Source organism: Salvelinus alpinus, chromosome 16, assembly GCF_045679555.1.
Source record: "Salvelinus alpinus chromosome 16, SLU_Salpinus.1, whole genome shotgun sequence".
In the NCBI taxonomy this organism is placed as follows: domain Eukaryota; kingdom Metazoa; phylum Chordata; class Actinopteri; order Salmoniformes; family Salmonidae; genus Salvelinus; species Salvelinus alpinus.
The window spans coordinates 14,489,776-14,633,954 of record NC_092101.1 but is presented as its reverse complement, the minus strand read 5'-3'; the positions used below and the strand labels follow the sequence as shown (position 1 = coordinate 14,633,954).

The window sequence follows — 144,179 nt, the reverse complement described above, 5'->3', positions numbered from 1 at the left end:
ATAAATAACACACGTTCACAATGATTAACACACGGAACGAGACCTGTAATCATCTGCACAATTCACAATGGCACGAAAGCCAAAACACACAGCACAGGTACTCACACGCACCAACGGACATTGTAACAATAAAGGACCGCCCAATGCAATGGAAACCAAAGGGCACACTTCTACAAGTACTAATCAGTGGGAATAGGGGACAGGTGTGCGTAATGAAAGTTCCGGAGGGATCCGTGACAATTAGATGTTCGACGAGCAGGTGTCCACATGCTATTAGTCATGTAGTGTATCTTTGCTGCACATGCCACAGTTATAGAGTGTTAGTCCCAAATAATGGTATTTTATGATAATATAACCTTTGTGCATATATTGCTACTTACAATACTTTCCACTCTCCCCATGTTTCCATGAAGTTAACTAGCTCAACAGATCCCAGGAGATTGCACTGATCCTCTTATAAAACCACAGTGGCAAATAACAAAATGGTTTTACTGCTGGCTTTGAGGAGTCGAATATCGGATAAAACTGCTGTCAGCAGGCTGTAGTCTGTTAAAAGGTCAAACGGAGGTTTAAAAAACATTGTTCTCTTCAGAAAGACCACTTTAAAAGAATACTCGGCAGGCCTTCATGTGAGTTCTTATCTAAAATGTATCAAGTGTTTGGGAGCAGAAGGATTTCTCATCATGAGAATACAGGTGTGCCAAGACCAAGTTCACTGATGAAATGTAAGATCTATGTGGACTGGCTAATGAATAAAAATCTGTGAGCAGGCCTTAGGCCTAGATTCAATCAGATCAAGCGTTAACCGGCGATGGTTGACACTCGCATAGCTGATGTTTTGGCGGTGTTGGAGGTGTAACTGCATTGGAGTTGTCAAATCAGAGAGTAGCGGCTCTTGATCATTGTCACGAAGCCACACCCATCGTACTCGAGTTAGTAGTTCCGAACGAAAAAGTAGGCTATATAGAAATGATTAAGCTCAAATTGAAAATCGTTAAATGAAATAATAAGGATTTTTATCAGCCTAATCAAGGTATAGATTACATCTCACATTCCAGTGTGCTAACTTGTAAACAAGGCTGCATGTGATTTCTCTTAATGTGTGCAGCCAATGGTAATGCCCGCTTTAGGTGTAATAACAGGAGTCGTTTGTGGTTCCCTTTCAGTCGGTCACTTGGTTTAACATACTATTGGGAGTCATATTCACCTGAAGAAAATTAAAAAGCGTGGAGATTAAACCAATGCCCAACGGGCCAATAAATGTAGAGCCTGCCTTAGGAAACCTTGCCTTCCTGGTTAAAACACCGGGGCTCACATTCATTTCCTCTTCCCCTCGCCTGAAGGAGACCATGTCACGCAATTTACAAACTTTTCAAGCACACGAAGACAACTGGATTTGGAGAGAGTACTCGTCCCCGCAGATTTTGCGAGTTTTGGGTCTTTGTATCGTTTTTTTGTGTTTGCTAAAAGCTAACTATCTTCTGCTATGCTTGTGCAGCTAATGGTTCCTTGTTTGTGTAGGAGTTGTGTTTGCTAAAAGCCTAACACTTCTGCTCTGCTTGTGTAGTAAGATGGCTAGTGGTGAGAGTAAGTTCAAAAAGGGTAACCAGATGGATTTGAACCTCCGACAGTGCCTTAAGGCATGGGGTTTCACAATGAAAATTAAAGATACTCACAAGTGCTGTATGTTTTGCCTGGTGTGGAAAGATGCTCAGGCTGCCTTGGCTTGGACTAGTTTGTGTGACCGATGTCACCGGCTGAGTTCAGGCTCTCTTGTTAGCGGACTTCTTATGAATATTGGAATTACTGGAGAAGGCCCTCTCTGTCATGTGGGGGGCTGGGGTTCAATTCCCTGACGGGAATCCCAGCCAAGCCATGGCTAGCTGGCTGGGTTCTCTGCTTCCCTGAAGGTGTTCGGGAATCGGATGTGGTGTCTCTGACTGGTTCTGGGGGTTTTTTGGAGAAAGAGATGGATGAGCTAGCTCCTGCAGCTTCATGTCTCTGCCCCGGATATTGCGTTGGGCTGCAGAGCAGCGGCGCGGCAGTATGGCTCTCCTTCGCAACGGAGGTAGCCGAGGTTGGGGAAGGTTTTACCACCTGGGATGACTGTGGTAAAGCGTTGCTTGACTTTCTTTTTTTGCATGAATGTGGTACTGTTTTAGAGTGAGCGCATCTAGCTTGCATGCCGTTATGGGAAGAGAGTTTGTCACCTGGTCTTTCAGGCTAACAGAGAGGCTAATCCTAGTCCATCGCACCCGAATGGACCAGTGTCATCTCTGGTTGACTTTGTCACAAATAGTCTATCGGAGTAGAGGGAACGTGTTTTGGGCGAGCCAATTTTGCAGAAGGAGTGTTTGGATCAGCTATGGAGTCTATGCAGTTCTGTTCCGAGGAGAAGCAAAAGCAGAAAGTAGCAGTGCTTTCTTGCTGCATTTACGTCATGTTGGGAACTTGTGCAATATGACCTTTCTTCTGGGAAAATGCACGTGAACGACCGTCCTACTCTGGTTTATGACTCGTAGACTCTATGGTGGCGGAAGCAGCATTGGCACAGAGGAGGGTCGCATTCAGGCTCTGTCTGGCACGGTTTCAGCTGGGGCACTCAGTGCCTTTTTCGCATGTGCCTACAGATACTGTGTTCTGATGGCCTCTATGATAGCTGTTGTTTCTCTGAGACTTCTGTTGATGCATCTGTTCCAACGCTGGGTGATAGCTACGCGTTTGGACACATCTCTCCATTGCCATCGGTTGGCTGAAATTGACAGCTAGGGGTTTACCCTCTAACGTGATTACCCTCTAACGTGACACCGGCCTCGAGGTCGACCCGGAGGACGAGGCGCAGGGCAATCCGGATGGAGGCGATGGAAATCCCTCAACATTGACGGATCCAAAATGTCCCCCACCGGTACCCAGCACCTCTCCTCCGGACCGTACCCCTCCCAGTCCACGAGGTACTGCAGGCCCCTCACCCGGCGTCTCGAGTCCAGAATGGCCCGTATTGTATACGCCGGGGACCCCTCGATGTCCAGAGAGGGAGGAGGGACCTCCGGCACCTCACCGTCCTGCAGGGGACCAGCTACCACCGGCCTGAGGAGAGACACATGAAACGAGGGGTTAATACGATAATAGGAAGGGAGTTGTAATCGATAACACACCTCGTGGCTTTGAAGGGCCCTACACACTGCGGCCCCAGCTTCCGGCAGGGCAAGCGGAGGGGCAGGTTTCGGGTCGAGAGCCAGACCCTTTCCCCCGGTACAAACACGGGGGCCTCACTGCGGTGGCGGTCAGCGCTCCTCTTCTGCCTTCTACTAGCTTGTTGGAGGGACTCCTGGACGGCCCTCCAGGTCTCCTTGGAGCGCTGTACCCATTCCTCCACCGCAGGAGCCTCGGTCTGGCTCGGATGCCATGGTGCCAGGACCGGCTGGTACCCCAACACACACTGAAAGGGGGACACGTTAGTAGAGGAGTGGCGTAGTGAGTTCTGGGCCATCTCGGCCCAGGGAATGTATCTCGCCCACTCCCCTGGCCGGTCCTGGCAATACGAGCGCAGAAACCTACCCACCTCCTGGTTCACTCTCTCCACCTGCCCATTACTCTCGGGGTGATAACCGGAGGTCAGGCTGACCGAGACCACCAGACGCTCCATGAACGCCCTCCATACTCGGGACGTGAACTGGGGGCCCCGATCAGAAACGATGTCCTCCGGCACCCCGTAGTGCCGGAAGACGTGGGTGAATAAGGCCTCCGCAGTCTGTAGGGCTGTAGGGATACCGGGCAACGGGAGGAGACGGCAGGACTTAGAAAACCGATCCACAATCACCAGAACCGTAGTGTTCCCCTGAGACGGGGGAAGATCGGTCAGGAAATCTACGGATAGATGAGACCATGGCCGTTGTGGAACGGGGAGGGGTTGCAACTTCCCTCTAGGAAGGTGCCTAGGAGCCTTACTCTGGGCGCATACCGAACAGGAGGAGACATAAACCCTAACGTCCCGAGCTAAGGTAGGCCACCAATACCTCCCCCGAAGGCTCCCCACTGTCCTCGCCACCCCAGGGTGACCCGAGGAGGGTAGGACGTGAGCCCACCGAATCAGTTGGTCCCGAACACCAAGCGGCACGTACTTCCGCCCCGCCGTACACTGAGGGGGCGCGGGTTCCGCCCGTAGCGCCCGCTCGATGTCCGAGTCCACTTCCCATACCACTGGTGCTATCAGCCTCGAGGCGGGAAGGATGGGAGTGGGTTCGGTGGACCTATCCTCCGTGTCGTAAAGGCGGGACAGTGCGTCAGCCTTTACGTTTTGGGAGCCTGGTCTATAGGATAACGTAAACCGGAACCGGGTGAAGAACATGGCCCACCTTGCCTGACGTGGGTTCAGTCTCCTAGCTGCCCGAATATACTCCAGATTCTGGTGGTCGGTCCAGATGAGAAAGGGGTGCTTAGCCCCCTCAAGCCAGTGTCTCCACACCTTCAGAGCCCTGACCACCGCTAACAACTCCCGGTCCCCCACATCATAGTTACGCTCCGCTGGGCTGAGCTTCCTCGAGAAGAAAGCGCAGGGGCGGAGTTTTGGTGGCGTACCCGAGCGCTGTGATAGCACGGCACCCACCCCAGCCTCGGACGCATCCACCTCCACTATGAATGCTAAAGAGGGGTCCGGATGCGCCAACACGGGCGCATCCGTGAACAGCGCCTTCAACCTGTTGAAAGCTCCGTCCGCCGCTGCTGACCACCGCAACCGCACCGGGCCCCCCTTTAGCAGTGAGGTAATGGGAGCCGCTACCTGGCCAAAACCCCGGATAAATCTCAGGTAGTAGTTGGCAAAACCCAAAAACCGCTGCACCTCTTTTACCGTGGTCGGAGTCGGCCAATTACGCACGGCCTTAATGCGGTCACTCTCCACCACCACCCCCGAGGTGGAAATGCGATAACCCAGGAAGGAGACGGCTTGTTTGGAGAACACACACTTCTCAGCCTTGACGTATAGGTCATGCTCCAGCAGTCTACCAAGCACCTTGCGTACCAGAGATACATGCGCGGCGTGAGTAGCTGAGTAGATCAGAATGTCATCGATATACACAACCACGCCCTGCACGTGCAGGTCCCTGAGAATCTCGTCTACAAAGGATTGGAAAACGGCTGGAGCATTCTTTAACCCATACGGCATGACGCAGTACTCATAGTGGCCCGATGTGGTACTAAATGCGGTTTTCCACTCGTCTCCTTTCCGAATACGCACCAGACTGTACGCGCTCCTGAGGTCCAGTTTTGTAAAGAACTGCGCTCCGTGAAATGATTCCACCGCCGTAGCGATGAGAGGTAGTGGGTAACTAAACCCCACTGTGATGGCATTTAGACCTCTATAATCAATACACGGACGCAAACCTCCCTTCTTTTTCTTCACAAAAAAGAAACTCGAGGAGACGGGTGAGATGGAGGGCCGAATGTACCCCTGTCCCAGAGACTCCGTGACATATGTCTCCATAGCCAACGTCTCCTCTTGGGACAAGGGGTACACGTGACTCTTGGGAAGCGCAGCGTTTACCTGGAGATCTATCGCACAATCCCTTCCCGGTCGATGGGGTGGTAATTTCGTCGCTTTCTTTTTACTGAAAGCGATTGCCAAATCGGCATACTCGGGGGGAATGCACATCGTGGAACCCTGGTCTGGACTCTCCACCGACGTGGCACCGATGGAAACTCCCAGACACCTTCCAGAACACTCCTCTGACCACCCCTGGAGAACCCCTAGTCTCCCGGAAATACTGGGATTGTGCCGGGCCAGCCAGGGAATTCCCAGCACCACTGGAAACGCAGGCGAATCAATAATATAGAGACTGATACGTTCCCTATGATTCCCCTGCGTCACCATGTCCAGTGGAACTGTGGCCTCCCTGACCACCCCTGACCCTAATGGCCGGCTATCTAGGGAGTGCACGGGAAAGGGAGAATCTATCGGCACAAGCGGAACGCCCAACTTACGGGCGAGTCCGCGATCCATAAAGTTCCCAGCTGCACCTGAATCGACTAGCGCCCTATGCTGGGAAGAGGGGAAAAATGTAAGGAAAAAAATCAAGACAAACATGTGACCAACAGGGGGTGAGTTTGGTGCTGACTCACCTGGGATGATCGAGAAGTGTTCCGCCTGCCATCTCGACTCCCAGACGGACCCCCCCAGCACCGATCGGCCGTGTGTCCTCTCCGACCACAGCTGGTGCAGGGGGGGGCCTCCTCCTCCGATACCCCTCGGCGCGGCCCCTCCCAACTCCATCGGGATGGAAGCCAGGGTGCTGGGTGGTGGAACGCACAGGACCCTCTCCGAACGCCCGCGGGCAGCCAGCAGATTGTCCAGTCGGATGGACATGTCAATTAGCTCATCAAGGGAAAGAGCGGTGTCCCGACACGCTAGCTCCCTGCGGACGTCCTCCCGGAGACTACACCGGTAGTGGTCAATAAGGGCCCTGTCGTTCCACCCTGATCCCGCGGCCAAGGTCCGGAACTCCAGCGCGTAATCCTGGGCGCTCCTCTTCTCTTGCCTGAGATGGAATAGTCTTTCACCCGCCGCTCGGCCCTCTGGGGGGTGGTCAAACACGGCACGAAAACGGCGGGTAAACTCTGGGTAGTGCTCCTTCGCTGAGTCTGGGCCATTCCAGACTGCGTTCGCCCACTCCAGAGCACGACCCGTTAGGCAGGAGACGAGGACACTCACCCTCTCCGCTCCCGAGGGAGTGGGGCTAACGGTGGCCAGGTATAGTTCCAGTTGGAGTAAGAACCCCTGGCACCCCGCCACCGCTCCATCATAATCCCTCGGGAGTGTAAGACGGAGCGCGCTGGAGCCGGGGGATGGAGAGTCCTGAGGGGGGGAGCCGAAAGTGGAGAGAGGAGCCCACTCCTCTCCCATCGGTCCATTCTCGCCATCATTTGATCCATGGCCGATCCGATCCGATGGAGGACGGTGGTATGGTGGAGAACCCGTTCCTCCATCGATGGGAGAGGGTTGGCCGCTGCTCCTGCTGACTCCATTTAGTGGTGCGGGATTCTGTAACGCTCTGCGTGTCGGGGGTGTGAAGTCAGGCGCAGGAACAACAGAGAGTTCAATATAGTGCTCTTAATGCACACAAGGTAAACAACGTCCCCACGAAAACACTGGGTGTACAAACAAATGCCCCATACACGGGGGACGAAAAAACAGTCCAAATACACTCTACGAACGAAATAAACAATACGTTCGTCTACTCCCGATACCAAGGTACAACTGATCAATCCCGCACAAAGAAACGGGCGGGCTGGCTGACTAATAAAGCCCAACTAATTATAATCACCTCAACACAGGTGTAACAAATAAACACATAAGGAGAGGGAGGAAAAAGAGTCAGTGGCAGCTAGTAGGCCGGCGACGACGACCGCCGAGCGCCACCCGAACGGGAAGGGGAGTCACCTTCGGTCGGAGTCGTGACAGGTACGAACAGTTATGCATATGACCAGCGCCATCAGGGGATTTGGACTCGCTGAAGAGCGGTACTGAATTGAGGAAATCAATACAGAGCTTTCCAGAGCTTTCCTGGTACCCTCTGAGGTACCCTCTGAGGGCAGGCTCTGCATTTAGGCATGTTTTTTTGTTTTCTTGCGGTGAATATGATTGGTTGTTGACTCCCCATAGTATGTTATACCTTGCTCCCTCCTCAGCTCTTACGCAGTTCCACCTCCGACACCGTCAAAACAACCACTTTGCGGATGTCAGCTAAAGTGGATCTGATTGAATTGAGCCCTTACTCTATGTATGTTTCTCAATAGATTAACGAAGCGAGTCTCATAAGTGATCCATAATCAGACAAGTCTTTCCAATTACAAAAATGAATACCTCTTAAAGAATTTGTGACAGTAGGACAAGGCTGTGTAAAAGTCCTGACAAAAACACGTCTCGTCTTGAGGCTCTCCACACCCACATCTCTCTAACCAGTGAACTTGACCTCAACAGAGGGAAAGCAGCCCAAAAGTGGCCGAGCCTCATTTCAGCTTCACAATCTGCCAAGATAAAAAGCACACAACAGATCTGAGGAGAACATGTGCATTCCACAGAACCTTTCAGTTAGGGAAAGCCTTCCCATTCACAAACTATCAGGCCACATATCAATATTGCCTCTACAAAAACACTACTGATGTGAATGGCCTTTGACAATGAACCTCAGACTGACACAGAGATGTTAAGCAATTATATTGTAATGTCCTTCAACATAGCTGAAAACATACCTACCTGAAGGGCAAGCCAACAACACTATGCACTTGGGCTGATTCAGAGATTTGGACCTAGGCCTATATTTTCTGCACAATGTTGAATCAAGAACCATGTCAATCATCTGTAATGTCTATGTCACATAGACTCCAGTCTACATAACAAGTTCCTAAAAAATTGGTGTGTTGGCTTGAGCCTAAACTGTAATTTGACCAGAAACTTTTTACAGTTTGGCGTTTGCTACTAGACTAAAATGTGGCCTTTTACACCTCATTAAAAAGAGCTTTGGCTCACGACTGGTTGAATGACCACCTATCTTCTTTGTTGTTTATGAGTAAGTCAACACTAAATAGCCACCGTCAGAGTGTGTCCTAAAACTGACCCTGGAGCATCATTTATCCCCACGGGCGTATTTACACAGAGCTAATGACAGATCTGAGTACAGATGAAACAGTACATTAGAGACACCAAGAGACCAGAGCTTTAATCACCTGGGAGGTAGGCTACAGGTAACTGAACATTTGAAAAGGATACTTTTGAAAGACGACTTTTGAAAGAGGAAAATGGCTGAGTATGACTTTTTTAAGGGTTGCCACAGTGGGATGTGTTCAAGTATTTGTGAACTGTTAATTACTCTTTAGTTGTTTTGTGTGTTTGAGTCAGACTGTCTCACATTCCGAGTGGTTGCTATTATCTAGGGGGCGAATCCTGACTTGAGAAATGTGCAAAATGTGTGTAAAAATGTGCACTGACGTCCATGGGAGATTTGAGTTTTAATTGTGCGCACATTTCTCGAGTTAGGATTCAGCTCTATCACAGAAACGTTTTAATAATTCCCAATACATAACATGAATATTGTGTTTTTCAGAAAAAGTTTGGTTTTCATTACTCTTCAGATGCCAAAGGATTTCCATGGTGATATATATAAAAGCCCAAGAATGTTGTGCACAAGTCAATCAGTCTTGGGAAAGTCTTGATATATGACTGTCTTTAGCTCTGACTCCCAGTGCCTGCATCCTTCTCCATCTGTTTTGCTTTAGAGGAAATATTGTGTTATGATGAGAAACTGGTTTAGCATGTGTTGCAATTGAAGATTGTTGATGCAGTCGACTTGGACAGCCAAATCCTAGATTAGTTATTGTGGTTTCATCCTGGCCTAGGGAGAGAGATGTGATGTGTCACTAAATTAAATCCATTGCCCACTTCTGACTCACTAAATCTACAGTAAGACACCTACCATTCCTGGGAGGAAATGAATTTCAAGCAGTGCCACAGGAAAATGTTCAGGTTTTTATTAAACAACCAGTTATGAGAAACCCTTCAGCAGTATGGGGTATGACTTTGCAATAACCATACCGTTATATGGTTATACTGTTTCTACTTGCTAGTAGGAAGGGCCAAAACACAAAAAACGTAAGAACACGGATAGTCAATATTCAGGCATCCATTGACAGTAATCCAACATACTGTAGCACTCTATGACTATTCCCAGTGGTTGTTGCATGACTCTGGTCTGTGCTGAGCTGCAGCAGGAGGCTGATAGAGCCCAGGGAGATAAGAGTGTAGTCGTAGAGACTGGTAGTGCTGCTGTCTTCAGTTCCTCTAGTCATGGCCAACGAGAACACATTATAGCCCAGCGCTGGGCTGTTCTGATCTGAACCTCCTACACTCACGTACACCACAACGTTCCAACGCTCTTTAACAGCTCAGCTGCTCTGGGGAGCTATGCTCAATCACGCACACGCGCACGCACACGCACACGCACACAAAGGTGTGTGTTTTCCCGCACACACACACACACATACACAGTCATGTATGGAGTCAGTATGGGGATTTACAATACTAGTTCATATACAACTACTTAACTGAGACTACACAGTAAGCCAGTGTCCTTCCCGCATTTGTCTACATGTAACACAGTGACCCCAAACATTAGGGATCTATATAGTCACGAGGCTACCATGTTATTCTCACTGCAGATCAAAGAGGACAAACAGGCCCCTTTCAAACAGGTTGTTCTCCACAGATCATACATCACTACACTGTTTGTACGTTATGACCACACCCTTAAGAGTAGTGTGTGTGTGTGTGTATGTGTGTGTGTGTGTGTTTGTGTGCTCGCATGTGTGTGTGTATGTGTGTGCGTGTATGCATGTGTGTGTATCTAGAAGTTCCTGCTGGGCTTCCTGGATAGAAATGTAACCGGTGGTGTTGTGATTGTGAGCGCTCTGTAAATATGTATCTCCCACACCAGTGACTCACTGGATAAACAAGAGAGAGAGGCTGTTTTTTTACCCTGCGTGGTTCCCATCAAGCTCTTTGAAGGAATGTGATTGTAGATGGTGAAATATGTCTCAGCAGCTTATGCTTGTTTTAGTTCCGGATCCTTCTCTTTTTTTATTCTTGTCTAAAATCGGTTGTACATTTGAATGAGAACCAAAACAGACTCCTGGTAACCAGGTAACACAGAAACAAGTTGGACATTTAACACCTGCGGTGATGGAGGACCTTTTTATTGATTGTTTTATTACGTGACGAACCATTAATGCCTTTGTTATCACCTATGCACTTCAACTTAGATAAGATTGTCTTAAGGGACAGCCGTCTAATAAAAGTACATTTAGTTAAAGATCTACAAAACTCGGACTAACTAACTGTACAGCAGTTGGCAACGGTTCAGAATGTATATCTCTAAAGTGTTTGATTTCATTTCAACTTTTGTCAGTTAGAAAACACCAGAAAGTCTCCATCTGAATCCTCTCTTTATTGTAGCGTTTGTTGACCCTTGAATGACTCCATTAGCTCAGTCAGAGAACAGTTTGTCAATGTCTCTGGTAAGGAGGACTATATCTCAGGGATGGCCTCAGTCTGATCTCATCTCTCCAACACTCCAGCATGCTGTAAGTGTTCAACATACACCTTGCCAATTCAGATGTGCAGTCCTAAGTCTAGAGTTTAACGGTCCAAAACCAACCCTGGTTTACCATAGTCAAAGCGCTACAGTCAATAGTCTCGCCAAGCACCCAAATGAGAGGACCACTGGAGAAAGAAGTGAAGAGAGAGAATCAAGTAGAGGCAGAGGTCTATTAAAAGAAAAGGTTTAAGTTGGAAGGAGTGGGAGTTATCCACCTACAACTGTCTTATCAGAGCTGCCAGGCTCCCTGCACATTGTCTGTGCGTTAATTCAACCTGAAGTCTGGAAGCGGTTCTGCTCCGCTGCTCTGGAATGGGCTCAGTGCTTCAGCCCTTAGCCTGTAACCTGGCATGACATTCCCAGCCCCAGGCCTAGTGATGGAGCAGTTCTCCACAGCCATTTCACATGGGAACAGACCATGCAGGCCACAGCAGTCTTATTCACTCTACAGGACAGGTGCCAAGCAGTAACATAACATCACAGCTGAGCACAGGAAACTGACAAGTAATATGTGCTCATAGGCTGACTGATCGGGATGGCCCTGGGTTAAATGGTACAGCTCAGTGAATACTGTTCATGTGAGTCAGTGAACTGGTGTTGTGCTTAAATGATCCGGGTTGGTGGAATGTTGTTATCATATTAGTGTCGGCTGGCTTTAAGGCCGCGCTAGTGCCAAACGCACATTAGTTAGCAATTTCATCATGTAAAAGCTGGAGCACTGGCATTTTCAAGCACTAACGCCAGGTTCAGCCATTTACCTGTCTAATATCAGCTCGCTTGCACTCAGATGGGAGGGGTGGAAATATTTGAGGTGTGTAATTAAAACCATGATCCAAAGTGCAAATTTCAGGGATGGAACAAGAATAGCCTAATGTGCTTTAGGTGTCTGTATACTTCGTATTTAGAAACATTAAAAAAATAATGTTTTTCCCATTTTGTTTTATTAAGGCTTTTTTTTTGTCCTGCCCAATGCAATCGTGATGTAGTCAAGACTGTCAATAAAGGGTTTGGCTCCTGAAACCGCTTGGAAATAAATCTTAATCATCAAAGCTTTATGAAAATATAAAGTTTAAGAGGAGTAAAACAGTGAGCCGACATTCCCTTTTTAATCTATGCATTGCAGGCAGGCCCACATTATTTTAACCATGCAAGTCCCGCTTTGGACGTGCTTAAAACCCCCTCCATGATGTAGGCTACATGTCCATCATGAAACAAGAGATGAGAACCTCGGTGAATACCAGTGAACCTCATATTTAGAAGTTCTGTAACCTGTAAAAATTGCTTGTTTTCCGTTTCATACGTTCAAAACCCAAGCCCTCCCTTAGGCCTACTATAACGAAGACTGGTTCAACAGCAGTGACTGTCTTTTTTATCCTGGCCATTTTATGATATCATTACATTTTACATTTATTTATTGTTGTTGTTGGTTTTTGAAACAGATTGGTTATAACAAAATGAAACGAAAAACTAGCAATCTTATTAGAATGATTGACCTTTCTGGTTTTATGGTTACAACGTTTGTGGCGCGCATGCAATGCATCTTCTGGAGATGTGTGAATGCGAGGTGGAAGATGGTTCTGATTATGTTCATAAAACAGAGGCCTATTGGGGAGGAGGATAACGGTGAGTGGACATTCTCCCTTCCTCTTTGTATTGGATCTTTGTCCAGCAACTGTAAAAATATATTTCTGACACACCCCTGAACATATAGCGCTACTGCCTGACCCTTAGATTATTACATAATGACAAAATGCCACTGGACTGGACCACAGTTGTTAACATATATTTCATTCAAACCATTCAGATGTACTGTATTTCTCTGTGTACAGTATATATAAACTCATCAAAAAAAGAAACGTCCTCTCACTGTCAACTGCGTTTATTTTCAGCAAACTTAACATGTGTAAATATTTGTATGAACATAACAAGATTCAACAACTGAGACATAAACTGAACAAGTTCCACAGACATGTGACTAACAGAAATGGAATAATGTGTCCCTGAACAAAGGGGGGGGGGTCAAAATCAAAAGTAACAATCAGTATCTGGTGTGGCCACCAGCTGCATTAAGCACTGCAGTGCATCTCCTCCTCATTGACTGCACCAAATTTGCCAGTTCTTGTAGCGCTGTCTTAGGCGTCTCACAATTCAGACATTGCAATTTGTTGCCCTGGCCACATCTGCAGTCCTCATGCCTCCTTGCAGCATGCCTAAGGCACGTTCACACAGATGAGCAGGGACCCTGGGCATTTTTCTTTTGGTGTTTTTCAGAGTCAGTAGAAAGGTCTCTTTAGTGTCCTAAGTTTTCATAACTGTGACCTTAATTGCCTACCGTCTGTAAGCTCTTAGTGTCTTAATGACCGTTCCACAGGTGCATGTTCATTAATTGTTTATGGTTCATTGAACAAGCATGGGAAACAGTGTTTAAACCCTTTACAATGAAGATCTGTGAAATTATTTGGATTTTTAAGAATTATCTTTGAAAGACAGGGTCCTGAAAAAGGGACGTTTCTTTTTTTGCTGAGTTTAGATATACACACCCATAGCACTGGGGTCTAACTGATATCTCTCCATCTTTGTGCAGTACAATGGCCAAGTTCAGGTAGAAGAGGTCCTATTCAGGTAAAGGTGTTTGAACCAGCTGTAAGGCCTTTTTTTCTGCACACACAAAAGGCTTTGTTCTGTTAGCATAGCCAAGATTAACATCCTTATATTCTCTACTCTAGTTTCTTCAGCCACAGCGTGTCAATATTGACAGGCCACGTGGACCGTACAGTAATACTTTTCCCAATAGGACCTGAGTGGCGTTGCACAACTCTACAAACCCATCAATCAACTAGATTTATACTGAACAAAATATAAACGCAACATGTAAAGTGTTGGTCCCATCTTTAATGAGCTGAAATAAAAGATCCCAGAAAATTTTCCATATACACAAAAAGCTTATTTCTTTCAAATTTTGTGCACAAACTTGTTTACTGTACATCCCTGTTAGTTAGAATTTCTCCTTTACCAAGATAATCCATCCACCTGACAGGTGTGGCATATCAAGAAGCTGATTAAACAGCATGATCATTGTACAGATGCACCTTGTGGTGGGGACAATAAAAGGCCACTAAATGTGCAGTTTTGTAAAACATCGCAATGCCACAGATGTCTCAAGTTTTGAGGGGTGTGAAATGGACATGCTGACTGCAGGAATGTCCACCAGAGCTGTTACTAGAGAATTGAATGTTTTCAAACATTTCTCTATCATAAGCTGCCTCCAACATCGTTTTAGAAAATTTGGCAGTACGTCCAACCGACCCTACAACCACAGACCACATGTAACCACACCATCCCAGGATCTCCTTATCCGGCTTCTTCACCTGCGGGATGGTCTGAGACCAGCCACCCGGTCAGTTGATGCAGCTGTGGGTTTGCACAACCGAAGAATTTCTGCACAAACTGTCAGAAACCATCTCAAGGAAGCTCATGTGCGTGCTTGTCGTCCTCACCAGGGTCTTGACTTGACTGCAGTTTGGCATCGTAAATGACTTCAGTGGGAAAATGAGCACCTTCGATGGCCACTGGCACGCTGTAGAAGTGTCCTCTTCATGGCTGAATCGCAGTTTCAACTGTACCTACAGCGATTGCAGACAGCGTGTAAGATACGGGCAACGAACACAATTTCATTTTATCGATGGCAATTAGAATACAATGACGAGATCCTGAGGCCCATTGTTGTGCCATTTATCTGCCGCCATCACCTCACATTTCAGCATGAGACTGCAGGGCTGCATATCGCAAGGATCTGTACACAATTCCTGGAAGCTGAAAATGTCCCAGTTCTTCCATGGCCTGCATACTCACCAGACATGTCACCCATTGAGCATGTTTGGGATGCTCCGGATCGACGTGTATGACAGAGTGTTTCAGTTCCCACCAATATCCAGCAGCTTCGCACAGCCATTGAAGAGTGGGACAACATTCCACAGGCCACAATCAACAGCCTGATCAACTCTATGCAAAGGACATGTGTTGCGCTGCATGAGGCAAATGATCACACCAGATATCACACCAGATATTGACTGGTTTTCTGATCCACGCCCTACATTTTTTTTAAGGGATATGTGATTAACAGATGCATATTTGTATACCCAGTTATCTGAAATCCATAGATCAGAGCCTAATGCATTTATTTAAATTCACTGATTTCCAAATATTGTGGCAGATGGCAGGGAGCGGTGAGGGGAGTGGTTATTGAAGGGGAGATATCTTGCAGCCCGCTGGCTCGACCCCCGAGCCTTATATGGATTTCCGGCCCCAACCAGGCGAGGCTGTTGCTCATTAAGCCAGGGAGTGCTTGGGGATAAAAGAGGAAGTGGCCTGCAAAAAGGGGCAGAGAAAGGAGAGAAAAACATGCCTTATGAAGAGTGGAAGAAGAGAGAACAATATCTGTGAGATTACCCACTGTGACCTGGACTGTCGGATTACCCTCCTTGTGTACCGAACCGGATTGGCTGAGGACCCGAGTTTTAGGATCACCCCTGGAGAACGGAACAGACAACGAGAACGGCTTGTGAAGTAATTGGTGAATTCCCCCAGTGTACAAAAATCCCTAATAAACTCCCCATTTGCATTCTAGTTGTGCTACTGATGCATGTTTTGTTATTGTTTTTGTATTTATGGATCCCCATTAGCTGCTGCCAAGCAGCTATTCTTCCTGGGGTCCAGCAAAATTAAGGCAGTTGATACAATTTTAAAAACATGACAGTACATTCACAGTTTTCCCAACACACTGTGTGCCCTCAGACCCCTACTCCACCACTACCACATATCTACAGTACTAAAATCATGTGTACAGTTGAAGTCGGAAGTTTACATAAACTTAGGTTGGAGTCATTAAAACAAATTTCTTGTTAACAAACTATAGTTTTGGCAAGTCGGTTGGGACATCTACTTTGTGCACGACACAAGTCATTTTTCCAACAATTGTTTACAGACAGATTATTTCACTTATAATTCACTGTATCACAATTCCAGTGGGTCAGAAGTTTACTTACACTAAGTTGACTGTGCCTTTATACAGCTCGGAAAAGTCCAGAAAATGATGTCATGGCTTTAGAAGCTTCTGTTAGGCTAATTGACATCATTTGAGTCAATTGGAGGTGTACCTGTGGATGTATTTCAAGGCCTACCTTCAAACTCAGCACCTCTTTGCTTGACATCATGGGAAAATCAAAAGAAATCAGCTTGACCTCAGAAAAAAATTGTAGACCTCCACAGGTCTGGTTCATCGTTGGGAGCAATTTCCAAATGCCTGAAGGTACCACGTTCATCTGTACAAACAATAGTATGCAAGTATAAACACCATGGGACCACGCAGCCGTCATACCGCTCAGGAAGGAGACGCGTTCAGTCTCCTAGAGATGAACGTACTTTGGTGCGAAAAGTGCAAATCAATCCCAGAACAACACCAAAGGACCTTGTGAAGATTCTGGAGGAAAGAGGTACAAAAGTATCTATATCCACAGTAAAACGAGTCCTATATCGACATAACCTGAAAGGCCGCTCAGCAAGGAAGTAGCCACTGCTCCAAAACCGCCATAAAAAAGCCAGACTACGGTTTGCAACTGCACATGGGGACAAAGATCGTACTTTTTGGAGAAAAAGACAAACAAAAATAGAACTGTTTGGCCATAATGACCATCGTTATGTTTAGAGGAAAAAGGGGGAGGCTAACAAGCCAAAGAACACCATTCCAACCGTGAAGCACGAGCATCATGTTGTGGGGGTGCTTTGCTGCAGGAGGGACTGGTGCACTTCCCAAATAGATGGCATCATGAGGTAGGAAAATTATGTGGATATATTGAAGCAACATCTCAAGACATCAGTCAGGAAGTTAAAGCTTATTGTGGGAGGCTTGTGGAAGGCTACCCGAAACATTTGACCCAAGTTAAACAATTTAAAGGCAATTCTACCAAATACTAATTGAGTGTATGTAAACTTCTGACCCACTGGGTATGTGATGAAAGAAATGAAAGCTGAAATAAATCATTCTCTCTACTATTATTCTGACATTTCACATTCTTAAAATAAAGTGGTGATCCTAACTGACCTAAGACAGGGCATTTTTACTAAGATTAAATCTCAGGAATTGTGAAAAACCGAGTTTAAATGTATTTGGCTAAGGTGTATGTAAACTTCCAACTTCAACTGTATGTATAGTGCGTATGTTATCGTGTGTCTGTGTATGCATGTGTCTGTGCCAATGTTTAGGTTGCTTCACAGTCCCCGCTGTTCCAGAAGGTGTTTTTTTAATCTGTTTTTTAAATCTAATTTTACTGCTGGCATGAGTTACATGATGTGGTGTACGAGCTGTGTGCCAGTGTAACGATCGTTGTTGGAAGGATTGGACCAAGGTGCAGTGTGGAAGGCGTTCATCATATTTATTCATGTGAACCAGCAACAAAACAAATAAAGAGTAACAAAACGAAACGTACAGCTTTGTAGGGCTCAAAAGCAACAATACAAAATCAAGATCCCACAAACAACATTTGGGAAAAGGCTGCCTAAATATGATCCCCAATCAGAGACAAAGAAAGACAGCTGCCTCTGATTGGGAACCATACCAGGCCAACATTGAAATATATTGATAGTGTTAAGAAGGCAGAGCATTGCTTTATTATAGACAGACTTCTCTCCATCTTAGCTACTACTGCATCAATATGTTTTGACCATGACAGTTTACAATCTAGAGTTACTCCAAGCAGTTTAGTCATCTCAACTTGCTCAATTTCCACATTATTTATTACAAGATGTAGTTGAGGTTTAGGGTTTAGTGAGTGTTTTTTCCAAATACAATGCTTTTAGTTTTAGAAATATTTAGAGCTAACTTATTCCTTGCCACCTACTCTGAAACTAACTGCAGCTCTGAGTGTTGCTGTCATTTCAGTCGCTGTAGTAGCTGACTTGTATAGTGTTGAGTCATCTGCATACATAGACACTCTGGTTTTACTCAAAGTCAGTGGCATGTCGTTAGTAAAAATTTAAAAAAGCAAGGGGCCTAAACAGCTACCCTGGGGAATTCCTGATTCTAACTGGATTATATTTGAGATTCTTCCATTAAAGAACACCCTCTATGTTCTGTTAGACAAGTAACTCTTTATCCACATTATAGCAGGGTGTGTAAAGCCATAACACAAGTCTTTACAGCAGCAGACTATGATCGATAATGTCAAAAGCTGCGCTGAAGTCTAACAAGACAGCCCCCACAATAATTTTATCATCAATTTCTATCAGCCAATCATCAGTCATTTGTGCAAGTGCTGTGCTTGTTGAGTGTCCTTCCCTATAAGCATGCTGAAATTCTGTTGTCAATTTGTTTACTGTGAAATAGCATAGCATTGAACTTGGTAGCATTGAACTTGGTGACGTGGAAACCCCACACCCTTGAGTCTGCTACATTATGAACTTTAACTCAGTAAAACTTTGAAATTGTTGCCTGTTGCATTCATATTTTTGTTCAGTGTAGTAAAAGCGTATATCTCGGAGAAAGACGTGAAAAGCCAGTGAGAGCCACACAGGTTTGGAAAATCGAACAGTAAAGTGGCTGTTGACATCAATGCCCCGACAGATAAAGGCCTTTGATGAAGATTTCTTGCAGGACAAGAGAGATGTGCAGATGTTATTTACCTTGGCCATTAGCTGCCTTTCAGCATGTTTTCAACGTGTATTTAGACCAGAAGAACTGGCCCTACATTGTTATTTTTAGCGTCATAACGTGTGTTTTCAGTGCACACTTCATTGTGATGCTGAGTAAACATATCAAACACACAGCAGTGTGTAGAATATTACCTCAGTGTCTTTGATCTGCACGCACGCACGCACGCACGCACGCACGCACGCACGCACGCACGCACGCACGCACGCACGCACACACACACACACACACACACACACACACACACACACACACACACACACACACACACACACACACACACACACACACACACACACACACACACACACACACACACACACACACACACACACACACACACACACACACACAATACCTAGGAACCGAGCCAAGGTTGTGGATGGAGCTGGTGCTGCAATCAACTATTGTCAAAGCCCTGAAAAAAAAGTCAAAGGAAAAGGTCCCTCTATAGGCTACATTCCTGAGAACAAACCTAGACGGAAGTGTCATTGTATTTCAAGCAAGGCTTTTTTTATAAATCTGCCCCCACAGCGAGCGCAGAGCGTTACTTCGTCCTGAGCTCATTGCTATTCTGAAGAAGAAGAAAAACAATTGGGAAGACGTCACCTCCACACACTATGACCAGCCCGTGTGAACCGTCCGCTAAAGTAATGCGCTTCATTCATCCGTGGCCCACTTTTAGACCAATGAACTCAGACAACACAATGAGTCAGAACCCCTGGAGAAGAATGCAGTTCAGCAAGGGAAAACTGATTCAAATTTGGACACTCAATAATGTATGAGAACATGTGGAGGGAAAATGACAAAATATGGATTAAGTATAATTCATTTGTATCCGGCATTGAAAATACACTGAGTGTACACAAACATTAAAGGACACCTGCTCTTTCCATGACATAGACTGACCAGGTGAATCCAGGTGAAAGCTATGATCACTTATTGATGTCACTTGTTAAATCCACTTCAATCAGTGTAGATGAAGGGGAGGAGGCAGGTTAAAGAATGATTTTTAAGCCTTGAGACAATTGAGACATGGATTGTGTATGTGTGCCATTCAGAAGGTGAATGGGCAAGTCAAAAGATTTAAGTGCCTTTGAACGGGGTATAGTAGTATGTGCCAGGTACTGATGGATTTTTCACACTCAACAGTTTCCAGTGTGTTTCAAGAATGGTCCACCACCCAGCCAACTTGACACAACTGTGGGAAGCATTGGAGTCAACATGGGCCAGCATCCCTGTGGAACGCTTCGACACCTTGTAGAGTCCATTCCCAATTAATTGAGGCTATTCTGAGGGCAAAAGGGGGGGTGCATCTCAATATTAGGAAGGTATTCCTAATGTTTGGTATTCTCAGTGTATACATGTTTGAATTAGAGAATAAATGCTTAGCTTGGGCACTTCTTCACAAACTCTCAAAGTCAGCCAATGCAGGCCTTGAGGCCTCACAGCTCCTTTGTTGTTGTCATAGTAATTTCAGTCCAAAACAGGCACTCCTATAAGCATGTGAGGTGTCCTGGTTTTTTACACAAGGGCTGTGTGAATGCAAACTACACGTCTGTCTGCCATCAAAGGTGCATAAAAAAAACAGGTCCAGAGAGAAAAACAGTCTATGGTTGGTGGCAGAAGCAAAACACAGAACAAGGACTCATATTCAGCCAGGAATGAGGTGTCTTCTGTGGTTGCTACTTATAAAGTGGGGAACTTGAAGCCACCTGAGAAACTAACAGCACAGGACTGTGGAATGTCAGCGGAAGGGGCAAAACCACAAATATTAAGGAAAAATGTGAATTGGCTGGTATTTTACAACTTGGGCTTTATGGGCTGTAACTTAGAAAATCAAAAGTAAAAAACAAGTTGTAATTATCCACATACTTACTGCACTCCTTTGACACACTTTGGAGTAAAGAACAGTGGACTGAACTCAATACCATACACACTAGCTTTATACTACATAACTGCAGTGTAGTTGAAAAATGAGCCAAAAGTGTAACAGTATATAATGGATAAAACACCAGACTAAATTGAATCAACCGATTCTTAGCACAAGTGGCTATATGATCAAATATAACAGGACTATAACAGGAATCGTTTAAGTTATGCTATAGTAACCATATTCTACAAGAGTTACCATTTCACTATGTTACTACACTCTTCAGAAAAAAAGAACCTTAAAGGATTCTTCGGTTGTCCCCATAGCAGAACCCTTTGAATAACCCTTTTTGGTTGCAGGTAGAACCTATCGAGACAGCCGAAGATCCCGTTCAGAAACCTTTTTTCCAAGAGTGTATGTTTTACAAGGAAACCATCCAAGTAGAGGGATTTTCCATGTGATACTGTGTAAATGTTGGTATTGGCAACATAATCAAATCAAATCAAATGTATTTATAAAGCCCTTTTTACATCAGCAAATGTCACAAAGTGATATACAGAAACCCAGCCTAAAACCCCAAACAGCAAGCAATACAGAAACCCAGCCTAAAACCCCAAACAGCAAGTAATACAGAAACACAGCCTAAAACCCCAAACAGCAAGCAATACAGAAAACCTGAGGCAGGACAAAGCATTGTAACCCCAGGCTTGACAATGATAATTCGCCTGCATGTTTCTATCATTAATATCAGTTACTGATGTTATAGAGCCCAAGCCGACTGTTGTGTTTACTATTCCCTAACATCATACCCTTTAGGTCACATGTCAAACTCATTCCAACAAGGGCCAAATGTGCGAGTTTTAAGCTCCTCCTTTGGACTTGACTGATGTAAGGAACTCCCCTCACCTGGTTGTCTAGGTCTTAATTTAAGGAAAAAAAGAAAAAACAGCATACACTAGGCCCTCCATGGAATGAGTTTGACACCCCTGCTGTAGGTCATCAGGTGAAATACTGCAACTTCTGCGTACATGCAGTGATAATAATAGATTTGACTATGTGTGAGGACTTACTATCATGGGACTCAGCCTTGTAATTAATACAGTAGTTGCCATAGTAAGTCACAGCCATAGGCTGCAATAGGGAGCAGGGTCAGTGAGGTCGAGATACAAGTTCAAGGTGTGTGTCACGCGGGACTAGGTGGGTGAAAGAATCAGACGCAGAGAGAGCCGCTTGGGAAAAATATTCCTTTTTACTACTTTACAACAAATGATAAGCCCGAACATACAGGGCGCAGAGAAACCGGCCTCGAGGACGACCCGGAGGGCGAGGTGCCGGGCGATCCGGGTGGAGGCGGTGGAAGTCTCTCAGTAGAGAAGGATCTAAAATGTCCCCCACCGGAACGCAGCATCTCTCCTCCGGACCGTACCCCTCCCAGTCCACGAGGTACTGTAGGCCCCTCACCCGGCGTCTCGAGTCCAGAATGGCACGTACTGTGTACGCCGGGGACCCCTCGATCTCCAGAGGGAGTGGAGGGACCTCAGGCACCTCACCTTCTTGCAGGGGACCAGCCACCACCGGCCTGAGGAGAGACACATGAAACGAGGGGTTAATCCGGTAATACCTAGGGAGTTGTAACCTATAACACACCTCGTTTATTCTCCTCAGGACTTTAAACGGCCCCACACACTGCGGCCCCAGCTTCCGACAGGGCAGGCGGAGAGGCAGGTTTCGGGTCGAGAGCCAGACCCTGTCCCCCGATGTGAACACGGGGGCCTCACTGCGGTGCTGGTCAGCGCTCCTCTTCTGCCGTTGTCCTGCTAACTTTAGCGATTCCTGGACGGCTTTCCAGGTGTCCTTGGAGCGCTGTACCCATTCCTCTACCGCAGGAGCCTCGGTCTGACTCTGATGCCATGGGGCCAGGACCGGCTGGTAACCTAACACACACTCAAACGGGGACATGTTCGTTGAGGAGTGGCGGAGGGAGTTCTGAGCGAGCTCAGCCCAAGGAACATACCTCGCCCACTCACCAGGCCGGTCCCGGCAATATGACCGCAGAAACCTGCCCACATCCTGGTTTACGCGCTCCACCTGCCCATTACTCTCGGGGTGAAAACCCGAGGTCAAGCTGACCGAGACCCCCAGTCTTTCCATAAACACCCTCCAAACTCTGGACGTGAATTGGGGGCCCCGATCAGAAACGATGTCCTCAGGCAGCCCATAGTGCCAGAAGACATGGGTAAACAAGGCCTCCGCAGTCTGCAGGGCCGTAGGGAGACCGGGCAACGGGATGAGACGGCAGGACTTAGAAAACCGATCCACAACGACCAAAATCGTAGTACTTCCCTGGGACGGGGGAAGATCGGTAAGAAAGTCCACCGATAAGTGGACGTTGTGGAACGGGGAGGGGCTGTAACTTCCCTCTAGGCAAGTGCCGAGGAGCCTTGCCCTGAGCGCACACCGAGCAGGAGGAGACATAAAATCTCACGTCCTTAGCCAACGTGGGCCACCAGTATCTCCCTCTAAGACTCCGCACTGTCCTCTCGATGCCAGGATGACCCGAGGAGGGGAGAGTATGAGCCCAACGGATTAGCTTATCCCGGACCCCCCCCCCCCCGGCACGTACTGAACCCCCGCTGGACAGTTAGGGGGGGTCTGCTCTAACCGTGAGGCTCTCTCTATCTCCGCGTCCACCTTCCATACCACCGATGCCACGAGACATGAAGGTGGAATGATGGGAGTTGGCTCAACGGACCGCTCCTCGGTATCATAGAGACGGGACAGCGCGTCGGCTTTGGTGTTTTGGGAGCCTGGTCGGTACGAGATGGTGAACTGAAAGCGGGTGAAAAACATGGCCCATCTAGCCTGACGCGGATTTAGTCTCCTCGCTTCCCGGATGTACTCGAGATTACGATGGTCAGTCCAGATGAGAAAAGGGTGTTTCGCCCCCTCAAGCCAATGTCTCCACACCTTCAGAACCTTGACTACAGCTAACAACTCCCGGTCCCCCACGTCATAGTTTCGCTCCGCCGGATCGAGCTTCCTCGAAAAGAAGGCACAAGGGCGGAGCTTGGGTGGTACGCCCGAGCGCTGGGACAGCACGGCCCCGACCCCCGCCTCGGACGCGTCCACCTCCACTATGAACGCTAAAGAGGGGTCCGGATGCGCCAACACGGGCGCATTGGTGAACAGCTCCTTCAGACGACTGAAAGCTCTGTCCGCCTCTGCTGACCAACGCAAGCGCACCGGTCCTCCCTTCAGCAGTGAGGTAATGGGAGCAGCCACCTGACCAAAACCCCGGATAAACCTCCGGTAGTAATTGGCAAACCCTAAAAACCGATGCACCTCTTTCACCGTGGTCGGAGTCGGCCAATTACGCACGGCTGTAACGCGGTCATCCTCCATCACCGCCCCGTAGGTGGAAATACGATGACCCAGGAAGGAAACGGCCTGTTTGAAGAACTCACATTTCTCCGCCTTGCAATACAGGTCATGCTCCAGCAGTCGCCCAAGTACCTTACGCACCAGAGACACATGCGCCGCGCGTGTGGCAGAGTAGATCAAGATGTCATCAATGTACACTACCACTCCCTGCCCGAGCAGGTCTCGGAGAATCTCATCTACGAAGGATTGAAAGACAGCTGGAGCATTTTTCAACCCATATGGCATGACGCGGTACTCATAATGGCCAGATGTAGTACTAAATGCGGTTTTCCACTCATCTCCTCCCCGGATACGCACCAGATTATACGCACTCCTCAGGTCCAATTTTGTGAAGAAGCGCGCCCCGTGAAATGATTCCACCGCCGTAGCGATGAGAGGTAGTGGGTAACTAAACCCCACTGTGATGGAATTTAGACCTCGATAATCAATGCACGGGCGTAAACCGCCATCCTTCTTCTTCACAAAAAAGAAGCTCGAGGAGACAGGTGATGCGGAGGGCCGAATGTATCCCTGTCCCAGTGATTCAGTAACATATGTCTCCATAGCCGCTGTCTCCTCCTGAGATAAAGGATACACGTGACTCCTAGGAAGTGCAGCGTTCTCCAGGAGGTTTATCGCGCAGTCCCCTCCACGATGGGGTGGTAATTGGGTCGCCTTCTTTTTACTGAAGGCGATAGCCAAATCGGCATATTCAGAGGGAATGCGCACGGTGGAAACCTGGTCTGGACTCTCCACCGTAGTCGCACCAACGGCAACTCCTATACACCTGCCTGACCACTCCTCTGACCACCCCTTAAGAGCCCCCTGTTGCCAGGATATCACCGGGTTGTGCTGAGCTAGCCAGGGAATTCCCAACACCACTGGAAACGCAGGTGAGTCGATAAGGAACAGACTAATCTGCTCCTTATGACTACCCTGCGTTACCATATCCAGTGGTACCGTGGCCTCCCTGACCATTCCTGACCCTAATGGTCGGCTATCTAAGGAGTGCACGGGGAAAGGTAGGTCTAACGACACAAGAGGAATCCCTAGCCTTAATGCGAGCCCCCGATCTATGAAATTCCCAGCTGCGCCTGAATCGACTAGCGCCTTATGCTGTAGAGAGGGAGAAAACCCGGGGAAAGAGGTTAACACATACATATGACTGACAGGAAGCTCTGGGTAAGTCTGGTGCTGACTCACCTGGGGTGATCGAGTAGTGTTCCGCCTGCCCTCCCGACTCCCAGAAGAGTTCCTCCAGCACCGGTCGGCCGTGTGCCCTCGCCGACCACAACTGGTGCAGGAGGACACTCCTCCTCCGGTCCCCCTTGACGCTGCCCCCCCTAACTCCATAGGGATAGGAGCAGGAGGGCTGGGAGGTGGAAACGACAGGACCTGTTCTGAACGTCCGCGGGCAGCCAGCAGGTTGTCGAGACGGATGGCCATGTCAATGAGTTCATCCAGCGTGAGTGTGGTGTCCCGACACGCTAGCTCCCTGCGGACGTCCTCCCTAAGGCTACATCGGAAATGGTCTATTAAGGCCCTGTCGTTCCACCCTGCTCCTGCGGCCAAGGTCCTGAACTCCAGGGCAAGGTCCTGTACGCTCCTCGTCTCCTGACGCAGGTGGAACAGCCGTTCACCTGCCGCACGACCCTCTGGTGGGTGGTCAAACACAGCTCGGAATCTGCGGGTGAACTCAGGGTAATGATCCCTCGCCGAGTCTGGGCCATTCCACACTGCGTTGGCCCACTCGAGAGCTCGTCCAGTCAAACAGGAGACGAGGGCGCTCACGCTCTCCTCTCCGGAGGGAGTAGGACGAACGGTCGCAAGGTAAAGCTCCAGCTGGAGAAGGAAACCCTGACACCCGGCCGCCGTTCCATCATACTCCCGTGGGAGCGCCAGCCGAAGAGCCCCGGAGCCGGATGCGGTAACAGGAACAGGAGGTGCTGGAGGAGGGGGTGCTGGAGATGAGGTGGGAAGGCCACTCCTCTCCCATCGATCCATCCTCTCCATCATTTGGTCCATCGCTGACCCAATTCTGTGGAGAACACTGGTGTGATGGAGGACCCTTTCCTCCATCGATGGGAGAGGAGACGCGGCTGCTCCTGCTGATTCCATTTGGTGGTGCGGGATTCTGTCACGCGGGACTAGGTGGGTGAAAGAATCAGACGCAGAGAGAGAGCCGCTTGGGAAAAATATTCCTTTTTACTACTTCACAAAAAATGATAAGCCCGAACATACAGGGCGCAGAGAAACACTTGCAAAACCCAAAACACACGCACGTAACCAAAAGACAATCCCGCACAAAACAAGGGCGGGTCAAACTCCTAAATATAGGGAAGCTCATTTACGAAACCAAAAAAACCACAGGTGCAACTAATCAGACAAAACAAACAGACAAACGAAAAAGGGATCGGTGGCGGCTAGTAGGACGGTGACGACGACCGCCGAGCACCGCCCGAACAGGCAGGGGAGCCAACTTCGGCGGAAGTCGTGACAGTGTGCTACATGTCTCAAAGTCAAGTTGTTGTTGTTTTGAATGTGTTGTGTGCTATGAGCCATTTGTCAAATAGCCTTTTCCATATCATGTAAATTTGATGAGCAATAAAGCTTTTTGAACTGAATTACTTTGAGAAACAGCAGTAGTGTGGGATGGGGGATCAGACCAGTGGTAAACGATGAATGACTCTTGATGATGATCCAACATGAGAGGCCAAACAGGGTTCATTCTGAGCAGGGTGAGAGTGTGAGTAACCCTGTCACATTAGTGTAAATACACATCAGTCTATCTGAGGCGAGTCACTAACCAGAGGCCATGGTTGTGTTTTTCTCCACTAATTGACCAATCACATCAAATCTTTTTTCATCATATCTTTTTCAGAGCTGATCTGATTGATCAAAAGTGAAAAAAATATTAGAATTGGGCTGCCTGTCTAAACGCAGCCCATGTGTCTTTACATTCCTGTCTCCGTAAGATTCGGAACTCGCCGGAACAACACCTGAAAGATGCTATATTATCCATAAACATGATCAATTAATTAATTTGGTAATATCTTAAAAATATAAGCTTGCCAGTCGCGGGCATGAACTATGAAGCATTAGTGACCTATTTATTACTAACAGTTAACAATTTAATATGAATAATTATATGAATAATACCAATGGGATATTTAGTGCACATTAAAATGTGATCAATAATTTTAATTCAGACACATTTTAATCAGTTATCATCAGTGGCGCAGCGGTCTAAGGCACTGCATCTCAGCGCAAGAGGCATCACTACAGCCCCTGGTTTGAATCCAGGCTGTATCACATCCGGCCGTGATTGGGAGTCCCATAGGGCAGCGCACAATTGGTCCAGCATCGTCCGGGTTTGGCCGGGGTAGGCCGTCATTGTAAATAAGAATGAGTTTTTAACTCACTTGCCTATTTAAATAAAGGTTAAAAATCATCCACCTAATGCAACCCACCATAGTGAAGAACAGTATACATTTTCTAAGTATTGTACCTTTAAAGGGCTCATAGCAAATAATTTCCTGAAATACAAAGGCAGCCTTCACACTACAGTGGTCTCTTTCTGCTATCAAGGAGGACCAGGACCAGAGGAGCCATGTTAGGCTGACTGAGATGCTGAACACAGGGGATCCTGTGTTGGGAGACCTGCTGCATTGCTCACGAGTTTGTTTGAGTGGCTTGAGCCACACACAGGAAACAGAATTCAACCGTTTCCTGATTCCAGGGCTTCCTGTCAACTTTGGGTTACAGGATCAATCGCAGCGATTCTTCTAGGCTTCTAACACATTCCAGTTTTATGGACAGACCCTGAGTATGTATAGCAGAAAGGTGCACAAGTCAAAAGGTACACAGAGGAGGTGTAAGGGGTTCTGAACTCTTGTGTTTCATTGGAGACTGTAGACCAACACGTTTCGAGCGCGCACGCACACACACACGCGCGCACACACACACACACACACACGCACACACACCCACACAGCTGATCATTTCACAGATTGTTCTGTGGTCTTGGTTCCTGTAACATCCACCTCAGTTCTACCACACAACAACAACTCACTACCCATAAAGAATTGACTCTATGTGGACGAACAGATCAAATATGATCAAACCATAGCATACACTCCCAGACAATAAACACATCATTAATGACAAACTTAGTAAATATAAATAACTGCGCTATAATAATATAAAATACTGCGCTGCATTTTATGATATTTTTTTTTTTTTTACATTATATTATGTTATTTTAACAAGTAATACAAATAAATCTCGAAAAGATAGGGGTCAAAATGATTGGATCCCCGGTTTTCAATACTCCAGCACCCTCCCCTTGCGATGATAACAACACTGATCTGTTTTATGAGTTGGAGAACACGTTGGGAGAGATTTTAGACCATTCCTCCATACAGAATCCTCCCAGTTCCTTGATGTCCTTCGTCTGCTCTTAACGACTGCCCTCTTCAATTCAAACCACGTTTTCAATGGGGTTCAAGTCCGGAGACTGAGATGGCCATTGCAAAATGGTTGCAAAACTAGTAATTGCAAAACTAGTAATTTCTTAGTGGATTTTGATGTGTGCTTGGAGTTATTGTCTTGCTGGAAGGCCAAGTTTCAGCCTCCTGGCAGAGGACACCAGGTATTTGGCTAAAATATCCTGGTACTTGGTAATGTTCATGACTCCATGGAACAATATGGGAAGCTGGACAATCATTTATAAAACATTACAGAAATGTTTTTCTTTCACTTCCTGAACACAGTGCACACAGATAAAATTATTCTAAACATAGACAACAGCTGCTAGTGGACAGGGTGGCAACGTGCAGGGAATGAAGATTCGGCATCTCTGTAGCCAATTAATCTGACCTGGAAGAGGTATAGTTGCTCATAGGCTGAGTGCCGGCTGGGGTCTTCGAGAAAGCCAATACTTTTTTAGGGGCAAGATGGAAGTCGAGGTTGGGGTATGCACACACCGCATCCCCTCTCTAGGTTCTTGGCCTGCACTGTTTTAGCTGAACACAATCAGAACTGTGGAGACCTGCTTGGAAGAGCCACCAAGAACGTCCAACAATAGCGAAAGATATGGGCCTTCTGTCTGTGCTATTAGAGTACAGTGCTCGACACGTGGGCTTGGGCTGAGGCACATTGTTACAACGTGTTTACTTTCGGACCAAAACACAGATTCTCATGCGGCCCCACAGGCCATATGCCGATACACACCGCACAGTGCTATCGCCGTCAACGTTTCCGTAGGGCTCACAAAGGTCACGAAAACACTGCCAGCTCACCAATGTGTTGTCCCCTGGCACTTAACTATCAACAGGAAACATCTTTCACAGAACAGGAAGTGCTACTCTCTAATTGGGCCCTGTGTGATTCAGTGAGAACCTTCTTTCAGCCAATGGGAGAGCAGCTATTTTAAGGGGTATAAAAGGAGAGAGCATACTCATTGTATACAGTCATTCCAAGTTGTGCCTCCGCAAATCTCTTGGCTAATGTACTGTTTCTCCATTGCCTGTGTTTAAGGAAACGAAAGAGTCTGCTGGTAGCTTAGTCACTCTAATACAATGTTTCTCAAAAATAGTTCCAAAAGCCAAGATATGTTAGGCATCGCTATAGTATGGTTGAATTTCACAGAAATCCACAAAATAGCTTTCTGCACTCCAATCGGACTCTATAACTTCATACAATGCAAGCAGATGTGCATACCACTGGTATTTGACTGGTGAGTGGCTTTATCTGGTCATAATTCCAATACATTACAAGGCTCTTCTTTAAAGCCCAAAGAGATGGACCTTGTGACCCTCTCTGAACATGGTGGCAGCATGATCAGCTTAACAGCTGGCAATTATCAAGGTCCATTGAAGTCTTCACATGATAACGTTCAAAATTCAGTATCGATTATGGTATTTAACAACTATAGTTAACTCTATGCTAGGCCTTATATTATCCAGAGCAACAATAGGATTGTAGCTACAGTATCACTGACTATAACAACTTCTTACTGTATACTGTCATTTCAGAGAGGGTATGTATGGTGGTAATCGACATTTCATTTGGAGACCACAGTGAAAACCAAAGAAGGATCGGATAAATCAAACGCAGGCTGTCTCGGAGCCTGTTAAAAGCTGCAGGCGTCAGAGTAAGATCTGTATACACAAGTCTTTCAACACAAGCAGAACTATGATCAGTAAGCTGCCAAACTACTTAGAAATCACTTCATCCCACTGTAACTACACCCCATGGCAACAGCAAAAACTCTTTATCAAAGGGGGAAATCCAAGCGCTGTTTTATTATTATGTTTTGCAGGCCTCACCATCCAAACCTTGAGTGGAAAAGCACCCCGACGCTGCCAAAAATGCTAGTGACAGATTACGAAAGTGCCAGAGGGTATAAGGGGGGCTCTGACGAAGTTCCCCAATTAGCAAGAGACGCTGCCAAGAGACTAAGGGACTCGGAAGACGCCGGATACAAAACAATCACAACGTGCACGAACATTCCAAGAAAAGCACTGTTCATAATAACAATCACTGAGCGTTCCGTAATCAAGACGTGGCTGCCTTCCCTGCTGCGTCCTGCTCAGCTTGCAGCCTCCCAGTCTGTAAAACACACTGAAGTAGGCATCCAGGCCCAAAGCATACCCAGTACTTACAGTAATGACCAGATAAACACAATCTAAACACATACACGCTCAGATTGTGGTTAGGCCCTGGCTTCATTTGTTTAATCAGAATTGCCTTGATTTATTGGGTGCATTAGAGGCTCAGTGTTTTGTTTTGTCTTGTTTTGATATGTTTTTTTCTTCTTCATGGAATGAGTGATAGTGGGTGGGGACCATTGCAGGCTTTTTCCGATTTGCAACAAGATTGGGTTCTGTTCTGTAAAAGACTAACGTGGAAATTATTTATATTTCTCTCATATGTGATATCGGACAGGAAATACTTTCAAAAGAGATATCAAGTCTCTATGTAGCCTCAATTATGCTATTTAATAGGTCTACTAATACGAATAGGATGTGAACCTTCTCAATAATAACTCCAGGGTTGAATTCCCAAAGGTTTTTAGATGAGTCTCTCAAGAACCAAAAATATGTGTGCCCTAAAATATATATTAGTTGTGAGTGGGTGGACCTGAAATACACTTGGTTCCTTTACTATTTATACAGTATTTTTACAAGTGGACTTCCAAAATGAAGAAAGTAAACAAAGATGAAAGCATAAGAGACCGTAGCGCCATTTTTTATTTAGAGGAAAGCTAAAGATACCCATATTTTTAGACGTACCCAAGAGCACAAACACACATGACATTAGCCCACACAATAACACACAGTAGCATCCTCTGAAATACAAGTTTTACTCAAAGCATACCTCATATGGAGAAGAGACCATCTGGGTACAAAATTATGTTCCAGGTTTAAAAATCCTGATATACCAGTACAGAGGATAAAACACAGATATATGCTTTAAGTACAGTCAGGAGGATATGGAGGTACAAGAGAATATAGTATGAAGCCCAGGTTTGAGGTCTGGGGTCGTCAGAATAGTTGGAACAACCCTCCTAAGGGATGTGGCGGTTGCCTTGGTGGAGTGGAAAGCAGTGCGGGCTACTGGGACTTTGCATCCCACTATATTGACCTACAACTGGACCCAGGAATTTCTACTGCACTGACTAATCTTTGCCGACCCCTGTCCCTGAACAGGGTCACTTTCTGTGACCTCCACTTTGGTACCGTAACATGTAAAACATTGACCCAGGTTGTGCTTCACTGCGTATGTGTGTATGAGTGCACACGTGCCTGTGTGTGTGTGGGTGTGTGTGTGTGTGTGTGTGTGTGTGTGTGTGTCTGTCCACAGCGGTTCCCTTGTCTCAGTGTTTGGCAGTAGTCCATGCGCGATGTCTGGAGCGCTGCCAACTCTTCTGGCACGCGATTCCCTCCACACTCTCTGGTGGTGCGGCCATTGCCCCAGCAGATCTCTGACTAGGCCTCAAGGTTAAGGTGATGAATGTGCTTTAGTGAAACTGACAGCATCTTACAAGAGAGCGAGGCCCCATTCAGGCTACGTCATTGAGGCAGACAATGTGTTCCCAGCAGCTTTATGTGGCATGTTTGGATGTTTTCTGGCAGAGGCAACAGGTGAGAGAGATGTATGTATGTCATCTCGTACCGTTTTAACAACTGAGGTTATAATTATAATGTATATAATGAGGATATGCTAAATTACTGTAGCACATGAACCCATTTACATGCCTGTATAACATGTGCACACACTCGTTGTGGTCAACACTTACATACAAGTGCCTTACAGGTCCTTACAGAAGTTGTGAAAAGTCACAAACAGGCTAGGACAAAAGCAATCCTTGATATTACAAGGTCAGGTTTTTCTCTCTGATACTTACACACAAGAAAGTTTAAGAACGTACGCTGAGTGTCCAAAACATTAAGAACACCTTCCTAATATTGAGAAGGCCTCCTTTTGCATTCAGAACAGCCTCAATTCGTTGGGGCATGGACTCTACAAGGTGTCGAAAGTATTCCACAGGGATGCTGGCCAATGTTGACTCCGATGCTTCCCACAGTTGTGTTAAGTTGGCTGGATGTCCTTTGGTTGGTGGACCATTCTTGATACACATAGGAAACTGTTGAGCTTGAAAAACACAGCAGCATTGCAGTTCTTGACACAAACCGGTGCGCTTGGCACCTACTACCATACCCCGTTCAAAGGCACTTAAATATTTTGCCTTGCCCATTCACCCTCTGAATGGCACACATACACAATCCATGTCTCAACTGTCTCAAGGCTTAAAAATCCTTCTTTACCCTGCCTTCTGCACTTCATCTACACTGATTGAAGTGGATTTAACAGGTGACATCAATAATGGATCATAGCTTCCCCTGGATTCACCTGGTCAGTATACAGTGCATTCGGGAATGTATTCAGACCCCATGACTTTTTCACATTTTGTTACGTTACAGCTATACAGTTATAAAATGGATTAAATTGTTGTTGTTTTTCTCATCAATCTACACACAATACCCCATAATAACAAAGCAAAAACTGGTTTTAGAAATGTTTATATATAACATTTACATAAGTATTCAGTTTTTTCCTCAGTACTTTGTTGAAGCACCTTTGGCAGCAATTACAGCCTTGAGTCTTCTTGGGTATGACGCCACAAACTTAGCACACCTGTATTTGGAGAATTTATCTCATTCTTCTCTGCAGATCCTCTCAAGCTCTGTCAGGTTGGATGGGGAGTGTCGCTGCACAGCTATTTTCAGGTCTCTCCAGAGATGTTAGATAGGGTTCAAGTGTGGCCTGTGGCTGGGCCATTCAAGGACATTCAGAGACGTGTCCCGAAGCCACTTCTGCATTGTCTTGGCTGTGTGCTTAGGGTCGTTGTCATGTTGGAAGGTGAACCTTCGCCCCTGTCAGAGGTCCTGAGCACTCCGGAGCAGGTTTTTTATCAAGGATCTTTCTGTACTTGGTGCTGTTCATCTTTCCGTCGATCCTAACTAGTCTCCCAGTCCCTGCCACTGAAAAACATCCCCACAGCATAATGCTGCCACCACCATGCTTCACCGTAGGGTTGGTGCCAGGTTTCCTCCAGACGTGACTCTGGCATTCAGGCCAAAGAGTTCCATCTTGATTTCATCAGACCAGAGAATCTTGTTTCTCATGGTCTGAGAGTACTTTAGGTGCCTTTTGGAAAACTCCAAGCGGGCTGTCATGTGCCTTTTACTGTGAAGTGGCTTCCATCTGGCCACTCTACCATAAAGGCCTGATTGGTGGAGTGCTGCAGAGTCCTTCTGGAAGGTCCTCCCATCTCCACAGAGGAACTCTGGAGATCTGTCAGAGTGACCATCGGGTTCTTGGTCACCTCCCTGACCAAGGCCCTTCTCCGCCGATTTCTCAGTTTGGCCGGGCAACCAGCTCTAGGAAGAGCCTTGGAGGTTCTAAACTTTTTCAATTTAAGAATGATGGAGGCCTCTGTGGTCTTGGGGACCTTCAATGCTGCAGTAGTTTCTTGGTACCCTTCCCCAGATCTGTGACTCGACACAATCCTGTCTCGGAGTTCTACAGACAATTCCTTCGACCTCATGGTTTGGTTTTTGTTCTGACATGCACTGTCAACTGTGGGACTTTATATAAACAGGTGTGTGCCTTTCCAAATCATGTCCAATCAATTGAATTTACCATGTCCAATCAGGAAACAACTCAAGGATGATCAATGGAAACAGGATGCACCTGAGCTCAATTTCGAGTATCATAGCAAAGGATCTGATTACGTTTGTAAATAAGGTATTTCTGTATTTTATGGGGTATTGTGTGTAGATTGGTGAGGGGGAAAAAAACTATTTAATACGTTTTTAGATAAGGCTGTAATGTAACAAAATGTGGAAAAAGTCAAGGGGTCTGAATACTTTCAGAGTGCACTGTATGTCATGGAAAGAGCAATGTTTTTCCACTCAGTGTATGTTCCAGGAAAGTAAATACTTTGTCTATCACTCCAATATTAGATCTCACTCTGAAGCACTGGCAGCAGACAAGCCACAGGGTGTGCAATAACTGTGATTGGCAGGCCTTAAACTGGATGACCCTTACATTTGACCATCGAAATCACTCTCTGTCCGTCACCAAGTGTCATCTTCACTGTCAGCCAACCTCCGTCTGCATTAGGCATCGTAGAGACTCCATGGCATACATTTTAATGGGGAAGTCCAGTTACTCATCCTAAAGTTTAACTGGAGGGCAAAACTGTGTTGCACCCAACGTTCCTCAGAAAGGGAACTGATAGTATTGATAAATCATTACTCATGAAGACCAACGAAAAATATAGTTCAGCATGTCACAACAGGGGTTCCTTATACCATTTGCTGTTTTTCTCATCTTTGGTAATGAACACACTACACAAACAAAAGTGCTTTGGCACAGGTTTGTATAACCGCAAGTGCACAGATTCACGTCCCCGTTTCTTCAACTTTACAAACCACAGTGGAGCTTCACTTTGAAGGCAGGCAGGCTAGGTCACCCTGTTGTTCTGGGTTGTGGCAGGTGTGGCCTACCAGTGTGGTGTACAGAATACTGTGCAGATGGGCCCATCAACACTCCCTGCATACACCCAACTCTCAGCTTCTCTGTACTCCGGCTGCATGGTGAGGATCAACAGATTTCTAAGAAACAGCACCCCTGCAGCAAAAACATCACACATCTACCTTCAGTTCACAACACTGATTTGTACTGTAGTATCTCATCTCAAAACAAATTACTGTGATTTGTGAGGTACTAATGGGTAAAGGCATTTTGTATGAATGGATTTTCCAACCAACATCAGTTCAGTTGACTTTGGTAAATAACAAAATTAAAGAAGTCTACATTCCTACCAGAGACATGTCATGCTTGATATGTATGGGCAGCTCATGGTTCACAAACTCTATCAAATGAGCAAATACATATGTTACTATGTATGATGTGGTAGAAGTGAACAGTGTTGTTACATGGAGGGGGTCATGTTGAGCTCACCGCCATCTGTCTGTTAACTATGTGGAGTGACTTCACTGGGACGTCAAGAGATGCTCGCACAGATAAAGTATGATGTAACATTCTGGGGGAAAAGAGCAAGAAAAAGAATAGTGAGAGTGAGGAGGGCCAGATGAGTAAGGGAGGTGCAAGTGAGGGTTTGTTTATTGAGGATATGGGTCGTCATGGTTACAGAGGGGGAAACCCACACAGCTGTTAGCAAGTGAGAGAGTGTGTGTGTGTGTGTGTGGGGGGGGGGGGGTGTCTCCTCCAGGCTCCTGGCTGACGATTGGCTCTGAGGAAGGGGGGGCCAATGGCAGGCCCTCACTGGTTTCATCATGCGAGGGGCCCTAATGCGCTGCAGATGTGGAACCAACAGCTGACAGCCAGGATGGAGCAATCCCCATTCTACTCCTGCTGCTCTTCTCTCCCCACTCCTCACTCCCCAACCCTCTACTCCCTTCTCCCCTCTTAGCTCTCAGTGGGATGCCAATCCCAGGCTTTGTTTGCTCGGCCAATGAGCCCCGGATTCAGTTGTGTTTAAATGCTATACAGCCAGATGCTTTCACTCTCATACTGTAAACACGTGTACAATACAGTCACAAACATCCACATGCGTTTACACATCCAAAACACACTCACATATACATACTTCCATATACATTTGTAAATGACTAAAAACACCTGTATACATGCAGTGTTTCTCCAACCATGACTTGGGCAGGATGCCATGCCCCACTACCAACCCCCAGTCCCACCTAGTTTAGTTGCCCCGGACCAAATTACTAGTGGTTTCAGTTGAAAACCTTACTGTGCAACCCAGGAAGTTGTTTTCGGGCCTATAGTATATGCCCCCACCTAGGGGGAAAGTATAGGGGAACACTGAAGTCCCTACCAGGAGGTCTGTGTAAGGTTAGACACAGGTACTGAGAAATACTGAAGGCAGAGCATCCAACCAAGGCGTACAACCCAGAGAAGCGCACCTGTTGCTCCCTTTTGGCACGTCAAGGCCTTGTTTGACTTGAACCAAGCAAAACAACTCTTACCTGACCCTTTAAACTTTCACAATATGGTTGAGTGCCAGTTAAAAACACAGTCAGTCCTCTAACCAACCATATGTGAAGCCTCAGGGAGGGAGAAGGCTCTGCGCGCTGCGCCCATACAGCTACAGTACAGATCCTCTCTCTGTACCAGCCTGTGGAAGCCTCCACTTCTCAGTGCTTGCATAACCACCAGCTGTTACACACAACAGTAAACACTGCCTCAGTGACTACAGGTCGTCTTTCTACTTGTCATCCTTTCCCATGCTATTACCGAGCTACTCTTCGATTTGAATTCTTCAGCTGTTTTGGCCTATTGGCCAGGCCGTTACTGTGAACGTGAACATGTTTTTAAATGACTTTCCTTGTTACAGATCGGTTGATAATTAGAGAAACAAGCTGAGAGGAGCAGAGATGACTAAGGCTAGCCTGTGTTATTCCAGCCTCTGGAAGGTTCTTTATAGAATAGTCTTTTGGTGCACCTATCACCAAAATAAAAGACTTGTTCAGGAGATAACTGGTGTTGTCCAACAGTTCTACCAAGCTGAGATGAAAGTGTGAAAAATGTGTTGTAGCAGGTTAGGGTAAGTACGACATTTTCAAAAACAAACAAAATAGTTCCTGGCCGGGACGCCGAGCATAATTGCGCAACAGGGTTGCGGTCCAGTCTAAGGAATTGTATCAAAATTCCAATTCAAGAAAGAACTAATCCTGATCAAATTAAATGGCACTCTTCAATAATTTAACTAATTAGAATTATTTCAATTCACCTGACAAATGGACTTGACCGCAAGCCCACTGCAGGTCTCCAACAGAACAGCCCCACTCCTATCCCAGCAGGTTCCATTCCAGATAGCTGGCATCCACAGGGTGATTACGGTTGGCCCTGTCCCTGGGCCCTGTCTGTGGTGGAGTACACTGGGTAATGGCTGCCTGTAAAGACTGGGGCTTTAGCAGAAGGGGGTTTGGATCCCTCACACTTCCTCTTGGGAGACCAGCTCCAAACAAAACAACAGGTGCTACTGGCGAGTCCCAAACCACTAATCAGCACTTTGCAATAAAATATGTTCCACTTCTTCTAAACCAGAAAGAGATATTTGACTCATTTGAACAGGCTTTACAACTCAGCTCAACTGTTTTCTGTGTGGCTGCTCTCTCTTTCTCTCAGTGTCGCCCACAAAGCAGCTTTCTTGCTGTCTGTTTACTCACACCATGAGTAAGACTGGGTCCTTGCACAACCTCAAAGTCACGTTGCTTTTCCCCTCTTCTCTCTTCTCTCTCTTTTTGATTTTCTCTTCAACGGCACCTAGAGATTCCATTGTGCTGACTGTGTGGAGTTGATAAGTTAAAGCAGTGCAGTGAATGGATGGGTGGTATGGCTAAACAGGAGCCAGTGAGAGGAGGAATAACAATGAATTAGTGGCGAAGAAGGCTGGTAGAACAGTCCTAAAAAGGAACCACTGTCAAACATGCTTGTTTTTCTGCATGACTGTGGACAGCAGCCTGGCCACAGCTCTGGCTCTAGGGCATTACAACACTTCACTAAGTCACAGAGTCCATTCATTGGTCTACACATCCTAGCATCATAGGAAAACAAAAGGCCAGAAGACAAAACAGAGAACTAGGAATGTGATAGATGATGTTTTATTTATTCCATTTTAACAAACAGATGGACTTGAATCTCTCTTTCTGCTGGACCACAAGCATGTTATATATGCTGGGACCTCCTGGTTTTGTCTGCAAAAGAGACATCATTACATTTTAGTAATTTAGCAGACGTTCTTATCCATTCATAGGGGCGGCAGGTGGTTAGTGGTTAGAGCGTTGGGCCAGTAACCGAAAGATTGCTAGATCAAATCCCCGAGCTGACAAGGTAAAAATCTGTCGTTCTGCCCATGAACAAGGCAGTTAACCCACTGTTCTTAGGCCGTCATCGTAAATAAGAATTTGTTCTTAACTGACTTGCCTGGTTAAATAAAACAAATCATCCTAAGTTAGCTAAATGAGACAACACATCACAATTGTATCATGCAAGGGGACTTCGATTACTCATTCTGGGTTAAAGGGTGAGGTTTTTGGGGTGTTGTTGAGGGGCTGGGTGTAACAATATTGAGAAGAGAACAGAAAAAACAGTTGTGCTCCTGCAGTCAAACACGATTCATGTGCAGAAGAATCGTTGAGAAGGAAGTGGTTGTATAGTACAAGAGGAAAACACCATAGATGCATTTTTTTAACTTTTCACCTTTGAAAGAAAACAAATGTTGAGTTGTGCAACCAGTTGGATTACAAGTCTTAGTAGTGTCTTATCAGACCTGACTTTGACTATAAACTCAAGCTACTTTACTGTTGTACAGAAACAGCACCAGTACTCTGACTTGCATGGAAATAAGGCACAAATCAAATCCTAGACACTCAAAATAAATCTCAGACAGCCAAACACTGGGTGTGACAATTTGCTTGGTTGCACTTTTGAAACCGTTTCACTGACAAATCTGGAGCTTGTTAACTCATTTTGAAAGAGGTAAAAGGCGTTTCAACAATAACTACAGTTGGGACTTAAGGTGTGATTATGACTACTGATTGTACAGGGATGTTTGGTAACTGTCTACCACGTATTATACAGAAGTAGGATCTTCATTTATACCAGTTTGCTACAGAATAAAATGATCCTGCATCAACAGGAAATATGAATTATTATGGGGATTCTAATTAATGGACATTTTTCTAGGGGTTGACACATTGTCTGCAGGGGAAAATCAAGTCCGAAATGTCAAAGTAGAAACTAGCTTCAAACTTCAGAAGCCTTCATAAACCTCAAATACACTACAAGTTTTAAATGTCCATTGTTTTCAGTAGGCATATTATCAATAGCCGTTACAGTCAGTCCCAGTCAGTCTTGGTGGAAAAGGGCAGACCAGTTGTGACTCCACTACATTGTGGCAAGCATCTAAAGACTGACATGACTAATGGAACAGAATCTGTGGAGCGTTGAGGGAGGTGGACAGCAGAAGCCATTAAGGTCTTGTAGCTATGATAGTGTCACTTTCCAGATCCTCACAGCAAAGGTTAACCAACCAAGACCATATAATCGATGGCTACAAAAGACCGATGAGACCTGTGAACTATGTTCTATAGCAGTGCATGCTGTTACCAAGCTCCCAGCTTTTGAATGAGAAAAACGTTCCCCTGCACACACACAAGGAGAGCATCCCGTGATTATATCATGGTTAACATACCATGGTTATATCACAGAGGTACTTGAACGCTAACATCACAGCATAATGAATACAAGACTGTGGATTGATGATGTCAGAGGTTAAGATCCTACAGTGAAGGACATTTGATACCATATAAACAGCGAGAGATGGGGTCAAATACCTTTAACCGTTTTAGATCAATACTGGAACAAGAAGGGACCAGCTGCACAACACTGATCCAAGATAACACACAGCCAGACACTAGCTTAGCGACTAAGCCAAAAAATGCACAAACATACAGCAATGGCCCTCTGTGCCTGAGAGAGAACTGTGGCGATTCAACACTCCTTCAAGAGGAGTTAAGTCATTGCTTGTTTACCAAGGTGAGGCAGATTAAGCATGCAGGGAAGAAAAAAGGCCTCTCTGCTTTCTATCAAAGAAGGAAAATAATCTCCTATCTGTGAATATTTCAGAAAGGAAACATTGATGGTTTCATAACCTCCTACGGCGTTCAAAGCCACACTCCTTAAAGCTAGTTTATAGAAGAGGTGCACCGTGCACAAGAAAATGTGTAGGTTTGCTGAATTTCCCACGCCAACAAGAGGAAATTTAGTGGCTATTTCATAACTCCCAAAAATATCACATTAGATAAGAATCAACTTTGATTTGACCCCCTAATAAGTGATCAGAATGTAATAGGAATCAAGAAAGTATTGGGAGTGGATTCTTGTTTTCTCACATAAAGGATAAAACACAAAGTGAGGGTGTCATGAGTCAGCAAGCAAGGCCAACTGTTTAACATGTCTCCTGCCTTGTTTTGATTTCCTCTCATTCACCTTATAAGGCCCTGACATTACAGGCCAATTTGGGGGCTTTATAGTCATAACAAACGTCAGTTACACCAGTAAGCATGACAGGACGGGTGTAGGCTACTCACTTTCATCTCTGGTGTGTTTTGACTTTTTAACTTCACGACCAAAACACACACATCACGGTGGCCGCCAGACATGCAACTACCACTTCACCAGACAGGTTGATTGAGAAGATCTTAGTGTAGTTACAGTAACACCATTAAGACAACGTCTCTCCTCTCCTCCACTGTGTACAGTACTGTCCCCTGTCCCGTCATCCAGACAGTAAATTATCCCCTAATCACTGATCTGGGACGGGCTCTGCAACAGGAAAATACTGATGCGTTCTAGATGAAAGAGGAGACCAGAGCTATGAAAGCCCCAAGAAGCAAGGAAAAGAGCATGTTTGGCTGTTTGAAGTCATCAAATGATGACGTTGATGTGAGCAGTAATGTGAGGCTGAGGTTCGACTGTAGAAGCTGAGCTGCTGCCGTCCGGCCCCCCATCTAGAGACTGCGTAATTACCCCCACTAATAAAACTGGCTGTCTACTGGCGGCATGAAGGCAACACGGACGCCTAATGAATTGCTCAGAGGAACACCCACCGCTTTAAACAGCACTGCTACTGTAGTGACACCAGTTTTTATGTGTGTTATGTGTGTGTGTGTGTGTGTGTGTGTGTGTGTGTGCGTGCGTGCGTGCGTGCGCGTGCGTGCGTGCGCAAACGTGTGGCATGTCCTGAGCATTCATTTTGCATTCCTAATTTCTACGTCCACCATTGGCAGGCATGTTATTTGGACCTTCCACCGGTATACTTTGACTTGTCTGCAACCTCCATATCCTCTTTGCTGAGCCATGGTTTCAGTTGAAACTGAATTTAGGGGAAATTTGAAGGGCTCTTCTCGATTTCCAAATATGACTAGGCAGTGTTTTTAAGCATGATCTATAGACTGACACATCAAACACTAATGGCTCTAGATCTGCAAGTACCAGCATACATCTGTTCTATCAACACCAAAGCATGTCTAAATCTGTTTCTCACCCACAAATGTATTTAAAATCAATACGAAATATAACGTCCATACTCAGTATTTCAACTTTCCAGCTCATTCGCGGTTCTTTACAACACTGATTTTTCGGGGGGCGTGTTGGATAAACCTATTGACCAGAGAAAGAAGAGAAGGAAGAAGAGAATCTTTTAGGAGAAAGACAACCAAGCATCCTGCCCCACAAAAAGAGATGCTTTCCTTTTTCTTACCAAAAGAGACAAACACAGACAGACTAACTGGTGCTTTACAGTTCCCAGGTTGTCATGTAGCACTGCTCCTACCCACTATTATACCCGGTCCAAATGTTCCATGGCTGAAAAACAATAACATGCCATTATGTGTGTGTTTGAAGCCCTAAAGCCACCCACCTGCAGCTCAGTCTGTTTTTATCCCATATGCTCCCTGTGTTTGGACTGTGAGACCACCCTGGAAAAATCCCCATTTACATTGTTACATTACCACGACATTGGACGTTTCCTGACCTGTGGCTATGGACTAGGATACCCACCAAGCAGTAAATTACATGCAGTACCAAGATGGTCTTTGCACTCTCACCTAGGTCCTATCCACTCTTAGAAAAAAGGGTTCCAAAACAGTTCTTTGCATGTCCCCATAGGAGAACCCTTTTTGGTTCCAGTTGTAACTCTTTTGGGTTCCATGTAGAACTCTCTGTGGAAAAGGGTTCTACCTGGAACTAAAAAGTATTATTCAAAGGGTTATCCTATGGGGACAGCCGAAGAACCCTTTTAGGTTCTAGATAGCATAATTTTTTCTATGTTCTGTCTCAAAACTACTAGCATAGCATACAATGCTCTCTCAATGGTGGTGAGTGTGGGTTTGTGGGAATAGAATACACAGTGTGCACCAACTCAACCATTGGTGTACTGATAATTCTGCTTTAAAGAACATTCAAATTATGCAAAAATGTATTTTAATTCTATAGGTAAAGTTCCTGTAAAGGTGTTCATGGCGGTTTTCTTCTTAACAGTGCCTATTTGTGAATTATCTGGTAAACATCTATGTGCATGGAGTGTGAAGCGTTGGGCGTGTGTCAGAAAGCCAGAAAGCCTGCCCACCAAGCAAAGGGGCCTAGTTGTGAAACCCTTTCGTGGTTTGACAGACCACACATCCTGTATCTGCTGCTACACTGCAAACCAGGTCGCTCAAATCGCTGTTCGAAACACTGTTGTGTGCCGTGAAGAAGTGTGAAACGATGATACCAGAGGTTGCTTGGTCTGACCGAGCAGAGCTCAACCGCAGAGGCATCTGGATTCACCACTCACAGTGAAAGGCACAGGTTTAACAAGCGAGCCTCTGTCACAGTTTCATTTTCTTAGTTGGTTCCAACGGAACGCCAAACAAGATTAGTCCCCTTTTTTTGTTGCACTGTTCAACTGTTTTGTATGACACAGCATGTCTCCACAGACTCTGTTTGCCTTTTGGGGTGCTATCTAGATCCAAAAAGGGTTCCTCGACTGTCCCCATAGGATAACCCTTTTGGTTCCAGGTAGAAGCATTTTGGTTTCAGGTAGAACCCTTTTGGGTTCCATATAGAACCCTTTCCACAGAGGGTTCTACATGAAACTCAAAAAGGTTCTCCCTGGAACCAAAAAGGGATCTCCTATGGGGACAGCCGAAGAACCCTTTTGGAACCCTTTTTTCTAAGCGCGTACTACAGTATGCTCATGAAAAGGACATTTACATGGATAGTTGGCTACAACCTGGCTTCAAATATTAGATGTAACATCATCCATTTTAATCTGTTACATTCCTATTAGTATGATATGTTACGTTTGGTATGGTTACATAAGACAGAAGGTTACTTAGGCCAAAAATGGGAGGTTGGTCAGGGAGGATAGGTGGGTCTAGAAACCATTTTCATTTTTGAATCACATCAAGGACTACTTACTACTTTTTAGCTACTTTGCAACTTTTGTATTTATTTATTTCACCTTTATTTAACCAGGTAAGCTAGTTGAGAACAAGTTCTCATTTGCAACTGCAACCTGGCCAAGATAAAGCAAAGCAGTTCGACACATACAACAACACAGAGTTACACATGGAATAAACAAACATACAATCAATAATACAGTAGAAAAATCTATATACAGTGTGTGCAAATGAGGTAGGATAAGAGAGGTAAGGCAATAAATAGGCCATGGTGGCGAAGTAATTACAATATAGCAATTAAACACTGGAATGGTAGGATGTGCAGAAGATGAATGTGCAAGTAGAGATACTGGGGTGCAAAAGAGCAAGATAAATAAATAAATACAGTATGGGGATGAGGTAGATTGGATGGGATATTTACAGATGAGCTATGTACAGGTGCAGTGATCTGTGAGCTGCTCTGACAGCTGGTGCTTAAAGCTAGTGAGGGAGGTAAGAGTCTCCAGCTTCAGAGATTTTTGCAGTTTGTTCCAGTCTTTGGCAGCAGAGAACTGGAAGGAGAGGCGGCCAAAGGAAGAATTTGCTTTGGGGGTGACCAGTGAGATATACCTGCTGGAGCGCATGCTACGGGTGGGTGCTGCTATGGTGACCAGTGAGCTGAGATAAGGCGGGGCTTTACCTAGCAGAGACATGTAGATGACCTGGAGCCAGTGGGTTTGGCGACGAGTATGAAGCGAGGGCCAGCCAACGAGAGCATACAGGTCGCAGTGGTGGGTAGTATATGGGGCTTTGGTGACAAAACAGATGGCACTGTGATAGACTGCATCCAATTTGTTGAGTAGAATGTTGGAGGCTATTTTGTAAATGACATCGCCAAAGTCGAGGATCGGTAGGATGGTCAGTTTTACGAGGGTATGTTTGGCAGCATGAGTGAAATAGGAAGCTGATTCTAGATTTAATTTTGGATTTGATATGTTTAATGTGAGTCTGGAAGGAGAGTTTACAGTCTAACCAGACACCTAGGTATTTGTAGTTGTCCACATATTCTAAGTCAGAACCGTCCAGAGTAGTGATGCTGGACGGGCGGGCATGTGCAGGCAGCGATTGGTTGAAGAGCATGCATTTAGTTTTACTTGCATTTAAGAGCAGTTGGAGGCCACAGAAGGAGTGTTGTATGGCATTAAAGCTCATCGCGAGGCAATCATTTGAGAAACCAAGGCTGTTGAGTCTGCGAATAAGAATGGTGTGATTGACAGAGTCGAAAGCCTTAGCCAGGTCGATGATTACGGCTGCACAGTAATGTCTCTTATCGATGGCGGTTATGATATCGTTTAGGACCTACACTGAACTAAAATAAAACACAACATTAAACAATTTCAAAGATTTTACTGAGTTACAGTTCATATAAGAAAATCAGTCAATTATTTTTCCACTCCTCAATTGTCCAGTGTTGGTGATCGAGTGCCCAGTGGAGCCGCTTCTTCTTGTTTTTAGCTGATAGGACTGGAACCCGGTGTGGTCGTCTGCTTCAATAGCTAATCTGTGACAAGGATCGACGAGTTGTACGTTCCGAGATACCGTTCTGCGCCGTTATTTGTCTGTTTGTGGCCCGGCTGTTAGCTGGCACGATTCTTGCCGTTCTCCTTTGACCTCTTATCAAAGAGCTGTTTTCGCCCACAGGGATGACTGGATGGTTTTTGTTTGTCACAACATTCTCGGTAAACCCTAGACACTGTCGTGTGTGAAAAGCCCAGGAGGATGGACGTCTCTGAGATCCTGGATCCGGCGCACCTGGCAACGACGACCATACCACGCTCAAAGTCACTTAGGTCACTCGTTTAGCCCATGTTAATGTTCAACAGTAACTGGATGCCTGTCTACCTGCTTTATATAGCAATCCACGGCCACGTGACTCACTGTCTAGGAGTGCTCCTTTTTCTTGAACAGGGGGAAATGTACCTAATAAACTCTCCAGTAAGTGTATATTAGAAGGGACCTAACTTGTTGCAGCTAAGTATAGATAGAAGTTGGCGAAAGCCGCAAACCGTGATAAGTCTAGTAACACACAGCGTCATGCAGCACAAGAGGAGAAATGTTAATTGGTAAGATTTTAGTAGGATGGCAGTGGTGATTAAGGAGAGTGGGGACAGGTGTGGAGGCTCATTAGCGATGAGTTACAGCTGACGCTTGTTGAGGAGCTGCGTTCAAGGCAACTAGTTAAAAGGGTTGCAACAGGTGTAGAAGCTGATTGGCAATTAGTAGCAGCTGGTGCTTGTTGAGTTGCTAGGGAGCTGCGTTCAAGGGAACTAGTTAAAGTGTTGCGTTCAAGTCTGGTCCTCTCTCCTGAAATTCTTGTTCACCACGTGTCAAACTTATTCCACAGAGGGCCGAGTGTCTGCAGGTTTTCACTCCTCCTTTAGTGTTGAGCAATTATGGTCACTAATTAGTTAAGAACTCCCCTCACCTGGTTGTCTAGGTCTTAATTGAAAGGAAAAACCAAAAACCCACAGACACTAGGCCCTCCGTGGAGTGAGTTGACAGCCCTGCTTAACACCATTAAAAGTGGAGTCAAAACAAGAGTCAAAGTGCGATAGGCCTACCTCTGGTACGTCAAACTGAAAAGTGTCTCATTCATAACTTAACAACAATCACCATGCTGCACACATTGGAGAACAAACTGAATGTACATTAGAAGAGTTATTCAACCATTCTTGGAGGAAAAAATAAGTCACATTTAATAAGTCACAGATCTCCAGGCTTCAACAACAGTTTCCTCTTCACAAGGTGCAGTAGCTGTATTTGTGAAGGAAAGAATAACGTGGGGGTGCCACACAAAGAGATGGGAAACTCTATGTCTCATCCACATGTGTCCAACAGAAGTGTGTCTGGCCTTTAAAAAATACTTAACTCTGGAAAATAGCACACCTATCTGATCCCAGTAAGGATGGGGAACACTATGAGCATAGATTTTCCCATGATGCCCTCCAAGCAGAGTATACTCCCAGAGACCCACCTGAAAGACATGGAATAACTAATTTGATGGGGACAGATGGTAAAGTTTGTTCCATCGGCTTTTACTTATGGTTTCTCATCCGATTCCCTGATTCTGTCTCTATGTCACCAAGATTCCAATTTAATTCAGCTGTTATAAATCCTCAGATTCAAATTTGGGCATTTGAATCCGTAATGATACCTCACTTCGGGCTTAAATGACATAAACTGAGAAAAACAATGGATTGGCTGGAGTTTAAATGGAATGGACACAAGCTATGATATAAGGTATTAAAGCATACAATTTTGAAGTGACACAGTTCACAGATATTGCTCAATTGAGCTTTATGACATGAATGGTGAAAATAAATGTAAATGTGTGAGTGCTCTCCATGGCAACAGGAAACAATACCCTTCTAGTGAAACCTGCTTAGTGCTGACTACAGTAATACATCTTTGACAGAGGTTAATGTTGGCCAACTTAATATAGACTTAATATACTCAAGGTAAAATAATACACTGTGAAATAAAGATCTCTTTGAATATATATATATATATTTTAAGTACAGTAAACCACAACGAACATCCTTGTTATGACTTGCTCTTGACTTGTGGCGTTTTGACACGTATGAATACCTTGACAATGATAGGGATGACCAAGTAGGAAAATATTGTAATATCAAAGGATGTCTCAAGTAGCATTTGGAGGAGTATCCCACTAAAAGAATCAAGGAGTGTTGAAAAATTCCTCCTCCTCTGTGCCAAGGAATGTCTCCTTAATTTGTGGATTGGTAACATCAGTTTATTAGGTACAGAAACGCCATAGTGCATTACAAGCAGTAATCGTACAATGGTGAGTTCAAAGTGGGAATAAAAAATAACCTGTGTTTGAGACCAGGCTATAATATTTATACAGCTGGCACAGTTTAAGGCGACATGTTCGAGTGTGTGCGAGTTTGCGGTCTGCGTTGTGTATAAAAACCCTGTGGCCTGCCTCTGCTTTAGAAACTCAACTCTGCATTGTAACAAGTCGCTCTGTAATTCCCGCTCCTAAATAAAAAGGAAAGACTGTTTTTGGCAGATCCTCCGGCAATCCTGTGGTTTCGAGACTTAGAACGGAGGGGAATCTAGAACGTTGAAATTACACGAACACTGCCAGGTTCAACTCCAAAACATTTCAACCTAGGCTTATGATTTCCTATTCTAATGGTTGAAACCCTTTTGCTTTGTTCCTCTTTGTATAATAAAGACCCAGGTCCACGACACAGTATTGCTACAATGGCTGTCCAAAACAAAGTGATGAAGTTATTGCCTTTTGACTGGATCTCAGTTCTCTCTCCGGCCTTGAACTCAGCATCATGGAAAGGATCATATGAGGATCCCATGGAAAGGATCATATGAGGAACCCCAATTTCGTGTGTTTGCAGTAACACCATAGCATGGCGTGATCATCACTATGGGAGGAGGTCACACAGAGAAACTGACTGACTCAGCCAAACACATCAACAACACAGCCCCCAGGCATGATGGCAAGATGTCTTGAACTGGGCCTGAAAAAGTTCATATAGAACTTGTACATTGTTGACACGCAACTCTGAGAGCAAACATAAGGAAAACTGAAAAAGAGTAAGTCTGTCTGTTTTCATTACTTCAATAGAAGGCCCCTTTTCACCACACGAGAATAAACACATTTCCAACAGCCAGGATTACGGTATGTATCCGTGGTGCAACAAGACCTGTATGATTTGAAGTGTTAACAGCTAATGAATTGTCTTATTCTCCCCAGTGAATAACCAAACCAATTAGATCCATATGGACTCCGTAAAACATGCCAATCATGGAATAAGGCCTTTCGTGTTGTTCTGGCACGTCCTGTTTTTTAAGAGGAGGAGGTCTCTTTAGTGTGCAGCAAAACCAGACCTACACTGTACCCACTGGGCAACCACTGGTTGAATCAACGTTGTTTCCACATCATTTCAATGAAATTACGTTGAATCAACGTGGAATTGACGTCTGTGCCCAGTGGGTAATGTTTATAAAAATGCCCCAGTGTTTCACTCAAGTTCAAACCAGATACACGTTTCTGCTCATTCAGACGTGTTGTTAAATGGCCAAGCCTCCTGTTGAGTATGTAAACCAACCTCCAGTACACTGTCAAATTATCTGAGCCTTTTATAAATTACCTCACACCTACTCACTACGTTGAGTGGCTTAATCCAGTAAGAAAAAAATATATATATCCCCTTTAAAAAAAAACTAATACCATCAAATTGCTAACAGACATGAACATCCTTAAAAACATCCCAGAGTTAAACACTATAAATGATTACATGAGGGACTTTTCGAACAGACCATATGTTGTTTTTGACCAATTTCACATATGAAACCACTCACTCAACTCAGGCTAACAGAGAATAGTTGCCTGTGACGGCAATAATAGAGTAGAAAAGACATTGGCTGATTCATTTCCAACCTGTTCTCAGAATGGACCATACATATTCTATAAAACCATCAATACAGCACTGTATAACGGTAATGAACCCACCCATCCAGTGTAAAGCACTAGTATGCATGGAATTCTCTCTCCCCTCTCCTTCTCTCCCTCCCATTTTGCTATTCTGTGTTTTGACACAGGCACACGGTCTCCAGCCTGCCTCAGTCACAGAAGAGGAATGTTTCTCTCTCTGTCTCTCTGCTGGCAGGTCGGAACCCCAGAGCATGACGGATTCCCCCAGGGACATAAAAATGTAAACAGGAGCAGCCAGTCTCGCACTTATCAGTGCCACTGTTTCAGACTGAGATACTCCGAGAGAGGTGATCTTTAACAAGGCCTGGAAGAGGCCCGGCCGGCCGCTGAGACCCGCTCTCTCAGACTCTGTACAAGTGCCAGAATTTTGGAGAAGAAAATTAATCCCCCCCTCTTTTTTTCCCTCTCGGAGCCTGGCCGTCTCAGCACTATCGTTCCCTAATTCCCTTTGAATCGGCCCGCGTGTGAGCAGGATATGGAGCCAAGCGGGCTTCCTGCGTGGCCCGGAGAGGAAACGCTGTAATAAGCAAGGGGTGTGTGTTTAAAAATAACCCGCCTATATAAGAGGCGAGCAGGAGCCCACACACTCTCAGAACTCTCACTCGCTCTCTTCGGCACCGGCAGGGGCTCTCTGGCGCTCTTTCTCTGTCCAGCGCTCTCCGTCTCCCTCTCCCGAAAGCACACACGGAAAACGGGACAGCCTTCCTGCCGTGCGGAGAGAAGAGGAGAAGGGGAGCAGGTGTTTCCAAGAAGTTTAACAAAGACATAAAATATGCAATGTGGAGGCCCACTTTATCCAAAGCAGGCATTCATAACTCTCAGACAGGGAGAAATTCAGAGCTGTTTCAAATAAGAAATAAGGACACAGATAACGTGATTCAGATAAGCCTCTTAGAAAAATGCTTTCACATAGATCTCTTTTACTTTGTAGCCTACAAAGCCTTAGCTTTATTTTATTATTATAGCTTAAAAGCTGAAGATGTACAGCAGCTAAGATAGTAGACCTGAGGGCTACAACTCCAGAGTTGTAAATCCTTGTCATAACTATGGCATGGACACTGATTATCACATGTGTAAACTATCTAGCCTTAGGAGGCAACCCTTTATTAAAACATGGATATCAACACTGACACAAAGTGACATCACGCAAAAACACACTCAGTCAAAATTGTTGGCCATGAAGTGATGAGTGGTGCTGCTGCCTTGGGACACTAAAGTGCCTGGAAGTATGTACACGATCATCAGTGAGGGCTATGTGGACAGATGCAGGTGGTTATACACTATTTCACTTTAATGAACCACATCGTTTGGAAACAAAACACGGAGGACAGAGGAGATGGGACTCACTATTTAGGAAGATATACAGTGGGGAGAACAAGTATTTGATACACTGCCGATTTTGAAGGTTTTCCTACTTACAAAGCATGTAGAGGTCTGTAATTTTTATCATAGGTACACTTCAACTGTGAGAGACGGAATCTAAAACAAAAATCCAGAAAATCACATTGTATGATTTTTAAGTAATTAATTTGCATTTTATTGCATGACATAAGTATTTGATACATCAGAAAAGCAGAACTTAATATTTGGTACAGAAACCTTTGTTTGCAATTACAAAGATCATACGTTTCCTGTAGTTATTGACCAGGTTTGCACACACTGCAGCAGGGATTTTGGCCCACTCCTCCATACATACCTTCTCCAGATCCTTCAGGTTTCGGGGCTGTCGCTGGGCAATACGGACGTTCAGCTCCCTCCAAAGATTTTCTATTGGGTTCAGGTCTGGAGACTGGCTAGGCCACTCCAGGACCTTGAGATGCTTCTTACGGAGCCACTCCTTAGTTGCCCTGGCTGTGTGTTTCGGGTCGTTGTCATGCTGGAAGATCCAGCCACGACCCATCTTCAATGCTCTTACTGAGGGAAGGAGGTTTTTGGCCAAGATCTCGCGATACATGGCCCCATCCATCCTCCCCTCAATACGGTGCAGTCGTCCTGTCCCCTTTGCAGAAAAGCATCCCCAAAGAATTATGTTTCCACCTCCATGCTTCACGGTTGGGAGGGTGTTCTTGGGGTTGTACTCAACCTTCTTCTTCCTCCAAACACGGCGAGTGGAGTTTAGACCAAAAAGCTCTATTTTTGTCTCATCAGACCACATGACCTTCTCCCATTCCTCCTCTGGATCATCCAGATGGTCATTGGCAAACTTCAGACGGGCCTGGACATGCGCTGGCTTGAGCAGGGGGACCTTGCGTGCGCTGCAGGATTTCAATCCATGACGGCGTAGTGTGTTACTAATGGTTTTCTTTGAGACTGTGGTCCCAGCTCTCTTCAGGTCATTGACCAGGTCCTGCCGTGTAGTTCTGGGCTGATCCCTCACCTTCCTTATGATCATTGATGCCCCACGAGGTGAGATCTTGCATGGAGCCCCAGACCGAGGGTGGTTGACCGTCATCTTCAACTTCTTCCATTTTCTAATAATTGCGCCAACAGTTGTTGCCTTCTCACCAAGCTGCTTGCCTATTGTCCTGTAGCCCATCCCAGCCTTGTGCAGGTCTACAATTTTATCCCTGATGTCCTTACACAGCTCTCTGGTCTTGGCCATTGTGGAGAGATTGGAGTCTGTTTGATTGAGTGTGTGTACAGGTGTCTTTTATACAGGTAACAAGTTCAAACAGGTGCAGTTAATACAGGTAATGAGTGGAGAACAGGAGGGCTTCTAAAAGAAAAACGAACAGGTCTGTGAGAGCCGGAATTCTTACTGGTTGGTAGGTGATCAAATACTTATGTCACGCAATAAAATGCAAAGTAATTACTTAAAAATCATACAATGTGATTTTCTGGATTTTTGTTTTAGATTCCGTCTCTCACAGTTGATGTGTACCTATGATAAAAATGACAGACCTCTACATGCTTTGTAAGTAGGAAAACCTGCAAAATCGGCAGTGTATCAAATACTTGTTCTCCCCACTGTATGTCTTCCACATTGATCGTACTATGACGTGCCAGGAAACTGCCTCCATGCCAGAGTTGTAAAGCACATGCTGTAACCTCACATTCATATGGCGACCAACTGGGAAATAGTGTTCAACATGCTATCCATTAATAACTAATACAAAAGGCAGCGTCTGGGAAGTGAATTACTGTACATGGGAATGTACTTTTTATTGCCTGGGTAGTGGCGGTACATAAAAGTACTCAGCAGTGTATGTTATGTTCTGTTCAGTTGTGCCAAAGCGAAGCAAATAATTAGCTAGCAAAAGGTATCCTCCATGACTACAGATACATTAACTTAGGATGGCACTTGAATTAAATATTTAGAACCACTCAAGGAGCCTTCCCTCTGAAAGTTATGAGCCTGCGTTAATATAGCACTACTCACACATAACCACTGAGTATTGACTTCCACCTAACCACCTAATCAGCAACAGTTGTGGCCTCTGTTTAGGAAATCTATCAGGGGTTGACCCACAGGGGCAGTGAATAGTTCATACCTGCTGTCTGATACTACTATGTAAGTGCTGCTGAATCACACCGTTCCCCTGCAGTCATACGAGTGGCCTCTTGGACTGCAGCCTATCGGGATTGGCTCTGTGATCTGCAACACTGAAATTCCTTATAACCTAAACAGGTGTTCAGAGATAAAATGGTCTGACTGGACATCATTCTAAGAAAGCTAAAGGAAACTAAAGTGGAAACAGCTGGTACCAGCTGGTACCTGTACCTGTTAGCTATCAACAAAATGAATAATATCCATCTCTGCGCTCCTTTAGTAACTTTCATGGATAGACATACAAAATGGAAACATTTCGAGTAGCCTATTTACTGCAATATTCTATTGACTTTGTGAGTCACTAATATGACTTCACATCACTGATGTTTCACATCAATCTAACCACTATACCAATCACAAGTTTGAGGTGACCCAGGAGACGTGCAGTTTTCACCAACCCTCTCATACACTGGAAACAATGTCTGGCCGTCGAACAAACCGCTTCCCTTGCATAACTGCTCTGAATCATCAAACAAGGGGAAATAGGATCAGGATATACTTCAATGCACTCTTACTAATGCAGGGGGGGACTGAAAGTGTAGAGAGGGGAGGTAGATGTGTAAATAGCTGCAGGTCTACTGGGGACGATGTTCATCCATTAGGCCTAGAGTTCCTGTAAGACACGGACTCCGATACCTTTCTGTGCTGTGACCCACCGGAGAGCCTTTTAAAAATGTCCTACAAACGTTAAGATGAGCAGAACAATGTTTCTAGAATCTAGCCGTAGCTCAATAAGCCACGACTTTGAATTGGGTCCAGACAGGGGCCTTGAGTTTTTCCTGATCCTACAATGTTAGGCAGGTGCAAATAAAGAAAGCACATCAATTCTAGTATAATCCTTTCTATTTTAGAACATTGTTGCGACACCTGACTTGATAGAGAGACACAGTAGGTACGAAATCTTTTCTAATTATGTTGGAATGTCACACATGTACGTGCAGCGTATGTAAACCACATCATCCCAGATTTCCAACATATAATTAATACACAGAATGTACGTTGGCCTGAGGAAAGAACAGGTTGTAAAGTACAGATTAAAGCCACACCCATGTTTCTTTATGTCCATGGTGGTTGTTCACAATATAATTACTTGTGTAACTGCTGCTCCTTTCATGCTGTGGGATACAGTTGTATCCGACAATCAGATCATATCCATATGGCTTTTATTCACTTTTCTCATTTGTTGACAGAATTTATGAGGATTTTCATCCATTGTTGGATGTATTTAGGGTTATTTAAACTGAGGAACAGCAGCAGTAACATGCATGTTTTGGTAACTGGTTAGTTGTGAACTCTCTCAAATAAATAAGAATATAGTCCGACATTTGCCAGAGCCCAACTGTGAAATGCCAACCGGTTAGCCAAGTTGTACTGGCACAAAGGAACCAAAATTAGTACCCGTGCTTTGGCAATTTAATTGAGGTTTAACAGATAAACAGGCAAATAAAACATTAATGGCAGTGGTTACTGGTTGTAGACTTCCTGGCATCGGAATGACCATATTTGGTTGGCTGATTAGGGAAGCTCAGATGAATCATTGGCCTTTATGGTTAAGACCCAGAGGGATATGAATTATGTAAGGTGGATGATAAGGCAAGCCTATTCATGTACTGCCCTTCCCCAACTACTATGTAAACACACGAACAGATAGAAAGTGAGAATGGTTTGACACATGCACACAGTTGAAACAAAAACACTTCAGTTCCATTGTGCAAAAAGAAAGGTATCATTCTGGTGCACCTGCAACTAGCAGTGCACTATTATGAATGTAACAACATAGGCAGTATCAATTGACAAGCAGTGAGAACTAGGACATTTGGATAACAAAATGAATGTACTCAGGGCATGTCATTTGAGGATGATATTTGCAGTTTACCTTATCCTTAACTGAAGGCTGTTTGTGAAACTGGCGGAAGAGACCCGATACCAACGTGAATACCTCGCTGGACAAAGCAGGCTCAGCAGCCGCCCATTCAGCCTCATTATTTGCACCTGAATGGGGCTTCCTAGAGGCTAAACGCTTTTTTTGGCGCGTGTTTACGGGAGAGTTTGAAAGAGTGAAAAGATTCAGATGTAGGCATACTTGGCGCCTGGTGGCTGCAGCGTTGTTTAAAGCCTGCTGCGCTGGGTGACTGGGCTTCTCACAGGCTGATGATGATACGCAAATGACCTGAGGAGTAGTGAGATGAGTTGGTCAGGTGATGGGAGAGCCAACTGATCTGCCAAATGAAAGGTGTTATAGGTCTATGATAAAAGGAATATGGGGTTATTTTATATATATATATATATGTGTATTTTGAGATATTTTACATTTGACTTGAAGTGTAATCATATAACAATGTTTAGTCTTTTTTACCTTTAGGCAAGTCAGTTAAGAACAAAACTCTTATTTTCAATGACGGCCTAGGATGGGTTAACTGCCTTGTTCAGGTGCATAATGACAGATTTTTACCTTGACAGCTCACGGATTCGATCTTGCAACCTTTACAAGTCCAACGCTCTAACCACTAGGCTACCTGCCGACCCAGTCTAGTATCAATAGCACAACACATTACTAAAGTCTCCATATAGCCTATCCTGTGATCACACTCCAATAATCTATTCGTCTACAATTGAGAGGACAGCGCACTGTTTCCAACGTCTCCATAACCTACCCTGCAGTATACCTCTTTCAACACGGAGCAACACGGCGTTATGCTCTATGCTGCTCGGAGAACTACCCTGCATGCGCCTTGGACATGTCTTTCATATGTGTTTGGAGATAAAAACGTGTGTTTTGGTTTTTGTGTATGAGGATTATATTGGGTTGAAGGAGAAGGTGTGTAATGCATTGGGATGTACTAATATTAGCCTATATTGAAATACAATGCGTCATATTTGCGTCATATTTTATCCAAAATGCGTAACTTTGACTCTCGTACCGTGCGTGCATCTTTCGGTATCGTTACCCTATTCGTAATGTGTTAATTGCTTGCTCTTCTTTTTTCAAGGGGGCGGACTTTGACAAGCGCAGCTTTACGGTTATACTTGTTAAACTCGTTTCTGTGCAGGAGGGGCTTGTATAGAGGTGTCTTTAAAGCTCGCACGAGCGCAAGAGGGAAAGCAAAGAGACTACAAGCGCTCACTGGGCTCACTGGCTTTATATAGGGCTAAATTTAGGGACGGGTAGTGCGTGTTTCCGCCGCTTCGTACAATTGGTCCAGCTTTTCAGCTACAATATTTATAAGGTATAGGAACTCCTACCAATCAAACTTTCACATGACTCTGAAACAGTACTTGAAGTGAGAAGTAGTGGTTTATACTACTACAAATAGTTTCTCGTGTGGACTCCAGTCTACATCGCGTTTGCTAATATTCTTAGACAGAAATAACGTTTTTTATTCAAGAAAATTACAACCTATGGAAATGGCCTTAACCGGGACCATTTTACCATCCATCGCTACATTTGCGAACCAAAAGGAAAAATGCTGGGAAAATGTAAGTATATTGGATTATGTATTTAGAGATGTTTGTTGGTTGTTTTACATGTTGTTGGTCAATTTATGTAATAATAAAGAAATAGCATTTCAGTCCAGATGTAGAATCAACCAATATTTGTTGGTAAAGTTTGGCAATTTAACAGTTAGCCGAAATATATATAGAGTTGTATTTTTATATTATAATTTCACTAATGGTATCCTTTATTATTCCAGAGGTGGAAGGGAGAGATGGACAGGTCTGTGCATTCCAGCTGTGCTGTGGTGGAGAGCATGGACAACTGCATGGGCAGAAAAGACGAAGAAGAGCTCGATAAATTCCTGGATCTGGAGTTTATTCTCTCTAACACCACCGGCACAGACAACACTCCATCCTCCGGGACGGGAGTCGAGTACAGGCTAGCAGAGCAAAACAACATGTATCACTCCGGGATGCAGTCTACCTACACGCTGCCCGAGATGAGCAGCCCACCTCCACCTTACAACAGCCTGATGGCTGAGCTCCTGCGCACTGAGCTTGACAGCAGCTTCTGCCACCAGCTTTCCGGCAACAGCATCCATGGGAGATTTCTAGTCAGTTCCTCTGCCTTCCCAAATCAGGACTTTGTAGACAACATCAAGGTCGAGCCATCCATGGACAGTTACGGACCGCTTATGGGCATGGTGCCACAGAGCTGCCCAAAGATCAAGCAGGAGGGGAACGTTTCGTGCATGATGTCCTTCGAGCAGCCGAGACTAGCCAACTCTCCACAGGCTGCGGGGAACATGACACCGCCTCTCAGCCCAGACGACCTGATGAGCTCCGATTGTCAGCCCCAGATGTGCCACTCCATGACTTTCCCCCAGAGCTACCGCTCCGCAGCGGGATACCCTCACTCTCACCCGCCCCAACAGATGCAGCTCCCGTACCAGAGCGCACACCAGTTCGGGATGTATGAAGACGGAATGGGTATGCAGCCCACCAACCAGAGAGTGCTACTCACTCCACCGTCCTCCCCGCTGGAGATGATGGACTCAAAGCCAAAGAGGGGTCGGCGCTCCTGGCCAAGGAAGCGCACAGCGTCTCACACTTGCACTTTCGCTGGATGCGGGAAAACCTACACCAAGAGCTCGCACTTGAAAGCGCACCACAGAACGCACACCGGTAAGGAATATTCCTCATTTTCTCTTTATGCTTATTGCAAACTTGAACTACTTGGCTCTATGTGTTGCAAAGAACTGGGTTTTATGTCAGTATACTTATGGTCTTTTCCATTTTGTAATTCAACAGGTGAAAAACCATACCATTGCAGTTGGGAGGGTTGTGGCTGGAAGTTCGCCCGCTCCGACGAGCTGACGCGCCATTTCCGTAAGCACACTGGACACAGGCCGTTCCAGTGCCACCTGTGTGAGCGCGCCTTCTCCAGGTCCGACCACCTCGCGCTGCACATGAAGCGACACATGTGAGAAATCACATACGATTGAGGACTATGCCAAATTAACCAAGAACAACATCAAGAAAGATGTCTCCAAAATATGTATTTCGTATTTTAGTTTATTTAAATTTGGGGGTGGGGGGGTGGGGGGGGTAATAGGAAAACAGCATGAGAACATAAAACGTGGTCCGACTTGACCAATTAACGAATTCTATATACAAATACTATTTTTGAAATATGTAGCTGGTACTACTTTGTTATTTTTTATCGAATAATATTTCTATAAAAAGGCTTTAAACATGCATTACACGATGTTTGCATTTGTGAATTCAAGTCAACATATGAGGCTGGCCCTATACACCTCTGACGCAACTGGAATCTGACAATTACATTGTTTAACATGATGTGTTTTGATAGTCACGATAGTGCCTTCTATTATATATATGCATCCTACGAGTGCCATATTTTCTAATGGCAAAAAAAACTAAGTTTATGTAAGTGTTATAACTGTAAACAGAACATGAAATAAGCTTTAAGACAATGTTTTGATCTAAAACTGCCTTCCAGTCTTCAGAGGCTAGAATTGAATGTTCTGTGTGTGCATTTATCTGTTGAATAACATTTGATGTCAGGGTCTTTAAAACTATGGAAATAGTTGTCCATCTCAACATGACAAAGGGCTAAACGTCTTGTGACTTAAAACTGTTCTGTTTGGTTTTCTGAGTAAATGTATTAATGCCATGTAAATACATTTTTATATAATGTAAATAGTTTATTTTAATGTACATATTAAACTAATTGAACAACATTATTCTTGACTTTGAGTGAAATCCTTGTGGCTTTCTGTCTATTATCCTGACAAAGGAAAATGGAACAGCCCTGACATCTGTGTATCATCATCACACCAGTCATAAACTCATCAACAATACTTCCTGTATCTTTACATCAACCATAAGCTATAGTTGTCCCTGTGTGAATGGCTTGCCAGCTATCCTATAGGCCAGTTCAGGCCTGAGCAGTTTACAATATGAATGTGTGTGTGTGTGAATGTGAGTGCAATGTTTTCCATCTGTCACAGGGCCACTGCCAGAGTCTTGTGGCTCATACAGCCTATAAATACAAACATCACATTTACATAATTACAGAGACTTAATATAGATGTCCCCTCTCTGGGTCTGGGCGCAGGGGCACACCGCACTGAAAGAGAAAGGAACCCTAGTCCCTGCCTCAATGAGAAGACCCAATGGGACGGGTGGAAAGTTCAGTGGGGCTTAGAAGAGAGTGACACGAAGGTTATGCATCTGTTAGCCTGGACTTGAGTCTCACAATGAATGTACTTGTTCCTTAAATATTCTATAGAATCAAACCTTTGACTTCAAGTAGTCTCTGAGTTAGGCTCTATTGTCTTATTTCAATGTTGATAAAGCATAAAACAGTATTAAACAGCTATCACTTAAACATGGTTGCACATTCTTAAAAGTACATTTTTAAGTTGGTATGCTATCCAAAAACAAAGCACCTCCACTCTGGAAGGAGCAAGGAGTTAAAATCACATGAAGTGGCCCAGAGTACAACAACATTTTACCCATGATCCATCTCTTAATCAGGGGCCTTCAGCCTGTGTATTTGGGTCACATGACAACATTCCTGCACAATAAGTCAGGTGTAGTTAGGTGCCTTCAGAATAAATGCTTCTTTACTGTGTTATGGGCCTAATTATGTACTTTAGCTATGTATAAAAACAGGCAGAGAGAGAGAGAGAGAGAGAGGAGAAATGGGCCACCTTTGTGAACTGACAAGCTCACAACAATGTCTCTACATTGGCTCTATGGGGAAGCATAAAAGACAACTTTTTCTTTAAGTGTTACAACTTTTTAGGGACCGTATCATCTTCTGGGTGCCTATGCCAGTTTAGAGAAAAGAGGAAGTAGGAGTGCCACTATGATTAGCCAATTTACTCAAGTGAAAAATCAAACATTCTCATTTCACTTTTTGCTCAGAGTGTAATAATAACATCTAGAAGCGAGTGTGGGAAGATTGAAGTGTGAGTTAGGGGACAGAGGTCATGTATCCATATGGTTAATGCATTCTGTCACCCATGCAAGCTGTCTATCTATAAACAAACAAAAAAAGAGTGTGTATTCCACAGGCTTTCATTGCTATCTGGTTTCCCCTTTAGATGGCTCAAATTACAGGCTTACAAAAAGGAATTTCCTTCATTACAATATGTTTACATCTACTCCACATCACATATACAGCACATCATTGTCATTCAGAATTATCTCGGAATCTGATCTAACGGATGGTGTTTTTCGAAGTGCATGCCTTGCTTTTGAAACTCCTTTCGCCACAATAACACTCAAGTTACTCTGCTACAGAGTCAGCCGAAAATGTATCTGTATCTCTTAGTATGAAACCATTCATAACACACAGCGTTCGCTGGCTCTTTGCCATGGCACACCTGAAACTGCATGCTAGAGATCAAAATCAAAGAACATTTACAGAGCCAAGAGGCACGAATGCTGTTATGCCTACTTTGTTGTTGAATTTAGGGTTGGTGTATCAGAGCTGTTCATCTAGTGATAAGTACTGTTCTAAAAGGTCACAGGAGGTGATTGTCATAGTTTTAGGACTATATCCTAATGTTACCATCCTTATGTGCAGATGTACAGGTAACTGCCAAAATAAAGGAACCACCAACACAAAGTGTCTTAATAGGTTGTTGGGGCACCACGAGCCAGAACAGCTTCAATGCACCTTGGCACAGATTCTAGAAATATCTGGAACTCTATTGGAGGGATGCGATGCCATTCTTCCACAAGAAATTCCATCATTGGTGGTGGAAAAACTCTGTCTCAGGCACCGCTCCAGAATCTCCCAAGTGTTCAATTGGGTTGAGATCTGGTGACTGAGAGAGCCATGGCATATGGTTTACATTGTTTTCATTCTCATCAAACCATTCAGTGACCACTTGTGCCCTGTGGATGGGGGCATAGCCATGGTAGCCAAAATAATGGCCAAAATAATGGCCTGCCCAGCATTGTTATACACAACCCTAAGCATGATGGGATGTTAATTGCTTAATTATATCAGGAACCACACCTGTGTGGAAGCACCTGCTTTCAATATACTTAGTATCACAAGTGTTTCCATTATTTTGGCAGTTACCTGTATGTAGGCCTATTTAAAGTTATTTTATATTAGCTATACTTTAGTCTGAAGTGAGCATTTTCAGAATTTCTGCCAGGTCAGAGAAACTATCCATAAACATGGTTGGCTGCATTTAGCTGCAGTTTATCATGCATAAATGCTTTACACAGAGTATCTTCACCAGCAACAGCATAATTGTATACAATTCTACAGGGGATGGTTCCATAAAAAAGGTCAACAAAGTAGTAAGTCCATAGAGAGGACATGGAGAAGGCAGCGTTTTAAAGCTCTACAGCACAAGCTATAGACATATGTTTGAGTTTTATATTAAAGCTCGGAAAGGGGGAAAGAGCATTGAGTGCTGAAAATGAAGGGAGAGTGAGTGAGTCAAATAAGATGTTATTTGTCACATGCTTCTTAAAACAACAAGGGGTAGACTAACAGTGAAATACTTACGGGCCCTTGAGTGAGTGAGTGAGTGTGTGGAGATCACTATCACAGCTGGCCTCCAATGGGCAACCAAGCACACACACATTTCACTTTCCAGTAATGCCGATCGACAGTATATTCACCAAGACTCTGAGAAACACGATAGTCCTGGCCTCCATATTCAATGTGAAGACCCGACATCTCATATTGACATCCTGTCTGAGTCAAATGTACAACATCAATCATACCAGGAAAGAGTTTATCTCAGTGGATTCCTAGACTTCACGGCAGCCAAGGGCCATTTACCACGTGGGGAAAAGTGGGAATGTCATGGGATGAGTACACCACCTACTGGAGCTGTTTGGAAGCTCCTCGGTGGAAGACACTCATCCGGTCTATGGAGGAACAACATGGATTAACTTTGGCACTGGCTAAAGACAGGCCTTTGTAGAGTGATACTACATGTAGAGTGAATGAGTTGGGTCTTTTCCCAACAGACACATGATATGATGGGTCACCTTTCCTGAGGATCATTATGCGCTTGAGGTCAGAAAGACACAATTTCATTTGCAAGGCACTTGATATATACAGTATGTTTATATTCATTGATATATGTTAATGTCTCGGTTCATTTGATAGAAATGTATAAATTAAGGACACATTACATAAAAACATACATACCAACATCAGCTTAGTTAAATGGTAAACATCTCCCCTCCCCAGCTGCATGTAGGCCTAGTATTGCTTCAGTGCATAGACCAAAAGATAGATTTCTCAAAGATAAGCGTCAGACTATGAATTACATGGAGTGAGAGAGTACTACAGAGGGCCCATCTGGACTGTTTTAGCCAGCATTCCTCCCCTGACAGTCAGTCCTATTGGGTTTGTTTTTTTCCACAATATCCCTGGGGCAGCCCTGCTCTGGAGCAGCAAGCCCCACTCTCTCCCTCACAACAGCTGATTAAATAGACTGGGCTAAGGGGACTGGGACTGCTGCTCCTGCTCCTGAGGACCAGGGCTAATTATGTATTAACTATAGCAGATTGGTTACAGGAGGGGTGGTTCTCTTAACTGTTTTCCTAGCCATTCCTAGTTCTTGGAGCTGGCTGAGAAACACTATGGCCACCAGCTAGCTAGCTGTCAGAGAGTTGGGGTCTCTGTGTATCAGCCCCAGCAGGGAGAAGGTCCCCTTACAGATACCTCTGACAGCTAAGGACCCCCAACTCCCCTAAGGGTGTGTGTGTGTGTGTGTGTGTGTGTGTGTGTGTGTGTGTGTGTGTGTGTGTGTGTGTGTGTGTGTGTGTGTGTGTGTGTGTGTGTGTGTGTGTGTGTGTGTGTGTGTGTGTGTGTGTGTGTGTGTGTGTGGGTGTGTGTGGGTGTGTGTGTGTGTGTGTAAACATTCTCCAACATCATGAGGCATTAAACTAGCACCCCAAGCCCCTCCACAGCTGGGAAGGAATATCCTATTATTTCCCAGAAATCTCTTTAAAAAGGGGGGTGTGATGCCACTATTTGCCTGGTGAAAACACTTGTGTTGAAATATGCTGCTAGTGACAACATGACTACATGTGCAACCTTTCTGCTCATAAAATGTCAAGTGCTTGTTAAGAAAACATGTCAATTCAGTCACTCTCTTTGTAAAAGTAAATGTCAACATTAGTAAATACCCCAAAAAGAACGCACAAATATGGATACAAACACTGAAGGGACAATTTGTGAGGCGATCATATCTTCAATAAGTCTCCATGACCCATTTTCCTTTTGAAAAGCAATGGCCATTTCATTTCCACACTACCATTAACATAAGGTAAATAAAAACGTACCTAGGAATTTCCTGTTATTTCATACGGACACAGTTAACATTCCGAACACAGGACTTGCTTAGGTTTCAAGTAATATGTCCAAAAATGTAGTCTGTTGACGCAGAATTATTTTCACACTTGCAGCTGTATCCTTGAAATATAGACGACTGTAATTCACTGCACATTTTACTGCCTGGTGTTGCTTTTTGGCAGGTCTGGCGTTTGGGGGACCATCAATGAGCATCTTGTCTAGAGCTTCAGAAGTAGTATTTAGTAGTTTGAGGGAGTCTTAATTCAAAAGGTCAGGAAGTATAAACCAACACACCTGGGGGGGTAAATAAAGTCTATGAACCTTTCGTTTGTTTATGTAGATTTACTGTACATACCGGTACTAGATCATAGCAGACTGAGGTTGACATGAAACAGCAACCATTGGAGTCATATTTAAGGCTAGGCTATTATTATTTATTATGGATCCCCATTAGCTGTTGCCAAGGCAGCAGCTCCTCTTCCTGGGGTCCAGCAAAATTAAGGCAGTTTATACCATTTTAAAAACATTACAATACATTCACAGATTTCACAACACACAGTGTGCCCCTACTCCACTACTACCACATATCTACAGTACAAAATCCATGTGTACGTGTATATATAGTGCGTATGTTATCATGTGTGTGTATGCATGTGTCTGCATGTGTTTGTGTCCCCACTGTTCCATAAGGTGTATTTTTATCTGTTTTTTAAATTCAATTTTACTGCTTGCATCAGTTACTTGACGTGAAATGAGTCCCATGTAGTCATGGCTCTATGTAGTACTGTGCACCTCTGTTCTGGACTTGGGGACTGTGACGAGACCTCTGGTGGCATGTCTTGTGGGGTATGCATCAGTGTCCGAGCTGTGCGCCAGTAGTTCAAACAAACACCTCGGTCGATTCAACATGTCAATACCTCTCATAAATACAAGTAGTGATGAAGTCAATCTCTCCTCCACTTTGAGCCAGGAGAGATTGACATGCAAATTATTCATGTTAGCTCTCTGTGTACATCCAAGGGCCAGCCGTGCTGTCCTGTTCTGAACCAATTGCAATTTTCCTAAGTCCATTTTTGTGCCACCTGACTAACTTATTTCTTGCCATCTACTCTGAAAATAACTGCAGCTTTTTGTTAAGTGTTAAGGGTAATTTCAGTCGCTGTAGTAGCTGGCATGTATAGTGCTGAGTCATCCGCATACATTTACTCAAAGCCAGTGGCATGTCCTTAGTAAAGATTGAAAAAAGTAAAGGGCTTAGACAGCTGCCCTGGAGAATTCCTGATTCTACCTGGATTATGTTGGAGAGGCCTCCATTAAAGAACACCCTCTGTGTTCTGTTAGACAGGTAACTCTTTATCCACAATATAGCAGGGGGTGTAAAGCCATAACACATACGTTTTTCCAGCAGTAGACTATGATCGATAATGTCAAAAACCGCACTGAAGGCTAACAAAACAGCCCCTACAATATTTTTATGATCAATTTCTCTCAGCCAATCATCAGTCATTTGTGTATGTGCTGTGCTTGTTGAATGTCTTTCCCTATAAGCATGCTGAAAGTTTGTTGTCAATTTGTTTACTGTAAAATAGCATTGTATCTGGTCAAACACCATTTTCCCAAAAAGTTTACTAAGGGTTGGTAACAGGCTGATTGGTCAGCTATTTGAGACAGTAAAGTTTTTTTAATTATTCTTAGGTAGTGGAATGACTTTTGCTTCCCTCCAAGCCTGGGGGCACACACTTTCTAATAGGCTTAAATTGAAAATATGGCAAATATGAGTGGCAATATCATCCGATATTATCCTCATTAATTTTCCATCCAAGTTGTCAGACCCCGGTGGCTTGTCATTGTTGATAGACAACAATAATTTGTTCACCTCTGAATCAGCCATCTGATTCAATGAGTGATGGAGCTGAGTTTGCCTTTTTTACCAAAATGTAATTTAAGATGCTACAAAGCTTTTTACTATCATTCTTCATGTCATTTATCTTTGTTTCATAGTGTAGTTTTTTCTTCTTTTTCTTCAGTTTAGTCACATGATTTCTCAATTTACAGTACGTTTGCCAATCGGTTGTGCAGCCAGACTTATTTGCCGTTCCTTTTGCCTCATCCCTCTCAACCATACAATTTTTTAATTCCTCATCAATCCACGGGGATTTAACAGTTTTTACAGTCATTTTCTTAATGGTTGCATGTTTATTAGTAACTGGAATAAGCAATTTCATAAATGTGTCAAGTGCATCATCTCCTCATTACACACCACGGACCAACAAAGATTCAACAACATAGGAATCACTACAAAACCTTGCGGCACTGATGGAATCCTTCAGATTCATACTAAGAAAAAACACAATTTCCACTACCTGTATGGTATGTATACTGGTTCAAATGAACACAAAGGAGATTTTGAACAGAGCCTAGACAGACAGGGGTATCTATTTCTGCATTTGTATTAAGATTACGAATCATATGATATACTCTATAAAACATGTGAAATTAAATGTGATGTCCTAATATAAGTACAAAAGTAAAATCATTGAAATTAAGAGAAAAAAACACAAACCCGAGACCTATTCATTTAACTGAAATGTTTATTCTAGTAAACAATGACCATGTACAGGGGATTAGCATTTCAAATAAATCCAAGCGTTTGTATTTTTGCATATATCCTGTTTAAAGTTACACACATTTTTCCACTTCTCATGAAACAAATATAACGGACATAATATACAGTTTGTATACATCTTATACAATGCAGAAAGACAGCTGGATTATTTCTTATTTTCATCTATAGAGGGACAGTCAAAGGCAGGCCAAATGGAAAAGGAATGCACCGAGCTTTAGAAGTCAGATCAGTTGTCAGAAAACCAAAAGAAAAGCCCTCTACAATCTGTTTGGCTTGTACAATAGATATACAGGCCTCTGCATGTATCCCTTTACACATGATCAAACTCGAACACCCGAACAACGAGAAAATAAGAATTAAAATCTATTGCACAATGGTGGTATCAAGACAAAATACAGCATGAGTGGTAAGTACGTAGAGAACACTAGGTAGTGGATGAGAGAACACTTGGGACCTGTTTCAATACTCTCAAAATGCATCCTTCCATCCTGCCTCCCTAATCTGACATGATTAGATGGGTGATTGGGATACATCATGGAACCCTTTCTTTCACCAATCCTATAGTGACAGATCAATGATAACTTCAAAGAATGGAGTAAGAAAGGATGGATGGATTTTTAAGGTATAAAAAGCGGCATGAATTGACCAATGAACAGAGAGCTGTGGCCTGGTCTACGGCCAACCAAGCACCCTCACTGTGGATTTCCCCTAACCCGAGGACACATTACAAGGGTTCTGACACAGAGCATTCTGGGTAAGGGCGGGAGTGTTGTAATTCCAAGCTTCAGGCGTCTGACCTGTGATTAAAACACCACAGGTAGGGCTGAATGCAGACGACCACAGGTTACCTCGGCTATATACAGCAGCCCGGTTAAAGGTCAGATCTGTACCAGAACAGGTTCTTCTCATAGAATATTATTACACTGTTGTAACCACTACAGCAAAGAAGTTTGATATGTAAACATAAACAAATAAATATCAGGGAGAGATGGTTGCAATTTCCACCATGTCCTTTAAATCATGTCCTTCCCCAACCCAAAGGGGAACGTAGCTTTAATAATACATTTTCACAACATATGGCTCAGGATAGGTCTTTTCACTCAGACTACTCCAATAGTAGGGGACAACAATGGCATTACATGGAAGCTTATTAAAGGTAATGGACACATGTACAGTAGGACACATATAGTTCAATACAACAGGAGAACATAAAACAAAGGGGCAATGAGTGCAACTGTCATTTTCATATGAGCTACTATTATCATCATCTCTATTCAGTTCAATTCAAAGCTTAAAGGGCAATTCTGCCACTTTTCAACCTCATATTCATTATGTTCAGCACCATACCAGTGTCTACATATGTGAAAAGGACACGTTTCTATGATCTGTGGTTAAAAAGATGAGAAGAAAGGTCCTAAAAAATGCTTCTCTGTAGCTAGGTTTCCATCCAATTGGCGACAGATTTGAATGAAAAGAAAATATGCGCATTTTCCCACTAGGAGTATGTTTCCACCAAACGGACTTGTTGTGGACAAAAGTCAGCACGTAATGCACACAAAATGTAGTTTTTCATTTTAAGTGTACTGAATAAAAAGTTGAATGTGTTTCCATCTCATTTTCAACTCTTCCGATAGTTTTGTCACAAAAACTGTTGCGTTAAATTGCTAATTTTCCCACTCTGGTCTTGGCACGAGAGCTCTAGCCAACAGCTCGCAGATACAATGTGGGTAGGCTAGTTTACATGATGAGATTATTATGGATAACAGCGAGAATATTTTTATTTGTCAAACGGCAGACAAGCATCGATCATCATGTCACCAGAATAAGACCCTCAATATTTATTGGAAAGGAGCATCAAGATCATCACCGTGCACTTTCACCCCCCTGTGATGTTCATCATAACTTATTTCAGCTGTAGTGCCGTTTTTACATATGTAGACACTGGTATTGCGCTGTTGATAATGAAAATGAGATTGAAAAGTGGTGGAATTGCCCTTTAAGTTTGAAAGTGAAGTAAGAACCACAGGTTTAATGTGCTAGGCAGTACCATCAGCAAGAAAATCAAGTAAAAGACAATGCGGCTAAAATAAAATAAAAGTTGTAACAAACTATGACACTGTACCGCAAACCGTTGAATATTCACGTTATAGCTGTGAAACTCACGTGACCTAATGAATTTGCATATCATTGATGGTTAGCCGAAGAAAACCACAGGCCATTTCTTACTTTCTTTGACCTCTCTGCAGGGTGTGCTTGCAGGTTTATCCATATTTGCAGCTCTTACAACTACAATTGTAATTAACAATATTGTTTCAGTCCTTTAACAAATACTACATAAAATAATAAAATAACACTTATTACGTAATTAAATTAAATAAAAATCGTACAAATCTGCAATTAAACCCTCTATAATAAAACATAGTAAAACTTTAAAGAATTTCCCTCATCTAGTCGTTTTTGTGGTTATTTGATGTAAATCACAGCCTTTTGAACTTACTTAAACTGTCAGAAGAGGCACAACTAAGTATCCATTCCTTCTCCCTATGTTCGCTGAAGCACTGAAATATTGTAAAAAACAATGCATCTACTATCTCACACTCGGCGAGAAAGAAAATATATCTGTACAATTTGTTCTGGTCCAAGCAGACCTCTCTCTCACACAACACTTGCAGTAACCAGTCAGGGAAGCACCCAGCACTGCTCCCATGGCTCACCACATTCACATAATAAACCAATACTAAAATAATGTTTCGATCTTCAAAAGCATCCCGCCATAACCTTTAGCTATTCCCTTCTTCACATCTGTCAGAGCGCTAGTCGGTCAAGTGAGGGGATCCATGCTCCCTCACCAGACAGACACATATTCTGCTCATCTTTACATGTTAAGCCAGCCTCTATAGTGCATTTAAACAGTGCATCACTTCCTTCACAAACCATGGGTCATCATCCGTTCCCCTCCCCACCTATCAATTAAAAACAGTAAGAGAGATTGTGATTGCTGGCTCCCACCCCCCACGCCAACCTCCCACCGTAAAGTAAAATCCAGTTCCGTTTCCACATAGGGTCCAGGACGACCCCAAAAGTTCTGTTTTGCTATTGTTTTGCTTTGAGAGTTTGTCGGTCTGGGGAATGTGTGGCGAGGTGTGTGTATCTGAGTGTGCGTATCAGGTGGAGTGTGTATGTGTGTTGTAGCGGTGGTGTGTGTCTGCATGCGTATGTCTGTGTGTGTGTGGTTGAGGAAGCGGTCATGTCTTGGGCACATCGGCCCTGAGGGAAATGGCCAGCTATGGGTCCTTCACAGTGTGTGGGGTACGGTTTGTGAGTTGTATACGAATGTGTTATGCGTGTGTGTGTGAGTGTCTGCGTATGTTTATGAACTAGTAACGCTAGTAAGAGTATGTCTATGTGTGCGTTTGTCTATGTGTGCATATCTCTACGTATGTGTGTCTGTGTGTGTCCAGTCCAGGTCACCCGTGGGACATCTCGGCCTTGCTGAGAGCGATGGCCAGCTCTAAGTCCTCTTGCTCCTGCTGCCGGAGTCTCTTCAGCCGCTCCCGCTCCGCTCGCTCACTCTCTCGCTTCGCCCACTCCAGTTGCTGGGCCTCATTTCCAAACTACAGAGAGAAGAGGAGAGAGGCATTCAACAAAGGATTCATCCGTCACACCATGTACAAAACACACATTAGGAGGTGTTTTGTCAGAGTATTAGATTTGAATGAACCTTATCCTGTACATTAAGAGTAAACTTCCATTTCTGCCTGGCTACCTACCATAAGAGGACATAGATGACTGTAGTTTACTATTATAACCATATCATGTACATACACAAAAGCATCAACACACCCACAAAATATACCCACTGCACAGACAATCTAACTGACCTATCCCTATCGGTACTTTAATGTTCAATTTATGTGTGTTCTGCTGTTGGAGGAAAGATTCTTCTTATTGTTAAACCTGAGTGGTTGTGCTCAGAGCCTAAGTATGTGAGCGAAATACAAAACAAAGCACTTTTCAATTTGACCGCGTTATTAAACATTCTTACCTTAACTTTTTCTGGTCCTGCGAGAGAAAAATGAATTACAAAACACCAAATAAACAATTCACTAATCGTGTATCACACCATCCATTTTACACCGAGCACACAACGAAACAGCATCACCACAAGATACAACTAACTATGAGAAGGCGACATAGAGGACCGTTTCAGTTCGTTTCCCAAATGAAAATGAATGAGCAACTAAAAGCATATTTGAACAACATGCAAAGACGACATGTAGAGAGAAAATGGGAAGGACATTTTTGATTCGCTGTTAAAGTGGTAGTATGAGATCGAACCGAAGTCAAGCTAGGAACTCTCCCATGCATATCAGAACGCACACACATTCTAAGATACTGCTTTGCCATCCTTAGATCTGATTCAAATGTCAGGGTCAAATGAGGCCATTCAATTCTTGGAATCATGCTGACCAAAATAAATATGGAACAGAGTCCATTGAGGCATTTAATAGCTATATTTGTTTCCTTTAAATATTTATAATTCAATTCAGGGGCCAAGTTCATCTGGTATTTTTCTAGATAATATATTCAATGTGGAACACAATACCTCTTTAGTTTAAATAAAGTATGGGCAGTTGACTCTGTTAAAATAGTTTTGGCAACTTTGGGAGTAGTTTGGTACAAGTCAGAGATGGTAAAGCAGGATCTATGCTACCGATGTCATGCAGCAGACCAACACTAAACAGATTGAGCAAACTAAACCTAAAGAAAAGACAAAACACTGATACACACTAATACTGTATCTAAACACTAGTAGGACATACATGACTGACACACAACATAGACCTGAGGGGTAAGAACTCAGGACTGAGAGCTGAGTAGTGATACTACTGCTTCCCGTGTCAACAGATCCCACAGCCAGACCAGTGGCTTGGAGCTGTCAGTCACTAAACCTCACAGGATGGGCTCCCCTTTCCGGCCTAGCCTGGCCTAGGGTACGCACCGACTGAGTGACTGTCTGACTGGCTGGCTGCCTTACTGAGTGACTGGCTGACTGACTGACTGGCTGACCGCCTTACTGAGTGACTGTCTGACTGGCTGACTGACTGAATGCTAATGCCGGGAGCTGAGATGGAAAAGGTCAATATTCAGATAAGAAGATCCTGAATACATCCTGGATTATGGCTACACTGTGTGAGACACCCATTGGTTGGTTTAGACAGACAGCCCAGGCCATAGCACCGCACTGGCTGGATTATTCAACCCTAACCTTAAAGCGCCGACTGGCTAGTTGAATAATACTTCACACTGCCAGAATCCACTTATTGGACTGCTAAAGAGGTGATGGAAATAATACTTTTCATTTGTGCTTGTTTTGGGAAGCCTCTAGCATTCTACACAACAAACCACATGGCAAAATATAGATATAGATTTTTTTTATGTTCCAATCGCGGCGTACACATCAAACCACAAAAAGGGCTGACACCCTTTCCTGCACGAGCACCGGGGACCACTTCTGCAATGCAGCTCTGCACTTTACTGCACAATACCGAATGCATTGTAGGTGGTGTGCAACCAACTACAAAGCATAGGTTGAGAACCCCCCCAACCAAAATCATAACACAGTATAGATAAGTGAGTCTTATGCAACCTTTGACAGGCTTACACTCAGAAAACAGCTAGATGGCAAAAATGTGTGGGAGTTCAGTCATCATCTTAGATATGAGGTAGGGTTGGATCACACAATTAATTAAAGTGATGATCAGATGATCAGTGATCATGAACAGTAGTTATTGCTAGTGATTATGCCATAGCCAACAGTTACCCTACATGGTGGTTAATTTGCCATGGGTCTGAGTGGGAAGATGCCTGGCTCTGGTCTTTGTGTGGAGTGATGGTAGGTCATTGATTAACATAGATGTCTGCACAGTGAAGGGATGCCAGGACGCAGAAAGATGAGTAGATAAACAGCCAGGGCCTTGTGGTTAGTTCCGCTCTAGATCTTTCAGGTAACGTTGTGGGAACTTAAGCAGAGGTAGTGGCTAGGTAAATAAAGACTGGTCTGGACAGAGAGAGAGTATCACTGAGCTCAACTTACAGAACTGAAGTCTGCAAAACCCAAGGAACAGTCTTTAGAGGCTTTACTTGAGGCAGATGGAGCAAAAGGATCTTTGCCACTAAAGGGGTCGATGACGTCACTGCCGAACGGCTGGAAGGGGTCGCAGGGCTTGGTCGAGTCGCCCGCTCCTCCAGGCATGTTGACGGGGGTGCTTTTACCTAAGGACATTAAGACAGTGAGGACAGTCATTTCCCCTGCAGAAGAGACCACAGTGTGTGTGGTTATGAAGTCAACTACAATTATAAGGTGATGGTTTGATCACTTTCACCACGGAAATTTGACGTTTTTCCTTATCGACGTCTGCTCGCTACAGCCTTCCAACCCCCACAAATGCTGCCCCCCCCCCCCCGCCAACTCCACTTCTCGTCTCACGAGAAATAGAGCATTCTATTATGAAAAGCTTTGAAAACCACAGCAGTTTCAGCTACACTCGTGGTGCACCAAAACCACACGCAGCTCAACTTAAACTAAATAGAGAGCACACAAACAATGCATAGATACAAAATTGTGCTGAAACAACATGCCAGCATGGTATGAATTAAACACGCATTTAATGACATGGGCCAATATACTGCATAAACCCAGTATCAAAATACATGGCGAGAGCTATTTTCTCTTTTATGTTGGGTTTTATGGTGAGCAGATGGGTAGAGTTTATGCCCACATAACCAACACAGGATTCAGTTCACAAGTTCATCAGATCTCTCCTCAGTGGGTGATTTTAGAGTTTTTGTCAAGCCTAGATGCTACATGCCTAGGGCCAGGAGTTTTTAATGACCACATGACCTGCCCAAGAACAACTAACTATGGCCCAGAGTTATACCTGTTAATGTCAGGAAAAACTCCTGGCCTTAGTTATGCCAACTCATTGTATTCTCTATCTTAATTTCCACATAGCTTAAATACATAAATTATTTAACTGAACCGAGACTACTCTAAAATAAGCCCATGTTAACATGGTAGAGATGTTTCCAAGCTGTTTCTCTGTAGGCCAGCCATTGCTGGCAGAGACAGTCGGCCGTGGGAATGTAGTACTTACTGGTTGTTGTTGCTTCTGAAGGTGTTAACCACGTTGTCAATCGAGCTGTTATTTATACCAGGCCTGCCAAGGTTAGCAGTTCACAGGCCCACTGAACAGCCAGGCAATCAGTTTCTCTCTTTCAGTAAATGGCACATACTCTTCACCACAAACCGTCAGCTCCACCCTGCTCCAAAATACCAGCACATTATCAATGCTGTCCATCAAATGTGATGCACAAGGCACATCTCAGAGCCCCACAAATAAAGTTGATTATATTATTCTCGTAACATATATCGATCGTATGTCCTATTTATGATTGACTGTATCTCGCAGCACAAACGTAAAGTATTGCTATGTAATGAATTCAGAAACTACCTAGAAAAATTGGAGATATCTACATCAAACTATCATTCTATGTTGTGACCTTTCACTTGTTGCAAATTCTGCTCAACCCCTCTAATTTGGATACATAAACCCAGGTGTGAAAGCAGTTTAGATATGGCATTGGCCAGGGCACAGAGTGTGACCAGAGTCGGGCAAGAGGTCGCCAGAGAAGCCACACTGCTCACCCGAGTGTGTGCACACAGTGGAAACAGAGGAAGTGGGGAAGGGTGGAGCTGAGAACATCGGGTGATCTGGTGTCAGCATGGCCAACCACAGATCATCTGTGTATTCCTGAGGCATGTTGCTCTGTGTTCCCACTGCAGCCTGGCATCAGGGTTGAGCTCTCAAGCAATAGTCATACAGTCATACAGTTCTACTCATCTAACACTAATCTCAGGCAAGGATTTTACAGATAGGGGATGATCAGCGACAATTCATACATATTTGTTAGAAATCTAATGGAAAAGTAAGTAAGCACACAAACACACATGCATCAAAGTTGCGACTACTATGCTCTAATGTGTACAGTGTACCTAGGCTACAGTGAAATTACATTGCATATTGCATACATGGTTTTACCATAAAGCGGGGCCGCTTTAATAATAATAGGTGGTGAAATCTTGATTATCGTGGCCCATTGAACTTCCTTCGTGAGGTTTAAATGGTGAAATAAGACTTTCACTCACTAACTTTATGGCTAAAAAGCACATTGAGTAGCTTCTATGTTGAGCAGAGTTACTGCATAGGCAACTGCAAAACTGTTCTGTTGATTCAATCTTCAAAAGGAGAATGAAAAGGACACTTGTTTGGCAGAGATGATGAACGTATCTGTACCCATGAAGTGCCTTTCCTGTTTACAACCTAGTAGAGCTCACGGTGGAGGAAAAAAAGGGGTTTTCAGGCCAGTCAAAAACAATGTTTCTGAGCTGCAGCGAGCATTGATGTTTGATCTATGACTAGCATATTCTACTTTTATCATGCAGAGGTAAGAAGGCAACACCAGCTGAGTTTAAGCTTCAAAGATTATACAGGTCCCTTACAACAGCTTCTAGTGAACTATGTTCTAACAGTCAGAAGATACAGTATTCAGACCCCTTTTTCCACATTTTGTTACGTTACAGCCTTATTATAACATTTATTAAATACAACGTTTTCGTCATCAATCTAGACACAATACCCCATAATGACAAAGCAACAACAGGTTTTAAGAAATGTTTGCAAATGTATTACAAATAAAAAACTGAAATACCTTATTTACATAAGTATTCAGACCCTTTGCTATGAGACTTGAAATTCAGCTCAGGTGTATCCTGTTTCCATTGATCATCCTTGAGATGTTTCTAAAAGTAGATTTGAGTCCACCTGTGGTAAATTCAATTGATTGAACATGATTTGGAAAGGCACACAACTGTCTATATAAGGTCCCACAGTTGACAGTGCATATCAGCGCAAAAACCAAGCAATGAGGTCGAAGGAATTGTCCGTAGAGCTCCGAGACAGGATTGTGTCGAGGCACAGATCTGGGGAAGGGTACCAAAAACCTTATGCAGCATTGAAGGTCCACAAGAACACAGTAGCCTCCATCATTCTTAAATGGAAGAAGTTTGGAACCACCAAGACTCTTCCTAGAGCTGGCCGCCCAAGAGCCCGATGGTCACTCTGACAGAGCTCCAGAGTTTCTGTGTGGAGATGGGAGAACCTTCCAGAAGGACAACCATCTCCGCAGCACTCCATCAATCAGGCCTTCGTGGTAGAGCGGACAGTCGGAAGCCACTCCTCAGTAACAGGCACATGACAGCCCGCTTGGAGATTGCCAAAAAGCACCTGAAGGACTCTCAGACCATGCAAAGCAAGATTCTCTGGTCTGATGAAATCAAGATGGCCTGAATATCAAGCGTCACGTCTGGAGGAAACCTGGCACCATCCCTACGGTGAAGTATGGCGGTGAAAGCATCATGCTGTGGGATGTTTTTCAGCGGCAGGGACTGGGAGACTAGTCAGGATTGAGGGAAAGATGAACGGAGCAGAAAGTACAGAGAGATCCTTGAGGAAAACCTGCTCCAGAGCGCTCAGGACCTCAGACTGGGGCGAAGGTTCACCTTCCAACAGGACAACGACCCTAAGCACACAGCCAAGACAACGCGGGAGTAGCTTCGGGACAAGACTCGGAATGTCCTTGAGTGGCCCAGCCAGAGCCCGGACTTGAACCCAATCGAACATCTCTGGAGAGACCTGAAAATAGCTGTGCAGCGACGCTCCCCATCCAACCTGACAGAGTTTGAGAGGATCTGCAGAGAAGAATGGGATTAACTCCCCAATAACAGGTGTGCCAAGCTTGTGGCGTTATACCCAAGAAGACTCAAGGCTGTAATCGCTGCCAAAGGTGCTTCAACAAAGTACTGAGTAAAGGTCTGAATACTTATGTAAATGTCATATACCTGTTTTTGCATTGTCATTATTTCATCCGTTTTAGAATAAGGCTGTAACGAAACAAATGTGGAAAAAGTCAAGGGGCCTGAATACTTTCCGAATGCACTGTATGTGATGATAAGCCATGCCATCCATACTCACAACGTTCTTCTGTGTGTTTCACTAGAAGAACAAAACAAAAGACGGGAACACTTACAGTGAGGTGACAAAGACCACAGAAGGGAAAAGACAAAGGGATAGTAAACAATTGCAATTCTATAACACAGATGTCGGATCATAATTTGATCACTCTTTTGTTGTGGAGAATTTTCCTGCACAAAAGGAAATACAAACTTATAGTATATTTGAGTTATAAAAAGGATTCTAAAGTTTGTAATTCCCAATTAGAAATGTCAGACTTGATTTGCCCTAACGGAAAATGTATCAACCCCTACAAAAATGTAAATTAAAGGGGAATGGAAACACTTCAGGAAGTTAAGTTGAGCAAAGTGATGTATTCAATCCACTCATAACAAACATGCTTGTAACATAGAAACATCTCTATTTTAAAGTAATTTGACCTGAACAACGTTTATTAGAGGTATGGGTAGCTCCATCTTGAATTGCCATAGTAACGACTGTTACTAGAAGTGAGAAAATTGAGTTTTATCATGGAGACTGAAAGTGAATGCTGTCACCGGGAGGCCAAAACGAGGCAAGGTAACTAGCTAGCCTACTTGATTTAGCTCTTCTCTTGTCTTGTCTTTTTGATGTAAATGTTTTCATTGATAACTGTACAAAATAAAATAGAAGAGCATTTATCATTCGATATGAGCTAGACCTAGCTAAAACAAACTGGCTAGGGATTAGATTTAGCTAGCCAGCCAGGCAGAATAGAGGGCTGCTGCAGGACCTACGATCCCCATATAGCTAGGTAGCTACAGTAATTATTAGCTAGCTAGCAAACTACATAGTTAGGTATCTTTGATATATTATGAGTCTTTATATCTGTGATAGCTATGATTCCTAAAAATAGAAAGCCTTCTGGCTGTTGATTGCAAGAATGAATGTACCTAAGCCTGAAGCCTAACCCCATAGCTAGCTTTAATAACTTTTGAAAGCTCAGATTGGTAGTCGGCTTGGTAAATTATCCTGGTTCTTTGCTACTTACAGGCATACATTATAATATTATTTCAGTTATTTTACGTTTTCTCAAATGTGAGTGAAAAACTTTGGATAATAAAATATAACTTTGTCACCTTACAAGCCGATTGATAACTTGTACAATTCCCTTCCAGTCATGATACCCTTTTTTATTTGCAGAGGTTCATCGCTACTTGGGGAAGACGAGGACAAAGAGGATGACATTGAAATGGAGGAGCCAGAGGAAGTTGGAGCCACCACGTGATGCTGCTGCCTCTCAAACAAGCTTTTTGACTGGAAAGTAACTGTCAATGATGTATTATTGTTATGTACTAATAGGCCTATAAATTTGATATTTTAAATACTCTCCCTCTCTCTGTCTCTGTTTGCAGGACACTGTGGTGGACTGTCAGTGCTCAGACCTTTTTGAGAAGATTGACATTATAGACATGTCTCCTGTGCACCAGGCAGTCAATAGCTGCCACCACGGTGGCAAGGATAGACAGGGGCTGGAGAGACTGGAGAACATGCTGCTGAGGCTGCAAAGAGGGCTGCGGGGAAATCACACCCTCATCCTCACATGACACATAAACTCAGCAAAAAAAAGAAGTGTCCTCTCACAGTCAACTGAGATAATTTCCAGCAAACTTAACATGTGTAAATATTTGAATGAACATAACAAGATTCAACAACTGAGACATAAACTGAACAAGTTCCACAGACATGTGACTAACAGAAATGGAATAATGTGTCCCTGAACAAAGGGAGAGACAAAATCAAAAGTAACAGTCAGTATCTGGTGTGGCCACCAGCTGCATTAAGAACTGCAGTGCATCTCCTCCTCGTGGACTGCACCAGATTTGCCAGTTCTTGCTGTGAGATGTTACCCCACACTTCCACCAAGGCACCTGCAAGTTCCCGGACATTTCTGAGGGGAATGGCCCTAACCCTCACCCTCACCCTCCGATCCAACAGGTCCCAAACGTGCTCAATGGGATTGAGTTCCGGGCTCTTCGCTGGCCATGGCAGAACACTGACAATCCTGTCTTGCAGGATGTCAGTGGCTTTAGAAGCTTCTGATAGGCTAATTGACATAATTTGAGTCAATTGGAGGTGTGTACCTGTGGATGTATTTCAAGGCTTTCCTTAAAACCCAGTGCCTCTTTGCTTGACATCATGGGAAAACCAAAAGAAATCAGCCAAGACCTCAGAAAAAAATGTGTAGATCTCCACAAGTCTGGTTCATCCTTGGGAGCAATTTCCAAATGCCTGAAGGTACCACGTTCATCTGTACAAACAATAGTACGCAAGTATAAACACCATGAGACCACGCAGCCGTCATACCACTCAGGAAGGAGACGTGTTCTGTCTCCTAGAGATGAACGTACTTTGGTGCAAAAAGTGCAAATCAATCCCAGAACAACAGCAAAGGACCTTGTGAAGATTCTGGAGGAAACAGGTACAAAAGTATCTATATCCACAGTAAAACGAGTCCTATATCGACATAACCTGAAAGGCCGCTCAGCAAGGAAGAAGCCAATGCTCCAAAACCGCCATAAAAAAGCCAGACTACGGTTTGCAACTGCACATGGGGACAAAGATCATACTTTTTGGAGAAATGTCCTCTGATCTGATTAAACAAAAATAGAACTGTTTGGCCATAATGACCATCGTTACGTATGGAGTAAAAAGGGGGATGCTTGCAAGCCGAAGAACACCATCCCAACCGTGAAGCACGGGAGTGGCAGCATCATGTTGTAGGGGTGCTTCGCTGCAGGAGGGACTGGTGCACGTCACAAAATAGATGGCATCACAAGGAAGGACAATTATGTGGATATATAGAAGCAACATTTCAAGACATCAGTCAGGAAGTTAATGCTTGGTCTCAAATGGGTCTTCCAAATGGACAATGACCCCAAGCATACTTCCAAAGTTGTGGCAAAATGGCCTAAGTACAACAAAGTCAAGGTATTGGAGTGGCCATCACAAAGCCCTGACCTCAATCCTATTGAACATTTGTTGGCAGAACTGAAAAAGTGTGTGTGAGCAAGGAGGCCTACAAACCTGACTCAGTTACACCAGCTCTGTCAGGAAGAATGTGCCAACATTCATCCAACTTATTGTGGGAAGCTTGTGGAAGGCTACCCGAAACATTTGATCCAAGTTAAACAATTTAAAGGCAATGCTACCAAATACTAATTGAGTGTATGTAAACTTCTGACCTACTGGGAATGTGATGAAAGAAATAAAAGCTGAAATAAATCATTCCCTCTACTATTATTCTGACATTTCACATTCTTAAAATAAAGTGGTGATCCTAACTGACCCAACACAGGGAATTTTTACTAGGATTAAATGTAAGGAATTGAGTTTAAACGGAGTTTAAATGTATTTGGCTAAGGTGTATGTAAACCTCCGACTTCAACTGTAAGTACTAGTAATGGGTCTCTTAGTCTTCACCAAGTAGATCAGAGTGTCACTGGTCATTTCCCCTTCCTTGCATGCTTTTAATTTGTTCCCATCCTGACTCTTTGTGTATTAGGCTATAGGCCTAGTGGAATGTGAGAGTATGATGTAACTTGCACCTTTTTCAGGCTTGAATGAGACAATGTATTACCCTAACCTTATTCTTTCAATAAAGTTATTGTTATTGAAAGCGTCCGATCACAGAACATTCCATAGAATTCTAGAAAAATACTTCCGATGACTAAAATGGCTGTAACTCAGATGATCAAGCCTTATAAAATAAGGAAAACTCAATATGCTCTAAGTTTTTCTCTATCTTCATTAGGAAGTTGTGTAAATGGCAGTTGTTTCGAGAAAAATGTCACGGTTACACCCACTCCCCCACTCCGGTGCTCGACGTCGCCAGCTGTCTCAGCATTACGCACACCTGCCACCATCATTACGTGCACCTGTGCCTCATGACACTCATCATGACACTCATGGACTCCATCACTTTCCTGATTACCTCCCCTGTATCTGTCACTCTCGTTGGTTCTTTCCTCAGGCGTTATTGACTCTGTTTCTGTCTGTAGGTTTCATGTCTGTACACTACTCGTGTTTCTTGTTTTTTACATGTTCAACATTTATTTTTATTTATTTTTAAATCCCTCCCTGTACTTGCGTTCCAATTCTTAGCGTACACGTTACAAAAAAAAAGTTTATGATACACATCTTCACAGGTGTTTTTTCTTGACTGATTACGATTTGATTGATTGATGTGGTTCTATTGAATGTCATATCATTTGAAAGGGCCGTTTCTTATCTTTCAAAATATGTACCATGTTTTCATACATGTATATGGTTTGAAACCTGCAAAGTATGCTCATTAATGTATGCAGAGGCGATCGTCTCAGTAAATTCAGAAATTCTAAAACTCTCCTACCGATGATGCAACAATGCCAATATGGCGAGTTACAGTTACAGTGGGGCAAAAAAGTATTTAGTCAGCCACCAATTGTGCAAGTTCCCCCACTTAAAAAGATGAGAGAGGCCTGTAATTTTCATCATAGGTACACTTCAACTATGACAGACAAAATGAGAAAAAAAAATCCAGAAAATCACATTGTAGGATTTTTAATGAATTTATTTGCAAATTATGGTGGAAAATAAGTATTTGGTCAATAACAAAAGTTTATCTCAATACTTTGTTATATACCCTTTGTTGGCAATGACAGAGGTGAAACGTTTTCTGTAAGTCTTCACAAGGTTTTCACACACTGTTGCTGGTATTTTGGCCCATTCCTCCATGCAGATCTCCTCTAGAGCAGTGATGTTTTGGGGCTGTTGCTGGGCAACACGGACTTTCAACTCCCTCCAAAGATTTTCTATGGGGTTGAGATCTGGAGACTGGCTAGGCGACTCCAGGACCTTGAAATGCTTCTTACGAAGCCACTCTTTCGTTGCCCGGGCGGTGTGTTTGGGATCATTGTCATGCTGAAAGACCCAGCCACGTTTCATCTTCAATGCCCTTGCTGATGGAAGGAGGTTTTCACTCAAAATCTCACGATACATGGCCCCATTCATTCTTTCCTTTACACGGATCAGTCGTCCTGGTCCCTTTGCAGAAAAACAGCCCCAAAGCATGATGTTTCCACCCCCCATGCTTCACAGTAGGTATGGTGTTCTTTGGATGCAACTCAGCATTCTTTGTCCTCCAAACACGACGAGTTGAGTTTTTACCAAAAAGTTATATTTTGGTTTCATCTGACCATATGACATTCTCCCAATCTTCTTCTGGATCATCCAAATGCTCTCTAGCAAACTTCAGACGGGCCTGGACATGTACTGGCTTAAGCAGGGGGACACGTCTGGCACTGCAGGATTTGAGTCCCTGGCGGCGTAGTGTGTTACTGATGGTAGGCTTTGTTACTTTGGTCCCAGCTCTCTGCAGGTCATTCACTAGGTCCCCCCGTGTGGTTCTGGGATTTTTGCTCACCGTTCTTGTGATGATTTTGACCCCACGGAGTGAGATCTTGCGTGGAGCCCCAGATCGAGGGAGATTATCAGTGGTCTTGTATGTCTTCCATTTCCTAATAATTGCTCCCACAGTTGATTTCTTCAAACCAAGCTGCTTACCTATTGCAGATTCAGTCTTCCCAGCCTGGTGCAGGAATACAATTTTGTTTCTGGTGTCCTTTGACAGCTCTTTGGTCTTGGCCATAGTGGAGTTTGGAGTGTGACTGTTTGAGGTTGTGGACAGGTGTCTTTTATACTGATAACAAGTTCAAACAGGTGCCATTAATACAGGTAACGAGTGGAGGACAGAGGAGCCTCTTAAAGAAGAAGTTACAGGTCTGTGAGAGCCAGAAATCTTGCTTGTTTGTAGGTGACCAAATACTTATTTTCCACCATAATTTGCAAATAAATTCATTAAAAATCCTACAATGTGATTTTCTGGATGTTTTATTCTCATTTTGTCTGTCATAGTTGAAGTGTACCTATGATGAAAATTACAGGCCTCTCTCATCTTTTTAAGTGGGAGAACTTGCACAATTGGTGGCTGACTAAATACTTTTTTGCCCCACTGTAGCTGGTGTTCTAAAGCCTAGTGTTTCCATTCCCTTTCATTATAATCCACATAATAATTCAAATTTCTGTTGCTGCAGGATAATTTTTCTGCTGTAGCAAACTGGCTCAAATTAAGATCCTACATCTGTAAAATGAAACGGACCTATATTGCAAAGAGTAATGCTGCTACAATAATTCATGTAAAATAGTAAATGAATCTATATGATGACATGGCACAGTGAAAGTGGTAGCTGAATCACCCAGTGGTGCAGAGCGTTGTATTATTCATAGTGAAACCTAGGTTGGTGGCATTATATGTCCTTGGTTAACACACTACCTCCCCCTCATTAAAAAAAATGTCTCCTTTCCCTCTCTCTGTTTCTCGTTCTCTGTCTCTCTGTGGCACAACAATTCTCTTCGTCTCTCTGTCTCTCTCTTTCTTGTACAATCACTCTCCATCTCTATTCTCCCACTTACTCCCCCCTCCACTTCTCCCTGTTTTCCCTCAGGCCTTACTCACCACTGGGTGGTTTGGGTCTGGGTGGAATGCTCTTCTTGGGCGGCAGAGCTGGGCCGTCCTGCTTCCTACTGAAGGGGTCGTCCACGAACCCAGACTGGAGAGGGGGAGGAAAGGACGGTGGGAGAGAGAGGGAGAGACAGACAGACATTTCACAACTGTCAAGTGCCAACTCATATCAAGACTGATGTATGTGCATTGAAGACGATGAATCAGGAAATTAGAAAAAAATACACAAACGGTTCTTTGTGCACCCCTGGGTAGGAAATATGCAGTCTACTGAACGAATAGATGCTATACAGTTCATAGTCCTTGGTAGAAGTACCTGCTGGTATTCTGGAAAGCCTCCTCTTCCTTCCATCGGGTCTCTGACCTTTGACATTTGGCTGAAGTCTGCGAACCCACTGTTACTGCCAAATGAGCTGTTACTGCTTCCAAAGGCAGTACTGCTTCCAAAGGGGTCGAGCGTGCCAAAGAGATCTGAGAAAATGTCAACATGAAACATTCAAGGATGTGTAGGTTATCGAGAACAAATACACAAATATTCAAAAGGATTCTCCATGATACATGACTGATATGAGCTGTGCTTCCAGAGTCATTGCTCTAAGGTTGGCACACTGTTGCAACAAGGTTTCACTGTTTGACTCCTGAGTGTATATAAACCCTGTACAGTTTCAGTCAAGAAAAAGGAGAAGCTTGAAAATAGGCTAGACAAAATGAGCTGGTGAAAAAAAGAGATCATTTGAAGTAGTTGGCGTGACACCTTTTCTCTCAGCTCATAATTGTAATACGCAAACAAACATGAAAACCTGATCCTACAAACATTTTTACATGTACATTGTTTTTACATTTAAACGTTATTTAACTAGGCAAGTCAGTTAAGAACAAATTCTAACCCGGCCGACGCTGGGCCAATTGTGCGCTGCCCTATGGGACTCCCAATCACATCTGGATGTGATACAGCCTGGAATGGAAGTAGTGTGCCTCGTACACTGAGACGCAGTGCCTTAGACCGCTGCGCCACTCGGGAGCCCAAACATCCAACTGCCACAGTCAACCCAGTGTTCTAGCATGGCTATGGGACTTCAATACTGCATGGCGTAATGTGTTTATATGGACTACAGCAATTTCCTAGGGAAAATAAAGAGAGGACTTTCTTGTGCCACCCGGTAGAAATGAAGACTTGATTGAGAATGGGACCTACACACTTACACAGTTGCAGATTGCCCTGTCCAAGGCCTCTCTAGGCTACAGTATTTCCACCCTTACACAGTTACAGATTGCCCTGTCCAAGGCCTCTCTAAGCTACAGTACTTACACACTTACACAGTTACAGATTGCCTTGTCCAAGGCCTCTGGGCTATTTCAGATACCACAAGCCATCCTCTGGGCCCAAGCCACAACGCATCTCCTGTTTTTACTGGGACTATTTCAAGTGAATTTTAAGTGATCCATGTGCTGCTTAGAATGGGAACCTTCGTAAAAAAATATATATATAACATCACACAAGAACCTCAACTGTTTCCCAATCTTAAAACCGTTCAGGGTCATCATTTGACCCATCTTATCCATACAAATTCTATCTGAGGCATTGATGTCTTTGAACACTGATAGTTGTTAACCACCACACTTCCTGGCATTATGGGAGATTTTTTTTTTTACTGAGACCTACACTAGGCCTAAAAATGTGAGAAAAACAAGGATTCAATGATTGAAAACGGATGCTAAACATGGGAACTCTTTTCACAGCTATTTGACACCTGCTCTGCTGTTAAGACAGCTCACCAGCCCACAGGCCTATAGGCCGATATAGTCAAAACAGCAGGCTTGGCCAAAAAAGGTGTGAAAAGAAAACAAATGCATTGTGCAACTGAAACAACCCCTTCTCTCTGAATACAAAAATCAGACTTTTACAAGTCATGCCTGAGAAAGGGAGATGAGGGGGGGGGGGGGGGGTAGAAGAATAGGAGAAAGACATTTGAGCAAGTACCTGGTCCTGGGCCTCTGGTCGATTTTGGGCTAATGGATATGAAAGGGTCTGCGCTGGTTGTAAAGTGGCTAGTCTTCAAGAACAAGCAGAAAGAAACAGTTACATACATATACACCCATTTAGAAACTGAGTTTAATATAAATATATACAAACACATTCCAAGGGTCAGAAAGTGCCACAGTACCTTGGTGGGGAGCGTGGCACTTTTACTGAAGGGGTCGGGGGTGCTGAAGGGGTCTGCCTTGACGGTGGTGTTCCTGAAGAAGTCTTCCGACGAAGCCTTGAAGGGGTCCGTCTCTTTGAATGGGTCCCCCCCAAAGGGGTCTGGGTGGTGAGAGAGATCTAGGACAGCTCAGTGTAGCAGGCTGTGGATCAGACTTGACCTTCCCTTCACATAGGCTAGTCTGACGGTACCCTATCCTTCGCATAGGGACGCGATGTGAATTAGGTTCACTGTAGACTGGAGCATCCGGACCGTAAGTCATGTAGTAGCTGAGATAATGCGAGTCCAATTTGGTTAACCTCTTCAGTAGGAATCATATCATCCAGCTAGTCACTATGTTCAATGTTAATTCCCCTTATGACAGTTCCATTTATTGTTGGTAAGGAAACTGTTTGGAAATGATGCATATTCTTTTAATCAGTTTTAAAAGTGCTGTGTGTTCAACTGTCCTTGGCTTTGCTATTGTCAACATTGAGAACGTAGCCATTCTCCATTACGCCAGACAAATGCAAGAAGTGTCTACAGACACTTGGCAATCACCATTAAGATAACATTCAACAGCCAGCAGATATTTTCCATGGAATGTATGTTGTATATTTCAAAGAGAGAGAAGTGGGACGGTGAAGAAGCCCGGTTGGACCCTGTTTTTCAAAGTTCCAGAATGTCATCAACTTAACAGGAGGATGGCATTGTATGGAAGTCCATGTATAAGTTTAATTGTGTATGGCTCTTTCTGGTTATGAATAAATAAATACCTGCAGCCGCTGGTAGTGATGGCTGCTTTGCAAAAGGGTCGTTTTGGAAGGGGTCACCTACAGGAGAGGAGTTGAGATGGGGGACGAGGGGGAGGGGGAGAAGACAATCAGAGGCTATGGCACAGAGGACAAAAGCTAAAACGTTGGAAGGGGGTATCTAAACACAGAAGGATCAAAAACAAATTATAGAGCACACTTAAGGCAAACAAAGGCAGAACTGCAAAAACAACGTCTTAGCCAAGCTGCAGAGGAGTCCACATTGCTTCTGGTGAAACTACAAATCATGTCGGGATAGGGAGGATGGGAGCCCTGTGGGAACATTTGAGCGAGGAGGAAAGGAAACTCAAGCAGGACTATCTGAGGAGAGGAGGAGAGGACGGAGGGATAACGGGGAGAGATGAGCGATTGCAGAGGCGGTTGAAAGAGAAGGACAGGAAAGGGAGAGGAGAGGGAGAGGAGAGAGAATCGGCACCTTTGAACGGGTCTGTCTTGAAGGGGTCTTCGGAGTGGAAGGGGTCTGTGTGCATCTCCTGAGGGACACTACAGAACCCAGATGTCTTCACCTTAAACGGGTCCTCCTGAGAATGTGGGAAAAACATATCTGTCTGTTTGGTTCTGGAGAGCCTTGGTTTATTTACACTTAAAACGGTGCCACCATCTCCAACCATTTTCCCTCAGACAGACATTAAGGAGAAAAACCAACGCACGTCGACTCCATTGTTTATTCAGTCGGCCGATAAGTCTTGCCGAGCTGTCAAACACGACAGCTATCAAATCAAAATACTTCATATTTCAATAAGGGCCCACTCAGGTTCAAGAGGAGGAATGTGAGTTCAACAACACTAACAGAGACCTCGACGAGAGAGGAATCTGTGCCTGAAGAAAAGCCTCCACTGTTGCTGCTTCCAGACTTGACTAGACCAGAGAGCGCCCCGGGCTTGAGTTTCACTTTAATAACACAAAGGGAATTTTCATTCTTCTGCAATTTGCCCATTCTGTATCTGCTGCGCCCCACTGCACTCAGCTGGTCCCAATGAAAAAGCCCCCAAGAGTCGGTAGGAAACAACCATCTGTTAGGGCCCACATTCTTCAGGGTGTCGGGTTTCTCTAGAAAACCTGCCTTCACGTGCCAGGCGAGCTCTGGCTATGAAAACGCTAACTTGTTATGTTTCATTAGCAGGACTTCTCCTCGTTTCAATAAGAGGCCTGACCGTGATCCCTGTATTCACTCCGCCATGACATCCAACGCTGCCCAGAATTAGGGCCAAGAATAAGCGCTAAGTGTTCGAGCCCTTTCAAAACGCACAAGTAATAAAGCTTAAGACGGAATAACAGAGGGCTGCCAGGTAAAATAACAGCGTGCAAGAGTATTTAAGCCAAGATAATTACATTAAATAAGATATAACCAAACTATGGGATTAATATAAACCACTTAAGATTCTGCATGCCCCGGAGCCGCTCGTTTGAACGGAACATTTCTGACACTAAACAAGGGAAATGATACCTCTTTTCTTTACAGGCAAAGGTTTAGCATATTCCACTTATCTCTTCTCTTTATCTGATCATCTCCGGTGACACACAGGTCAATTTCACACCCAGGCCAGCAGCCGACAATGAATCATCATGTTACCATGATCTGCAGATGTGGCTGAAATGTACTACACCTTAGCTGCCATCCATTGTTCAAGTCCAAATGTACCAGATGTGTTCAGCAGAGTACTGCCTTTCTAGGTTGAACCAGTTCTCCACTAGACACCAAGCATTCAACCTCAATTGACCTCTTTTATACACACTACATGGTCAAAAGTATGTGGACACCCCTTCAAATGACTGGATTTGGCTATTTCAGCCACACTCATTACTGACAGGTGTATAAAATCGAGCACACAGGCATTCAATCTCCATTGACAAACATTGGCAGTAGAATGGCCCGTACTGAAAAGCTCAGTGACGTTCAACGTGGCACCGTCATAGGATGCTACCTTCACAACAAGTCAGTTCGTAAAATGTATGCCCTGCTAGAGCTGCCCCGGTCAACTATAAGTGCTGTTATTATGAAGTGGAAACGTCTAGGAGCAACAACGGCTCAGCCGCGAAATGGTAGGCCACACAAGCTCACAAAACGGGACCCCCGGGTGCTGAAGCGAGCAACGGGTAAACGTCCTCTGTGCTCGGTTGCAACACTATTGAGTTCCAAACTTCCCCTGGAAGCAACGTCAACACAATAACTGTTCGTCGGGAGCTTCATGAAATGGGTTTCCATGGCCGAGCAGCCGCACACAAGCCTAAGAACATCAGGCGCAATGCCAAGCGTCAGCTGGAGTGGTGTAGAGCTTGCCGCCATTGAGCCCTGACCTCAACCCCATCGAACACCTTTGGGATGAATTGGAACGCTGACTGCGAGCCAGGCCTAATCACCCAACATCAGTGCCCGACCTCCCTAATGCTCTTTTGGCCGAATGGAAGTCCCAGCAGCAATGTTCCAACATCTAGTGGAAAGCCTTCCCAGTAGAGTGGAGGCTGTTATAGCAGCAAAGGGGGACACCAACTCCATATTAATGCCCATGATTTTGGAATGAGATGTTAGACGAGCAGGTGTCCACATACCTTTGGCCATGTAGTGTATTACCTCTACATGCTTAGGAAAAACTCTGGGTCGTAGTTACAGGGCCCAGAGTTTAACCTCCTGAGCAATGTGGTCTCCTCACCATGGCTCCGAAACCTCCATTCTCACGGTCGTGGAATCCCTCGCTCATGTCAGCCAGGTTGGTCATGCTGCCTCCGTGGGTCCCGTTCAGGTTGCTGTTGTACTGCTCAATGCTCTTATTCATCTCCTGCTGGCTGTCGTGGATCTGAGACAGCTTACTGCGAGCCTGGAGGAACAGCGCAGCACAACACAGTAGGTTCATGTCGGGTTTCTTTCAACAGAGGATATTAGGGCTGTTAGGGGAACAACAGTTATATGTGAACGCATGTGTTTGTACATCAGGTTGTGATGACTTTCATTTGAATGTGTCTGAGAGATTCCATCAAAATGAGCCACCATCCCAAAAGGATCTCTTTCCGCTCAATATAGTGGCCTAATAGATTTTCTAGGGAACGGAGAGTGAGTGCATATTATTGCAGGCGATCGTCGAGGAAATGATCAACCGGCTTGGCTCTACGACCCACTCGATGGCCTTTTGACCGCGGTGTTTCATAAGACAGTACGCACGGCCCCGACAAGGCCTGAATGGGACCAGTCATTTGTGAAGAGAAACCCTCTCACAATATGGCCTCGTGCATGCAGGGCACCCTGGGAGGAGTCTCAGTGCAGGCGTCACATGGTTCCGTTCACATTGCAGTGGCTACAGCTGATTGCGGGTATTCCCCATAGCTCCTCACAGATGGTGGTCTTGGACTACAATACTGTAATCTCAGTATGGTTTGAATTCAATGAGAGAAGAGTGATGAATGAGGATATTAGTCAACGTGATTTGGCGCTGCAGGGTATGGAAGTAGCTAAGCGCTGCTATTTGTTCATAATGAGAGTAGATCGGAGTGGATTTTCTCTCACTTTCCTCAACGTAACGTAAGGGACGCCCCCCCTCACCTATAAAAGAGAACACAGCCATCTGTGTCTCAGCATCCTTTCTCAGGGTGATGTGTGGGCTGGGGCTGTGGAAGTCATGTCAGATATGATGATTAGTGTGGTGCAGAAAGCGGAGGTAGTACATTTGATACTGAAACTGCCACACCCAAATCTGACGGAGGGCAGATATCTCCAAATAAGGGGTTAACTATGATGACATGCACTTTAAAAACAACTTCACTAGAATTTCACTTGAAAATCTTAATTTCCCAGTCTGTGCTGAATTTCTCCCAGAAGGGAAGACCAAGCACATATTGAATCTGGTCAAGTTCGTCAATTCGTGACACAAAAACTCCCCCTGGTGGTCACGCTAGGAAGTGTCTTGCAACAGGTCCTCTCACATCCCAGACACATTAGCCTGATTCACACTCACTATAGAACAAAACCGAGCCATGCCGAGCTGAATGGGGCTGGCTTGGTTATGCATCCACCATAGCTGTGCTGGAACCATGCTGGAATGGACAATGTGACAATACAATATCAAACGCCTTATAGTGTGAATCAGGTGTGATGAGTCGTTGTACTTAACCCTAACCGCAACAAGACATCACTGTGTCTGGGACTTCTGCATATCTGACTGGAGTCTGTTGCCTCTCCTCTCCCTCTACCTGGTTCTCTCTCACCTGGTTGATCTCGTCCTGGGTGGCTTTGAGGGACTTGATGATGGTCTCCAGTTGGAACTTGCCAGCCGTTAGGCTCTGTTCCAGCTGGCTCTCCTCCAGCTGCAGCTGGTTCAGGTCTGCCTTGGCCCGACTCAGCTCCTCTTCTTGGCTCTGCAGGTCAGTCTCCTGGGAGTGGATCTGATTCTGCAGGGATGAAATCTGGGGTAGAGAAAGAGATTGACAGCAAGAGACAGTGGGAGAGACAGCGAGGAAAAAATAAAGTGGAGGACGAAAGCGATGCCTACCAGATTGATAGTGAAGGCTGTAGGGGTGTAACGGTACAACACATAAACATATAAAACACTAGGCCTACAGGCTATGTCTACACTGCATTGTAGGCTATGCCTCCTGAGTAAATCTGAGCTGAATTCTTTCTCTCGGGCTATTCCGTTCAAACAAATAGAGCCGATGTGAACATTGTAATCAAAATTCAACTCTTAATTGGGGCATTTCAAACTGTTCTTTTGTGAGGTCGAAGCCGGGAACTACTACTGAACAAAAATAGAACCGCAACATGCAACAATTCCACAGATCTGACTGAGCTACAGTTCATATAAGGAAATCAGTCAATAGAAATAAATAAATTAGGCTCTAATCTATGGATTTCACATGACTGGGCAGGGGCGCAGCCATGGGTGGACCTGGGAGGGTATAGGCCTACCCACTTGGGAGCCAGGCCCAGCCAACCAGAATGATTTTTTTCCCAATAAAAGGGCTTTGTGCACAAAATTTTTGAGAAATCTGGGATCTTTAATTTCAGCTCATGATAAATGGGACCAACACTTCCCATGCTGCGTTTATATTCTTGTTCAGAATAGTTCTGTACGATGGCGATAAACCAGAATTGGAGGATCCTCTATCATAGTTGAAATCTTCCGTTTGGGAACATTATGGCTTCCCTGTAGGTTCCAACGGCGATGGACAGAGAGTTGTGGATAACACATTAACGGCAACATCTCAAATATGTTGACACGTTTACATCGACATCGTCCCAGTATGCCGTAGCAAGCAGGAAACGCTAAGATAACACAACAACACAACAACGTCTCCCCTCTGCATTCATGCAGCCCTCAGCAGCTGATTCTGACCGGGCCAAAGAAATTACAAGAGCGATAGCTAGGCTATGTTTATATTTTGTACAGTCTTTGGTTTTTGGCCATAGATATGTGCTCATTCTCTGTGGTTGATGATAGTTGGTTCCTTATGAAAGTGCTCGAACTTCCCTCTTGCACCCTGTTCAGCAAACAGGTAGTAGCCGCTCTATATCAGCAAGCCAAAGACCGAGTTTCAAATGAATTAGCCAACGCACCCTGTGTTGCGCTTACTTATTAACAGTGACATCCCATCACATTACCCCAGAGCGGGAGATGTACCCCCTTTATGAGAGTCACTAGTGCGCATCTGGTATTGAAGGAGGCAGTGACATGGAAGTGGGAATTTACCACATACGACTGGGAGAAATCCTCAGGAACGGCCCTCAAACTGGTAATTACTAGTGGGAAACTCGTCTATCATCCTGAGCACCCACTTCTCCCACATGCTGACCTCTGACGTCAACTACTAAGGAAATGACCTCTATAACAGCATTTTCGGCAGTTAAATGTAACAACAAAACATTATTTATCAAAAGCCATCTATTAATGTGGTTTTTGAAATCTATAATTTGTTTACAAGCATGATAGCTATATTGCTTCCATGATTACAACCAGACCACTGTCAAACCCCTCTGCTTCCCATTATCCTTTACTCTCACCATTTGGGACTCCTCATTGCACTTGATCCGGACGTCGTTGAGCATGTCCTCCAGCTTGGCCTTCTGCTGGTCCATCTCCTCCAGCCGCTCCTGGGCCTCCTGCTTCTGGGCCTCCAGCTCCTGCAAGCTGCACGTCTCTCTGTCCAGGTCGTTCTGCATCTCCTGACGAACACGCAGACACACATGTAATCAGCACAACAATGACAATCTGGGAAAAGAGAAGGGAACTCTGAACACGGTGCTGCACTACCTCGTTCCATTTAGAGTAGCAGTATACAGCATTAAAAAACACATGGTGTGTCAAAAAAAGAAAAAAAAAGAACTTGTTTCATGAGGAAATGGTACGCCTGCTCACCTGCACCTCCGAGGACTTGTGTCTGATGGCCTCCTCTGTCTCTCTGATGTCCTGCTCCAATGTATACTTCTCCCTGAGGGAGAGGAAAACAACCCCATCAACACACAGCGCCACAGGGTAGAAAAAGCCAGCCCTCCTCCACCTCCCTCTTCCTCATCCCTCTCTCCCTCCAGACACAAAATGACGACAAGAGAAAAAGGACAGACTGGGACAGCCAAGAGAGGGTTACCTGAGCGCACTCCAGTGTGTAAAAGCAAGAGTGCTGACGCAGCATGAAGAGTAAGTGGTGAAAACAAAAGATTGATCAAATACACACATTTAAAAAAAGGGTTGGAGTGGGGATGAGGTGGGATGAGGTTGAGAGGGAAGGACTCATCCACACCCGGCTGTTACCATTCTTCTCCTTCGAAGTGTCAATTTGATCACCTATTCTACTGTGTTCCATATGCAGCATCTACTAGTATTGCACGGTATACCGGTACCACGGTAATATCACGGTACAAAAACGCCATGATACTTATGTAAAACGTTTTAGAACCCCGTTTCATATGAGACTACCATTTCTCGGCCATACAGATCTAAAGAACCCGCGTGTGCCTGTTATAAAATGCTTATAAAGTCCGTTTTGTTGACAAATTCTCTTTTAAAAAATGTAAGCAACAGCAACTCGTCTCTTGTATGCGCAGGTTCAATAACGTCTACTTCACGTTCATGCGCATATCACGTGTGGCAACTGTAATCAGCCAGCCTCATCCCCTTCCAGCCATCACTCACCTGCTTCTCTGCATCCCCTCTCCCTGCACATCTGTTCCTCCATCAGATTTTAAAATATCATTTTGGCGTGGTGGCGAGCGGGGATGCAGCTCAAACGGTTCAAAAAGAATATGACTCATCTTACTAAAGATTCCTCTTCTTCATCCTCTGCGACTGGGCGAGCATTTTGATATCACTTCACAGGCCGTTTTAAACTAATCCCAGGCCATGTATTATTTTTTTTGATAACAAACAACGTTGTGCGGGCATGTTACCTGGCTAGCTAACAACCTGGTAACTTGCCAACAGGTCATTTGATTGGCACAGAAAGAAAGGAAGAGGGTTTGCTACTCATGAGATCTGCTTCAAAAGGTAGGATTCATACAAGACTAAACCATATGACAAATAGATCTCTTTCTGGTGTTCCTTACATTCTGCTTGGTAACTAACATTTTTAAAGTTGGGAGCAGTGTGTATGTTGTTCCTGGGAGAGAGAGAATGGAGTGTGTGTGTTTATAAGGGAGACGGAGGGAGTGTGTGTGAGGGTGGGATAGAGTGTGTGTGAGGGAGAGAGAGAGTGTGTGTGAGGGAGAGAGGGAGGGAGGGAGTGTGGGAGACAGAGGGAGGGAGGGAGACAGAGAGTGTGTGAGGGAGAGAGAGAAAGTGTGTGAGGGAGGGAGAGAGTATGTGAGGGAAGAAGAGAGTGTGTGAGGGAGGGAGAGTATGTGAGGGAGGGAAAGAGTGTGTAAGAGAAGGAGAGTGTATGAGGGAGGGAGAGAGTGTGTGAGGGAGACAGAGAGTGTGTGAGGGAGGAAGAGAGAGTGTGAGGGAGGGAGGGAGGGAGAGAGTGTGTGAGGGATGGAGAAATTGTGAATGAGGGAGAGTGTGAGGGAAGGAGAGTGAGTGTGAGGGAGAGAATGTGTGAGGGAGGGAGAGAGTGTGAGGGAGAGAGTGTGAGGGAGGGAGAGAAAGTGTGAGAGAGTGAGAGTGTGTGAGGGAGAGTGTGTGAGGGAGGGAGAGTGTGTGAGGGAGGGAGAGAGTGTGTGATGGAGGGAGAGAGAGAGTGTGTGAGGGAGAGAGTGTGAGGGAGTCAATATATTTATAAAAAAACGCAAGAGTATAGTTGCTCTGTTTATTCCATTTTGGTTAAACTATTACTAAAACTGCACTGACTTAATCAAGTCGTTGAGTGATGATTGACGAACAAGGAAATGAAAGGTGGAACTCATACAGGGTGATATAATAGATATGACAAAGAAAAATGACTAGACATCTGGAAAACCACATCCTTTAAGACTTTCTGTGATATTGTGTTTTAAGATTCTGGATTTGCTACATCTTTGTCAGTAGCACAAACAAGGCACAAACAACAGTGAATAAATTCAATCAAAACTATTTTGTGATCACTTTGAAAGAAAATGACACATTTCATATCTCCCAGTGTTGTGAATTACCTCTGCAGCTGAGCGATCTCTTGACTGATGTCGTCCAGCTCCTTGATTCCAGTGAACTCTGACCCTGACCCCACAGAACTGGAGCTGTCCTGTGGAGGGACGGACAGAAAGAGAAAGAGAAGAAGAGAAAGAAAGTGAGCCCCATTCTTCAGCTGACCTGAGAGAGAGCCAGAGTTGCCACGACACCAAACCATCCAGACCAAACCATGGTAAAGAGACGGCGACAACAGGGAAGGAAGCACCACAGAGGGACGGGGCGACGGGGTGACGGGGCGAAAAAGGCCCGAGGGGAGTTGTTCACCGCCGCCACGGTCAGAAAACTCAGGAGGTCAAGTCACACCACCGTTCACAGTCACTGAGTTCTCACAAATGCTTTGCATCTCTTTGGGTTTCTGTCTAGCGAGCCATCGAAAGCATTTGTCGGGTTTTCGTCAGTTACCTACCCAGAACTTGAACATTATTTGCTGATACAGAGATATAACCCAGAAAGCGGCATTCAGCAGCATTTAGGTTAGGGTAAAGAAGAAAACAGTGTGCGGTAAGCTCTTGGTAGGGTCTAAGCACCAGACTAGAGAAGGACAGCAGCAATCAACGCAGTCACAGAAAGAGAGGTTTAGGAGTCTCCAAACACACAAAGCACATCACTTCACAGAGCTCCAGGTTGCAAACCACATACAAACCACATAAATATAATTTCACACCAAATCAATCAATTAATAGTTATTGTCCATCAAGAAGATACTCTCTCCACAACACTATACTGTAGTTACATAACACTCCCCGGCTGCCTAAGCACATGTCTTTGTTATCAGAGTGTCTCAGATGTAGGATCTTAATTTGAGACAGTGTGCTACAGCAGGATAATAATCCTGCAGGAACAGGAATTGTGAATTATTATGTGGGATTATAATTATTGGACCTTTTTGTAGGGGTCGATACATTTTTCGTAAGGCAAAATCAAGTCCGAAATTCCAAAGTGGAAATTCCAAAGTTCAGAAGCCTTTTTAAAACCTGCATTGCTGCATTCCTGCATTGCAGGAAAGTTCTCCTGCAACAGGGTGATCAAATGAAGATCCTACAACTGTATTGTCCCTTCCCTCTTTGAAACCAAGCACCTGTAAGCAGTGCCATTGGAAATTCCAATGCATTTTCAACAAGCTAAATATGGGACTCACCCGCCTCATCTCAGACAGAGCAGCCACCTCAGAGCCCACGGGAGTCATATACCCAGACATACTCTGTGGATAGAGACAAGGGATGAAGAGCTACTACTGAACACAAGAATGATTCCTAGCCATGAGACACAGTGTCAATCCCAGACATTAACACACGCTTAGATCTCCCTAAACTGTCATTTGTCTCAAAGTGTATGAACAGAAAGGAAGTTGTACTCTATATATGCTTCCAACAATTGAAGTGGTAAACCTAATAACCTTCGTCACAAAGTGGAATTACAAGCACTTTAAGTGTGTCTCCGCACGAAAATAGAAAGTGTGTGTGTGTGTGTTTTCCTACATTATCAGGACCAAAATGACAAGGTAGAAAAACAATAATAATCCGTGTTCTGTATTTGTTCAAATGTTAGGTTAGGCTTAAAGTTTAGGGTTAAGGTTAGTGTCAGGGGCTTGGGGGTTTTGATTAGGTTAAGGGTTAGGGAAAATAGGATTTGGAATGGAAATACATGTTTACTCCCCAAAAAGTTCTGAAAATTCACATAAAAGCTCTGTGTGTGTTCTTGTGCAGGTGTGTGGTGCATGCATGCTTACATGGGAGGGAGTGGTACACACTGGCACGGGAGTGCCCCTCTCTGAAGGGGGGATCATGTCAGGGGTCAGGGCCTGAGGAGGGTCAATGCCTTTGCTGACTTTCTGCTGGATGAAGTGCATGGCCAGAGAAAACTGCTCTCGCGTCAGCTTCCCCATCTGCCTGGTGTCTGCCAGGGCCCTGGACACACAAAAACAACAACATGAGTAATACAGTCGACTTCAGTCCGGTAATCAGGTGGCATCAGTCCGTCTCTCCTACCATATGTGTGCCAGTAGATTCTGGGGCAGCCCCGAGTGCATGAAGATGTCCTTGACTTCCATGCCGCTGACAAAGCCATCTACATCCAAGTCTGTCTTCAGGAAGATGTCGTCAAAGCGCCCTCTGTCTGTCACCGGGACTACCCAGTTCACTGAGTGCTGACGTTCACGGGGAGGGAAATTACATATGTTAAAACACATTACACACTAATAAGTTAAGAGATTGCTTTGTTGCCAATCAAGATATTTTGCTCAACGTATGTGTGTGTTTACCTGTGCAGATTTTAGAGAATGTTTGGGAGAGAGACTGCCGGCGCTGTTGAGGGAGTTCATGCTACCGTGGGAAGGGGTGGAGCGCAGGCTGTCCTTGGGGGGCGGGGGGCTGGCGGGCAACATGGGCACCATGCCAGGAAGGGAGCCCACCAATGACTTCTTTCTCTTGTTTGGAGGGATGAGAGACGAGGGGAGAACAGAGGGGACCGGTTCCTTCTCCAAGGCCCGGTAGACCAGGTGCATGGCCTGGAGAACAGAAGGAAAAGATGAGGATGGAAGTTACACTCATTACTAGTGATAAAAGACGTTACTATCTCATACACAGGCAAATATGAGCCGTGAAACATTTGTTTATTCAGATCTATTCATTCCACAATATACTGGAGTAAACCTTACCACCGCAAACTCCTCTCGATCCAGATGTCCATCTTTATCAATGTCACTGAGATCCCAAACCTTTCCTAACACGTCCAGAGGTAGTTTTGAGTTGGTTAGAACTGGTTTTACTTTGTCACCAGAGAGGAGTCCACTGACTGGTGCAAGGCTTTCAAATATGCCGTCGAATTTACCCTTTTCTTCAGGCTGGAATAGGAAATGAACCAAAATAACAATAAGCCATTGATAAGCAAAGGTAAACTCATGATTCTCTGAATTATGTTCTGTGTTTTTGTACAATAAAATATACTTTTTCTAATATACAAAAACTCATTTTAGTATGCTCTCATCAAACAAACACATGGTCCAGGGTCAATTCTACATGACTCACCCTCACAGCCCAGTGGGGTTCACTAGAGGCGGATGATGTGCTGAGAGATGGGCTGCTAGTGTCCTTCTGTACCACAACAACCAAAAAACAACCTTCAACTTTAACACTTACTTCACAATCTCCCAACCAAACATATCAATCAAATCAAATCAAATGCTATTGGTCGCATACACAGGTTTAGCAGATGTTATTGAGGGTGTAGCTAAATACTTGTGTTCCTAGCATAAATTCCCTCAACATAAAACTATCATGAAACCTGTGTGTAGTTAGGATTGTACTCACAAATTTGGGGGGAGGGATAGTGAGGTTCAAACTTGAGAGGCTGACGTCTTGTCCACTCTGCGCACAGGCCACCAACCGCAGCGCTACATAGAACCCCTATAAAAGAAGATGGGACAACGGCATTGTTTATGGGTGTACAAATAGCAGCTCAATTCCCCTCAAGGGTCCCAGTATCAAAGGCATCGCACGCATAGAGGAAATTATTCATTTTCTACCTGTTTGTCCAAGAACCCTTTCCCATCTGGGTCTGCCAAATCCCAGATCTGAGGGGAGACAAACACAAACAAGAGGATTAGGCGTAACTTAGAAAACATCAACTAAAGCCTCAATGTGCAATAATCATTAGGGAATGTGTACAAAGTAAATAACAAGCAATCTGCATAAAAGTCCCAGTTAACCAGCTGAGACAGGCTGCATAAATGTGGATCAAAGCAGAGCTAGTATGACAAACAAAAGGTAACAATACAAAATCTGGGTACAAATGGAGCTGAAACAAGTGCACTCCCTAAAGGTTCTGATATATAAAAGATATTGATCTGATCAGACCAGGCAATGACGTAAGATGTGGTCATCTTTTCCAGTAGTATTCCTCTGGGGGTACTGAGGCATGCGTGCATGTATGTAAATGGTCGTATTACCCCTCGATGACATAGACACTCGAATAAACATGATTTCCTGCTGGTCACTGTCTGCTGCTTTCAGAGCAGTTTATCAGTCTAAAGTGTCAGAGACTGTTCCCTTGGGTATGCCACTGCCCAAAGCTTTCAGTGGCCAGCAGCACTACACAGTACCCACCTTTCCCAAAGTGACATCAGGAAGACCCGATTTCTTCAGGAACAACGCAGCTTCCGTGGGCCCTACTCTCCCTGTGTTTCCTGGGTCCACCTTGCAAAAACCACACAGCAAATCAAACTGTTAACATGAATCTATCTACACCTCCACTATACTGTTGAATGTGTTTAGTGTTGTCTAATGCGGCCATTGAACAATAAAGAAGTTGAATTCTCCTCAATCTATGTAGATATGACTAGCCTATGTAATAACCAAACCATAAAATGTGTTTTACCTGTCTATAAAAGTTCTCGTACACAGGGTTCCCACTTGACAGCTGATTGGGAAAGGTTTTTCAGATTAGACATATCATTTCAAATAGCTGCTGGAAACCATTGTCTTAAGTCAAATAGCGTGACACACCCCACAAAACCTACTACTGACATCTGGACTTCCCCTTTAAAAATCCACTTAAGGGTTTATCACAACCAGAAGCCAGAGAGGGATTTCCTGTCCCATGTCATCAAATATTAATGTCATCTAATAGGCTTTAAATCTTTTGAGTACCTTTCGAGGAGCTCTTTAAAGCCTAATGTAACTTGTAAGATGGCAAAAAGCCTATCTTTGTCAGGGTTTAATTAGATGAAAAACTAGAAGCATCATGTAGCTAATGTGATTGAACCAAAATTGGTCCTCTGTGACTCCGGATGCAAACTCTGAGATTGTGATTCCCAAAATTGGCTGAAACAACACATAGCTTGGGTTTTGAAAAACGATCTACAAGTTAGGACGACAATACATTTCGGCATCTTACTGAAGCAAAAAAACAGCCAATGTAGCCGGCACCGTAAGCACACAACCTGATCAGTCATCATCCATCATCACATAAACACTTTATACCCTAGCCATTTGGTTTCACTAACCACTAACGTTACACGCCTATCGCCTTTTAGTACATTCTTCTATAGCTACAATGGTATTACATTAACTGTTCGTGTGACTGTGTTATTACACTAATGCTCTAATAGTCAGACCGTTCAGCTAGCTAGTATTGTTTAGCACTAACGTTACAATACGTTGGTCTTTCCTGGTTGCATAACTCTTGCGCCTTTGTCTTGTGTCAAAATGTAAATGTTAATTAAAAATTCATAGAATTATATTTCATCTAACGATCATTAGCTAGCTAGCTAGCTAACTTGTTCATTTTGCAAGCAAGCTAGCGGTAGCTAGCCCACTAGCCAGCTGGCTAGTCTACGGTACTATCTGCAAGCTTATCGTTACTGATAAGGCCTTGTCCCATCCAGCTAATACTAGTAGCAAGCTAGCTAAACACCCCCTTCTTTCTTTCAAATTAGATTAAAAGCAAACCACTAAAAACTGCAGCTCATTCATCGGCATGCACAACAGCTTGACTGAATGTCCTCCGCATATTTAATTAATTCCTGTTACATTACCTGGGTGAGAGATGTGAGTGCAGCCATCTTCCCTGTTGCTGCGGGAACGCACACAGTACACCCTCCAGCTCGTAGACAACACCACCTCCTAGTGGACACGCTTGCGACGTGCAAGGTCTTGATGAATGACGTGCATTAATTGACATGACAGTCTCATTCAATGTGTGGAAATTGTCATATTGTTTCCAGATACAAGGCCTTTTGTAATCAATGACACCATTTTAAAGCTCTGTAAAGCTATTTATTTGACATAACGCTGAAATAATAACCTTAAATAAACCTTCAAGTGGTGCATTTAAGTCTAAAACCCTTTTGCTTTATTGTAAAAGTTAGATGCTGAAATCTTCACTCCTGTGGTTCCACAGCATGCCATAGCTCGGCTAGACCCTCTGTTATAAACTCATGCAATTAACCAACCCTACATATCTCAGAGCAACAGTCTTCACATTAAAGTGCTTCATTTTGCAAAAGCAGAAATTAACTCCATGTAGTCAGAAACTCTGCTGGGTCAATCTTTCCCATCTACACACAAGAGAACAATAAAAAGCCAAGGCCAGTTTTGTGGGATGTTTACTTGTTTTCTTTTGGCTTATAGCACTTCCAGAACTTACCTTCACTCTAGCACCTTTTATGAGATGGGTGTTTACTTTTGATAGGCAACATAAATCCTATGGCACTCATCTATGCAACAAACAAAAAAAAGACATATTGACTGACGATAGACCTTTGAAAGCTGTACATGACTTTGCACAAACAAACAATTACTCTTCAACAAAATGAGACAAACCACGAGGCATGAAAGAGTAATAACATGGATAAAAAACTTGCAGCATGATTTCTTTTGATATAATACATTAAGGATCAGGGGCAATCAAAACACATACAGAAAAGTGTCCAGAGAGAACAGAATCTTTTTATATGCTTAAAGTGATTCTAAAATAATATTAAGGACATGGCTCAATTGACTTTCAGCTTCAACTAGCCTTCAACTGTTGAGCAATGATATCGAAAAAACAACAACCATGTGGCTAAAACTTCCTTTTGTAAAATCATTTGGTACCTTACAGTGAAACTACACTGGGGCACATCTGGAACCAAATCCAGTATTCCCTACCATGTCTCATTTTACAGTGTTATAATATTTTAATACGATGACACATCAATCACAGAACATCCTTCTCTTTTACAAAGAAATGTTCCCTTTGTAACAGTCAAATGAAGTGACAAAGCAACTCTCCAACATTAATATGACACTTCATTGGCAAAATATCCCAGTTCCCTTTGTCTGAAGAAGACAAACATATTGGAAAGGTTGGACAGTAATGATCAGCTGAGAGAAATAAGAAGCTTTGTGGAGACAAATAATAAAACAACGGAGTGGCTGCAGATTCTGGACCCCTCTTCCCAACAGCTAAAGTTCCCGAAGCTTCTGCATATGTGCGAAATTCTCTACTTTATGTGCAGTCTCTGCTCTACTCATAGAGAACAGGCTACCCTCTGCTCTGGTGAATGGGGCTTTATTAATAAAGTTAGATCAAAGCTGAATCAATGTCTGCAACATCACATAATGATAGTATTCTACATAACAGGACCAAATATAATAGCACGTTACTGTAAGACAAAAAAACACCTAATTTCGTATGAGATTTTAAGATGATTGTGTGAAGGGTCGGATTTTTCTCTCATGTGGCCAAAACACAAGTGTGCGCCACTAGGCATAATACTTGCTTTGATTGAAACTAAGCACCATCTGCTCTAAAATTCAATCACTGTACATAATTCAAAACAACACTGTAGGCTATTTCTAAACAACACTGTATAAGAATATCTAAATGCATATCCCCATGAAACTGATTGTGATCACAAGGTTGGTATGCAGATGCTGCATGGGCATTTCACCGGTAAAAATTAAAGAATTATCATTCACGATTGACAGTGAGAAATGTGATGGGGGGTTCTGTATTAGAAGAGCAGAGACTGTGAGTAGAGTAGAGAATCCCACACATGCGCAGAAGCTTCGGGACCTTTAGCTGTCAGAAAGGATGGTCGAGAAATGTCGGATTCGCAGCCTCGGCCTAAAAAACAAACAACACATTTGAGTTCCATGGCCATTTAGCTGGTTTTGTCATTTTATCACAGGACACTCAAGTATATTTTCCCAGGAGACGAGGCTCACATAACAAATATGAATCAACCAGCTAATGTATGTTCGGGGTTTTATTTGCGAGGGGTTGAAAAGCAATATATGGTGAGGGCAAGCTGCCACTGTAACTCTATAGATGGACACGGCACAAGGAGCAGTAATAGCAGCAGTGAGAGAGAGAGAGAGCCCACGGAGATCTAACACTCAGAATGGAGAAGGCCTAGCTCACAGTAACAACACATCACGTCTTTGTCCAATGAAAAGCATCCTGGAAGACCAGTCACTTTGGGTAACCTTTTCAACTCCTTCCTTCAAAAGCACATTCTGGAGCACTATTACTCATTCTCTAGCCCTCCATTCTTCCCGTTCATGCCAACGCAGGCACGTTCACTCGTCATCAAATGTTTGTTGGAGCAGAAAATTGGCAGCTAGATTCTCATTCTTCTCACATGCAAAATATGCTTGAATGACAAGTCCCTCTGGAAATCCCAAGGCTTTTAACTGTAATGAAAACACATTGGCAACAGTCAGCTCAGAAACACATAACCAATAACACACAGGGAGCTTACCAATAGATAAGGTAATATTTAATGTGTTAAATCATAATTAGTAACCATAAATACTCCTACCCTCTCGATGGCCTCCTTCTCTTGTGGGGTGACCTGGATGTAGTTAGTCTGTGGCGCCCCCTGGGCCTCAGCTCCTTCCTCTACCATCTCTCCTCCTTGAGGCTCATTCAGCATCTGCACAAACCTCTCCTGGTGCTGGGTAATTTGCTGCAAAGAAAGAACATCTCCCTACTAACCCTTACAAATACCAATAGGATTTCCTTTTTAGTAGACTAAAACAAAACAGAATCTAAACGACAGAATATCCCCAGCCTTCCATCAGTCCAGCTTGTGTCTGGAAAGCCAAGCTGATAAGCATGGCTACGTGGATGGAGAGAGACAGCATGCAGACACTGGGATGTCCGGTCTCCCCACTAACCTGCAGCAACTGGGGGTTATCTCTGCCCAGCTGCTGGAGCAGGGCAGGAAGAAGAGCTGGGTTCTGCTGGATGATCTGTCTCATCTGCTGGAATTGTGGCTGGTTCCTCAGGAACTCCAGAGGGTTCCCACCCCCAGTACCTCCACCAGTAAGCCCACCAGTAAGCCCACCAGTTAGCCCACCAGTCAGCCCACCAGACGAGGGGGGCTGCTGGGTTGAAGACACTGCGCCTGTTGCAAAACAAGAATGGGCACAAAGTTCAAAAACTTCTATGAAACAGAGTACTGAGCTGACAGCAGGGGCTGGCCTGCCCATTAGGAAGGATTACACGGTGCTGCATTTTCCAAACTAAACTGACCAAGACACACCTCCAACAACACATAACACCACACATAATTCTGCCTAAAAACAATGAAAACGTATATATGGAGCCTTCAGAAAGTATTCATACCCCTTGACTTATTTCCCCCAAAATTGTGTTATAGCCTGAATTCAAAATTGAGTACTTTTTGTTTTACCCATCTATGCATAATACCCCATAATGACAAAGTAAAAACATATTTTTAGACATTTTTGCAAATGCATTGAAAATGAAATAGAGAAATATCTAACTTTGCATAAGTATTCAAACCCCTGAGTCAATACGTTGTAGAATTACCTTTGGCAGCGATTAAAACTGTGAGTTTTTCTAGGTAAGTCTCTAAGCGCTTTCCACACCTAGATTGTGAAACATTTGCCCATTATTATTTTCAAAATTCTTCAAGCTCTGTCAAATTGGTTGTTGATCATTGCTAGACAACCATTTTCAGGTCTTGCCATAGATTTTCGAGTAGATTTAAATAAAAACTCGGCAACTCAGGAACATTCACTTTATTATCGGTAAGCAACTCCAATGTAGATTTGGCCTTGTGTTTTAGGTTATTATGCTGCTGAAAGATGCATTCAACTCCCAGTGTATGGTGGAAAGCGGACCGAACCAGGTTTTCCTCTAGGATTTTACATGTGCTTAGCTCCATTCCATTTATTTTTTATCCTGAAAAAGTCCCTAGTCCTTAACGATTACAAGCATACCCATAACATGATGCAGCCACCACTATGCTCTAAAATATGGAGCGGCTACTCAGCAATGTGTTGTATTGGATTTGCCCCAAACAAAACACTTATTCAGGACAAAATGTTAATTGCTTAGCCACATTTCTTGCAGTATTACTTTAGTGCCTTGTTTTGTAATATTTTGGATGTTTTGTAATATTTATGTAGTGTACAATCTTCCTTCTTTTTACTCTGTCAATTAGGTTAGCATTGTGGAGTAACTACAATGTTTTCGATCCATCCTCAGTTTTCTCCTATCACAGCCATTAAACTGTTTTAAAGTCACCATTGGCCTCGTGGTGAAATCCCTGAGTGTTTTCCTTCCTCTCCGGCAACTGAGTTAGGAAGGACACCTGTAACTTTGTAGTGACTGGGTGTATTGATACACCATCCAAAGTGTAATTAATAACTTCACGATGCTCAAAGGGATATTCAATGTCTGCTTTAAAAAAAAAAAACCTATAGGTGCCCTTCTTTGCAAGGCATTGGAAAACCTCCCTGGTCTTTGTGGTTGAATCTGTGTTTGAAATTCGATTGAGAGACCTTAAAGATAATGTGTGGGCTACAAAAATGAAGTAGTCATTCAAAAATCATGTTAAACACTCTTATTGCACACAGAGTGAGTCCATCCAACTTATTTTGTGACTTATTAAGCACATTTTTACTCCTGAGCTTATTTAGGTTTGCCATAACAAAGGGGATAAATACTTATTGACTCAAGCCATTTCAACTTTTCATTTGTAATTAATTAGTACTTTTTTTTCCTACCCCTTTTTCTCTCCAATTATGTGGTATCCAATTGGTAGTTACAGTCCTGTCTCATCGCTGCAACTCCCGTACGGACTCGGGACAGGCAAAGGTCAAAAGCCATGCGTCCTCCGAAACACAACCCAACCAAGCCGCACTGCTTCTTGACACAATGTCCACTTAACCCGGAAGCCAGCCGCACCAATGTGTCGGAGGAAAAACTGTACACTGTACAGACCTTGTCAGCGGGCACTGTACCCGGCCCAGCACAGGAGTCGCTAGACTAGACTAACAGTGAAATGCTTACTTGTAGCCTACAAACTGGAGACCATATTCATGAAAATGTTATGGGACAGACCTTTTTTTTCTTTCTTTTTTTTTTTACATCATGCACGTCTCCGATCAAATAGTCTAAATGGTGCCCTATCAAATAAAAAGTGTGTTTTGATTTGAACATTACTTTGCATGGTAGCCCTTTCCTGCAGTCAATGACCAAAAGCGCCCTCTTTGGTCTCATGGGTGGAATATTATTCATATTTTTCATAATTATATTATTAATAAATAATTATTGTTTTTTACGACAAAAGTTTTGTTATATTTCAGTCTTCTGTGATGTATATTTAGTGTAATATCGGGATGCAAACTCAAAAACGTAATACATGTCAACTCTATATCTGACATGGTACAGGTGTCTTCTTTTTTTAAGCCCATAACCATGTGTGTGAGGTGTATACTTTGGGTTTCAAAGTCGATTTGTTTAAGACTACCAAGAAACACTCTGTGTGACCCTGATTTAGCCCCCTGCAGTAAAAGGTTAACAAACACCACACCCTAAAAACAGATCAGGTCAAAATAAAATGGACAATATGGGATAAAATTAAGCTATTCACAACTGCTGTCCGAGAGTTTCACTCCCTGGGCTAAATTGCAACGAATCAGTCATTTCAATTGTAGGCCTATTCGTCAATTTTTGACGAGCTGATCATAGCGAAGAAAATACTTCTGCGTTTCCCGCTGTGTAAACACATTGATTCTGATTGCAAATAGGTGCAAAATAACTCCTGATAAACTTGGGTAGATGATATGCAGATCTTAAATAGACAAAATTATTGGTTTTAATTAAGCCTTGATCAGGAATCAGGACTAGGCTAAATAAAGTAAATGCAACTGCCTGTTTTACAAATGGTACGACACGGATGAGCTTTCATAAAATTGCATTGCGGGCCGCAATGCAAGCTCGTAGGCTACATTATTCTAGTTTGCGGGGAAAGGAGGGCGTCAACTTTTTTGTATCGCCTAAGGCGGCAGAACAGCTAGGACACGGGCCTGGCATTGTGTATCCAGAGAAATGATTGGTTGGTATGAGAGCGACATAGGCCTGGTAAAAGAACAACAGAAGAGTGTGGGGGGGGGGGGGTCTCACTGGTGGCTGCTGGTGGGGGCTGGGCTATATCTGTGGCTGGAGCAGAGGCTGGAGCAGAGGCTGGAGCAGAGGCTGGGGCAGGACCTGGGGCAGTGGGATTGAGGTTGGCCAGAGTTGTGCGTTGGAGCGCTTCCACTGGCGGAAGGTCAGCCTCGGACGGAATCCCCTGGAGGATGTGGAGAGAAGAATTTATGATCCCTCAGGAAAATGAAATAATACTAATGAAGTGCATTTATATTGCTCTTTTGCAAGTGATCAAAGAGCTTCTCATTGGAAGGGACATAGATGGATAAACACACCGTGAACTGTGTACAGCTTTGGGACTGAAAATCCTTTTGTATTATGTGTGCATACTGCTGTCAGATTGTCAGTAGAGTCTGGCACTGAGTTTTCGGATGGAAAAGAATGTGATGTAACGTTGGAATTGTCTCCACTGCTTCCAGGTAATAATACACTAATTTACCATTAAATCACTGATAGGATAGAAATTCACCATTAGCAGGTACTCCACGGCTCTGTCTGGGTTGTTGTAACTGGCTCGCAGAGCTGCAATAACCTGCTCCCTTTCATATCCCATAGACATGATTTCAGACACCAGATTCTCATACGCTTGTCCTGTCACTGGCTCGCAGCGAGAGAGGGGAATAGGATACAGGGTCATAAATCAACGGGAAGACGAAGCATGATATTGTGATGTGAAAGATTAGACTAGACTCTTCATTACCCAGTATTGATGCTGCTTCTTCCAAGAGACTTAAGTCATCAACAAGGCTGTTGAGAGAAAAAGCATTGATTAAAACAGACACATTTATTAACAAAAAATATGGTAGCCATCCAAAATATGTTATCATATGTCAATACCTAGAGGAGGAGAGGGCTGGCGTTGTGGCGAGGGGCAGTTCGGGGTGCTCCCCGTGAGGCTTGTCCTCTGAGGGTGAGACAGGGACGGGGCATGCTGCTGCGGCAGGAGCTGGGGCTGCACTGGCCCCCAGAGCTTCAGGGGGAATAGAAGCAGGGGCTGGTGCAGGGGATGGGGGTGTGGAGGGCTCCACTGATTTTGTGGGGTTTGAGGCAGGGGCGGGTGTGGGTGTAGGGGAGAGGGTTGAGATCTCCATGGTGGCAGGAGAAGTAGAACAGGTAATGTCTGACAGGGACAGCCCAGAAACAACAGGAGGTGCAGGGGCGGGAGCAGGGCTGGAGGCTGGGGCTGGGGTTGCCTGAGGAGAAATCTGTGGAGGAGCTGGAGGTTTGGGCTGTAGAGAGACAACAAAAAGGACTGCCCAGAGATGACCACAGTGACTACAAACAACTATCTCATCTTTAGATAATACAAATGATAAACTCCTGCTTCTACTATCATTAACACTGTAATGACAGTATTATTATCACAATAATGGCTGTCTTGTTTGTCCTTTATTAAAGTTTACTAAAAAAGGAATCATTTCCATATTGTCCTCACATATGAATGGTTACCAAACAATTCATTAAAACAGTGTTGAAATCTTACCTTTGTAACCATGACAACCACAAAGTTTTTCTCATCAATTTTGTAGTCTTTTAAAGGTATGTCATCATTCAAGATTTTGCCTATAATAACCCAACAAGAAGAACCTGTTAAATTAAATATATAGGCTACAACATTCCAGATGTGTTGGATTGATATTCAAAATGACTCCAACAATGCAGTTAGAGATAAGATGCCTCGCTTACCTGCATAGATGAGCTTTTGCCCTGCGGCTGGATAGCCAACCTTCCCTTTCTCAACCTCAATCTTTTCCTTCAGGGCTTTTACCTGCCAATAACATAATGACAGAATGACAAGCTGTTAAACAGGACAAGAGATAGAGCCAATTTAGTTGTATCTCAATGGGCAGGACATTCTTATCATCTCTCCTGAACCTAACATGGTGACACATGATATGTCTCATCTCAGTCATAAAGCAGAATCCTTGAGAATTATGGGATTTGGAGTGAAAAACTGTAATTCACATTCAGTCATTACTTCACCTTGTTGCGAGTGCTTCGAGGAAGTACACAGATACATTTATAGACCGATGCATTTCAATCGATCTACATTCCCTTATGTGATACACCATTAATGTATTTTTAAAGTTGACACGCACTACACACGTTAATGATACAGTAATAAGCGTTCCCGTTTTAAAACGGAGCTATAGAGTTGCTAACCACAGTGTTGTTGCCAGTAATGTAATCTACCTGTCAGTCAATCAGCGCTATAGGCCTAGAGAAAGAGTTTGTAAAACAGATACCATAGCTTGTGCACAGTCATACTTAAGGCCTTTAGTGGGCACTTTCAGTACTACTATTTACATCTAAAGGTTACACTAAAGCAGCGTTGCTCAATTTTGGTCCCGTGTACCCTCGGGGTATGCAGGCTTTTGTTCAAGACCTGTGCTACTGCTAACACACCCGATTAAACAAATGAGGGTCTTGCTAATCAGGTGTATGTAGCTACACCTTTTTACCAGGTGAGTTGACAGGGAAAGCATTCTATTTGACAGCAGTACTATAGCAGAACGCAACTCTTAAGGTAGAACCCTAGAGGTTACTGCTATGTGAGGTATTCTGGTAGTTGCCTTCTAAAGGGGAAACATCACCTGTAAATTAAGCCAGGTATATAGAGCAGATGAACATGCAAAGCAGACTATGTGTTGACACTAGAAAAGTATTGAAAACAGCAATCAGTCATAATATTGTGTAATTATCTTCTTATTTTTTATAATAAATTGTAATAATCGATAGCCCGCTAATTGGGTATGGCGTTATTTCTATAGAGAAAATTAATAGTTGTAATGTAGATGATATCAAATGCATATTTTTATTCATTATTACTATCATTATTATTCTAATATTATTAGTCTACTCATTTTCATTTACTGTTATTGCTAGAGGGGGGTAATTTAACAGCCTCTATTATACAAAACACAAATTCGATGTAGGCCTAAAGTGTATAAACAAATACACACCTTTGTCATAACAAATGTACATAACGCCCCCCTCCACCCGATTCCTACAGTCCAGAAAAAGGGGTACACGAGTGCGCCTCCGTGGTACCTATACCAGGCTCGTGAAATCTTGCGTCGTCATTCATGAGGATACAGCCAAGTAATCTCTCAAGCGCAACGAAAATCGCGATTTGACACCAACACCCAACAGTTACAATGTGACATGAACAATGAAAACATTATATAAAATAGCACCCCCCTCTCCTGATTAGATCGCATTGGCCAAGGCCCTGGTTGCTCCTAGCCCCTCTCCCCCGGCCTCAAGCGTATTTACCAGTCACTAACTTCCACTACTCAGTACTCACCGTTAGTTCTGGATCTATTTCAATTTTAAACGTTTGCTGCTGAAGAGTCTTCAACGTTATGGACAACATCTTCAAGACGATTCCCGATAATTGCCAGGTGCTTCTATAACCGTGGTCACACCCGTTTCTGTACTGTTGCTTTTTCCACAGTAGCCTACCTAGTTCTGTGACTCAGCTATCTCGCTGTGTTGGTTGTGTTGTAGTGTAGTCAGACGCCATCTACTTGCGGCCTGAGACAAGACATACTGCTAGGGGCTAGGGGGTATACTGTACCTCGTGGATCTAAATTCCACCCATCGATGGCACGTGCATGTGATGGTTTAGCCAATATCAAATGCCGTCTAGTCCCACCTCTTAAAACAAAATGACTTAGTAAATTATTTTGGGGGATTTAAAAGAGCATTTAAAACATGACTGAGAAATAGTAATTCATAAAAAGTATCAGTCAAGGAATTGTAAACTTAGAATGGAAACAGAGTTTTATATATATATATCTTGAGTAATGTCAAAAATTGCATGCATTTAAGTATCCGTGTATGGATTGTCCCAGAATACAGTTTAGGCGAAAAGGCCCATCGCCTTCGGAGTGTCCTCAGGATGGGAAAACACACTAAAGCATGGTCAAGAGTGTCTCTACTCATGTAAAGGTTTTGCTACTGTGTCAACTCTATTTGCCTTAGTAGTATCTCGGCCTTCAGGTAAATGTCCAGATCAGCATCACAAGACACGTGTCTACGGTAGGTCTTCAACCCCATTTTAGAAATGCTAAGACCAACCCATATCACAAAATCAGGAGCAATCTAACTTTTCTAGAAATACTTACAGTATTATTGAAAGAAAAAGCTTCATTTATTTACTGAAACTCAAAGACAGTGTGCCATGGGGACAGTCACATGTATAAAAACAAAAATAAAAAAAGTCACAGTTTAGATCCTTAAGTCTCATACAGTCATCTCTGCAGCTGCCATACAACTAAAGCCAGGCCTGTGGGGCAACACGTACAACACAGAGCATGGGAATGGTGGACATACAGAGGATGATTGTGGGAATAAATTAAACGGATGTTAATGATAATAATAATGTATAGTACTGCATAAAAATATATATATATATTTTTTTTAAGTATAAAGAAACGACAACTGATATGCCCCTGATTTGTTTCCCAACATAGACAACATCTGGTAAGATTGATGACAAATATGGGGAAATAATCATTTTCTTGACACTGAAGGGATGAACTGATGGTAGCTTATGATAAAAGCAAGGGAGCCGGTGGCAGCAGCACCTAGAGCAACTGTAGGACACATGGACATGATAGACCACATTCTGAACAAAGGGGAAAATACCTTAAATTAAACTGACGGAAACTAAACTTAAACCCAGTTCTTCAACCCTAAACTCTTTCAAAAAAAAGTGAACCTCTAAAAAAGGCAAACATTGCCTGCCCCTTTCCCACCCCTACACCTGAAAAATAGGTTTTCACAGGAGTGCCAAGTCCATAGGGTATTACTCAATGTGATGATGCACAGCAGTCACTCCATTGGCGAGGAGATAGGGCAGGACAGACACGTCCTCTATCCGGTTTCATTTACAACTCGTCCTTGTCCTTCTTGGGATCTTCCCCTTCCTCCTCTTCCGTTGGGCTGTCATCGTCCTCCTCCTCTGGCTCCTCCTCTGGCTCATCCTCATCTTCATCCCCCTCATCATCAGCAGTGTCCTTCTTACTCTTCTCCTCCTCTTCTCTCGCTTTCCTCTCCTCCTCCTCCTGTGCATCCTTCATTTTCTTTTCTGGTTCCTGTTTTGCAAAGGAAAATGGGTCATTAAGAGACAGAGTGCTGTGGGACTGGTGTATTTTTGTCTTAAATTTGAAAATGAATATCAAACTGAACTCATACTAACCTATGAAAAACAGAAACTTATTATGAAAATAACAAAATCCTACCTTTGTAGCTCCCCATGTCTCGTTTCCAAACTCCTCAGCCTCTTTAATATCATCACCGATCAGGAAGTTGTCAAAGATGGTGCCAGACTTCACCTATAAAGAGACACAACTTTAACATCAAGCCCATAATTACCCTTCACCAACAACATTCACATTCATTGTCTGAGGTCTAACATACCTGCCACAGGTCCAGACCCAACACTCCAATGTTGTCAAACTTGTAGATGGCGGCATCGGCTGTGTACTCAGGGTTATCGATCTCAGGGTGCACCCAGGCACCTTTGTAGTCAGGGTTGTCAATCTGCTTTGCCTTCCACTCTCCCTGTAAATATAAGGCCAGATATAAGACTACCTGTGGTACACGAGCTGTATAATGCAGATTTAAAATCATGGAAGGAAAACACTATGATAACTTATTAATAAGAATTAAACTATTTTTAAGTATATGCTATGCATACATGAGTATTCTAGAATGTATTAACATAAAAAGTTTTATAAGCATTTATAACTTATTCATGAAAGTTATATTTAAGTGTTATCAGCAACTGGTACAAACTCAGTCTGTACCTGGTACTCTGGGTTGGGGATCATAGGAGGCTCCCACTCGCCATCCATGTCCACATCCCAGTCATCAGGGATCTTAGCATCAGGGTCAGGGATGTTCTCGGGCTTCTCCCAGTCCTAGTGAGAAAGTTCAATATTAGTTACAACTTGGTCAGTGACAGAACTAAACAATGTGCTTTGGACAAAAGAGATCACTCCTGAAACTAAACCGGACCAAATAGAGCTCATGCTCATTGGCCTTAGTCCATTTACTATTAAATGCAGGAAGAAACACCATTTGTTAAACACAATGGGTCCATACTGTGGCAAAATCAAATGTGATACCTATCAACTCGTTATAGACTGTGCTGATTCCATTTTGTGGCCTTTATGTAAGAGTAACTAGCCTTGGGGGAACTTTGGGATCATCTGTCCATTTTACAAAGTGGATTGATTAAACTGTGTTTTCTGACTAGATGCACTGGGCTGAATAGCGAAACAGTACTGCCTGGACACCAATGGGGGAAAGAATAGCCACCTCTTCATTACTTTGTCATTCCCAGTAGCAGTACCTCTCCTTATATGTTACTGTAAACTTTGCATAACATTTCTCAAACCTGATTCTGATAGGACTTATATCCATGCTGGCTTATGTTCGATCAAATCTCTTCATTCAAAGAGGCTCACCTCTGGCTTGGTGTCGGTAGGGTCATCGATTTTGGCCCTGTCGTCCCAGTCCTCTGGCTTCTTGGCCTCAGGGTCCTTGACAGTCTTTGGGGGCAAAATGTCCCAGTCCTCCTCCAGAGTGCCTGACTCCACCTTCTCATTATTGATCTTCACCTCGTATGTCTGGTCCGGGTTCAGGATCAGAGTGTACAGATGTGTCAGCTCGTCATCCTGAAAAGACAAAAGGAGAGAACAGCAGGGGTTAGAGGTAAGGCCTGGCAGGTAATATGCAGTAAAGGAATGCAATGCTGAGGGATTTAAAATGGCATACCTTGCATTTGATTTCTTTCTTGATGAGGTGGTTCTTGCCTTTGTAGTTGAAGATGACATGCACCTTCTTGGTGCTGTAGCCACAGATGTCAGGCCCTGTGGGATGGATGGGTAAAGAACTTAATCTATTGATTGCTAGGTCAATAAAATACAGAATCTACCAGTAAAATCCAGGCATTTCTAAAAATGTCTCACTGAATGAATGTCTCTGCTAAATGACTCAAATGTAAATGACCGAGGGTCACGAAAATAACAGAGAGGGATTCATCGCTGACTAAAAGTCACTCAGTCAGAAAAACTAGTGGTGCTCTGCACACACTCACCAAACATGATGTAATACTGCGAGTCCCCGTGCATAGCTGCCTGGTCTAGGTCTGCTGGAAAGATTTTGACATATCCACCCCCACAGTCAATCTTCTGCTCGTGTTTGACAGTGAACTGGACCACCAGAGACTTTCCCTCGTTGCTGAAGGGTTCAAAGCGGCTGGAGAGAGCATAGAAACGGGCATCCTGGCTGGTCTGGAGACCTGTGAGACAGGTAAGAAGATGCATTAGCATCAGTAGGTTTAATTGAACCCAGGTATAGGAGGTGAGTGATGCATAGTGATACTGTACTGTGTGTCATGTGGATTACATTTTGATTAGGGTTGACCAGAGAATACATTTAGAACAATCCACAATCTAAGGAGCCATTTGCAACCATTTGGCATATGCAAACTCAGACTTAGTGAAGGATCTGGCAAAATCTCCATATTGAAACATCTTGCCGTGATCAAACTACAATATTTTCCCCATTCAGCTCACCTTTATCCGCCTCAGCGTCACCATAAAACTTCCCAGCAGTCAGTTTCCACTCGCCATAGTCTGTCTTGTGCTCTGATACAAGCCACCGACTCTTCCATGCATCTGAAAACAACATTTACAATCTGATTAGTCAGGATCTAGGAAAGTCTCTCGAGTGGCGCAGCGGTCTAAGGCACTGCATCTCAGTGCTAGAGGAGTCACTACAGGCCCTGGTTCGTTCCCGGGCTGTACCACAACTGGCCGTGATCAGAGTCCCATAGGGTGGCGCACAATTGGCCCAGCATCGTCCGGGTTAGGGGAGGGTTTGGCCAGGGTAGGCCGTCATTGTAAATAAGATTTGGTTTTTAACTGACTTGCCTAGTTAAATAAAGATCACGAATAAATACTGCAGGCTGTCAAAGAAGCCAAGTGAAATAACTTCTTATGATCAGATCAGTGCACTGCTGAATCTTATACTTTGAGAAAAAAATATGTTTTTTTATTTCCCTTTGATACTATTACAAAATGTATTTTTCTAAATAAAAAAAAGGTGTGTCTTCTACACAGTGATCAGTGTAAAAAGGCTGACCATAATGATATTTTATGATATCCATTCACTTTAAAGATGCAGTCATTTAAAATGGACCTGGCGAACAGGGTGTAGAGCTCATGTTCCACATTACAGAAAAGTTGTTTCAACAATAGAAATGACATAATGGAGTCCATAGTCTTGATATTGACTATTCCACATGTAAAGAACATAGATGGTTGTTTAAAATATCAAATTGACCTAGAAAAGAGGTACGGTATGGGCCCTTGATCCCCAAACCATTATCTATCATATAGAAACATTTTAGGAATGATCAGAAAAACAAAAGCCACATTTACCTCCATCCTGAAATTGTTCTTTGAAGTATACAGTAGCGTCAATGGTGACAGCTACCGATGCAAAAACTGCTAATATTGCCACTGCGACCCTCATGCTTTCACCGTCCCGCTGTACAGGTAAACTGTGTGTGTTGCTTTTCACTGAAAGTCGGTTATAAACGCTGAAGGAAACAGGTAATATGATCATTTCTAACTCCCTATTCCTGCACAGATGGCCGTGGCTCATTGGACGAGATCTTGTCCAATGAAATGAGACCACGATTTATCTTTCGGAAGTGCTCGGATTACACATCGGCTCGAGGCCGAAGTAGTCCCTCACCACAGGTCTGGCATCAGATTGCCCAATCCCAAATCTGACGCTGACCCTGGATCAGCGGTTAGAGGCAACTTCCAAAACTCCTCCACATCGAAGAGCGAGCCATATTTGAAATAATTTCTCTGAAATTGCGAGGAGCAATGATAGTGGACAGAAAATATTGTTTTATGTTGTGGAAATTTGTAAGATTGTGGATGAACATTAATTTATTTTTGGAACCAAGTGTGATTATTCAAATGTGTATTATGTCCAAATGTTTCCCTAAAATCCTAATAAAATACAATTTTCCACACCGCAATAAAGTAAATTGAACGTCATACACCCTTGCTCAAGGTTGACACACACACCCCGAAATCATGTAACACAATAAAGGCTTTCTTGGTGACTAACCATAAAACTCAGACGTCATGACTTCAATTGCACATTGAAGATAATTTTCAATGATATTGAGTTTTTATATTGTAACGCTCTCCTCGCCTCCTTCTTAAACCCATTGGATGAGAAAGTCAGAGGTCTAACCTTCTCCTCTAATGGGGTTTGAGAAGGAGGCGAGGAGAAAGGACGCACGCAATTTATGAAGAAGAAAACCTTTTTCTTATTTTTTTACCTATTTAGAGTCTTTAAAACGTATACAAAACAAAATGTCCAAAAAATGTATTCGCTATATGTCTGTATTTGAATTGATATAATGTGGATTCGTTGTATTTTTTAATTTTTTATTCTCATTTCTTTGTGGAATCCCTCTGGCTGTTATGTTTATGTTTTGCATGTTACTGTTAATAAAAATATATTTAAAAAAATCATAAACTGGCTTTTCTCAAAGATTAAGTTTTCCATGCAGGCTTCCGTAGAATGTGTCAACGCGTACAGATGATCCATTATTTTGACCAGATACTCTAGGGGCCGCTCTAACAATGAAAATAAATGTATTTTTAAAAAAAATGGAAGGCAGTCGGGAGGAGGCAAGATCAGGTGGGACCAATCCAGCCAAGGAGAGGGAAGATACGCGCTAACAGTTTCCACAGGCACAACAGTTTCCACAGTCACAAAGTCAACATTGGCTAGGCCTGTCGTAAAAATTAATGAAAACAAAAATTTGGTTTTTGGTTTTGATTTAAGGTTAGGTATAAGTTTAGCACTGTGGTTAATTTTAGGTTTAAAATCAAATTTTAAGAAGAGAAACGATGGAAATAGGCGGGTTTATGACTTTATGGCTGTGGTAACTAGTGACGACCAGGCCCAACTCCGATGTAAAGTGTTCTTTCTCAAAGTTGCCTGGATGTCATGTGTCCTACTTATATCAGTGCACTCGTAACAACCCAATCATTACGAAACTTATATTCGATCAAATAAGCCACACTTAGGAAATAATACTGTAACGACCCGGTATTGTGTTCTGTGTTTGTGGGTGTGTTATGGTTCTCATGGCTACTAGCAGGGGTTAAATATGTCAGGACAGATGGAAAGGTTGGGGGGGTATGATGGGTAATACCGCGGGATTTGGAAATGCATAAATAGGGATTACTGTCTCATTGTTCTGGCTCTTCTGTTCGTGCCTTGATCTGTTCCTATGAGAGTGACTCTTGACCCGACAGGGTAACATTGTGTACGTTCGGCATTTAGCGGCGTGGGTTGTGGCCGGAACAATAGCCCAGTTTATGAATAAACCTGTGTTCTGACCTGCACACCTAGAGTCCGTCTCTTTTCCCTTTATGACCCAGCCGGGTCATTACAATACATTCCATGTTTTATTAACCAAATTCGACACTCATACGAAAAACGCCACCTGCTGGAGAAGACAGATTTTGGGTCCAATTATCCCTCTGATTAACCACGACTCGTCCCATGGGTATGAGGGTCGCTGTTTACGGTGACGTTGGACACAGTGTAATTGCTACAAGGTTAATCTCAAAACGGAATCTAATCAGGTGGATACATTGTAACTGTACGCAATTGTGTACGTGTTGTAGTCTACATGACTTTGCAAAGCAGGAGTCTCTAGCTGACCAGTGTACTGTACATTTAGGCTTCTTAGTAGGTCTAAACAGCTAATTTACTGGATTTTTTAAAAACTGCCATGATAAGCATAGCTTTGCTGTTTCCAAAATTCTCGATTCATGCATTTATTATATGATCAAAACGACAAACAACAACTAAAATGATTAGCAGACAAAATGTATTATTGAATAGTTCGCTAGTAGAACCAGGTAACATACACTTTACGTATATACAGTTGAAGTAGGAAGTTTACATACACCTTAGCCAAATACATTTAAACTCAGTTTTTCAGAATTACTGACATTTAATCCTAGTAAGAATTCCATTCACTGTCTTAGGTCAGTAAGGATCACCACTTTACTTTAAGAATGTGAAATGTCAGAATAATAGTAGAGACAATTATTTATTTCAGCTTTTATTTCTTTCATCACATTCCCAGTGGGTCAGAGGTTTACATACACTCAATTAGTATTTGGTCGCATTGCCTTTAAATTGTTTAACTTGGGTCAAACGTTTTGGGTTTCCTTCCACAAGCTTCCCACAATAATTTGGGTGAATTTTGGCCCATTCCTCCTGACAGAGCTGGTGTAACTGAGTCAGGTTTGTTGGCCTCCTTGCTCACACATGCTTTTTCAGTTCTGCCCACAAATTTTCTATTGGATTGAGGTCAGGGCTTTGTGATGGCCACTCCAATACCTTGACTTTGTTGTCCTTAAGCCATTTTGCCACAACTTTGGAAGTTTGCTTGGGGTCATTGTCCATTTGGAAGACCCATTTGCAACCAAGCTTTAACTTCCTGACTGATGTTGCTTCAATATATCCAAATAATTTTCCTACCTCATGATGCCATCTATTTTATGAAGTGCACCAGTCCCTCCTGCAGCAAAGCACCCCCACAACATTATGCTACCACCCCCGTGCTTCACAGTTGGGATGGTGTTCTTCGGCTTGCAAGCATCCCCCTTTTTCCTCCTAACATAACAATGGTCATTATGGCCAAACAGTTCTATTTTTGTTTCATCAGACCAGAGGACATTTCTCCAAAAAGTACGATCTTTGTCCCCATGTGCAGTTGCAAACTATAGTCTGGCTTTTTTATGGCCGTTTTGGAGCAGTGGCTTCTTCCTTGCTGAGCGGTCTTTCAGGTTATGTCGATATAGGACTCGTTTTACTGTGGATATAGATACTTTTGTACCGGTTTCCTCCAGCATCTTCGCAACGTCCTTTGCTGTTGTTCTGGGATTGATTTGCACTTTTCGCACCAAAGTACGTTCATCTCTAGGAGACAGAACGCGTCTCCTTCCTGAGTGGTGTGACGGCTGCATGGTCCCATGGTGTTTATACTTGTGTACTATTGTTTGTACAGATGAACGTGGTACCTTCAGGCGTTTGGAAATTGATCCCAAGGATGAACCAGACTTGTGGAGGTCTAGAATTTTTTTTATGAGGTCTTGACTGATTTCTTTTGATTTTCCCATGATGTCAAGCAAAGAGGCACTGAGTTTGAAGGTAGGCCTTGAAATACATCCACAGGTACACCTCCAATTGACTCAAATGATGTCAATTAGCCTATCAGAAGCTTCTAAAGCCATGACAATTTTCTTGAATTTTCCAAGCTGTTTAAAGACACAGTCAACTTAGTGTATGTAAACTTCTGACCCACTTGAATTGTGATACAGTGAATTATAAGTGAAATAATCTGTAAACAATTGTTGGAAAAATTACTTGTGTCATGCACAAAGTAGATGTCCTAACTGACTTGCCAAAACTATAGTTTGTTAACAATATATTTGTGGAGTGGTTGCAAAACGAGTTTTAATGACTCCAACCTAAGTGTATGTGAACTTCCGACTTCAACTGTATATATTATATATATCTTCTTTTTTTTTTTTACAGGCTAATTAGATTTGTAGAGAATGTGGAATCGTGGTGGCAGATTTCAGCTCTGGAAAAAGCATAGGCACATCTCTCAGGGAAGAGAATTACCAAAAGCGCTGCTGATTCATGCAACACTGAAGCATGCATGAGAGCACCGGCTGTTCAGGACTACTGTGTGATCACGCTCTCTGTAGCCGATGTGAGTAAGACCTTTAAACATGTCAACATTCACATGCCCGCAGGACCAGATGGATTACCGGGACATGTACTCAGAGCATGTGCTGACCACCTGGCAAGTGTCTTCACTGACATTTTCAACATGTCCCTGACAGAGTCTGTAATACCTACATGTTTCAAGCAGACCACCATAGTACCTGTGCCCAAGAACACCAAGGTAACCTGCCTAAATGACAACCGACCCGTAGCACTCACATCTGTAGCCAGGAAGTGCTTTGAAAGGCTGGTCATGGCTCACATCAACACCATCATCCAAGAAACCCTAGACCCACTCTAATTCACATACCGCCCCAACAGATGTACAGATGACGCAATTTCTATTGCACTCCACACTAACCTTTCCCACCTGGCCAAAAGGAACACCTACGTGAGAATACTGTTCATTGACTACAGCTCAGCGTTCAACACCATAGTGCCCTCGAAGCTCATCACTAAGCTAAGGACCCTGGGACTAAACCCCTCCCTCTGCAACTGGATCCTGGACTTCCTGACGGGCTGCCCCCAGGTGGTAAGGGTACGCAACAACACATCTGCCACGCTGATCCTCAACATGGGGGCCCCTAAGGGGTGCGTGCTCAGTCCCCTCCAGTACTCCCTGTTCACCCACGACTGGCCAAGCACGACTCCAACACCATCATTAAGTTTGCCGACGACACAACAGTGGTAGGCTTGATCACCGACAATGATGAGACAGCCTATAGGGAGGTCAGAGACCTGGCAGTGTGGTGCCAGGACAACAACCTCTCCCTCAATGTGATCAAGACAAAGGAGATGATTGTGGACTACAGGAACATGAGGGCCGAGCACACCCCTATTGAGAGCTTCAAGTTCCTTGGTGTCCACATCACCAACCAACTATCATGGTCCAAACACACCAAGACAGTCGTGAAGAGGACACCACAACGCCTGAAAAGATTTGGCATGGGTCCTCAAATCCTCAAAAAGTTCTACAGCTGCACCATCGAGAGCCACCTGACTGGTTGCATCACCGCCTGGTATGGAAACTGTTCGGTCTCCAACCGCAAGGCGCTACAGAGGGTACATCACTGGGGCCAAGCTTCCTGCCATCCAGGACCTTTATACCAGGCGGTGTCAGAGGAAGGCCTTAAAAATTGGCAAAGACTTCAGAGACCCTAGTTATAGACTGTTCTCTATGCTACCGCACGGCAAGCCAAAAGGCTTCTTAACAGCTTCTACCCTCAAGCCATAAGACTGCTGAAAAGCTAATCAAATGGCTACCCAGACTATTTGCATTGACCCCCCCCTTTTAAATACAGTGGGGCAAAAAAGTATTTAGTCAGCCACCAATTGTGCAAGTTCTCCCACTTAAAAAGATGAGAGAGGCCTGTAATTTTCATCATAGGTACACTTCAACTATGACAGACAAAATGAGGAAAAAAAATCCAGAAAATCACATTGTAGGATTTTTAATGAATTTATTTGCGAGGTCATGGAGGTCATGGACTACAGCGTCTCTTGGAGCGACAAGTACTCCAGTGTCTCGGAGAAGAACAGTCAGTCCCACATCACCCAGACTACAGTAGAATCGCTGATTCATTCAGTGGCAGCAGGGCTTTCTATTCCAGATCATCTCGCTCCCACTCTGTGGCTGAAACTATCATGCCGTCTCAAGTTTTGAAGAGACGCTCGCCCAGGTGTTTGAGAGAGGCCCCGGTGCAGACCCAACCAGACGGACTGGCCTTCACCTTGTCCGAGATGCAGACCCAACCAGACGGACTGGCCTTCACCTGGTCCACCGGTTTGTCCACTAACTAAATACAGTAACATTTGCAACAAAGAAAAACATTTGCATTTTAGTCAGTGTAATGTAAAAATGTCTACCCGTCTGTCATTCCCCTGTCTGTGTAGGTATGGCAGCCCTAGGGCCGGCGGTTGGAATGGCCTATGTGGATCAAACCCATGGCGAGTCACTGTCAGTGCAGAGGCCGTGGAGGGTGTGTCTTTACAGCCACGGTTCAGATGATAGAAGCAGAATTCTCGCTCATTAAAAAAAACAATAAAAGCATATAATAAAATTCCTCAGTTGAGCCTCAAACTTCTAAAGTAGTTTTTGGATTTTATGCTACAGTAGTTGATGCACTGTTTCACCCAGTGATTTATATATACACTAGAAGATTGACAGGTGGCGCTGTTTTGAAGCCACTGTGCCCATACCATCTTGGCACTCCCCCACCATTGTACATTTTTTTAAAGGGAGCTATAGAAATGCATCTATTAATTTCTACATGTATTCTATTACAGACACCTTAATGCATACTTTTAAATTATATTACGTGAGCTAAACATACAAATAAAAAATATATAAACTATTTTCTGTAAATGCATGTAATTTTGTCCTTGAAACATTTAATTGAAATACTATAGAATTCCATTAATTCCTATGGAGGACTCCTACTGGGGAGTCAGTGGCTTCAAAGCCCCTCATTGGCCAATACACAGCATCAGCAATCCAGGGTTTCTATACACTGAACAAAAACATAAATCCAACATGTAAACTGTTGGTCCCATGTTACATGAGCTGAAAAAACAATCCCAGAAATTTTCCATAGGCACAAAAAGCTTATTCCTCTCAAATTTTGGGCATAAATTTGTTTAGGTCCCTGTTAGTGAGTGTTTCTCCTTCACCAAGGTAATCCATCCACCTGACAGGTGTGGCATATAAAGAAGCTGATTAAACATCATGACCATTACACAGGTGCACCTTGTGCTGGGGACAATAAAAGGCCACTATAAAATGTGCCGTTTTGTCACAACACAATGCCACAGATGTGTCAAGTTTTGAGGGAGCGTGCATTTGGCATGTTGACTGCAGGAATGTCCACCAGAGCTGTTGCCAGAGAATTTAATGTTAATTTCTCTACCATAATGACGTGTAACCATGTCGTTTTAGAGAATTTGGCAGTACGTCCAACTGGCCTCACAACTGCAGACCATGTGTGACCACGTCAGGCCAGGGACTCCACATCCGGCTTCATCACCTACGGGATCACCTAAGGGTGGTGGGGGCTGAGGAATATTTCTGTCTTTAATAAAGCTCTTTTGTGGGGAAAAACTCATCCTGATTGGCTGGGCCTGGCTCCCCAGTGGGTTGGCCTATGCCCTCCCAGACCAACCTCTGGCTGTACCCCTGCCCAGTCATGTGAAATCCATAGATTAGGGCCTAATTAATGTATTTCAATTGACTGATTTCCTTATATGATCTGTAACTTAGTAAAATCTTAGAAATTGTTGCACGTTGCATTTATATTTGATTTCAGTATACATCATTGGTTTTGGTGACCTCATTGTCACCATTGTTTAACACAATGCCTGAAGCATAATCTCTTATCTAAATAGGAAAGGCTCAGCTCTTCGTCCTACTGACCACACCTCTATTGTCTCTCATCCCCGGCCATCAGTGCATACAGCCCTGCTGTGTTTGCACTCAACATGCTGAGGCAGCAGCTGGCTCTCACCAGACACTTTGTCCAGACCAGCCGCCACCTCCACTCCTACAGTCCCTGCAGACTACACATACACCACCCTGGAGGACACCAAGGAGGTAGGCTACTCTATTGCCCAATCGTAAATTAATCGCTACACACTCGTGTAGTACTGAAGGAATAATTGATAGTCAAACGCCGCTCCTTGTCACTCTTATCTGAGGGACTGTCAACCATATTTGCTGTGGACCCAATTGTGTTCACACTTCTGTGCATTTGTAGTCATCATGATCCAAGACAAAAATGGACATTTTCAGTTTTTCCACTTTTCCTGAATTGACTAGATTTGTAGTGGGATTGATTTGTTGTAGTTCATTGGCTGTCACAAGCCTCCCAAGCTGACCACGGAGGCGGCCTTGGAGGAGATTCTTCAGGAAATGATGGAGCTCCACTACATCTGACACTGAGAATGTATGGATACTTTACCATTGTGCTATTAAAAAACATTTGTGTTGGTGCTTGTGAATTTACCTAGATCAAAAAGAACAATCTATTCAAATGTGTCATACTTTCTATAGAAGTATCAGTGGCGACCCCCGTTTTGAGCCCCCCTATTTTGCATTGTATTTTGGCATTAATACAGTCTCGCATCGGTTTCCAATGTAAAAAATATATATAATTGAGTTAATAAAGACGCATACAAACATGGTCTCTTGTTTTCTTGAGTAAGGCATCTCCAAAATGCAGGTGTTTCAGCCTAGCTCAGTGCATTCTGTGGTGGTGGGGCAAGCCTGCAGAAAATACAGAGCGTTGCGCTGTGATTGGCTCAGTGTTCTGACACTCATAGGGATGCTATGTCACCACCAAGTCTAAGGCTAGACCCCGAAAGTTCTAGCCCTTTGGGTGCTGCCATAGTTACATTAGAAGAGCCCATCCACAAAGGCTCAAGGTCATTGGCCACAGATAAAATTACATAATTTCACGTTATATGTACAGTAGCTTTGATTGGACTGATCATGTCAACAAACTTTTGTAATCTTAGCCAGCAGTCATCATCATGAATCAAGTCAACAATCTACTGGCAAATCTTTTTTAATCCTTGTCATATGAAGAGAAATTATAGATAAAACTTCGGTGCTCATCGGCAATTGGACATAAACATTACACAAGTTGGAAATCGCAAATTTAACAATGACTGGTTTGGAAGGAATCAGTGACAGAGAGGTCCCAAATCTGTGATTAAGGGGCTCTTTTCCATGTTTAAAATTCTAAACATTCAACATTGGCCATGCTGTCACTGAAGCATGATTTGTGCCGCGCTCAAAACAACTGTTAACTCGGCACTGCAACTTCAGTGAGTTCAAGACAGCTGGGAAGTCGGGAATAAACTAGCTCCGACTGGGAAAATACGTTTTGAACGGTCATCCAACTCGGAATTGTAAATTCGGCCTCTTTCTAGAGCTACGACCTGAAGATCAATGACGTCATGATTCGACGTTGTCCCCCCCCCCCCGAGTACCCAGTTTTGAAAGCACCATAAATCCAGAGAATGCCAGACTGATGACAAAATTCACCCATGAAAGACCGCCGCGCCACCTTCCTGTTCAAGTGAGCACAGCACAAGGTGAGTCCAAAAATGTATTGTATGCTGCTGCATAAATTATGTAATAACCCAGGGAGATATGTATACGATATCTAAGAAAGTAACACTAAGTATATGTTGTGTAGTAAGATGTTAGTAGCCCATGTGCCACACCCTAATAATTTGGTCTATTTCGCCTACTGTTCTCTAGTTTTAGAGAAATGTAATCATCGAATATTGTAAGAGCTTTCATTATCTGCTTATACGCCCCCTTTATTTATCCTACGGTTCTGACTTGGTGTACAGGGAGAACACTGTAACAGCCCATGTTCTGAATTCTGTTGCTGGACATGTCAAAAGTGCTAAACAAATAGTTATATTGACTACGTCCGTCCTAGCTCGCTCATTAATGTCAATCGAAATTACGGATTACCTCTTATCCACTTGTCATCATCCCCTTATGCCATAGTTTGTACATCTCAATTGTCATTAGAAACCACATTTGTTTAAGCAAGTCAGCCATATCAGCTGTTTTCTTAAAAAGCAGTAAATGAGGCTGAATGAACTGTTTCGCTGCCAGACAAGGCTACGCTGCTAGCCAGGTGTAGCAGTGGTAAGAGGCTGGGTCAGCTTTATGTAGGCCCTAACAATTTGTGGTCACCGTTATAGTGCAATTCATGTATTGTTTAGTGTTGTGGCTTTGCTGGCATGCATCCCACTTAATTTTTTATCCCAAGATTTACATGCTAAAATCGCCACTGAAGTATAGAATTTTATACAGATCAATGAGGATATGTATAAACATTTGAAATTTGGTTTAATTAATTGGTTTTCTGAGATTTTTCTGACAATTCTTTTTACATTTCTTTTAATCTAGGTTGAGGTTAACTAATTGTGAGCGCACTTATACAAACAGAATATCAAAACAAGTATTTAAAATGCTTTATTTCTCTACAGCATGTGGTTAGTTGCCTGACGACTTAAACTTAATTCTTCCGCTGCTCTATCGTTCAGCTACATACTTCATAGCAGAGAAGAAACTAACGTGGGTGTAGCATCTGTCTGGAGCAAGGAGTTTAGGTAGCCAGGTAATGTGGTTTGTACAGGGTAAACTGATTCACAATTATAGCTGACATGCCATTGATTCCATGTGCATTCCTATGTTTTGTGGGATTTTATTTTTGTTTCAAAAGAGCAACACAATACTATTTCTGTCCATTCCCAAGTCTTGATGACTTGATCCTGGAACATGAGAAGAACACATGAACAAGTTCCACAAGAAAAGCAACATTAAAACTAAAGGACCCCAACCTTCTGGTATTTTGCAAACGGATAGAGGGAAATATACTGTTAAAACCATTATTCTGTACAAACAACTAATTATGAAGAGGTGTGTTCTGGGTAGGGGTTGTTTGCTTTACGATGCACGTCATTCAGCGGGAGGGGGCTCCTGTGGTTCCCGATTCACTGAAATAAACACACATTGGTTATTATATATTTTAGTTTGTCATATCACCTACAAATACACCTGTCCACAATGTCAGAATTTCATTGCAACATTTTCAAAAAGACCTACAGAGATCACTTGATGAAAAATCCTACCTTCCTCCCTTGCTTTCATGCGAGCTACAAAATTGTAACTCTTGTTCCTGCGGTAGTTCTCATAAGGGTCGTCCAGTGACACCCCCACTCCTTTATACTGGTCCCACTTGTCCCGGAGTTCTCCCCCCTTGATGGGGTCCTGGATGCCCTGCTCCTTCACGCCAAGCCCCCCTGAACCACTCCAGCCCATTTTCATGAGCAGTTGATGGCCCTTGTTCTCCTCTCCCAGCCTGCTGTCTGGAGGCAGGATAGAAGGGGCTGCTCCAAGCCCAGAATTAGTGCTGTGGAGATCACAACCAATACATTCAGTAATCTACAGCCTGCTTTAAATGTTCAATGTGAGAGCAACTGCCTCCATTATGTCAATGGCATAGTTACGGTCTCTACCCTCCCCAAGCCCCTATCCCTATGATATGCACAGATTTGTAAGCAATATGCCAGAGGCGATATGATGTGTTAAGAGCAGGATACATTTCACACCGAGATGAGAGGGACCTACGGAGGGGAGGGGCTACGGGACTTCTGGGAGGCGGGGGCGGGGGCGGGGGCGGAGGCATGTCCGGGCTTCTCTAGCCGTCTCTTGTCAGGAGAGCGAGATCTGGAGCGAGACCTGGAACGAGAGCGACTGCGGGACGACCTGGATCGGCTCCTGCTCCTGTGGAGGGGAAAGATAAACAACATGATCTGTCAAACTTGACGACGTTCACTCCAGTGTTACTTAACACCACCTAACCTCCAACCAAATGAGGAAAACGGTCTACCAATACATCTCGAGTGTATCGTACAGGCGTATCTGATAGTATTCCTGACGAAATCTGCAATTCCTGTTAAATCAGGAAGAATCCCATCTGTGTGTACCTGGAGCGTGATCTGGAGTAGGAGCGAGAGCGGGACCGTGAGGAGGAGCGGGAGGACTTGGAGGAGCTGGAGCTGGAACGAGATGAGGAGCGGCCCCGACTACGAGAACGGCTGTGTGAACGACTACCCCCGTGGGCACTGGGAGAGACAGAGAACACACACTTCGTTAGAGCACTCATCTCTCATACAGTACTTACAGATGGGAAACAGAGTGCCAGACTAACAAAGCATTTGTATTTACCTGTGGATTTCAAAGGCACATTTCCTTTAGGTTAAGTGGTGCCCAAAGTCTCCTTGTACTACAGATAAGTCTATGAAATGTGTGTGTGTGTGTGTGCGCGTGCGAGACATAAGGCTGGTTAGCAGGCAGGCGGTCTCACCTGTTGTGTTTCTCCTGGCCCTTTTTCCTCCTGGCTCTCATCTTGGCTCTGAAGAACTCATACAGGCCGTTCTGTTCCCAGCCCTCACTGACCGACAAAGACATTGCAATCAATAGAGCACACACATTGCATTGATCACTCAAGCACATGAAGCAAAAATGTTTGTGTTTTACCTGTTCCTGGGTCGATCATGGGATGGGGGGCTGTAGAAGGCCTCCACAGCAGCTAGCAGGCGATCACTAGGGGGCATGGGGGGAGGAAGGCGGATGTCTTTGGGATCCAAGGCTTTGTATTCATGGTCTTCAAGCTTACGCGTATAAAACAGGTGGAAAACAACCGTTTAAATCACTGGGGCCCGAGAAATACATAGTGAGCTGTGGAAAATGTATCCTTGAAAAGCAATAGACATCTTCATCCTGTGCTACTCACTTTGACTAGAGGGGCCATGAGTCCGGCGGGCAGGTCGAAGTAAGGGACGTTGGGGACCAGGCTGGGGTCGTCCTGGTTGACGTGAGCCGGGGACAGCCGCTGCCTCATATGGGGGGAATGGCCGTTGAAGCCGTGGGGCGGGGGGCCGAAGTCAGGGTGCTGGTTACCCCCCCAGGGAGGGTGCTCTCCTCCCCCCATGCCCGGAGGAGGGATCCTCTGGCTGGGGTGGTGGTGGGGCGGGGGGCCCATGTCTTGGTCAACACGCAGGGGCAAGGGGAGAGACTCAGTTAAATGACATGTTGTAGATAGAACGGTCAGTCCCAAATGATCATGTAAATCGATATGTGTACTGTAACTATGGATGGTGGTCAGGAAAATCAGCCAGAAGGGTGCTTATACAATAGTCATAGAAAAGTTAAACAGTAAATAATGAGCTCCCATGGTGGAACCTGTCCTGTAGTCTTACCTCCGGGAAAGTCTCCCTGTGGGTAGTCAAAGCGATGTGGAGGGTAGGGTGGCCTCTCAAAGTGATGTCTGTGTGGGAAGTCGTCCTGCATGAAGCGTGGAGGAAACCGGCCGAAGTTGTGGGGAGGCGGGGGGGGCTGGTTGAAGGGAGGGGGCCCTTGCTGGTGGGGCGGGAAGGGCCCTCTGAAGTGGGGAGGCCTCTGCATGCGGGGGAATGGGGGCTCTCTCTGGCCCCAGGGGGGCTGGTCAGGTCCCTGGTTGCTCCAGGGGGGCTGGTCGTACTGACCACTCCAGTTGGGAGGTGGCTCGTTCTGTCCTCCCCCTCCGCTCCAGGGACCGCCCTCCCCCCTCGGAGGGCCTCCGCTCCAGCTGGGATCCCCCCTCTGTTCGTTCCACATGCCTTCGTGGCTGTTCCAGGGCGGGCAAGGCGGGGGCGCCTGGGTAGGGTCAAACGGAGGCTGAGGGGACACAAATAACGGGTGTTTAAATGGACACTCATCTTCCATGTTACCGTACCTTCACCACTCACTCATTCATCAACTCAGTTTGTTTGCATAGGACTGATTTGATAGATAGGAACTACAGTCAATCTGTTCAACTCTATGAAAACAGTAAACCTGTAAATACAATACCAGTGACATTTTTGGACACCTACCGATGCAAGGGTTTCTTTCTTTTTACTATTTTCTACATTGTAGAATTATAGTGAAGACAACAAAACGATGAAATAACACATATGGAATCATGTAGTAACCAAAAAGGTGTTAAACAAATCAAAATATATTTTAGATTCTTTAAAGTAGCCACCCTTTGCCTTGATGACAGCTTTGCACACTCTTGGCATTCTCTCAACCAGCTTCACCTGGAATGCTTTTCCAACAGTCTTCAATGAGTTCCCACATATGCTGAGCACTTGTTGGCTGCTTTTCATTCACTATGCAGGTCCAACTCATCCCAAACCATCTCAATTGGGTTGAGGTCGGGGGATTGTGGAGGCCAGGTCATCTGACGCAGCACTCCATCACTCTCCTTCTTGGTAAAATAGCCCTAACACAGTCTGGAGGTGTGTTTGGTCATTGTCCCGTTGACAAACAAATGTAGTCCCACTAGGCACAAACAAGATGGGATGGCGTATCGCTGTAGAATGCTGTGGTAGCCATGCTGGTTAAGTGTGCCATGAATTCTAAATGAATCACAGACAATGTCACTAGCAAAACACCCCCAATACCATTATACCACCTCTTCCACGCTTCACAGTGGGAACCACACATGCGGAGATCATCCGTTCACCATACTCTGTGCCTCACCAAGACACGGCGGTTGGAACCAAAAATCTCAAATTTGGACTCATCAGACCAAAATACAGATTTCCACCGGTCTATTGTCCATTGTTCGTGTTTCTTGGCCCAAGCAAGTCTCTTCTTATTATTGGTGTCCTTTAGTAGTGTTTTTTTTGTTGTTGCAGCAATTCGACCATGAAGGCCTGATTCACAGTCTCCTCTGAACAGTTGTTGAGATGTGTGTTATTTCAACTCTGAAGCATTTATCTGGGCTACAATTAACGCTAATGAACTTATCCTCTGCAGCAGAGGTAACTCTGGGTCTTCCTTTCCTGTGGCGGTCTTCATGAGAGCCAGTGTCATCATAGCGCTTGATGGTTCTTGCGACTGCACTTGAAGAAACTTTCAAAGTTCTTGAAAATTTCCGTATTGACTGACCTCCATGTCTTAAAGTAATTATAGACTGTTGTTTCTCTGTTTATTTGAGTTGTTCTTGCCATAATATGGAAATTGTCTTTTACCAAATAAGGTTATCTTCTGTATACCACCCCCACCTTCGCACAACACAACTGATTGGCTCAAACACATTAAGGAAAGAAATTCCACAAATGTACTTTTAACAAGGCACACCTGTTACTTGAAATGCATTCCAGGTGACTACCTCATGAAGCTGGTTGAGAGAATGCCAAGAGTGTGCAAAGCTGTCATCAAGGCAAAGGGTGGCTTCTTTGAAGAATCTCAAATATAAAATACATTTTGATTTGTTTAATTCCATGTGTTATTTCATACTTTTTATGTCTTTACAATTATTCTACAATGTAGGAAATAGTAAAAATAAAGAAAAACCCTGGAATGAGTAGGTGTCCAAACTTTTGACTGGCACTGTATATCAACAGACTATTCCTTATATCAGTTTGAGAGTTTTCCATTATAAAAAAGGGAAGAGTCACACAGTGCATACAAACCACACAGTAGGACCAGCTTACAGGCTGATTGGGGTTCCAGCCTCCAGGCATGTGTTGTGGGTCGAACCAGGGTTTGGAGGAGGAGTTATCAGAGTGGCCAGTGTTGTTAGCACCGGGGTCTGATCGGGGCGGGGCTCCGTCATAATCACCAGGAGGGCCAGACATGGATGCCTTCACCTCTCCTGTCGATGCCACAAGACAGAGAGAAGGATATTTGGTTAAAGGGTAAATATGGCTAAAGATATATAATCAACACGTAAACTAAATTACATCATGAAGTGCTTAGTGTGTGTGTATGTTTGTGGGTCTGTATGCAAGAGAGAGAGACTAAAAAGTCCAATCAAACCAGTCACCAGCATCTCTACAGTGATGTTTTGCTAACAGACAGACCAACAGCCTCATCAACATGCAAACGGAAGTGTTTATGCGGGTGTGTGCGCGATTATGTTTCTCTCTCCCCTCACCAGGCTGAGTAGTGACTGCCTTAACATCGGGCTCTGCTGCAGCTAGCTGGCTCACTGCTGCTGCGGCTGCTGCAGTCTGCTGCACCGTCAGGTTGGCCACAAACTCCTCGTGCTGCGTCTTCAGGGTCTGGATCTGCTGCTGGAAGGCCAGCTGAACGGGCTGCACCACCGCAGCGTACTCTGTGATCAGAGAGGCCTGGGAGAGAGGGGAGGGCCACCGTTAAGGTTACAGAGAACACTCGAGTGATGACTGGCCTAGCCGGAGTAAATCAAATCAATTACATTTCAAAAAAATAAACGTTATTCTATTTTGGTGAAACTTTGTGTGTGGCATGGGGTAGGACGTGTATATGTGGTTGACCTCAAAGTCCAATCCTTTTAATTGTCAGCCGACTTGCAGTATTTCACTTTACTAGGCCACTAGCCTCAGTCCTCACCTGATACTGGCCCAGGCCCACAGCTGGACTCTGTAACTGCTGGATCGTCACCTCATCGAAGTAGCCATTCTTTTCCCAGAGCTGCAGGAGCTGTGAGAGAAACAAGAAACAGAGGGTGTCATTCAGACCACAGGCAACATCTAAACTCAGCAAAAAAAGAAATGTTCTCTCACTGTCAACTGTGTTTATTTTCAGCAAACTTTTAACATGTGTAAATATTTGTATGAACATAAGATTCAACAACTGAGACATAAACTGAACAAGTTCCACTGACATGTGACTAGCAGAAATGGAAAAATATGTCCCCGAACAAAGAGGTGGGTCAAAATCAAAAGTAACAGTCAGTATCTGGTGTGGCCACCAGCTGCATTAAGTACTGCAGTGCATCTCCTCCTCATGGACTGCACCAGATTTGCCATTTCTTGCTGTAAGAAGTTACCCCACTCTTCCACCAATGCACCTGCAAGTTCCCGGACATTTCCGGGGGGTAACGGCCCTAGCCCTCACCCTCCGATCCAACAGGTCCCAGATGTGCTCAATGGGATTGAGATCCGGGCTCGTCGCTGGCCATGGCAGAACACTGGCATTCCTGTCTTGCAGGAAATCCCGCACAGAACGAGCAGTATGGCTGGTGGCATTGTCATGCTGGAGGGTCATGTCAGGATGAGCCTGCAGGAAGGGTACCACATGAGGGAGGAGGATGTCTTCCCTGTAACGCACAGCGTTGAAATTGCCTGCAATGACAACAAGCTTAGTCCGATGATGCTGTGACACACCGCCCCAGACCATGACAGACCCGCCACTTCCAAATCAATCCCGCTCCAGAGTACAGGCCTCGGTGTAACGCTCATTCCTTCGACAATAAACGCGAATCCGACCTTCACCCCTGGTGAGACAAAACCGCAACTCGTCAGTGAAGAGCACTTTTTGCCAGTCCTGTCTGGTCCAGCGACGGTAGGTTTGTGCCCATGTTGCCGGTGATGTCTGGTGAGGACCTGCCTTACAACAGGCCAACAAGCCCTCAGTCCAGCCCCTCTCAGCCTATTGCGGACAGTCTGAGCTCTGATGGAGGGATTGTGCGTTCCTGGTTTAACTCGTGCAGTTGTTGTTGCCATCCTGTACCTGTCCCGCAGGTGTGATGTTCGGATGTACCGATCCTGTGCAAGTGTTGTTACACGTGGTCTGCCACTGCGAGGACGATCAGCTGTCCGTCCTGTCTTCCTGAAGCGCTGTCTTAGGCGTCTCACATTACAGGCATTGCAATTTATTGCCCTTGCCACATCTGCAGTCTTCATGCCTCCTTGCAGCATGCCTAAGGCACATTCACACAGATGAGCAGGGACCCTGGGCAACTTTCTTTCTGTGTTTTTCAGAGTCAGTAGATAGGACACTAAAGAGGCCTAAGTTTTCGTAACTGTGACCTTAATTACCTACCGCCTGTAAGCTGTTAGTGTCTTAATGACCGTTCCACAGGTACATGTTCATTAATTGTTTATGGTTCATTGAACAAGCATGGGAAACAGTGTTTAAACCCTTTACAATGAAGATCTGTGAAGTTATTTGGATTTTTATTAATTATCTTTGAAAGACAGGGTCTTGAAAAAGGGACGTTTCTTTTTTTTGCTGAGTTTATATGGAACAATGTCTCCATTGAACAGGCAGTCCACTTACCCGCGTAACCTTCTGCTGCTTGTCCTCCTCTACAGCCAGGAAGCTGGTGCAGTAGATGGGCACCACCACCTTCTGCAGCGCTGCCAGCAGGTCCCTCTGCTGCTTCCTCTGACTGGTATGACACAAGACAAGGTTCACTTAACTAACCACGAATACAATGCATGACATAATTACTTCCATTATCGAGCGCAAGCAAGTTAGTTTTGTTTGAGGAGTTTAAAATACAATATGAAAAAAGCGCAGTCTGTGTATGTGTGGCATTCTGAGAGTAAAAACAAAGCCTCATTTTCATCATGCTTCTACCAGTGATGGAGGACATCATTGGTGAGATAGATGAGGTGAAGGCGGAGTTCGAAGTGGGCTGCGTCGGCTGTGATGCGATTCCGGAGGTGTGAGCACATCAGCTCGCAGTGCAGCGGGCCCTTGGCGTTGTTGAACATCCAGTTCTTACCAGCCTGGGAAGAAACAAAGATCTGTTTCGGATTGGGAGCTTTAACACTGTGCGGGCCTTGTTGTTCTATACTAGTGTTCTTTAATAAGCCCCGTTTATAAAGATGTGTGTATGACCACGAACCTTTCTATAGAAGGAACCGGAGAGAAACATACAACTGACTAAATATACCAGAGCATTCTCCAGTTCATCTATTGTTCATGTTGTCATGACAAATTCATGAACGTACCGAGATGGCGTCTTTAGTGCAGGTATCAATGATGGGCTGCAGCAGGTTGTCAAATTCAGAAATGTCCTGCTGAGTCTCCGCTAGCAGTTTCTGGGTCTGCTGCTCCATGGCCAGAGCTATGGCTGCCGTCACTTGCTCCTGGAATCAAACAAATGACAACCATTTCAGTCTGGACATCTAGGGAAAAAAACAACAGCTGTAAAATTTATTTGCTTTGAAACTTTGTGTATTCTGTTTCGCACAATTCATGACCAGAGAATATAGGATATGGTAGCGACATTAGAAGGCCAGTGTGTGCAGGTTTTTGCACCAGCCCAGCACTAACATATCTGACTCAACTAATCAAGACTGACTGACCCTGAGGTACTGTGACCCGTACCTGTCTGAGAGTGAGTAGGTGCTGTTCTTGCTGCTGCAGATTCCATTGGCTCTGCTGGATGAGTTCATCTAGAGAGGGCGTGGCAGGGGCAATGGGGGGCGGAGCCAGGATTGTGATTGGTGGAGGGACATCTGGGACTTCCTTACCGGATGGATTATAAAGATCTGCAAAATAAGGCCAAAATGTCAGTGATTAAAGGACAAAAGCATGATAAAGAAAACATTTTCATTGTACTCTCGATGCTTTTTGTCATTTGCACAGGTACTTGGCAAGGTGACCTAAAAAAAAAAGAATGAAATGAAATTCCTCAAAAGAAAAGATAGTACTAAAACAAGGGCATTTTACATGCAACTAGCTTCATGAAAGAAATGTCCTCATCTTCATTTATACTCAATTCCTTTATACTTCAAAGGAATTGAGATTGAAAAACATGAAGCATTTTGCAGTATCTCAAACAACAGAAATAAAAAAGGCGTTGTCTTTTTTTGTAACAGGATTTTGTAACAGGAGAGCATGTGGATTTTTAAGTCAAACTTTGCAGCAGCATTGAATCACACGCAACATAAATCTGCATCTGATATCAACAAGCATCAAGAAAATCAAAAACTCGTCGCAAACTGACATACTTAGGCCTTGCAAAGTCCAAACTTGAATTGTGGTTGAAAAGAATCTAAAACTAGAATGTTTTAGACAATAACGAAAATAGAAGGAATACAATCAACACCAGTAGTCAGGGTATCCTCCATTTTAAAATGATGAACATGAAAAACAATACAAAAACAAAGCCTTCAAGCACCGGTGATGCAAAAACACCAGATGAATGTCGAGCAAAATGTGCAAGTTGGGACTTCTATCGTCCCAGTAAATACCTTCCAATTTATACTCCTCACACTCGTGGGTAGTAGGATCTACGTGGGGAGAAGCACACATTACAATACAGTGGCATACAAACAGCCACAGATATAGCCTATCTATTATATAGAAATAAATTCAGGTCTGGTCTTCTTCCTGCAATGACTAGAAAATTGTGAGCAGATGTCACAAGTTAGGCTATAATATCTGCACGTGGTGGTTGTGTTCCAAACCTGCTGCAAAATGGGATAAAAAAAAGCCTGTTGGCATTGGAATCTAAGACCAGACAAGTTGAATTGATAGCTATATGAACTACATACGCTGGTGGTGTTCCATAGCAAGCTTGCACCGGTAATAGGTGAAGAAGTCCCCTCCAAACAGAAAAGAGAATTTGGGATTGTCCTTCTGTTTCTCCATTGTCATCTTCTCAAACTCGGGGCCATTTCGAGCCACAAACTGGGCCAGTTTGTCAATGACATTTTTCAGCTCTTGATCTGTGGAGAGAAAAAAATACTTTTTGGTGAGTCACACGATTTCTGATACAGCTTGACATCCATTTAGGGGTTATATTATTGTTACGTTAGCTAACTCTGCGCATAATTTAAAGCAAAGCAATCTTGATCAGGTTATTATGGGACCCTCAAACCTGGTGCATCCCTATTTACGTACTGTGCAAGGTAACTGTGTAAAGGTGGGCAGAAAAGTAATCGTACATGAGGGACAACATCGACGCTAGGGCTGGGCGGTATACCGTATTTTACTACACTGAACGAAAATATAAAACGCAACATGTTAAATGTTGGTCCCATGTTTCACGAGCTGAAATAAAATATCCCAGAATTGTTCCATATGCACAAAAAGCTTATTTCTCAAAAATGTTGGGCACAAATGTGTTTACATTCCTGTTAGTGAGCATTTCTCTTTTGCCAAGATAATCCATCCACCTGACAGGTGTGACATATCAAGATGATGATTAAACAGCACGATCATTACACAGGTGCACCTTGTGCTGGGGACAATAAAAGGCCACTAAAATGTGCAGTTGTCAAACAACACAATGCCACATATGTCTCAAGTTGAGGGAGTGTGCAATTGGAATGTCCACCAGAGCTGTTGCCAGAAAAAGTATGTTAATTTCTCTACCATAAGCTGCCTCCAACGTTGTTTTAGAGAAGTTGGCAGTACATCTAACAGGCCTCACAACCGCAGACCACGTGTAACCACGCCAGCCCAGGACCTCCACACCCAGCTTCTTCACCTGCAGGATTGTGAGACCAGCCACCCGGACAGCTGATATAACAGGTTTGCACAACCAAAGAATTTCTGCACAAATTGTCAGAAACAGTCTTAGGGAAGCTCATCGGAGTGCTCGTCGTCCTCACCTGGGTCTTGACCTGACTGCAGGTCTGCGTTGTAACATACTTCAGTGGGCAAATGCTCACCTTCGAAGGCCACTGGCACGCTGGAGAAGTGTGCTCTACAAGGATAAATCCTGGTTTCAACTGTACGGGGCAGATGGCAGACAGCATGTATGGCGTCGTGTGGGCGACCGGTTTGCGGATGTCAACGTTGTGAACAGAGTGCCCCTTGGTGGCGGTTGGGTTATGGTATGGGCAGGCATAAGCTAAGGACAACAAACACAATTGCATTTTATCGATTGCAATTTGAATGCACAGTGATACCGTGACGAGATCCTGAGGGTCATTGTTTGGGATGCTCTGGATTGACGTGTACGACAGTGTGTTCCAGTTCCTGCCAATATTAAGCAAATTCACACAGCCATTGAAGAGGAGTGGGACAACATTCCACAATCAACAGCCTGATCAACTATATGCGATGGAGATCTGTCATGTTGTATGAGGCAAATGGTGGTCACACTAGATATTGACTGGTTTTCTGATCCACACCACCACCTTTTTTTTTTTTAAAGATATCTGTGACCAACAGATTAATATCTGTATTCCCAGTCATGTGAAATCCATAGATTAGGAGCCAATGAATGTATTTCAATTGACTGATTTCCTTATATGAACTGTAATTTAGTAAAACGGTTGAAATTGTTGCGTTCATATTTTTGTTCAGTGTATATACCAGTATTGATGCAAGGACCGGTATGGGTTTTTACCAGTGGCGTAAAGTACTTAAGTAGTACTTTAAAGTATTTTTACTTAAGTAATTTTTGGGGGTATCTGTACTTTATATTTGACCACTTTTACTTTATTACATTCCTAAACAAAAGAATGTACTTTTTACTCCTTACATTTTCTCTATCACACAAAAGTACTCATTCCATTTTGAATGCTTAGCAGAACAGGAAAATGGTCCAATTCAGACATATCAACAGAACTTCCCTGGTCATCCCTACTGCCTCTGATCTGGCAGACTCACTAAACACTAACGCTTTGTTTGTAAATTATGTCTGAGTGTTGGGGTGTGCCCCTGGCTATCTGTAAATTATAACAAGAAATCGTGCCGTCTAGTTTGCTTAATATAAGGAATGTGAAATGATTTATACTTGTACTTTTGATACTTAAGTATATTTTAGCAATTACATTTAATTTTGATACTTAAGTATATTTAAAACCAAATACGTAAAAACTTTTACTCAAGTAGTATTTTACTGGGTGACTGTTACTTGAGTAATTTTCTATTAAGGTATCTTCACTTTTACTCAAGTATGACAATTGAGTACTTTTTCCACCACTGGTTTTACTTTACCTATAAACAGTATTAGATTGTTTGGTTTGTTAAAATGTGATACGCGTGTAATGTGCATTTTTATAATTTACTCCGCTACTTGTCATCGCTTTCTCTCCATGCCTCTTTCCACACAGATTTAGGCCCGCCCCGTCACTCAAGGAGCGCACTTGCCTTTAGTCTGCATGATCAATGCGGCAGGTGCAACAATGATGACAACGATGCCGTTTCCGCTTTGAGTCTTAATATAAATCCACTAGCGTTCTATAATTAGACTATTAGTTTGTGTTTCTTACATCTGCAAACAGCTAGTTTGTATTTTCTTAGAAAGTTGTGGCTAAATCTTGTTAGCCGCTAATGCTAGTCAGCTGGCTAGGTATTAAATGTACTGAGTCAGAGCAAACTATACAGCCTGATACCAGTGATGGTGTAGGCCTAAATCAGCATGTTTGTGCAACAGTATCTTCTAAACCAAAGAGGATTAGGTGATTCATAACTGTACGTTGTCCAGTATAAAGGACTTATAGGTTTTCTAATTAAATAACAGTTAAATAAAATGGAAAATGAAAAAAAAGTATTAGGTGAGGCATTAATATGTTATCTTCATGAAGTAGCTAAGAGAAAACATTTAATGTAGCCAAAGATTATAGGGTTCCATAGATAACACTGACCAACACTTTGGTTCCTACCCTGTCACAATAACTCCACCCTGACATTTTCATTCGTTGTCATGTCAAACATTGTATTCAAAGTACCCAATATTATATTCCAATTATATAATTAGACTAGTTTACCCAAGTGTTTTGATCTAAATCGCAAGTCAAAATGCAATTGCAACATTTGGTTAAAAGTAAGACCTAGATTTTTTGCCAATATCATTCAGCCCTGTGTGGCAGTGTGAAAATGATCTCAAATGAGTGCAGGAAATGCAGGAATTGATGAGAAAGCTTAAATCGAACAGTGTAAAACAATCAGAATGGAGAAAGACTCATTGAAATGACTTAGAAGATATGTGATGCCACCCTAGGGCCACGCACTACTCAAAGAAAATGCATATTTTTTCTTCCAAAAACAGAATACCGTAAATAAATAAATAAAAGTATATCATATTTTGCCCATATCGACACTAGCCTAAAAACTCAACGTTGAATTTAATTGAATTAAATGAGCGTTTGGATCAGGAAGGTTTCCTCTCATGACCTCTAGAAGCCAGAATGTTGAATAAAATTATATTTTAACATACTTTACCGGTTGTCCGTGTGGTTGGTCCTTTTGCAGGTAGGAATGAGACAGTGGCAGTGTTCTATTAAGATGTCGCGGGTTGAACCGGCCTATGGCCCGTCACATGACCGGGCGAAGCCGGTGAGGGAGGAGCGCCTTGCTCAAATCGAACAAAAATCTGCACTGCTCGGTTGTTGACATCTACAAAAAATATAAATGGCTTGCATTGGCAAGTCATATAAAGCGTTTTATCAAAAGCAATCACTTTTGCATGTGAAAACACTGAATCCTACTTCACGTGCCAACCGAAATCACTTTAGTGGGCCAGACAACTCATGCACGGGACGCAGCCCGGTTCAGGAAATGAATTTAATCACCCACTGGACCCCCCTCCCTAAACCAAGCATTAAACCGAGGTACTGTCGCCCCCCCACACGCTTTCTCCGCTTCCTTCTCCCTCATCACCAAACAGCAACAAAGCTGTACCTAGGGTTCGGTCCTCTTTTTCTCTGATACTGTTTTAACTGTTTGAGTGTATGTCCGTGTGTGTGTCTGAAAGAGAGGTTTGTTGTATTCTGTTTGTATGTCCTTCCTTTCCCCTGCTCTGTTCTCCTGTCACTTTGTAGATGAAATTGGTCCTTCCTTTCAGTGATGTAAATGCACACCTGGGGGGGTGGGGAATGGGGATAGGGAGGGGGAATAAGGAGAGGAAAGGAGCCTTTACTGTTAGGGCCCTGCACTGTTTTGATGCTAAGCACAAGCTTTTGTACATCCTGTTTGAAAGGTGTGTGTAAGGAATGGGGTCAATCTGCATAGTCAGATGGTAACAACGGCACACACCACACACTGAGCACAGGTGGATATGTTCAGATGGACCCTTTAGTTTATGGATTCGAAGATCAAGAAGCGGACATGTCAACGATTTTTTTTTAGATGCATAAAAAAGGTTTGAATCTTTGAGTTTGTTTATTTGGAAACCGATGATTAATAAAGAACCGATCATTTAAAATATTCCATCACACTGTTCACCTCACCATTGCTTTGTTTATATATTAAACTCCTCTACCCCACATGTCGAACTCATTCCACAAATGGCCGAGTTTCCGTGGGTATTTGCTCCACCCTTGTACTTGGTGGATGAATTAAGGTCAATAATTAGTAATGAACTTCAGGGATCCCGAGTGGTGCAGCGGTCTTAAGGCACTGCATCTCAGTGCTAGAGGTGTCACCACAGACCCTGGTTCGATTACAGGCTGTATCACAACCGGCCATGATTGGGAGTCCCATAGGGTGTCGCACAATTGGCCCAGCGTCGTCTGGGTTAGGGTTTGGCCGGGGTAGGCCGTCATTGTAAATAAGAATTTGTTCTTAACTGACTTGCTTAGTTAAATAAATATTGCTTAACAGGGCCAGCTTAATAGACTCCCATCAGTATATCTAGAGTAAAGTATAATTACATCAAGTTTTCAAAGCACTGGTAGATCGTTCTGGTAGTGCGTTCAGATCACCTGATGCATGTGCACAAGATGAAAATACATGCACGAGACTCACGCATACTTGCCGAGCTCGTTTTTACATGGTTCTGCACATGTTTGAGGTGATGGGAATCTGAACGCACTACCAGTGTAACGGATGTGAAATGGCTAGCTAGTTAGCGGGTACGCGCTACTAGCGTTTCAATCAGTTACGTCACTTGCTCTGAACCCTAGAAGTAGTGTTGCACCTTGCTCTGCAAGGTTTAAAGTTATACTGTTACATTGATGCTGTTGACCCGGATCACTGGTTGCTGCGGAAAAGGAGGAGGTTGAAAGGGGGGTGAGTGTAACCAATGTAACAGTATAACTTTAAACCGTCCCCTCGCCCCGACCCGGGCGCGAACCAGGGACCCTCTGCACACATCAACAACTGACACCCACGAAGCGTCGTTACCCATCGCTCCACAAAGGCCGCGGCCCTTGCAGAGCAAGGTGCAACACTACTTCTAGGTTTCAGAGCAAGTGACGTAACTGATTGAAACGCTAGTAGCGCGTACCCGCTAACTAGCTAGCCATTTCACATCCGTTACACCGGCGCTTTGAAGAATTTGTTCTTAACTGACTTGCTTAGTTAAATAAATATTGCTTAACAGGGCCAGCTTAATAGACTACCATCAGTATATCTAGAGTAAAGTATAATTACATCAAGTTTTCAAAGCACTGGTAGATCGTTCTGGTAGTGCGTTCAGATCACCTGAAGCATGTGCACAAGATGAAAATACATGCACGAGACTCACGCATACTTGCCGAGCTCGTTTTTACATGGTTCTGCACATGTTTGAGGTGATGGGAATCTGAACGCACTACCAGTGTAACGGATGTGAAATGGCTAGCTAGTTAGCGGGTACGCGCTACTAGCGTTTCAATCAGTTACGTCACTTGCTCTGAACCCTAGAAGTAGTGTTGCACCTTGCTCTGCAAGGTTTAAAGTTATACTGTTACATTGATGCTGTTGACCCGGATCACTGGTTGCTGCGGAGGAGGTTGAAAGGGGGGTGAGTGTAACCAATGTAACAGTATAACTTTAAACCGTCCCCTCGCCCCGACCCGGGCGCGAACCAGGGACCCTCTGCACACATCAACAACTGACACCCACGAAGCGTCGTTACCCATCGCTCCACAAAGGCCGCGGCCCTTGCAGAGCAAGGTGCAACACTACTTCTAGGTTTCAGAGCAAGTGACGTAACTGATTGAAACGCTAGTAGCGCGTACCCGCTAACTAGCTAGCCATTTCACATCCGTTACACCGGCGCTTTGAAAAGTTAATGTATTTATACTTTCCTGTGGATACTACACGCAAAAGGACCAACCGCCCAGACAATCAGTAAATGTTGACTGAAATAAGCCTGCATCTCGCAAGTGGTTTGAGAATGATCTGTTGACTCTTCTGTATGTATGGATGAGTTTGTTAAAAAGCTAAGATTTCAAGTGGGATCCTTTTTTAGAAATAGATCTTGCCTCTCCCTAAATAGCAGGAAGCAGATTGTACAGCCAACTTTCCTGCCAGTTCTTGAATATGGTGACACTTTTGACCAGATTGCAGCAAGTACTCTTAAACCTTTGAATGCCGCCCTTCGCTTTATCACAGGTGAAAGTTTTAATACTCATCACTGCATCATGTATCACAAGGTTGGCTGGTCCTCATTAAAGTCCAATAGATCACTTCATTATTCCCGTTTTGTTTACAAAGCTCTACTACACAAGCTACTAACTTATCAAACTTCGTTGCTAACGTAGAACAGAATGAGCTACCAAACTCGCTCACAGGATTGGTCACTCTGGTCTCGACGAATTTAGGTAAATCCTCCTTTCGTTTTTAGTGCCGCCCATTGTTGGAATAAACTACAAATATTCCTTGCATCTTGATTCCCTGGTGCCGCTAGGACAGTTTAGGACTCTGGTGTTGAATTCATCAATTGAGGATTGCAGTTGCTTCGATTGATTGTAGTGCTTTATTTGTTGAAACTGTTGTGTTAAATAATTTTCTTGTTTTATTTGTAATGTACATTTTTCTCCCTGTTTGAGAAAATGTTTGTACACAAGGCACCATTGGGAATGAGAACCTGGTCTCAATCTGGCTGCCCTGAATAAGTTAATAAAAAATAATAAAGGGAGTACATTTTTTTATTTAACTAGGCAAGTCAGTTAAGAACAATTATTATTTACAATAAAGGCCTACACCGGCCAAACCCGGATGACGCTGGGCCAATTGTGCGCTACCCTATGGGACTCCCAACCACGGCCGATTGTAATACAGTCGGGAATCGAACCAGTGACGCATCTAGCACTGATATGCAGTGCCTTAGACTGCTGCGCCACTCGGGAGCCCAAAAATGTTATTATATTCAACATTCTGGATTGTAGATGTCGTGAGAGGTACATTTCCTGATACAAACGCTAATGTATCCACAACGTTGAATCCAATGCAATAATGCCGAATTCAAAACAACTGGGGGGGGGAACGAGCTCAAACAGGTAAAAATCGATTTGAACGGTCATCCAACTCGGAATTCCAAATCCTCTCTTTCTAGAGCTCCGACTTTCCGACCTGAAAATCACTGACGTCCTGATTTGACCTCGTATGTTTCCGAGTTCCCAGTTGGTTTGAACGCGATTCAATGTCGGATTCTCCAGGCTAAATCGACGCATGCGCGACTATACTATAGACGACAGCTAGCTATGTAGTTTTTTTTTAAACTGTCCATGAAGGTTAGGGAGCTAATTTTAAAATGATTAATTAGTTAATAAAAGAAGCTAGCTACTAAAAAAAACTATTCTAAATCAGTAACGACAATCATGTGCCTAGCTGGCTTTTGCATGCTAACTAATTTAGCATGGTAACATTAGCATTACTAGCTAATCAAAATGAAAGATACAAACCTTCAGGAGCTGTAGGAATATCCATGTTTGTCTTCAATCAAGTAACAGCGAGACCGAAAAACCTCAAAGACCCACGGAGGGAATTAATTTGTGAAAATTCTACCTAGCTATGTGATTAAAAAATACAGCAGCATTACAAAATGTTAGATACTCTGGTACCAGAAGTACTTCGAGGACTTTAGGGCGCCACTGTCCAGAATAAAGCAGCTATCATGCTACAGCGTCCCCCAGTGGCTGAACAAGCACTGGGAGGACTGAAAGAGTACACAGGTAAGTACAACCTCAGCGTCATTAAAACTAGGTATGATGATTCACTAGTTTTCACCCTCCCAAAATATGATGACTCCTATTTACATTTAACCATTTTCTTGCATAGCCTGATGAGATCGAGAGACCTAGCAGTGTGGTGCCAGGACAACAACCTCTCCCTCAACGTCAGCAAGACAAAGTAGCTTATTGTGGACTACAGGAAACAGAGGGCCGAGCACGCCACCATTCACATTGACGGGACTGAAGTGGAGCGGGTCAAGAGCTTCAAGTTCCTCGGTGTCCACATCACTAAGGACCTATCATGGTCCAAACACACCAACACAGTCGTGAAGAGGGCGTGACAACACCTCTTCCCCCTCAGGAGGCTTAAAATATTTGACATGGGCCCTCAGTTCCTCAAAAAGTTCTACAGCTGCACCATTGAGAGCACCTTAACTACTGCATCACCGCTTGGTATGGCAACTGCTTGGCATCCGACCGTAAAGCACTACAGAGGGTAGTGCGTATGGCCCAGTACATCACTGGTACTGAGCTCCCTACCATCCAGGACCTCTATATCGGGCGGTGTCAGAGGAAGGCCATAAAAATTGTCAAAGACTCCAGCCACCCAAGTCATAAATTGTTCTCTCTGCTACCCCACGGCAAGCAGTACCGGAGCGCCAAGTCTGGGACCAAAAGGCTCCTAAACAGCTTCTACCCCCAAGCCATTAGACTGCTGAACAATTAATCAAATGGCTACCTGGACTATTTGCATTGACCCCCTTTTTTTTGGTTGCACTGACTCTCTTGCACTGGGTCTATGCACACACTGTACTCTACCCACACACTCACACATGCATTTTGACACCACTCACACTCACACATAGACACACTTTCACACTCTTTCACACTCTTCACCTATGTTGCTGCTACTCTGTTTATTATCTATCCTGATTGCCTAGTCACTTTTACCCCTACCTACATGTAGATATTACCTACATGTACATATTATATAACTATCTCGTGCCCCTGCACATTGACTCGGTACCGGTAAGTCTTGTGTATAGCCTCACATTTTTCGTACTTTTTAACTCTGCATTATTGGGAAAGGGCTGATAAGCAAGCGTTTCACGATAAAGTCTACATGTGTTGTATTCGGGGCATGTGACGAATACAATTTGATTTGATTGGAAATAGTCTACCACACTGTCCTGTGGATTTGTATTTGTATTTATTAAGGATCCCCATTAGCTGCTGCCAGTGTGTCTGTACCTGTGTGTGTGTGTCTCTTCACAGTACCCACTGTTATATTTTTTCTAATCTGTTTTTTAAATCTGATGCTAATGCTTGTATCAGT

The 144,179-nt window shown here is 43.9% G+C and overlaps 5 protein-coding genes across 17 annotated transcripts; 1 reads left to right on the top strand and 4 right to left on the bottom strand.

The window, feature by feature from the left end:
- Positions 1–55,834: 55,834 nt before the first annotated feature.
- klf2a (Kruppel like factor 2a) lies at positions 55,835–58,471 on the top strand. The gene is made up of 3 exons (XM_071344981.1): positions 55,835–56,246; positions 56,462–57,389; positions 57,516–58,471. The coding sequence occupies exons 1-3, from the start codon at positions 56,169–56,171 to the stop codon at positions 57,689–57,691; spliced, it is 1,182 nt and encodes a 393-aa protein (XP_071201082.1). The 5' UTR covers positions 55,835–56,168; the 3' UTR covers positions 57,692–58,471.
- Positions 58,472–65,645: 7,174 nt separating this feature from the next.
- LOC139540910 (epidermal growth factor receptor substrate 15-like 1) lies at positions 65,646–99,544 on the bottom strand. 9 transcript variants are annotated; one of them, XM_071344974.1, is made up of 26 exons: positions 99,450–99,544; positions 98,291–98,332; positions 98,020–98,109; positions 97,440–97,487; positions 97,225–97,320; positions 96,943–97,008; positions 96,573–96,758; positions 96,177–96,422; positions 95,905–96,062; positions 95,646–95,823; positions 95,055–95,117; positions 93,880–93,968; positions 91,673–91,745; positions 91,318–91,479; positions 89,526–89,723; positions 87,980–88,144; positions 85,744–85,849; positions 85,272–85,328; positions 84,478–84,635; positions 84,294–84,366; positions 82,629–82,783; positions 82,307–82,400; positions 75,793–75,813; positions 71,843–71,974; positions 69,744–69,760; positions 65,646–69,312 (listed from the first exon to the last, which is right to left on the bottom strand). In XM_071344974.1, the coding sequence occupies exons 1-26, from the start codon at positions 99,474–99,476 to the stop codon at positions 69,166–69,168; spliced, it is 2,847 nt and encodes a 948-aa protein (XP_071201075.1). In that variant the 5' UTR covers positions 99,477–99,544; the 3' UTR covers positions 65,646–69,165. The 9 variants fall into 9 exon arrangements, with proteins under 9 accessions (XP_071201075.1, XP_071201073.1, XP_071201074.1 ...); XM_071344972.1 differs by lacking the exon at positions 69,744–69,760 and having other exon boundaries at positions 71,796–71,974; XM_071344978.1 differs by lacking the exon at positions 69,744–69,760 and having other exon boundaries at positions 69,194–69,312.
- Positions 99,545–99,668: 124 nt separating this feature from the next.
- On the bottom strand, positions 99,669–109,501 carry LOC139540908 (UV excision repair protein RAD23 homolog B-like). 2 transcript variants are annotated; one of them, XM_071344969.1, is made up of 10 exons: positions 109,173–109,501; positions 107,552–107,633; positions 107,349–107,428; positions 106,703–107,094; positions 106,566–106,612; positions 106,335–106,462; positions 105,842–106,007; positions 102,580–102,809; positions 102,222–102,368; positions 99,669–102,093 (listed from the first exon to the last, which is right to left on the bottom strand). In XM_071344969.1, exons 1-10 carry the CDS (start codon positions 109,239–109,241, stop codon positions 101,980–101,982), a joined length of 1,455 nt encoding a protein of 484 aa, XP_071201070.1. In that variant the 5' UTR covers positions 109,242–109,501; the 3' UTR covers positions 99,669–101,979. The 2 variants fall into 2 exon arrangements, with proteins under 2 accessions (XP_071201070.1, XP_071201071.1); XM_071344970.1 differs by lacking the exon at positions 109,173–109,501 and adding an exon at positions 108,829–109,118.
- A 132-nt stretch (positions 109,502–109,633) lies between these two features.
- Positions 109,634–114,546, bottom strand: LOC139540909 (calreticulin-like). Its single transcript, XM_071344971.1, has 9 exons — positions 114,325–114,546; positions 113,458–113,559; positions 112,977–113,180; positions 112,655–112,749; positions 112,345–112,554; positions 111,682–111,795; positions 111,293–111,436; positions 111,115–111,207; positions 109,634–110,967 (listed from the first exon to the last, which is right to left on the bottom strand). The coding sequence occupies exons 1-9, from the start codon at positions 114,509–114,511 to the stop codon at positions 110,761–110,763; spliced, it is 1,356 nt and encodes a 451-aa protein (XP_071201072.1). The 5' UTR covers positions 114,512–114,546; the 3' UTR covers positions 109,634–110,760.
- Positions 114,547–124,705: 10,159 nt separating this feature from the next.
- Positions 124,706–142,733, bottom strand: LOC139540907 (calcium homeostasis endoplasmic reticulum protein-like). Of its 4 annotated transcripts, none has more exons than XM_071344966.1 (19): positions 142,574–142,721; positions 138,181–138,359; positions 134,561–134,734; positions 134,258–134,296; positions 133,389–133,552; positions 133,010–133,147; positions 132,633–132,784; positions 132,330–132,441; positions 130,659–130,748; positions 130,222–130,417; positions 129,779–129,939; positions 127,514–127,970; positions 127,048–127,298; positions 126,792–126,925; positions 126,619–126,705; positions 126,239–126,376; positions 125,880–126,035; positions 125,381–125,661; positions 124,706–125,245 (listed from the first exon to the last, which is right to left on the bottom strand). In XM_071344966.1, the coding sequence occupies exons 3-19, from the start codon at positions 134,661–134,663 to the stop codon at positions 125,208–125,210; spliced, it is 2,697 nt and encodes an 898-aa protein (XP_071201067.1). In that variant the 5' UTR covers positions 134,664–134,734; positions 138,181–138,359; positions 142,574–142,721; the 3' UTR covers positions 124,706–125,207. The 4 variants fall into 4 exon arrangements, with proteins under 4 accessions (XP_071201067.1, XP_071201068.1, XP_071201065.1 ...); XM_071344967.1 differs by having other exon boundaries at positions 138,186–138,359; XM_071344964.1 differs by lacking the exon at positions 138,181–138,359 and having other exon boundaries at positions 142,574–142,733.
- Positions 142,734–144,179: the final 1,446 nt, after the last annotated feature.

Coding starts and splice junctions, on each gene's coding strand:
- klf2a (XM_071344981.1), top strand. CDS start 56,169: ATGGAAATGGCCTTAACCGGGACCATTTTACCATCCATCGCTACATTT. Junction 56,247..56,461: donor AGGAAAAATGCTGGGAAAAT/GTAAGTATATTG, acceptor TTATTATTCCAG/AGGTGGAAGGGAGAGATGGA. Junction 57,390..57,515: donor GCACCACAGAACGCACACCG/GTAAGGAATATT, acceptor GTAATTCAACAG/GTGAAAAACCATACCATTGC.
- LOC139540910 (XM_071344972.1), bottom strand. CDS start 99,476: ATGGCTGCACTCACATCTCTCACCCAG. Junction 96,063..96,176: donor ATTCTCTAAAATCTGCACAG/GTAAACACACAC, acceptor CGTGAACGTCAG/CACTCAGTGAACTGGGTAGT. Junction 75,814..82,306: donor CAGACCCAAACCACCCAGTG/GTGAGTAAGGCC, acceptor TTGTTCTTCTAG/TGAAACACACAGAAGAACGT.
- LOC139540908 (XM_071344969.1), bottom strand. CDS start 109,241: ATGTTGTCCATAACGTTGAAGACTCTTCAGCAGCAAACGTTTAAAATT. Junction 106,463..106,565: donor AGAAGCAGCATCAATACTGG/GTAATGAAGAGT, acceptor GCTGCGAGCCAG/TGACAGGACAAGCGTATGAG. Junction 106,008..106,334: donor CCGTGGAGTACCTGCTAATG/GTGAATTTCTAT, acceptor CACATCCTCCAG/GGGATTCCGTCCGAGGCTGA.
- LOC139540909 (XM_071344971.1), bottom strand. CDS start 114,511: ATGATCATATTACCTGTTTCCTTCAGCGTTTATAACCGACTTTCAGTG. Junction 112,750..112,976: donor GCAGTATTACATCATGTTTG/GTGAGTGTGTGC, acceptor TCCATCCCACAG/GGCCTGACATCTGTGGCTAC. Junction 110,968..111,114: donor AGACATGGGGAGCTACAAAG/GTAGGATTTTGT, acceptor TTTGCAAAACAG/GAACCAGAAAAGAAAATGAA.
- LOC139540907 (XM_071344964.1), bottom strand. CDS start 142,598: ATGGATATTCCTACAGCTCCTGAAG. Junction 132,442..132,632: donor AATGATGTCCTCCATCACTG/GTAGAAGCATGA, acceptor GTGTCATACCAG/TCAGAGGAAGCAGCAGAGGG. Junction 127,971..129,778: donor GCTGGAACCCCAATCAGCCT/GTAAGCTGGTCC, acceptor GTGTCCCCTCAG/CCTCCGTTTGACCCTACCCA.